Raw genomic sequence first — 144,179 nt, 5'->3', positions numbered from 1 at the left:
GCTAGTATAACCACCTTGCAAATAGTTAAGGATTGTCTCAATCTAGGACCCAATAATTCTACTCCTTGGTATTTACTCAAAAGAAATACATGTACATGTTAATGAGAATATGGGCACAAAAATATTCATACAAGCATTACTCAGAGTAGACAGAATTGCAAGCAATCCAATTGTCCACCAAGAAAAAAGTGGATAAATAAATTGTGGTATAATATCCAGTGGAATAGTAATAATTATAAATGGAGGGGGTCTAAAATGCACCTTTTGGAAAATGCTACCTAAATATAATCATACAGCATGTAACATTTTGGGGTAGGCTGTTTACACTCAGCATAATGCCCTGGAGATACAACCAAGTTGTGTGCGTCAATAGTGGACTCTGTTTGTTGCTGAATAGTATTCCCAGGGATGGATTCGCCACATTTTGCTTAACCATTCGCCCATTGAAGAGTACCTCGATTGTTTAAAGTTTGGGCTACTACAGATAAAGCTGCTATGAACATTCACACACAAGTTTTTATGTGAATGTAAATGTTCATTTCTCTGAGATAAATGCCCAGGTGTGCAATTGCTGGGTCGTATGGTGGTTGCATGTTTAGTTTTATAAAAAACTGCCAAACTGTTTCCCAGAGTGGCTGTATCGTTTTACATTCCCACCAGCAGCGTGTGAGTGATCCAGCTTATCCACATCCTCGCCAGCATTCAGTGTTGCCACTATTTTTATTTTCGTCACTCCGATAGGTGTGCAGAGATAACTCATTGTGGTTTTAATATGCATTTCTGTGATGGCTCGTGACACTGAAAACCTTTTCATGTGCTTATCTGAAATCTCTGCATCCTCTTCTGTGAAATGTCTGCTCATTCTTATTTTCTAATTGGATTGTTTGTTGACTCGAGTTTTGAGAGTTCTTTATTCTAGATCCCAGTCCTTTGTCAGACGTGTGGCTTGCAAATATTTTTTTGCAATTTATGGTTTGCCTTTTGGTCATCTCCACCAGATCTTCCACAGGGCAAAGGTTTTTAATTTTATGAAGTTTAATTCATACGTCCTTCCTTTGTATTTAAGTCTGTGATCCATTTTGTGCCAATTTTTGTATAAGGTTTGAGACTTAAGTCAAGGTTCATTTTTACCTATGGATGTCCAATTTCTCCAGAACTCTTCATTGAAAAGACTATCCTTCCTCTATGGCATTGCTTTTGCACCTTTGACAAAAACCAGTTGAGCATGCTTGTGTGGGGCTATTTCTAGGTTTTCTGTTCAGCTGAATTTATCTGTGTGTATATCCCTCAGCCCACACCACATGCCCTTGATTACTGTAGCTATATAGTGAGATAGGCTCCTTTATTCTTCTTTTTCAAGATTGTTTTAGCTATTCTAGGACCTGTGGCTTTCCATATAAATTTTGGGATAAGCTTGTCTATGTATACAAAACACCTTGCTGTTGTTTTAAGAGGAATTGCATTAAACTTATTAATCAATTTGGGGAGAATTGACATCCTTATGCTGTTTGTTGGTCATTCGACTCGGAACATGGTATGTCTCTACATTGAGTTAGATCTTTGATTCCTTTCATCAGCACTTCATAATTTCTGCATGCAGATTTTGTACATACTTTGTTAGATTTATACCTGAGCATGTCATTTTCTTTGGAACGATTGTTAATAGTTCTGTGTTATTAATTTTGGTTTTCACACTATACAACATATATTAAATATATATAATGGAATTCAACTTGTACCCCCTAAATCTACTAAAATAAGAAAGGAAAATAAATTTGGTTTTGAAATGTTCATGTTAATATATTGAAATGTCATTTATTTTTGAATATTTTTCTTGTTTCCTCCTACTCTACTGACCTCACATTAGGTCAAGTAGGTTTTTGTAAATTCCTTGGGATTTTCTATGTAGACAAACATGTTATTGGCAAATAAGGGCAATTTAATTTCTTCCTTTCCAATCCATATGCCTTTTATTTCTTTTTCTTGGCTTATTTCAGTGGCCAGAACTTCTAGTACTACATTGAATTAGAGTGGTGAGAGCAGACATCCTTGTCTTTTTCCCAACCTTAAGGGGGAAACATTCAGTCTTTCTCCATTAAGTATAATACTATATGGAGATTTTTAATAGATGCTCTTTATCACGTTAAGGAAGCTCCTCCTCTGTTCCTACTTTGCTGAAAGTTTTTATTGTGAATGGGTGTTGGATAGTGTTAATTTTTTTCCTGCATCAACTTATATATAATCATTTTTATTCTTTTGATTGATTTTGGAATATTGAACTAGCCTTGCATACCTGGAAAGAAATCCCACTTTATCACAGTATATAATTCTTTTTATGCATTGCTGTATTGAATTTGCTAAAATTTTGCTGAGAACTTTCATGTCTAAGTTTATAGAGATAGTGGTCTATAATTTTTTCTTTTTTGTATTTTCTTTTTCTGGTTTTGGTATCAGGGTAATATTAGCCTCATTCAATGAGTTGGGAAGTATTCTTTCTTCTATTTTCTGTGATAGATTGTGTAGAATTGGTGTTAATGCTTCTGAAAATATTTTCATCTAAATACTTCTTTTTTGAGAGCCTTTTACTTACAATTTTAATTTCTTTAATGCCTATAGAACTATTCAGGTTGTCTATATCATCCTGATTGAGTTTGATAGTTTGTGGTTTCCTGAGAATTGGCCCATTTCTTCTAAATTGGCAACAAATTCTCTAAGACTAAATTTTCCTTCATCTGAGAATGTCTGCTTTCTCTTTTATTCCTGAAGGACATTTTCACTGGCTATTGGATTTATGGTTTTCAGTTCTGTCAGTGCTTGAAAAATGCTGTGGCTCTTCCTTCAGTAGTCCCTGGTTTCAGATGAGAAATCCACTATCTTTCAAATAGGTGTTCCCCATGAGTAATGCATCGTTTCTCTCTGGTCCTTTGAATATTTTCTCCTTTAATTTTAATTTTTGGATGTTTAATTGTGATATTAAGAAGTTTAATTATGATTTCTTTGTATTTATCCCATTGGGTTTGCTCTGCCAGGGGGATAGAGGATTCACTCCTAGCTCAGTACTCACACCACTGGCTGGGGCATCTGAGCACCTCCATTGGTTTCTGCGGGGCACAGGATTCAGGTGGGGCTGGAAGCTCCCTGTTCAGCCCCCTGGTGTTTTGCTGGGGTAGGGTAGGTATTGCCAGAAAGGTTTCCTTCTGTGATCAGGCCAGCCCCTTCCCCATGCTTTGACCAGGGGGAACAGGCTTTTCTTAGAGCTTTCTTGTCTGTGCCTGTCAGTGTTTTCTGGTCAGAGGCTTCTGTGGCACCCTGTCCAGGATATGGGGGAGTGACAAGAAACCCAGAGACACACCATGCATCATTCCTCAAGTTCCGAGGTCCTTAGGCTATTTTCTTCTTTCCACCTGTCAGGGTCCCCCATGCCTGTCTGTTGTGTTATGTCCAGGGATTTTTAGTTGCAAGAGGGAATGTCTGAGAGGAATGGGACTCTCCATCTGGGGTAACCGTGGTCAGCACGTTTGCTAAAATGTGTTTGCTCTGTGCTCGTTACAGTCACTACTTAAAAGGGCTAAAAGGCAAGAAAGACGAAGGCCATCATACTTGAAAAGTTTGAGGAGCCTTGACTTGGTACAAATTATTTTTTGTTCTGACACAAAACAAAACCATACTTCTTACAAAAGAAAATGCTCTGGCCAATCCAAGCTGACACTCCTGGAGAGTCTGATTTAGGGAAGTTATTTAGCAGTAACTCCTCGAACACACAGGCTGGGTGGCTCTCCACCATGGGCTGCTGGCTGACAGCCCCTGCCACGCCTCGCCCCATCCTCTTCTTTCTTTAACTGGGCCCCTTCCCTTTTCTGTAGTTCTTCCCATGCCCTTTTCAACCCTCCCTCCTGCACAGGCTTTTGGGTAACCATTAACCAGTACTGTTTACGGACTACCAACACTGTTTTCAGTACAGATCAGGGGTTTGGCCTAACCCCTGCTGTTTTTGAGGAAGTCTCCTTAGCTGCTTAAGATGGGCAGAGAATGAGCTCGTGTAACCGCCCCATCAGTTCATCCCAGAGGCACTAAAACTCTAACAAGCTATTTACAATCAATCTGGGCGTACAGGATGATGGGGATGAGGACGCCTGGCCCCAGACTAACTCAATGGAATGCCCTGAGCCAGGCACCAAAGGAGCTGAGTTTGCTTCTTCGGTGGTTCCAACACTGGCTTTTGCTCCCACGTGCCTTCCCCAATCTGCCATCTCGCTGCTTCCACAGACTGTCTCCACAGCCCCCCAGCTTGGCGCTCCAATACTGCAGGTCCCTCGCATCCCTGAGCTCCAGTCTCCTCCTCTGGGGCATGGCCCTGGGGCCACCCCTCCTGCATCTGCCTTCAAGGGTGCACCCAAACAGGAGGTGGCTGGGCCAACACCCAGTTCATCCCAGTGGCTCTGTTTTTCCATGAGAGTCTTAGAAATTGGAATAATGAAAATCCCAGCTCACAGAAATGAGCTACACTGAGTTCAAAATTACAATGGACAGGCAGACAGGTCCCATCTACAGCCTGAAGGGTGGCATTGTTGCATCCTAGGGAAACTGTCATCTCTCAAGGAAGCCTCTGGCTGACAAATGACTAAACTCAGAGGGTCACCGTTCACTGAAAAATGGACACTGAGGCCTGATGGCCAATCTAAAGGAAATATTTCCCATGGCTGATGTCACAGGCTCAGCATCCAAGAGCACAGAAGGGACTTACGTTTCGTCTTTCCATGACATGGGTCAAATATGAAGTCTCTTTTGGGATCCAGTGACAATTAGCTCCTGGTCACACCTGGTGCAATTGCTACTAGTGGCCAGGTGGCTTCCCCTGTAAGCCCACAGAATTAGCAAGCTCTATCTGAAATCAGGTGATTGCTCATTAGCAGGTGCACCTACAACCCGAGGGACATTATTTTTCCATTCTGCTCTGTGGCTTCCAATTAATCTTAGCTTTAATCAAATGCTCTGTGAGTTGCAATCAGAGTCTCATTTAAGCCACCTGCCTGAGCCAGAGGTGAGGGGTGGCCCAAGTGTGACATCCCAGAAGGCAAGTCTCTTTTGCCGAGGCCTCTGGTCTCAGCTGAAGGAAGCAGACACCACATGGGGGAGGGAAACCTCATTAGTGGTGTGGGATGGAGAAGGATAGAGTGCATTTTTATGGTGTAAAAGTCAGGGCATTTATGGAAGCCTCACATACATGTGATTGATTTTGCAGTTTTACAAGATAGAGAGCTGTGAGAGCGGCCCAGCTCTGTCTGCAGACAGGGTGCTTGAAGGGACTAAGGTTGGGTTCTCCAACTCTAATCCTTTTCTTCTGCCCTATTTCACCTTCCTGCAGGAGATTGGGGGGTGGGCAGGAAAATAATTGTGCAGAAGCTCACTCCGGAAAATGCCTTGAATAAAATCAACAAGATTGATGTGCAGGCAGACAGGTAATAACTTTAAAAGTGAAAGAAATCTCTGAAGATCTATGGCATTTTTAACAAAATAGGGGGAAGGTGGGCAGCGCTCAAAACGCAACAGCTGTAATTACACCCACAGGAAGTCCCTAATGAACCTGAAAACAAAGCTCTGAAGAAAGAGAGAGAAGATAAATGCGAAGTTCTGTTTACGTAACCTTAGGGGGTTTGAACACCAAGAACTTCCAGTGCCTGCAACAAGGTGAGGAAATGAGGGAGGGCAGCCCAGCATTAAGAAATAGAGTTTGGCAGAAGGTCAAAGAGTGAAAGGATGTGGTGAGGGGAGGGGGAGATTGGGGTTGCAAGGGAGCTCCCACATTAAGAGAAATTTAGCAAAAATAAAAGCGTGGTTGCTGAAGAAAGACGTAGAGGAAGAAGAGCTCTGTTAACTGGGGCAAAGAAGGGCGGCTTTATCCCTAGCGTGCCCTAGGCAGAGTGCATGCAGGTCTCCTCCAGGTTCCCACTGCGGGCCAGAGCCTGGGCACCCTGCCCAGCCGCCAAGGCAAGCGTCTCTCCAACCACCCGCTGCCACTCAGCTGAGCTGGATGGGAGTCCTCTTGGGAAGCACCTGAACACAGGGGCCTGGGGGCGGTGCACCCCTCCACCCTACTGAGTCCAGACAGTGAGGGACAAGTGGATATGAGCCTGCCCTGGGACTCAGAGTGCAGCCAAGTGAGGCAGAAGGAAGTGCCGGGCTGCTATGGTCAGAATGTGTGTGTCTCCTCCAAAATTCATGTTGAAACTTAATCCCTAATGCAACAGTATTGAGAGCTGGGGCCTTCTGGGAGGTGACTGGGTCATGAGAGCTCTGTCTTTGTGAATGGGATTAATGCCCTTATAAAAGGGCTGGAAGGAGTCTGTTTCTTCCCTTCCGATCCTTCCGCCAAGCAAGGGCACAGTATCTCTCTCTCTGCCACATGAGAACTCAGCAGAAAGCGGCCATGTGTCAGCAACAGGCCCTTAGCAGACACCAAATCTGCTGACACCTTGATCTTGGACTTCCCAGCCTCCAGAACTATGAGAAATAAATGTCTGATGTTTATAAAATACCCGGTCTTAGGTATTTCATTACAGCAGCAGGAATGGGCTAAGACAAGGACCCACAGTTTTTATGACCGAGCAATCACAATAATTATTTAGACTTGAACATCTTTACCAAGGGCTTCCACATGTTAGCTCTCTGGGGCGTCACAATGACATCAGTGCAGAAGTTACTGACCATAGTATATATACCTACTTTATTAGCATACATACTAGTGAATGTACTAGTTATGAGTATACCACCGACTATTAAACCATTTACAAAGGAGAAAATCAAGAACTTAGAAGGTTTTTAAAACTGTCAAAGCTGGGTATGGTGGTGCGAGCCTGTTAGTCCCAATTACTCCTGAGGAGGCTGAGGCAGGAGGATTGCTTGAGCACCGTAGTGGCACGCGGAGGGGACAGGCACACCTGCTGTAACAGCAGCTCCCCCGAGGTACTATCTCCTGTGGCTCAGCACTGATATGGCGCTTGTGATTATCAATCAAAATCCAACATGTTTAACCATCACCAGCCAACCCTCAGCTCTTCCTCCCCTCGGCAGGGCCCAGTGCTGCCCGTGAGGAAGGATCTCAGAGAGGCAGGGACAGGAGGGACACGGAGCCTGGGGGAGAAGGAAGGCGATGCGGCAGGCGAACTTGAACAGCACAGGGCCCCTCACCCCCACCTCGCCTGCAGCCCAGCCCTTGTCAACGCTAGGCCTTGCTCCTGGCCTGGGTCCTGCTCAGAGTCCCCACAGTAACCACAGCGCTCACACAGCACTGCTCCATGTTGGAGACCTTATCCACATCAGTGCCCAATGACCCTGCGACCTTTGTCACCACTTACGGGGGCGGCGGGGTCGGGGGAGGTGAATAGCCAGGGAGGTTTAGTCCTGCTCAGGGTCGCACAACAAGAAAGTGGATGCACCAGGCTGGGAGCCCCTATGTCTTGATTTCAGGCTCCACAGGCTTCTTTGGTTTCATGCTGCCTTCGAAGGAGGAAGACTACTTTTGTCTTCAAAATCCAATCTTTCCTTTGGCTTCAACAGCTCTTCCCTTGAAGCCCAGAAAGGGACAGGACGTCTGTGCTCTGGCCCCAGCCGGGAGTGTCCTGCCATGCCTCCAAGGTAGGGCTAGGCTGCCCGGCATGCAGACAACATGTCTTTAAGAAGTTCTTGATATCCAACACCCTGCAGTAATGAAATAAATAGTGATATATGAACTGGATGGAACGTTATGCAGCCATTTAAGCTGACAAGTACTCAGACACATGGGAAACTACTCAAAGGCAATTTTCAGTGAAAATATTATAACTATGGAAAGTATGCATATCTATAAAAATGGATGTAGAAACAGAAGTATATGTGATTTAATATGATCGGGTGCTGGAGTATGGTTCTAATGACAGTTGACCCTCGGCATACTAGGGAGGTTGGTTCTGGGACCCTCATGCATACAAAAATCCGAGCATCTTCCAGTCCCACAGTGAGCCCTGCGGAACCTGCCAAAGTCAGCCTTCCCTATGTGTGGGCTTCGATTCTGCAGTGCTGTATTTCCTATCCGAGTCTGGTTGAAAAAAGCCGTGTATAAGTGGACCCGCACAGTTCAAACCCCTGTTGTGCAAGGGTCAACTGTATTTTGTTTTCTTGACATTCGTTTGCTTTTAATGATTGTTTAAGTATTTGGCAACTCTAAATTGGCAACCACTGAAATATAGCTGGGAGGAGCGGCTGTTTCTAGAAAGCCATTTTGACCTTCCTTCCGCAGAGAGTGCGCTGAGTTCTGGGGAAGTGAGGAACGCAGCTCGGGTGCTTTCCCGCCTGAATACAGGACATATGGGCATCTCCTAGCGCAAGGCTCTTGTTCACTCCCTCGGAGCTGGAAGCTCAAGACTGCATCACGGCCAGCCTGCAGGAAGAGTAAGCATCCCAGATGTGCTGTTTGAAAAGACAAAAAAAAAAAAAAAAAAAAGGCCATTTAAAACAGTGTGCTGTCTTCCATGCACTGAGTCCTCCTGAGCCACTTCAGCAGGGTGGCCGTGTGCTGACTCTTCCCGCTCCCTCCCTGTCTGCCCGTCGGGCGCGTGTGGTGAGCCACTGGCCAGCGCAGCCATGCAGCCTTGGCGGGGCAACGGGGGCACCACCACCCATCACCCCAGGACAAGAACACCACTGGGACTGTCCCCATCTCTGTGGAAGCTAGAAATCTGGGCATTAACCACGTGGCCCCAGGATCCCAGCATGAAGCTCTGATCTGGTGACTTCCATTTTTTTGTCACACACCTTTCCCAGAAAATATTTTGAGCTCCCCAAAATATGTACACCAAGTTCTAAATTATATCTATACTACTCTGCTAACCTACTGTATACATTGTAAAACACAAAAGCAGATATTTTTAAAGATAAACTGAATAGAAATTCCACTCCTAGGTGTATACCCAAAGGAATTGAAAACAGGGCCTCAAAAAGATACTTGTACACCAATGATTAAGGCAGCATTATTCATAAAGCTATAAACAACACAAAGTGTCCACCAGTAGATAAATGGGTAGACAACATGTGGTCTACAACACAGTGGAATATTATGCAGCCTTAAAAAGGAAGGAAATTCTGACATATGCTGCAACTTGGATGAACCTTGAAAACCCAGGTTAAACAAGCCACTCACACAAGGACGAATATTGCATGATTCTCTTCATGTGAACTGTCCAGAACGGTCACATTTGTAGATATAGACATCACCAGCGCCTGGGAACGGGAAATAGAGTGTCACTGCTTAATGGGCACAAGGCTCCATTGGTGGTGATGAAATCTTTTGCAAATGGTGGTGACGGTTGCACAACACTGTGAATGTAATTAATGCCAATGAATTGTGTACTTAAAGTGGTTAATATGGCAAATTACATGCTATAAATATGTATTTTGCCACAATAAAAAGTTTAAAAAAGAACATATATTTAAAAGATTTTAAGATAAACATCTATCTTAGCTTCTTGTACCCAACAACCCCATTTTACCCAGAAATAAAAGCAGTGGTCATAAAACACAGACTCATTACCTTAAGGGAGAGATGAGAACCATCAGGTAGAAACTAAGAGAGATCTTGCACCGTGGTACACACTGACAACCACACAATAGGGACAGCAATGGCTGGCAGCAAAAAGCTATTTTAAATCTCATTCCAATGATTTTAATTTTTCTTTTATTATTTTGTGCATATCAACTCTCTACAATGAACACGTATTCTTATTGTCTTAACTAGAAAAAGAGCGAATTTTAGAAACTGCCTAGTTCTTCTGTTTTATGGGTTTACATTTGTTTGTATTTTTGACACTGAAGTTTGGGATCATTTGCTGCAGGGGACAGCAGTTCTATGTGTCCTGTATGTACTTGGGGCATCACTGTTCACGTGGTACAGTGCAGTAGGGGGGTTCATACTGACAGTGCTGAGTCATCATGAGGTGAATTACGTTATGAATATTCTGCTTAGGAAAGCGCAGGATCATTTTGTACACATTGTAAAAGTTTTCACCGAAACAGTAATTTTTTAGTCTTTACACTGTAAAAGGGAACCGTCGTGATCTGGAACATCCATCTTTCTGAGCCCCTGAGTCCCCAGGGATAGCTGACAAGCAAGGCGGTGCTGTGCTCATAATTGTCACAATGCCTGAGTGCAGTAAGGCTGTCCTCCCTGGGGAAGGTCTGGACAGAGCAGCAGCGCTGGGAGGCACGGCACTTGCTGGTTGTGAGGAGTTTAGTGTTGGAAAAGAAAACACTGCTGAGGGACAGCTCTCTCCCCAACCCCCGTGCTGGTGTTGCCGGCAGGACCCTCTCTGCAGGCCCCCACTCCCTGCAGGTATCTGGGCCTCTGCCACCCCCGGGCTCCAGCTGAAAGGTGGGGGGGGCAGCGACCATGGATGAGCTCCCATCTCCACCGCCTGCAGCGCAGCACCCCGCAGCACCCGCCCCACCGCTGCCAGACATAACAAACAAGCTGGAACACACAGCTCTGGGGCACATTTTCCAAAAAGCCTTTGAATTGTGCAAACCTCTGTGCAGGCCAAAGGGATGCTTGTGTAAGAGCCACATGCCACCGCCGATGGTAAAAGTTCCACTTCTGCTTGGCTCCAGGGCCCATTTCAACACCCCAGGGCACTCCTCAATTCCCGGTGGAAGGTGAAAATCATGTCCTTACAGATTCTCTCCTGGTTAGCAGGAAAGATAGCTCTTAAGGTGACTTTGGATTTCCCAACACTCACTTGTCTGCTTCTGCAGTCTCCTTTTGAAGGACCTTGGGTGATGCCCAGCGGTGAATTCAGGGCTCTGTTCACACACCCTGTCGCTCTGGCTACCTGGCTGTGACCGTGAGCTGCCTGCGGGGCCAGTCATCTCTCCCTCCGCTCCCTTTACCTTGAATCTCTAGTGTCCTCCGCTGCTTCTCCAGCCAGCCAGCTTCTCCCCAAACTCCTCGGCTCTCGCACAGATCCGTGCTGTGCCGGAACTCATCCCACAGGGAGAGCCCTCCTTTGCCACACTGATCCCCAAAGCCTGCCTGCTGATTGGTGTGCTGTCACCTGGTTGGCACTAACTGATGGGCCACAATCCATAAACAACCTCCATGGCCACCTTATTCTGCCTTCCCGGGACTCTGAGCCTCCTCATAGCTCCAGCTCCAGGAGCAATCCCACTGGTCCACAGCTCTGTCCCTTTTGCTGGAAAATGGATTTGAAGTGGTTTCTGCTCCAGAGACAGCACACGTCGCCCACTTGGCATCACAGGCACCCCCTGAGATTGGAGACTTACACTGGGGCGAGGCCCTGCCCCCTAGGTCCTTCCCCCTGGACAGACCTTCCCCCTGGGAAGACCATGTCTTCCCATCTCAGTCTGAGCATTTCTGCCACCATTTCTCCCCACAAGCAATCTGCCCTTGGGAGGCCCGTTTCCCCTTTGTGACGTGCTTCTTATGGACTATAAATTTTTGACAAATAACTTGGCTGTTAAAACAAAACCGCTCAGTGTTGCGGCTATTATTATTAACCACAGGTACTCACAAAAATCACGTGCCCTTGGCATGAGCTCAGCCAGGCTCCCTGACTGCCTGGTGGTGTTACTTATTGATTTATCAATTCCTCATTGTTAGATTACTGTTAATATCATTGTTGGGTTTCTTCTTCCCACCTGAGTCCAATAAAGTTGTTAATTGTAGTATCTCTACCATCTGTAGCAGAGGTCATTATCTAATAACCGTTGTTCTCTTTGGAATCTGTGCCTCTGAAGGGTTTTCCTCTTCCCTTTCACTAAAAATATCTCTAATCCCTTTAACCGTCCCTTGACTTCCTCCATTGGAGCCCAAATGGAGAAGCTGTCATGGGTGAGTCTAACCCTGACCTCCTTTGTGTGATCTCCGCCTGTTTTATAAACCTGGAAGGGTTACCGTGAGGTTCCTGCAGAGGCTTGTCTTCGGTACTCCCTTGAATGGCCAATCTTTGAACGGCGCGGGAAACTGTCTCTGCTGTTTACTCTGCTGTGATCGCTGCTCTTGGGCTTCTTTGTTGTTTTTGCAAACGGTGCTTTATATGTTTCCACATCTTTCTCACATGACGTGCCTCCCACCAGAACCCCCCTTCCCGGTGCTAACAGTGAAGAAGTTATGAAAGAAAAAGAACAATCAGGAGGAAAGTAGTGCAAAAACATGTCCCAAATGGCTCCCTGTTCAAACAGAGTTGTTCCCTTCAACAGACTGCCCTGAAACTTCACCCCACTTCTGTGTTTGTCACCTGTTTTCCCTGGGCTCTGTAACTCCGCTCACTGGGAGCACTGTTCCTGGGGGTACAGACACCGGCTGTGCTGGTTCAGATGGTTTCATAACTGCGTCATTGAACCACTTGAACTGCTTGAATCAAAGTTGAACTGTACGGGTGATGGACACGCTTATAACTTTGACTCAACTGTACAAAAGCAATTCATGTAACTAAAACGTTTGTACCTCTGTACTATTCTGAAATGAAGGAAAGAAAAAAACCCAAAGTTTGAACAGGATCCAAACTCAGTAACAAAACACAGGACCCTAGAGTGAGCAAACTCCTAATGTTATTTCTTTTCATTATAACATGGAATGAATAATCCAGATGCATTTAACTATCTTATTACTTTCCAGATGGTTAGGAAGTAGATGGATGGATGGATAGATAAAAATATACATTTACAAAAATAAGTCAGTATGAACCTGAATAGGAATTGCGGATTGGCAAAATCGGTGAGCCAATGGCTACGTGACCTGGCTATGTGACCAGGACCCGAGCCCCACATAGGCGACTTTGCAGGTAGCTTTGTTCCTCCTGTGCCCTAACCATCCCATTGTGCCTATCTCAAGTTCTGGACCAATGAAAATTACCTTCCTTATCATCTCCAGATAGAACCTCCACGCCCGGTTTATATGTGGCTACGTTGCACTTTAAATTGTCCTTGATAGGAGGGCCTAATCTGCTGGATTCTGTCCTTTGTTAATTCTAACTCTGGGGCAAGGGTCTGATTTTAACAAAATGGTTCCTGGTGCGAACGCTCTTTTCTGAATGAGCGTCACTACTGTCACGTAACTGATGGGGCATTTGTGAGACGCAGAAGTCAAGGATGCACCTCTCTACCACCTAACCAGATCCTCTCCACCCCAACCTCCACTTGCACCACCTCAGGCAAAAGCCCCGGGCATTATTTCAAAGGCAAAAGTAGGAAACACAAGGATGGGAAGTGCTGTGCTCAGTCCTAAGGGGGGTGGGTTTAGACGGCGTCTTCACCCCTTTCATCCTACGTGATCTCTGCTGCTAAGACTTGGTTAGTGCAAGTGTGGGTTTGTTCACTACACCACCCGGAAGGCTGAATGCATCATTAATACACTGACACTAAGATTCTGAGGGTCTTATGTCCATGTAGATGACACGGTGATACTCCAAAATATCCACTGACCTCACATGCCAGCTCTGCCCAGTAAAATACACAAATTGCTTCAAAAAAGACATGAGAGAAAGAGCAATTAAAAAAACAGCTCCAACCAAACTTGGCAAAGTAATATATTAGAGGCTTTCCCTTATTTCAAACAAGGCTTTCTCCAAATCTGCCCAGGAGCTGCTGAGAAGTAGCAGAGGCCAAGCCAGCCAACAGCAGGCCACAAGCCCATGCTGTCCCAGGGTTTCCAAGGTCTCTTGTTGCTTCCACTGTGCGCTGGTGCTCTCTCACTCGCTCTCTCTCTCCCCTCCTCCTCCTCCTCCTCAGAAGCCAATGGCAGGGACAGAGCCTGCCCAGGTGCCAAGCTCTGATTCAGTGGAGTCTCAGGCTTGTACCAAAGGAGTTAAAGCACTCAGCTGACCCCCAAAGCTTTAGAAAATCATGACACATTTTGGAAATAAATGAAGAAACATAGCACTTCCTGGATCTGAATTCTGACCCGTCGTTTGTAGTCAGAGCCTTTGGCAAGCAGAGCAAGACAGGGTTTCCACTGGGTGTGAATCAAAAGGAGAGAGCCCTTTGCATGCTGATAAAAGAAAGAATGAGAGAATATGATCAAGATAGATATATGTTGAGGAAACCAAACACCTTTCTTTAAAAAAAAAAAAAGCTCTACTCTCAGCAGGTTGGCATCAGCCAGATATTTCTAGCACCAGGCTGTGTATGAGGGCAGGGAGCAACTTTCCTCCGAGGGCTGACCCAAGTCTCCTATAACAAAAATCCCCCACTGAAATTAATCAGGATATCTTTTTACCTAAGTATATAAAATGTAAATAATATTATATATAAAAGAGGTGATTTTTGACCGCTTCTTAGCAGTTGCTCAACTGCTCATCAGCACCACATTCTGACTTGGGGGAGGGGTGTGGACCTTAGTGCCCAGATCCCTGTCCCAGCCCCCAGTGCCCAGCATGGATTACAGGAAAGGGCAAAAAAAATGTTTCTGTTAAAATATTGTTTTGTTAAAATATTTGTTTTCGCAGTTCAGTGTTTGCCAGGTATGATTTGGAAGTTGGGTAAAGTCTAGTCTCCTTCATCTCCTTCGTCTCCTTACTACCTCTACCTCATTCATTCCTTCATTCATTCATTCCACAAACATGAATTTTGCATGTACCCTGTGCTTACGTTTTCTGCTACACACTGCGTGGGGACTCTCTGGGATAGATCCTGACCTCGAGGAGCTTACTCTCTAGCAGTGGAAAAAACGAGCATACAGATAACTATAATACAGGATCAAATTCCATAAGGGCCATGAGAAAGGTACAAAGGGTTTCCAAAGGAATAGAGGGTGTGGGAAATATTAACTCCCAACTCGTCATGATTCAGTGTGGGGCCAGTTCTGTAAAACACTGTCTTGTTCAAGGGCTGCTCATTTGCCATGCAGGAACAGTGGTAAAACCACAGTGTTTAAACAAACAAAAGGGAGTCACACTAGTGTGGTCGGCCCACCCTACAGTGGAGCTCTGTCCCCTGTGCTGCTCTAAACCTACTGATAGGCTTGGATTTCTTCTCTTGGTTTCTTGATTATGTGAGCATGTGAGAAGGCTTCTATTATTACTATTTCCAATAGATAAGAAGACTGATCTTTCTCTTCTAAGACAACACAGAAGAGACGTCCATTTCTACCCATACCCATTCCAATAAAATATCTGTTACTAACAGGGGTTTCTCTTTCCACTCACAAGCACCAGGTGAAGGGCCTTTGCTTCTGAAGGTTAATCTCCTTCTTCCCTCGTGTTCTCGATTCCCCCACACGGAGGCTGTGCTGTGTGAGAAGGAGCCAGAGGGAAGCTCTGCCACCCTCCCCCAGATCTCTGTGGAAAGGCCCCAGATAGGCTCCTGTCAGACCTCCTGGGCAGCAGTGTGCCTCTTCTAAATTAGAGGAAGCAGTAAATATGGTATGAGTTAGTCTGTAAGTGGTCACAGCCTCACCCTGGAGATATTAAAAGCTATAGGCACATGCTGGTTAGCCAGGAGAAGTGTTCCTGGAAATTGCAGTGCTGAAGTTAATCAGCCAGACATAGAGTAACTTTAGCATACTCCCTACAGAGCTGTGTTCCCAACGTGGTATGCAAATATCTGATCTGATACAGGCAGAACCTTAGCCGGTTGTTTGATCAAAATGATAAAAGTGGGGAATCATTAAAAAATACACACATAACCTTTTTAACTTAAAAAGATTTGCCAATCTTTTGAATTTGGGCCAAGGCCCTTTCCTGAGTTTCGGTGGTCCGTTCTACAAAAGCCACATATGTAATGCATCAAATTTGATTTCCAGATTGGGCTCCTTTAAAGTGCAGTTAGAACTCAAAGACACCTTGAAGCAATCAGAGCACGGAGTCCTCTATCTTTACAAACCTCACACCCCTTCTCCCTACAGTTGTCTCACAAACATCTAATTTGACAATGCTTTTTAGTCAATTCACCCTAGCCAAATTTTCCGAAGTAGTCAAGCTTATTTTTATTATTAAAAAGTGTGTTTTTCACGTATATTTCCATTTACTCATGTTCGTGTAACATCAAAGTTTCAAGTAAACCGGCTTACAAAGTCTGGGGACCAAATCCAGCCAACGCTTGGAGGACAGACCCTGGGGACACAGCAAGCAGCAGCCAGCTAAGGGAAAGGTGGAGGGCAGAGGGTGGAGGTCACCACGGCCTCCGGAACTTTCTGTCGTCACTCCCAGGGCAGACACAGGTCAAAAGCAGGACCCCACACGCCATTGAGATTGCCCCTCGGGCCACCATGACCCACACGTCTATTTTAACCAGTAAAATTATCCTTTTGTTTGTCAACCAGTGTCAGCCGACATCAGTGCCCAGCACGTGCCCGGCATGCGCCCAGCTGTCCTTCTTTACCTAGGCACACCTTCTGCACATGTGCACCTGGGTGGACTACGTGACCACTTTCTGGCCAATGGAACCAGCGGGAGCAAGGCTCACCACTTTCAGCCTGGCGGTAGGAACCTCTCACGTGACCCCATACTCCTGCCTCCTGCTCAGCCAGGCGCCTGGGAGGCTCAAGGGCTCTGAAGCCCCAGGAACTGGAGCGAAGTAGTGGGCACCATCCCCAAGTCTGAATGGGACTGTGACTTGAGCAAGAGGTCAGCTGCTGTAATTTGGGGTGGTTATGGCTGTCTTTGGGAAGACACAGTGATGATGGCCGAGAGCGAGAGCTCCGAGGGGTGAATGGAGGAATGCAACCTGGTGCCCAGTGCTTGGGCCGATGCTGTCATGTGGAAGCCAGAAGCCATGAGGTAGAACAAAATGCTGGTGCAAGAGCTGTGTGCTCCTGTGGTTTAATTTTGGGGTCATGAATACATATGAAATGGTCACTAACGCTGAAGGGCAATATATGCTAAGTGCAAACAAGGGAGAATAAAGCCATTGTAGATTGTGATGGCGCAGGAAGGCTAAAAGGCAAACTGCTTCTGCAGGCTGAGTGGGAGGGAAGATGGCATACCAGGTAGAAGGGTGGGGAGGTCAAAGGAACAGTGATGGGAATGCCCCTGAGACTTGGAGGGAGTTTGGGGAGTGCTGGAAAGTCAACGTGGAGAGGGAGGTCTAGGTTGTAGAAGGTCTGCATGTGGAGCTAAGGAATTTGGACTTGACCCTCTATACAACATGGAGACACGTTGTAGAAAACTTACGAACGGGAGAGTGAAATTCTCAGTATTTTAGGGAGGTTAATCCGGTAACCGTGTAAACTGGATTAGAGAGGAGAAGGCTTGGTGGAGGAAGATTAGTAGATTACTTCAGGAACTAAGTTCCTGCAGAGTAGGGCATGTGTTAATCCTCTATTTTGTCCCAGTGGGGCCTGGCACGGTGTATTCCAGGTTCTTGGTACCTAATAAGTATTTCTTGAGTTGGATCAAGGTGAAGAGGGTCTTGAGTGGACTGGAGACCAGGGCCCTGGAAAACAAAGGACAGAAGCAAGAGATTATATGAAAAACAATCAGAAGCTTATGAAAGAGGGAGAAGAGAACATAACCACCAGTCTCTGAACATGTGTGAGTGAGAATTAGCGATAGTACGAAAAATAGAGACTCTCCCAGCGCAGGGCCTGGCTGTAGCAGCCCTTGGTGAATAATTATGAGAAGGAGGGAATCATGAACAAAGGTGGTCAGGTTACTAAAACTGGGAGATGATGGTGAGTTTTGAGTTCTGTTTTAGATGTTTCTGATTTGAAGCGTTGGTGGGCTCTGCAGATTTAAATGATGGGAAGGGGAAAAAGAAAGCTCAAGGAAGAAGTAAGGACAGAAATCAGAGATGATTCTCTCCAAGAGGTGAGAACTAGAACCATGAGTGTGGGTTAACCTGAGGGAGACAGTAGGGAGAGAAAAGGCCCAAAAAAGACCCTTCATCCCACCTTCTCCTCGCTTCCCACTGTGCCTTCTCCAGGTTTGGAAGCCACTCCCTAGCTCCCGACTCCATTCCCAAAGAGGAGACCCAGTGGTTGGACTATGACAGTGCTTCCCACACTTGAATGAGCATAGGAGAACTTTAAACACAGCTTGCTGGGCCCCACCCCAGAGTCTCTGCCTCAGGAGGCGAAGCAGAGCCTGAGAGCGTGCATTCCCAACATGCTCCTGGGTGATGCTGATGCTGTTGGTCTGGGACCACTCTCGGAGACTATGGGAAAGAAGCTTCCAACCTCCCTGAGTTCAGTGCCCCCTCACCCCCAGGGCAGGTGAGGGCGGGCCAGCAGGGGTCTGGAGGTCATTCCTTCAGTTCAGGGAACTTGGTTTACAAAGTGATTGCCACGAGCTGCTGAGATAAGAGACCAAATCTCCTGGGCTTGCAGCCTTATTGCCAAAATGATTTTATGTTCTTTTACAAAAATGTGCAGATGTTGACATTCTTTTCAGAATAAACAAGATAAGGAAAGCTTATCTTCCATCCTTCTTTGTCCTCAAGCTCCACTTCCCTCGATGCCTGCCATCCATCTGTGATGTCAGCTAGAAGAGCCTAGAATACCACTTGGGGAACCTCGGAGACCTCACAGCTCTGAGGGGCAGTAAGGGATTGCCCTTCTGGCTCAGGCAAACCAAGAGCTAGATGAAGAGCTCTGCCAGGGTCTCTTCATATGACGCTGTGACCACACCCTGAGAGCTATCTTCCAGTATCCCTTGCTAGCACGTTTTATTCCCACATGCGGGATAGAGCTGCCCGAGTCTCTCCTAAGGAAACATGGGCGCTTGATATAAGCCCTTGTTCAAAGACAGAGCGTTAAAGGGACAGCCACAGCTGCCTGGCATTCACTCATGCATCCTTTCAGGAATTTATTGAGAGCCTACTATGTGCCAGGTGCTATGTTAAGTGCATAAAGACTTGTTCTTTGCCCCCAAGGGGCGACAGCTGATGAAGAAGACGGACAAGTACACACGCACTTTGTTGGCATCTGGAAAGTCTTCAGTGAAGGAACACCGTGAAGTATGAGCTTCACAAGTAAAAATGGGTGAGGACATTCAGAGCGGAGGAGCCCAGAAGTGGAGAACAGCATGACACAGCCTTCTGCAAACTGAGTGTGTTGATTGTTATAACTCGAATGAAGGATTGTTATTTATTCCACCAAAATAAAACCCAAGTGTCAGACCTGGATTTAGAGCCTGATCAGTGCCTGGTCCTTGAGGTTTGGGGCTCCCTGCCTGGTGGAGGGTGACAAGGACTAGAGGGGACCTGGCTCCATGCGACGTTAGAAAGATGGCTGGGCCACGTTGTGACGGGCCTAGCGCGCTGACCTAGGACTTTATGCTGAGGGCAGTGTGAAGCCACTGAAAGTCTTAAACCTGGAAGTTCCCTGATCTATGGCACTTCCTAGAAGGGCCACTCCAGCTGAGAGTGGAAGATGGAGCAAGGATGCATTTAGAGAGGCCAACATGGTGGCCTAAGGGAGACATTATGAGTGAGAAAGAAAGAGGCAGGTGTGGTGCCCTTTGCATTAACCCCTAAGAGCCCAACTATCTGGGAACTGGAATCCCAGTGCATGAGGCACCCAGGATTAGGCAGCTGGCAAAAGGTTCGAGAGAAACCAGGCCTGAGCCAGGTGGTCAGGTTCTCTGGCGGCCTCCTGGGAGGTGCTGGGCTCTTGAAAGCATCACCTGGAGGCAGGAGCAGAAAGAGTTGAGGACCCCCTGGGGTGTAAGACAGTCACAAGACACAAGGAACAGCAAATGGCAGCTATCATCTCCCTGCTTTTGGATGGAAAACTGCTTTTGGGGGCTCTGTTAAAAGCTTCATTGGCAAATTATAAAAATAGGTCCTCCTAGAGACAGTAGAGTGAAGAATTTAGGGCCAATTCAGTGTGACTTCTTTCCAGAAGGGAACGCAGCAGACACAAGGGCTCTTGGTGCGACAGAGGCCACAGCGTAGCAGTTAGTAGCTGCTGCGGTGCCCAGCACAGGAGGAGGGTCTGTCTCTCCCTCCTCATCCAGCCCCAGTCTCTTGCCCACCCCTTCACCCCCAGCCACGGGCTGGACCAACTCCCGCAGCGGCTCACTTCCAGCCACGTGGACTTGCCTTTCCTTGCGTCAAAGCTGCTCTGACCCTGGGGTGACTTGATCTGTCCCGGGCAAGCTCGCTCGGCCTCAGCACTCACCACAGAGCCGGTTGGGAGGAGCAGTCTCAGCTGAAGGGCCTGGTTCTTTCTGTGATTGTCCCATGGTGCCAAAGCCCATGCCCTGCAGCTCAGCCGTGGGCTGAATGTTTCTGGGCTTCCTGCAGTGTCTTTCCTTTTATGCCCACAGCAAAATTGGTTCATTTACAGATTTTCTTATGCAAGCTACTCATGTAGCAATAAAACTGCTGACAATGAGAAAGTCATCAGAACTAAATGGAAAACCTACAAGGGTGACTCTGATCTGCACTTTGTTCCCTCCTTACACTGACAAGAGGTGGGACACAGCCCCTCCCCTGGGCTCATGGCAGGGCAGTGAAGGAGTTGAGAGCTCTGACCCAACGGTCTAGGTGTTGGGTTTGAGTCCTGGCTCTGTTCCTGACTAGCTGGGTGATTTGGGGCATGATACTCAGCCTCTCTGTGCCTCAGTTTTGTCACCTGTAAAATGGGGTCATACATATGATTCTCTCATAGACTTGTTATGAGGATTGTATGAGTTAAATCATGCATAGTGCTTAGTGCCTGGCTCATGGGAAGCACTCAGTAATGCTGGACATTATTATTTTTGATGTATTATTATCATCTCTCCTTGCTTCTCTATTCACACCTCTCCTTGGGCTCTTGAGCCATCCGCATCAAAGGGTGTTATCTGCCTGCCCATCTCCCCATCTCAGGCACCATTCTCTGCCCTCACTCTAATAATTTCTCATCTGTCAGACTTTTCCCCAGGACAGACACTCTGGGTTTGGTTCCTTAGCCTGCAGACACATTCCTACACTGTAGCTTCATCCTCCCAGAAGTTCCCGTTACCAGTTCTGATAAAGAAAGCACACAGGTTTGTCTAAGTCCTGCAAACGGCCTTTACCGACAGGTCAGATTCACTAGGCAGCAGCCCGAGCCAAGGCACACAAGATGGGACTGAAGTCGCTCTGATGGACCCAGAGCTGTGGGCCCAGCCCCCACCTCCTATAGCCCTGGATTCAAGCCCTTGACCTCTGCCACCAATGGAAAGCCAGGAATCCAAAGTTCCTGCATTTCTCTCCATGACCCCACTGCATTTTTATAAGAATAAAACGGGAAATTTTGAGATTCAAAAAAAATTGTCCAATCTTTGCCTTCTAAAAAGCCTAAAACCCTTAATTTCAGGGATTCCACAATATTTACAAAACATAAGAACTGAAAAGTGTGCACAACATAGCCTGTGCTTTTTGCCTTCGGCCTACACAAGAATCTCCACTTGTCATCGCTGTGTCAAAGACTGTGACAAGCTTCTGTGCTAAAAGATTAGAGTCCCATTTAGTGTCCTGGTCTCACAATAAAGCAAGTCCTTAATCCGTGATCAAGACCAGGGTTGCCTTGCTCAGTTAGATGTGTTGGAAAGTCATCTGGGTAATTCACCTAAAATGGATCAGATCCTTTAGTTCTGAGCTGCCACGTAGCTGCTGGATCCATAAGTCAGCTTAGTTACAGCCAAAGGTAACTTTAGGAGATGAATTGGGTGGTTTGAAAGAGAGGGTGTAGTTGCTGATTAATAGGAGCAGTAGCTCACACTCATGCCCAGCTCCAGCCTGGGCCCCGTGTATGTCATTTCATTCAATGCTCACAACAATCCTGTGTGGTAGGTACTATTACTTTCCCCACGGGCAGCACAGGCCCGTGGGAATCAGGCGCTGGTCGTGGGGCACAGGCCGCCTTTTCCAACTTCAGGCCAGAGGGCACCGACTCAACCTCGCGGGCCTGAGCCCGTGCAGAGACTCTTTTGTGTGTGTTTGGGCCACACGTATTAGTTGCCAATATTTAAAAATGGGAAGATGTCACATTTCTTAAAAGTCCAGATTTTTGAGCTTCTCCTGAAGCTCTATGGGCCTGCATTCCCACAGCAGTTGTCGGGCTGACCAGCGGGTGCCTTTGCCCCGGCCGTCCCTCCCCATGCATTTACCAAGGCTATAGCTGCCACCCAGGGTTTGCATTTTGGTTTGATCACAGTGGAGGATGGGTTCAGGAGATACAGTCAGAGGCAGGAAAAACCATGAAAATGGGGACGCTAACAGTGATTTGGTGATTTCCCCTTAAGAGGCTTCGCGGTGGTGTCCGCCGAGCCAGGGAACAGGGAGGAGGAGCAGTTTCAGGAGATGGTGATGGGGTGGATTGGATGTGTTCAGTGTGGGCAGTTTCCAGTGTCTCTGAGATTTTCTGGCAAGATGTTTTGCACTCAGGGGAGTACAAGAATCAAAGCTCAAAGGATGAGGTCCGGGCTCAAAATTAAGTGCAGGAGTCATCAGGCTGCTGAAATACCAAGACTGGGAGTACGTGGAGGCTGAGAGTGGGACCCTGGAAGCGCGTTACCTGGGGGGCAGGCCAGGATGAATTGCCCACAAGAGACCAAGAATAAACCACCAGAGAAAGGCATGGGGAGCCCCCAGGGGTCACAGAAGGCAGCGGGGTCAGGTTCCACGCAGGAAGAAGAGAGCATGTCTCAGTTGCACTGCAGTAAAAGCTGTGGCAATGAGGAGGTCCCTGGTGACTAAGCAAGAACAGTTTCAGAATGTAGGGAGAGCAACAGTTCTGGCAGAGTGCAGAGTGGATACAGCCATCTCATTGGGAAATTCAGTCCGAGCCTGCGAAAGACAGTAATCATCATTGAATATGCACATGGAGACTTGCTGAGGCCCAGTGAGTTAGCAACTTACACATATAGTGAGGCTCAGAGCAGGGACTTAAAATCAGGTCTTCAGGCTCCAGAGCCAGAGATCCAGCCAACCATCCTGCCTCTTTATATGTATGTTAGACAAATGCTTGTTGGAAATGCAGTACGTTCTCCGGACATTTCTAAACCCTTAGCAACTGTAATCTTTCATGCTCAATGCTGGGCCACCTTATTTTTGAGACCTGCTGGCTAGAGGATAGGAAGAAGGGACAGAAGCTCTGTTGAAACAGAGAAGTTTAGGAAAGTTTCTTGCAACAGAGACTAATTAGACACCCAGGAATCTTGTTTTCTGCTCCTGGACACACAAGAACACTGCATTCCCTGGCCTCACTTGCAGTCGGTCTGAGCACATATGACTAAGTTTGGCCAGTAGAAATATAGAAGTGATGGGCTCCACTATTGGGCCTGGTCCTAAAACATCCCACATGGTCATCCAAGCGTTTGCTCCCTGTCTGCCCCAGGAAGAAGGACCCCAAAATGGCGGTGCCGCAGCATGGAAGGAGCCTGGATTCCTGAGTCACCATGGGGAACAGCCACCTGACCCCCATCAGAATGTGACATGAACAAGAAATAGGCTATGATTGTATCATGCCACCGAGATTTCAGGGCTTGTGTGCTGCTGCCGCACCGCTTGGCCTGCGCCAGGGATGTGACTGGGAAGACGACTGACTGAGTGGGAGGCCCAGGACCGCAGGGCAGCAGACCCCGGCTCTGTGCCTGCAGGCAGGGGAGCGAAGAGCAAATGGGCAGGGCTGGCAGCAACGAGAGGAAATATGTGGTTGAAAATCTCTTCTGGAAATTTTAAAGTTTTTTGGCAGATCCTGGCGTGATCTGATCAGAGCTGTTTTTATCTTGTAAGAGAGCTCGTAGCAGGAGAAGCAAATCTCTGGATTGAATATGAATAAGAAATACTATTTCTTATATATTAGATCCTAGAAATCAATGGAAGTGGAAGTTTTAACAACTTCTCCCCCACCTGGCGAATCCCCAGGATCAGCTCTGGGCGTGTGTGCCCGCCGTGGAGGGCCCTGCCGCGCAGAGTTAACAGACTGCTGAGGCCGTGTTCTGACGGCTGCTCATGCATCTGGAGCCCGTCTTGTACTTTGAGCTGCTCCAAGGAACGTGACTGGAAATTACTGGCTGCCTTGAAGGCATAGGCAGAGGAGAGTGTTGCTCCGTCTCTCTACTGTCCGGCCCAGTTTGGGATTGGGAGAAACTGAGTCAGACTTAAACCTACATCCCTGCACCTGGGATGTAAAGATGTTTAAACTACATGGCTTGGAGTGGGGCCAAGACCTTGACCCACACCCTCCTGGGGTTCAAACATGGTCAGAACCTAGAGCCGGGAACCTCTGGCCCACTGAGGGCCATTGTTACACAACAGGGGACTCTTACTCTTCACTGCCTGTTCCCACATCAGAATCTTTTCAGTTAACCAACACTTCAGTTCCTTGGAGAATCATTTCATACTAGGAATGATACCCCAGTGGAAGTTACACAAAAGCTAAGATTGCCATAAAACAGGCTTTCTTAAACTTTGCTTGTCTAGAAAAAATAAATTGCATATCCCAATTTTTCATAACTAGAGACTATGTAAATTAATTAGGCTTCTATTCATAGAGGCCTGGCTACAGTGCCCGAAAGACGTGAGGACTCATTCTTGCCCCGAGTGAGGTAGGCAGTTCACGGCTGGTGTGGCAGTTCCACAGAGGGGCTGAAGCTGCTGTCTGGCTCCTCCATCTACACCAGCTGTCACATTCACACCCCAGGCAGCAGCAAATAGGAAGTGGAAGGGGGCAGAACGGCCTCCTCCCTGATGCCTCAGCCCCGTAAGCAGCCCTTTTGGAAGTCGCACACACCTCTGCCATGGCTCACTGGCCAGTTCTGAAACAGGTGGCTACATCTAGCTGCAAGGGAAGCTGAGAAGTGCAGCTGTTTAGCCAGGTGCATTGCCCCGAGCAGAGCTGGAGACATTCCTGTCGAGGAAGGGGGGCTGGGGAGCAGGTGGTGGGCAGCAGCTCTGCCACCCAGGGTGACAGCCCATTAAAATGCTTTGTTGCCCCCATTTTGGTTTTCTTTTGCTGACCACAGCTTTTGGGGTCTTCAGACAATGAACTCATCTCCCTGGTAAATGAAGAGTAAGGAAGAATTAAATACCCAGCAAGAACACATTAGCCCTTATAAATTGATGATTCTTCTGCCTTACAGATTGCCTGCAAAATGTTCTAATAAGTGTGATTTTTAAATCAATTAATTAATAGATTTTATTAAATATAACCCAATGGGCAGAACACATATTCCTCTGCTTTAGATATCCACTGATAACAGCGTGATAATCCCATGAACCACTAACCCCATTACCCCGAAGCCATGATTTATGGTAGAAATATGCACTTGTCTATTTGAAAAATGAATTTGTTGATTTTTGAATGGAAACATCAATATTTTATATTTCTAAACTTGTTTTAACTCTCTTAATTTTTCCAGTACAGTGCAAATAGGTTTTATAATAGTCTTGTAGTTTCCTTTATTAGAAAAACACAGTGATCTGTACTGTTGAGCTAAATGACAATATTACAGGTCATAAAAAAGATTTAGTATTTGAACCTGTGCACTATTCAAGCTCCCAAAGTCATTCTTGGTGAGGATCAATTTCAATTTTACTCTCACTGCTTACATAATGGAGGTGGTGGGGGGCATCTTAGGCACTGGCTGGGGAGCACAGAGAGCTGTCTTCTGATTTGAGCAGTGCCATTTCCTGGAAGAAACTCCTAGATAAACTCTGTAGGTAACCAAAAGTCTACTTACTGTGGTGAGTTGTTAGATGAAGCCAGATAAATGTCAGGGGCCAGCTATCAGAAAGGAGCCTCCTTGTTTTGGTGTATTTGGTCCGATGCCACTTTTTGAGACAGTCGTTAAATAGCAGGAATGTCCCCAGCAGACTGTGATAATCCCCCACACACAAACACCCCAGGCATCCTGTACCACCTATCACTGCCAGGAAGTACTTTTCATATTTATTTGATAACTTGATTACTCTCTGCCTCCCTAAACAGCATGTAAGCTTCTTGAGGCCAGAGATTTTACCTTTCTCATCGTGATATATCCCAGCAACTGGCATAGCGCCTGCATACACAGTACTCCACACACATCTGCTGCGTGAATAAGCGCATGAGCATATTAGCATAGAAGAATGCTATTTTGATGGAATGTGTGGGTATCAAGGGTTTTCTTTCTGCTCATCCAATGTGAAGTTAGTAATTAAGACATAGATTTTAAATAACGATGACCAGAATATGGCTTGGTTTTATTCACTGGAAATTATCAGCTCTGCTAGGGCTTCCTACCAACCCGTGCATGTTTTCTGCAGGCATGGGAGTCCACTGACTCTCCAAAATCACTTGCAAAGTTGTGGCACAGTGGAGCTGAGAGCTGGGACCTGCCCCCCTTCCCCTGCATAGCCTCTGCTGGGTCCTGGCTGTGCATTTGTGCACACTCCGTGCACGGGGAGGGCAGGCCCTCCTGGGCTAAGTCCATGTGTCAAGCATGTGTTCTAAATTACATTCTGCTTTCCACAGTCCCAAGACCCCCTTTACCCAGCCTCGGTCTGCAGTCTTGATTCATGTTCTTATTAAAAAACGCTGTTGATAACCTTTTGCTATTTCTGCCTCAGTCTTTTAGGAAATGTGCAAAACAGGAAATCACATATCTTCAAAGCTCTGGAGCCAATGATGAAGATAAGCAATGATCTCTCATCTCATTCTTTCTCTTAATCAACTGAATTAATTTACATGCTCATTTTCATTTGGATATGGTGACTGGGAAGGCTTCAAGTATAAACCTACGTAACCTTGCTGAATGGCATGACATTTTGGATTTTTCAAAGAGAGGGAAAAATCTGCTTTGGCCTCCATCACGGCATCCATATTTTGTGCCCATTCTAACTTTTTCTCCTTTTCCCCTATCTTTGGACAATATCAGTGTCATTTCTCTTTGGTAAACTTTAAATCACCATTTAATTTCCAGTAGAAAAAATTATTTTAGTTATACCTAAAATAATTCCCAACCTCAAACACACTTGTCAAAAAGTCAAAATTATATGCAATAGAAAAGATTAGTCCAGAATACTTCCCATTCATTTTTCAGGGTTCCTAATATAATAATATTAGTGATTTTAATTTATCACAAACCCTCAGTTTGGGCTCACTGTTGGCAGGGTAGATGACCAAACCTGAAAATTCAACTTAAAGTTCTCATTTGGGATCCTATGTTATTTGGAGTAGTTGTCCACACTGGTCAAATCAGTCACGTAAATACGGTTCCGCTTAATCTCTCCAGAGGCAGAATTAGTCTTTAAGTTCAGGATCCTTGTCCCAGTCCCACATGTTTTTGTCTCTTTCTCTCTTAAGCTCCTTACTTTCTCATGTGTGAACTACCTTGTATGTTTCTAAGGCATAGGGGACAAGCGGGAAAGGGGGAACATAGAAATCTAGCCTAGCACAGCTATTTTCCTCCTACATTTGTGTCGCTATGATTGAGGGAAAAGAGACAGGAGAATTAAATTATTGTAAAGCTGTTTTTTTCCCCTAATCATTTAATTTTTCAGAAAGTACTGACCAATACTAAAAGGTATGTCCTTTCAAAATGTTTGTGTTTCAAACGGCTTCGTGATTACCTAATTCTAGGAGATACATATAGTTATCTAGAGCTACATGGGCTGTGTATACTCACCTGGAGCAACACGGGCTGTGCATGGTACCTGGAGTTGCCTGGGGTGTGTGGAGATGGTGTGGGATGTCCAGGGTGAGGAGTAGAAGAGCAGTCCTGGTGACTCAAAGCCTGCAGTAGACGTGCAGGGGGGAAGCATGGGGCAGAAATGTGCACAAACATGTTCACAGCTGAGTGGATGCAGCAGTACCCATGCCTGTAGCCATCTCAGTGGGGGGTCCTTCTGTGAACAAGCTTTGATTAATGATATTTTAATACTAATTTTGCTTTTTAGTACTCCCATGCCAAACAGCTCTCATAGAAGCAAGACCCTCCCCCGCCACACACACCAAAAAAAAATCAACGATTTTTATACATGACAGCTGGTCTCTTAAGGATCAGAAAGTTCAGGAGAGCCAGGTGTGTCAGGGATGCGCTGCAGCCAGGGCTGGAGATGCCCTGGCTCCCACATCGTCAGTGCTGGGAGAGACCTCTAGATGGTGCAGGTGAGTCTGCAGTGAGGGAAAGCCCCTCCGCAAGGACTAAGTTTCCAAACTTGCAGACAAGACAGGGAGAGTCAAGGAAGAGTTCCTGGGAAGCCCTTTAAAACAAGGGAAGTGGGGCTGGCGGCAGAGAGGTGTGCCTGGTCCCAGGCAGCCCTGCTGGCCTCTGGGGACGTGGAGCACCTGCTTCTGAGAGCACTGAGGGGTGGCCACCTGTGAAGCCTGGACACCCAAAACTGGACTGCCTGGCTTTCTTCATAGACCCATCTTCTGCTTGGACTAGAAGCTGACCTCCAACGAGAGCCAGGTAAGCCTTGGTTCGTTCCTTTTGGTTTTCAAACGTTCCAGCTGTGGCCGATACTGAAGTGTCATGGGCTAGGAAAGAGCCTGGGTGCATTTTTGAAATGCATGTCATTTTTGGGTTGCGTTTGAACAAGCTTTACCGATTGCTGTGTGTCTGCACTACCAGTTCTAATACCTGAGATTGTGCCTTTGTTTTCGGGAAAACATCGGAAACTCTGTTTTGCTATGGGTTGCACGTTTGGTTAGGGAGCCAAATTTTGTGTGCGTTTTGCAGGCTTTAAGATTTGGGCAACTAAATCAACGAGTGTCTCCAGAGAGTGTGGAAAGTGTGTTTCTCAGGTTTGTCCCCGAGCCTGGTTCACCAAGAAGGCTGGGACTCCAGCTGGGCTCTGTTCCTGCTCCCAGCCCGAGTACGCTCCAACCCTGAGAGACGTTCCAGGTGGGGTTTGGAATAAAGGCTGAGCCTCCTCCTTATGGCCCCTGTGTTGGGGGGAGGAGAAGGAGGGCGGGGTGGGTAGCTATTTGTGGTGGTGAAGGTTTCCATTCCTAGCCGAGAGATTTGTCTCCGTGCCCTGACAGACCGTGGGACAGTGTAGGCTCACGCACAGGAGCCGGTGCTGAGTCCCCAGCACTGAGTCCCCAGCACAGTAGCCGAGGTTCAAGATGTTCGGGCAGGGAGGAGGGGGTGGCTAGGCAGGGAGGACTGTAGGCAGGGAGGACCTCCCGGGGTCTCCCAGGAGTGACGTGATGTATGCTCAGGGAAGCCTCCTTCTGTCTTCTGTGGTCTGTCCCAGCCAGCCGGTGGGACACAGGCTATGAGATGAGTTGAATGGGGAGCGGGGAGGGAGCAACGGCAAAGGCGGGACAGCTCCTCCCCACTGCTCTGCTGCAGTGTTTTTGTTTGTTTGTTTTTTGTTTTTTATTCCAGGGTATTGTGAGGGTACAAACATTATGGTTACACCTTATGTCTTTGCCTCACCCAAGTGCGGTTTAAAGGCATGCCCTTCCCCCCCTACAGTGCTCCCCGTGTCCTTTAGTTGTGGATTTACCCCCCATCCCCCTAATCCCTAGAGAGTGTTACTTCCATGTGATCACCCTAGTGTTGATCAGTTAGTACCAATTTGGTGGCGAGTACAAGTGGAGCCCGTTCTTCTGCTCTTGTGGTGCCTCACTTTGGATAATGGGCTTAAGCTTAATCCAGGAAAGTATAAGAGGTGCTAGATCACTGTCGTTTATTATGATTGAGTAATATTCCATTGTATACATATACCAAATTTTAATAATCCACTCATGGATTGATGGGCACTTGGGTTGTTTCCACATCCTTGCAGTAGTGAATTGTGCTGCAGTGTTTTGGAGACACTTTATAACCAAGAACGAAGCTGTCACTGACTCAAACTATCAAAGAGGTGAAAAGCTGTGATGGGCTGGAGGAGAAAAGGATCCAAGTATCTAAAATAGAGTATTTCCAGCCTGGTTCAATGCTCTGAGATTTCTGAGTCATAGCCACTTAAAACCTTTAAGGATGCATTTTGACAGAAGGCGCCAGAGAGTGAATCCTCAAGGTTGGGAAATTAGCATCTGTCTCAATGATTGCCTGGGGGAGCCCTTCACGGCTGGGGGAGCCTGGGGCCCTGGCAATGATCAGTGGGGTCTCTGCTGCAGCCCTCTGCACCCCTAAATGAGCCCGGCTGTGCTGGGGGGTCATTTGTTGGGGGTGATCGTGGATGGACCTGTCTTTTGGAGGAGAAATTTCCCTGAAATATTTGATTTTCACTCTCTGGACACTACCTGGTTTCTTTCTTTTGTGAACTGGACTTTCACTTTGTTGAGGATACCTATTTGCAAATTGCAGAAGTGTCAGGGGCTTGCCCTTCTCTCTTACACGTCAATCTGTCCTCGTGCCTAGCACAGGCGCTGCCATTAGCGAGTGAGGACAGGCCTGGTCTCACCCCCGTTCCACAGGGTGCGAAACAACCGTGAGCGTCTTCTAATCTGAGGTCTGCAGGTCCCGTAGGACCAAGCCAGGTTACTGGACTTTCCTTTCTGGGTCCAGGTGAGTGAGTTTTGTGGTTTCCACAGACTGGAATTTATTCTCAAGGAAATGCCCAGGAACCCAGCTTCAAAGACTCAAGCAAATCTGAAGTTCAAATACAGGAGTGTAAACAGGATGGCATGTTGGCAGCCAGCCTCGCTGCTGAAGTGGCTCAGCCCCTCAGCTGGGCTCAGTGCCCCTCACCCTCCGCCTGGCCTGCCCCACAGCTGCCTCAGTTAGCCCAGACGACACCTGCCTCCTTTGATGCTGTTTGAAGGCTCTGCCTAGGTAATTCCACCCACCAATAGCATCATTAATTAACTCACATTAAGCTCACTTAGCACATTAGCTCAATTAGGGAACAAAAGCCTCAGCCAGCCCCTGCCTCTGAGGGTGCCACCTCCCTTACCTCCGTCCTCAACTCCCATCCTGTCCTTCTGGAATTTGCATATTGTAGGCAGGACTTTTATTTAGTCCCCAAGATTACTATTTTCCAAAATATTAGACAAGGAGAGAGAAACTGATATCTGGTCATTTACCCCCTACCATACATTTCTGTAGCACTTGTGAGCACTTTCATGCCTGTCTTCCCTAGATTTCCAATAAGGAAATCGGGGCTCAGAGAGGTTCTCTGACTTGGCTGAGGCCACATAGCTGGTGATGATTATGGTGACACTCCTGACTGCATGGGCTGAGCCTGCCACGTGTAATTGGAGGAGCTGGGACTAGAAACTGCATCCCCTGCCTCTGACATGCCACGCTTAACCCCTGTGAGGAGACCGGTGCACTGACAGCTGCGAGGTAGACATGGAGTGAGCGGACAGGCCCCTGCGTGCACCTCAGCTTCCCAGGTCACGTCGGCCCTAGGCCCACACTCACTCACTTCCTGTCCTCATCAGAGGAGGGGGCAAGAGGAAATAATCTTAAATTTTGTTCTTTGTGAACCATCCTGATACAGGTTTAGTAATAGAAGAAATAGCGGAGTGTTTTCAGATTTTATGAAGCAGAATGTAGGCAATTTCAGGTGGTTAAATCTGAGTCTAGGAACTAAGAGAAACTTTCAAAATGGCTTTTGGGGCCCAGGCATCCCAACAAGCCATTGGCCCTTGTTCGTACCCACAAATGAGACTCAACTGTGTTTAATTGTTCATCATTGTCCTGAGGGAGTCAGAGCATTACCCACGGCTAGTTAACCCTGAACAACCAAAGCTAAGGAAAAAGCTTTGACCTTGGTCTTGGCAGGGGTGGGCCATTCATTAGGTCGTGTATTAAGAGGGTGTCTGCAGTCATAGCATTGCTCCTAGCACATTGTGGGGACTCCATGAAAATACATCCGATGGATGAATGGGATCTTCCATCCTTCACATCTGAGAGAGGGCACCAATTATCCTAATCACGCAGTGGGAGACAAGTGGCTACTGGAACATCAAAGGACCCTCAGTCAACAAGCAAACAAATCCCAGTTGGCAAAGCTACCCTTGCTGGGGGCAGAGACATCTGTTATTTCTCAAAGGCCAGGTGCCCAAGGGTGTCAAACACCCTTTTAGCCCCCAGGGCAGAACGGACACCCTGTTTCTCGTGCTGGGGAAGCAGGAGGCCTTGTCCTCTCTGCCCAGATCCTCCTGCCCAGGCACCTCTGGAACTGCCCATCGTTCGTACACGTACTGACACATGTAAATACCAGGAGGCCTTGTTTCCCACCTCCGACACATCAGAGGACTGGGGAGGAAGGATGGGTGGCGAGAGCCTGGCCTAGGAGATGCACCTGCGCTGACTGGCCGCACCACCCGGCAGGCTCACGCCAGCTCTGCCACTCCGCAAGCAGTCAGACGGCTCCACGCACGGTGGGAGGGCGCCTCCCCCGCTGGTCATGCTGAAATCAGAGTCAGAGCAGTGGCGCCCACAATCACGTTGTTGTTACTGCTATAGTGGCCGTGTGGCCTCTGCAGCATGAAAGCCAAGCTTAACTGTGGTATTTCTAGATCCCTGAAGATCGAAACTGTTAACTGATACTATTCAATGGCTAGATACAAGCAGCTAAAGGTGTGCCCAAATACTGAAATAAGATGCAGTATTCGTCTCTTGAAAATAAGAGAGAGATGGTTCTGCCGACAACACTTTAATCCTGACATAAAGCGCTTTCTTAGGATAGAAGAAAGATGTGCGAAACCACACTGCAAATGAAAAACGAGAGAGCACCATTTTGACAACTCTCTGACCATTAACAAATTTTTTTTAAAACTTCATTTGCCACATTTCCAATTCCATATTTGCATGGGGTCCTGCATGCATGGGAGAGGTAAGAAGCGAGGATTTCAAGTTGGTTTTAATACACATCTGCTCATTTGGCAAATCTTTTCTGAGCATCTGCTACGTGCGAGGCACCACGCTGGGATGTAGGGACACAGTGGTGCGGTGGATAATAAGAGAAAGCAGCCCTGCACTCACAGAGCCTAGATTCTACTGCGGGGAGAGAAACCATAATCTATAGATATGCACGTGAGTTCAGATAAATCCCGTACCATGAGAAACAAGTCAGAAGGGCAGGCAGAGAAGGTGCCGGGTGGGAGTGGGGACTTCTTGGGAAATGATTCTTGAGCAGAGATCTAGACGAAGTGAGGGAGTGAACCCAAGAGCAGAAGCACTGGGGTGGGGTGAGCTGGAGATGTCCCTGCACCAGCAGGAAGGAGGGAAGAACAAGAGACGAGAGGAGACGTAGCAGCCAGTGTTCCATGGTGAGGAAGGGCTTTCGCTGAGGGTGGTGGGAGGGCAAATAAAATGATACATCAAGTCAGGGCCGAAGTTCAAACAGGATTGTTCATGCACAGTGTCGTTCTGGGACAGTTGGTGCCCACACCACACCACGAAGGCTGTGTATCAGCCCTCGAGGAGCCGGATCCCCGGGTAGCCTCTTCCTGAGAGGGCTGGTTTGGCAGCTGTGCAGGGCAGAAAGGGCAGCGGGAGCAGGTGGCTGGAGAGGAGTGGTCCCCTTCCGCCACCCCCCACCACATCTATTCCCATGGCCATTAACACATGACAAGGGGGCCATTCTGAGGAAAAGCTTGAAGACCCTAACTTGAAACACATGCTTACATTTCAAAAAGTCTGAAACTAGATTCTCAAGACTCAATAAATTGTGCAGAGAGAACACGTTTCACATTCTTGCAGAGACAAACAGCACTGTCTCCGCGTCTGCAGCTCCGTGGGGTCCCATATAGTCGGCGGGGCTGCAGGCCGCTCCAGTAGCTCCCTGCTTCCACTTGGAGGGATGGACACTCCCCAGCAATGTGAGAGAGGTGGAGTTGGGACACAGCCAACTCCCTGATGGGCTCAGGCAGCTGTTGGGGAACTAGTTTGGGGATCAGTTGTGCAGCCAGCTCAGCATGCCGGCCCCGTTCCTGCTGACAGCACGCACGGCTCATGGGGTCAGAGAGACCCCTGGCTGTGCTGCCCCATCCAGCACAGAGGAGCTGGCACCTGGCAGGTTTGGTTTCCTTTCTCATAATATGACCATGGAGGCCAATCAGGAGGGAATTCAGCTTGGAGTCTCTGCAAAGCCCAGGGCAGCGAAAGTGTAGGATGGGTCATGAGGGAGGAGCTGGGGGGATGGACACAGCTCGATGCCTGGTTGGGGTCTCACGCTGTATGGGTAGGCCCAGGTCCCCAGAGGGTGCTCAGATGGGATGCAGACGTCTGTTGGGTTGGCTGATTTTATTTACCCAGTTAGGTGTGGTTTTTATGGCTTACTCTTTTGATTGAGGCTCTGTGTCCTGCTATAATAAACGTTACCTTAGGCGCTAATCCCTAAAAATACTGAAATGCACTGAGCATCCCTAAAAGGTCCCCTAGAGGAGTCTCAAGGTTCATTTTCTTTAAGATTTAGTCCTTAATAAAGGCTAGAAATGGCTGTTCCTAAAACCTCCTGTCCATAATGAAGAAGATAAATCAGAGCATACGCTTCGGGGCTGTGGTTGTTCGGATCTCCGTCCTCTGCAGGAGCCTGCGTCTCTGGGAAGCGTGACCAAGGGAGGGGCTCTGAGAGCTGGTCCAGAGTGAGCTTTGTAAACAGCAGATTAACAGTGCACGGTAGGTTTGCAGAGTGTGGTTTTCTGATGGATTTCTTTATGGGCGATAAAATTTCCGCTAAGTATCATTTACATTTAGCAGAACTTTTGAATTTTAGCTCATTCTTAGATTTGGTGAGAGACCATCCCTAAGGCACGTGCACACACACAGCAGACAGCTGTCTGTCCAGGCAGCCTCTGGAAGGGGCCAGGCCTGTCCTGTGGCCACCATGATGCCCTCGAATGTGTGGGCCCCCTTTGGCACTCATTAAGCAGTTTTGCCCCTCATTTTATGGACAGAGGAAACTAAGGCAAGGATACTTCAGTTACTTGGGACACACGATTTTGAGTCAACTCTAAAAACCAGGAGACCAGACTTTCTCCAGAATTACTGCCAGTTGGTTTCCACATGAAAATCGTTATCCAAACAGACCACACACGGGCTTCTGACTTGACTTCTGTGCCTGGCGTGCGTGAGGGAGGAGGTGCTTGAGAGTATGACCCTGATGGTTATTGCAGTTGTTGCTTTTGAAGGCAAATATTTATTTTGTGAAGATTGCAAAATTAAGCACAGTAGAATGTTGAGCTTCTCCTTATGTTTACAGAATAAATAGAACGGAGACACTGGCAAATGCAGTGTCCCCTGTTCTCTAGGGACCAGCTGTTTGTGGCACCAATTAAATAAAAGCAGGGGCCTTTGGGGATGCAGGCCTCAGGCAGACCAAACATCCCTCCTCCCAGGGAAGGTCTGAGGGTTCCACTCGTCTCACTGGGTTCTGTTTGGGGGTCCCAAGGACACAGTATGGGCTGGACAGCGGGTTTTGGGTGGCCGTCTTTCATCTTTACCCCAGTGCCCTAAAGAAGAGCGGTTCCCCAGGGCCTCCCTGGAGGATTTCTTTGTGAAATCAGAGTGGCCACTATGTTTGCCATAGGACATTGGGCTCCAAATCTTGCTCAAGGCTTTGTGAGATCTGATAGCAACAGGAGGCCTGGCTCCTGTTCTTATGGCCCATAGCATTGAAAGCAAGAAATAGGGCAAACAGCCATAAAGTCACACACAAACAAAAAGGCAAACCCACGTAAGGAGAAATGGAAATAAACAGCACTTACCACATTATACCATGTCACAAATGACCGTCTGTCCTCTCCATGCTGTCTTCGGGGACAGGTTCTCTAGCACCTAGCACAGTGCCTGGCACACAGTAGGTATTCAGTAAATGTTGATATAAACCTACTATGGATTCTTTGTTATGCTATTTAATCTGCATAGCAATCCTGTGACACAGAGATTATCATCACTATGTCACAGATGTGCAAAGTAAGGCTTAGAGGGATGAGGTGATTTTCCCAAGGGTTCCCTTCTTGCAAGATCATGAACTTTAACTCAATGTCTTTTCCATGAGCTCCTTCAGAAATCAGAGCTGGGGTGAGGTGGGCTGTTGCAAATTTGCCTGAAGTCTAACTTTGTATCATAACCATTTCGGGTGTGGGGACAGCTTCTACCTAGGAAGATGTTTAAGGCCCTAGACCTTGCCTGGCTCCCCAGAGACACCTTGGCAGACAGCCCTGCTGCTGGCTGGCCCCACAGCCTGTACAGCTGATGTTGGGGCTGCAGGGTGCTGGGAGCTAGAGCAGAAAACTCAAGGCCAAGGCAGACCCGGCCGGCCACTCTTCCCACGGCAGCAGCGCCAGAATCGCCCTGGACCTAGGATGAGCCAGGTCTATGTCAGCTTCAGGAGCCTTTCTTCTCTGAAGTCAGGCTGAACATGTCCTATTGGGGTTGAACTGGAGTGGGCTGGCCACCAGAGGTGGGCACAACTCGGGGAAGGACGCTGGCGGCGGGCGCAGTGGAAGAGTGGGTAGGAGCTCAGATCCCGGCACCTCTCTATGATGGTGGTGGGGCTAACTTCTCTTGGTTCCCCCAGAGAGGGTAACAGTACTCATCTTGTGGGAGTATTGTGCAGTTTAAGTGAGATGAGGCAGGCAAAGCCCTTAGAGCAGGACACAGGCACACTGGGAGTGAGTTTAATGAATCGGCATGGCCTGTGAGCGCATGCAGCCTGTAATCATTCTCTGTGGTCAAGTCCGTCTCAGATGTCTGTCTTTTCCTGGAACAACATATCGATTTGGCCAGGATTCAGGGTACCGCCAGGACCCTGCAGTTAAGGCGCAGGGTCTGTGAGCCCCATGGAGTATGGTGTCAGGTTGGCCACCTTACCACTAGTGACACCCACCCCCACTCTGGCCCTGGTGCAAGCTCAGGGCTGCTGCATCTGCGATTCCTTCTGTCAAGAATTCTCTTGCCCAAGACCTCTGGGCATCTCCCCCATTCCTTCAGGTGTCTGCTAACATGTCATCTTACCACAGAAGCCCTCCCTGACCCCTCTGTATGAAACAGTTGCTCCCACCCCCAAAACTCCTGTTTTATTTACCCACAACACTGATCACTAGATGACTTACGCACACACAATAGAATATAAATGTTGTAACGTTTATATTCTATATAATTTATAATCTATGTATATTATATAGAGGATGTTTTATATATATATATATTCGAACCTAGATCTTGGTGGGGAATCAGTAAAAACTCATTTAACAACATGGCTCGCTGCTGAGGTCAGAGTCAGGGCTTACCGCCTGAGCTGGGAGGCGGTTTCCTCTTGTGCTCTTGAGAGCCTCTCAGGGGGGCTCTCCTGTCCCTTGTCGGGGTTTCAGGATGTGACTCCCAGGGACCTCCCTGGGATTCTCTCACTGCAAAACTGTCTGGAGTCAGTGAAGCAAACAGGGAAGAGAACGAGACCTTGAAGTAGCAGGTTTCGGGTCGAGGACACAGGGAGCAGCGAGCGACCTGCCCTCCCATGCGGCTGAACCTGACCTGTCATTAAGTGCAGTATGTGTGTTGTCTCTGATACCCGGTGAGCTTGGGAGGCCAGTGTCTAACCCTGGTTTTCAGGTAAGGAAACAGAGGCCAGGAGAGAGCCACTCGCCCAGGTCGCCCCAGCTGGGGGTGGTGGAGATGCAGTCTCCTCTGCCTGCCCCTCAGCTGCCCTGCCCGGCGTCCCCTCCGTGTGCTGCAGAGCCAGTTGTCAGGGGCCCATCAGGCAGCACGTCATGTCAGACAGTCAAAATGAAGAGGCTTTATTCAAGGAACCCATTCTAGAGGTGAGGGCAGGGCCTTGAGGGCATTTCCTCTGTCGGTTACTGCTGCCTGGTACCTGCCATGAGCCCTGCTCTCCTCTTCGGTTCTTGCGTCTATATCCTTCACAGTTCTTGGACCCTGGCTGGGGAGGTAGGAGGGGCTTCTCTTTTCTGCAGCCCTGCACCTCCGCAGCTTGGCTCAGGATTACAGACCCCAACAGCCATCTGACATGTGCCCACTTCATGGACTCGCTTTCCGCAGCCTTCCCTTCTGCTGCGGTGGCTTGCTGTGTATGAGAGAGAGAGAGAGAGGGAGAGAGGGGGAGACAGCAACCAAAGTAGCTGGGCATGAGGCTCGGACCAGGCTGGGGAGTGGAGGGGCAGAGGTCGGGGCAGAGGGCAGCCCAGGGGCGGCCCCAGCAATGGAGGGTGTTGGAGGGGTGGGAGGTCCACCAGATGGAAGAGGCTAATCTGGCTCGGCACATCCCCCGCTGGATGACACCTTTACCCTGCGTGTCTGGGGTCCAAGCTGCAGATGCTCCCTTTAACCGAAGGCAAGACAGATCTGGTCCTTCGGTGTGGGTGAATGCTCGGGAGGCGTGAAGAAGGGGTGCAGTGCGAGCGAGGAGCTGCCTCGGCACTGTGGACAGTGCAGTGCCTGCGAGTTTTAGGCGATCTCGTTTTCTACAGCCCTGAACGTTTCTGAAGCTGGCACTTCTCCGCTTACTGAGTAGACGCCTCGTTGGAAACAGAATGTCTGTGCCTTGTGCACACCCCTCGGCCCCTGCTGAAAACTCCCCGGGTTAATGGTTTCCTTTTGGAAAGCTTTCAAATTGTTTTCACTTGAGTTTACATTATCTGCTTCCCTCTGCTCTGTGTGTGGGTTGTTCTCCTGTTGTGTTTAATTTAACCAGATCTGCAGCTGTGCTAACAGGTTCATTGGTGCCCTCCTGCTTTCAGAATGGGTTAGTGTAAGCCTTGGCTTCCCCAACAGACCGTCTCCACGCAGAAACACTCCTGGCGTTGGGCGTTGTCTGGTGTTCCTGTCACTTCAAACCCCATTTCCTCTGACCAGACTTCACTGTGTCTCAGATTCTAACTAGTTAGGACTAATATTTTAATAGTTAAAATTAATGATTTATAAAAATCACTGTTAAAAACAAAACAAACAAAAAAGCTTCTCCTTAGTGCTGTCGACCCCAGCATTCATTAGAAAGATCTGTGTGTTCCATAAATATGAAGATCCCTTGGAGCCTTACTCTTTAGAAATACGTTGTGAATTTTGTATCTTTTAGAAAACATGCCAAACATGCAGATTAGCAAAGACGTCCAGAATCTGTCAAGTTCAACCTTATTTTGATTTTTTAATGAGCTTTTTATGTTTAATTAGACTTAATGGGAGACCCGGCCACCTACTAAGGTGGTGATTACTGGGGACCACAGAGATGGAATGAGGTGTTCTAGACCTGGGTAGTGGATTTTACCCCTGCAAACACTTCTGTGCCCTGCCTAGATCTTTCTGTGCTTCATAGACCAATGAGGGGTTTCCAGAAGATTCTCGTAGCTATTCTCAGTGAAGGAGGTAGCCCAACAGGCCTCATCCTTGGCATTCCAGAGGTGTGACCCATGTGGCCCTGTTCTCCGTGGCCCTTCCCTACATAGGTGCCATTTGTCAGGAGAAGGAAGAATGGCTTTGAACTGCAGCCAGTTCCATCTGATGAAGTTGGCTGGAGCTCCTGTTAGAACACGGGCTCCTTGAGGGATATTATAATATCTAGATCCATAGAGGCCAAAAATCCTGTCTATTAAAAAGGGAATAAGCAAATGCCAATCATCTCTTTAGTTCATCATTTAGTGTGATGAACTAAAGGCTTAAAAAGTGACTTGTTCGTGTGAATGAGAGATTGAGCAAGAAAACAAAACACAAATAGTGATTTCTTTCCCCTCAGCAGAAGTTGTACTAAGCCACAGAAAAGCTCACTGGCCCTTCAGAGACACTGAAACCTGTGACCACTGTCAGCTCTGAAGTTCTGTGTTAATTAGAGTCTTCTGGGCTTTGTCAGCAATTAACACAAAAAAGATTTCTTTAATAAGAAGGAAAATGTGTGTATTTAAGTGGAGGAAACAGGTATTGAATGGGAGAACTTCCAGAAGCTCCAAGTCCTCCGTCATACCTGGGGTCACTTCTCTACTTGAAGAACACTCAGAAAGGGCACGTTCTTCACAGAGCCAAAGGTGAAAGGCCAGCAGATCTCTGAGGCAGGCCCCGGGGGCAGCACTGTTGGGTGGTCCTCTTGGCCAGGAGTGTAGGACACTTGGGTGCATCTCAGCTTTATCCATTCTGGAAACATCTGAGGGTGGGGCCAGTGGCAGGCCACCAGCCTCCTTACTGCATTCCTGATCACAGCATAGGTGTCTTTATAAATGTGAGCTCATTTGTTCTCAGACTGGAAATAAGAGGTATTTGGGGGCACCCTCGGCTACTTCATCTTAGCATGTACCTGTCCTCACTCTGCCCCCAGAATTTGGCTTCTGATGCCAGGGACCAGGGCTCCCTGCAGAAATGACTGATCCTGGGGCTGGGGCAGGGAAAACACAAGATGAGCCTGGAGAACCTCATAGTGCCAGATAATAAGGCAACCCTCAACCCTCAAGAAAAAAGAAAAAAAATGGGGGTGTGTCAGAGGGACACAGGCTAAAAGAGCTCCCAGTCACCAAAGCTGGTACAATAGAGCAACAAAATAAATAATGTAGTATCAGATTATAACCCAGAGTTTAAAATAAATATCCATGTGTCCATACTGACAGAAATGAAGGAGAGAAGGAAGGAAGGAAGGAAGGAAGGATAGATGGATGGATGGATGACAGAGAAAAGAGAAATCTGTGCAAAAGAGTCCAGGTCATCTGCGTAGATACTCTGCCCTTGGGTGGAGCATAGCTCCCTGCCTGTAAATGTGGGCTGTGCAGGGGCTTCCCTCCCAAGAGTGCAGCATGGAAGCGGGGAGAGTTCCCTCCCAGCGGAGGAGCCTGGCAGACGCTGCCTCTGCCAGGTGGTCAGGGCAGCGTCGGCAGTCATGGCTGTGTGACCAGCGTGCGCCTCGATGGGAAGTGGTGAGCGTGGCACGTTACCCCTGCGGTCTCCTCCTCACAACGCACAGCCCCAGTCTAGTCATGAGAAAAACGTCAGACACCTCCTGATGGGGGGACATCATTCAAAACACCTGACCAGTGATCCTCAAAGCAAGGAAAGTCTGAGAACTGTCACAGCCAAAAGGAGCCTTGGGACACATGACAACTAGAGTGTAGGAGTCTGGGACAGAAAAGGGGCATTAGGGGAAGACCAAGGACATCTGAGTAAAGTGTGAACTTTAGTGCACAATAACATATCAGTATTGGTCCATCAGCTGTGACAGCTGTATCACACTAATGTAATGTCTTAGCAGAAGAAGCCCGGGTGTGGGGAGTGTGGGAACAATGCACTGTCTGACTTTCCTGTGAATCTAACACCATCCTGAACCCTTGTCTGGACTCAGTGATTCCCGCTTTGCCCCTGTGCCCTTTGCACCCCCATAGAACACCATCCTGCAGTTAAGGGCGGCCTTGACTTCTCGAGCTCGGTCAGGAATGACTTCTTGGGAAATCCTGATGCCGTCTAGTCTGTTTGTGAAGGGTCAGCCTGCCCTGCACTCCAAGCCCACCAGTCTCGGACATCACCGGCATGGGCAAGGCAGGCAGACAGTGCTGCCCCTTTTCTAGCTGGCCAATCAGTATGTCATTTCCACATCATTCCTGCTGGCCACCACTGGGCTCTGACCAGGGGCTTTTTCAAGTTCCCAGACCCCAGTGCCATTCCCCGGCTCCCTCCTAGGCCTGTTGGTACTGGCCACACACCGCTGCCCCCAGAACTGTGGCTCTGCTTCTGGTGCAGCCCCTCACCCGCCTCCCCTCCCTCTGGCACCCATCCTCTCACCCGAGGTTTGTGAGTAACTGCCATGTGCTGGGCCAGGCTGGAACCCGGACAAGGACAACACAAGTCTTGCCCTCATGGGCTGGCGCATTTCTGTGTCTCCCGGCTCTGTGTCTGGGAGGCTGACCTGCACCCACAGGCCCCCTTGTCCTCTGGCATCCGGTTGGATTTGTCCCATAGAAGGCACCCATGGGAGCAGAGAGCAGGAGAATGGTGGCTGGCAGGGGATTTACTCTGTACCTTTCTAACTGAGGCCACAGCCCCTACCCCTGCATTCAGATCCACTCTCTCCCTTGCCCCTTTGCGCTTAGGGGTGGTAGCAGCTCCTGGGGTGCTGCCCCCGGGCCCTGCCCAGTGCTGGCAGATGCGGTCCTTGCTGCACTCACCCCAGGTGGTGCTTGGAGCTGGGCTCAGAGGAAAAGCAGTGTCAGCGATGGGGCCGTGGTTGTCCAGGCTGAGTGTAAGGGCGATACTCGCTGAGAGGCCTGCAGAACGGCCACCTGGCCAGAGGGCGATGGCTCACTGCCCCTGAGCTCTGCGTCTCTGCAGAGCCCCACATAGCTCCGAAGGCCAGAGTCCCCGTGTGCAGAGTGCTCTGCGTGCCTGGTGAGGCAGCTCGGGTAGTGGGGAGCGTTAGACCCGGCTCTGCTGCTTGCTGCTAGGTCAGGCACCTCCTACCCTCTGAGTCCCAGGTTCCTGATCTGTAGAATGGGAGTAATACCTACCTTCCATGGTGTGAGGATGAAGGTAACATTCATAAACAGGATATCACAGTGTCTAACACGGAATATACCATCAACACGTGGCATCTTTTATTTTTCTTATTCCTATTTGGAGAATGAACTGACAGGAAGGTTTTTTCTCCTAGAGGTGAATATTGAGCCTTTTGTGAACAAAGATGGCGCTCGCAGCTCCCTACTTAGGTGATAATGGATAAGAACCTTGTGCTAAAAAGTCCTGTGGACCTGACCTTGAATCCCAGGAAGAGTTGTTATTTACATAAGGCCAAAGGCCAGTGAGGCATTCAAAAGAGCCCAGTGTTAAAGGACCTTCGAGAATTCTGATGATGTGTTTTTCTTACCATGAGACGGAAGCCAAGCTTGTGTCTCCAGCCAAACAATTTCTGGGTTTTGTGGTCAGTTTGGAGCTTGAAACAACTAGTGGTCACTGTGTGCAGTGTGGACTCTCAGTCACACGATCCCCAGAAAAGTGCATTCCTCCTCCTGTTCCCACAGAGGCAGGCAAGGGCAGAAGGCAGGGAGCGCTCCGGGAGCCATGACACAGGCGGGAAGGGCTCTGCCAAGGTTCCAGCCCAGGGCATCCTCTGGTGCTAGAAGCACAAGGAATGAAGGCCTGGGGTGGCTGAGGCTGTGCAGGGCCCAGACCACCAGGTCTGGGGCTGATGGCTGCTGCTCTCTCAGCACCCCCCCACCCCAGCTGGCCTCCTCCACCCCCAGGAGGAACCATTCAGCATCCTGTGGCCTGTTTCACACAATGTGGGGAGGTGTCACTCTAAACACCTGGTGAGAGCCATCATAGGAAATTGTTTGGACTTGGAACACAGATTGCCTTGTTCTGGGCATGCCCAGCTCAGAAAGCTCTAGAAGAAAATTCCAGAAGGCAAAGGGGAGACTCCAGCTAGCCAGGGTGGGGGAGGGTGGAGCTTAGAGGAAGAGGCACACAAGACAGAACATACCCTGCAAGAGACCCCTGTTCTCACCCCCTTCTGAGTCTCGGCATCTCTTTTTGGGCTATAGACCATTGTTTGGCGACTAATCAGCTGAGAGTTGTTTGTTCCTCAAATTAGCCAGTCAGGTTCTCACTGCAATCACAGCCACAGCTCCAAGACCAGCAGAGCAGGGAAAACACCTCGTCAACCTTATGCAGACACAGGTTTTGCCAGCACTTGGCACGCGGGTGAGGCAGCCACTTCTGAACCCAGGTGACCGGCGGCCTCTCTTTCCTGGGCTGCCCCGACTCGTGCAACTGACCCGGCCCTGCGCCCAGCTCTCCCACTGCCGCGCAGGCTCCGAAAGGGCAGGGGTGGGCACGTCAGCACCCAAGCCACCCAGGAGGGCTGGGCAGATGCCTGGGGGCTGAGAGGGAGTGTGGACCACAGCAAGAGCACACGTCCCTGCCCCTGGGTTTTGATTGCCTCATCCTTGACCGCCCGCGGTCCTAAGCTGCTCAAGAGCTGGACCAGCATGTCTCAAGTTCTATGGAACAGAAGTTGGTGACACTGGGATGTCTGTCTCACTGGGGCATGGCAGAAATAGCAGAGGACTTGGAGGTGTATTAGTCATCTGTTGCTGCATAATAAATGACCCCAAAATGTAGGTTTTTGAGGCTCAGGAATCGGGGTGGTTCAGCGAGGTGGTTCTGGCTCAGGTCCGTCCTGCGGCTGCGGTGGGCTGGGCTGGAGGGCACACGTCCAGGAAGGCTTGCACGCCATGGGCAGGAGGCCTGGGTTCCTCACCATGTGAGTCCCTCCATGGGCTCCTGCAGTGTCCCCATGACGTGGCGGCTGAGGGATCAGAGAGAGAGAGTGCCAGCAGGGAGCCTCAGTGCCTTTTGTGACCCCGTCCCTGGAGTTGTACACACCCGCTGACCTTTTACGTTTGTTAGAACCGAGCCCTTGCTCTCAAGGAGAGGGATTTTAGGCTCCACCTTTTGACGGCGGGGTCGAGGAATTTGTGTACGTATTCCAAACCACCACACCTGCTTTCTGATGCCAGCTCATCTTTAACGTCTGTGTGACCTGGGGCAAATCCTTCTGCATCTCTGGGCCTCAGTTTCTCCGTCTGTAAAACCAGAACTGATCTATCTTTAAGACCCTCCCTCTCGGCCCCCACATTCATTCATTCTGTCCATTTGTTTACTGAACATTTACTCAGTTCTTACCTTATATTTTCTTCTAGAATGCCTGGGACCCACCTGCAGAAATCCAGTTTTAACTGGTCTAGGGTGGTGCCCAGGCACCTTCAGCCTTTTAAAATTCTCCCAGTGCCGATGCTCACACATGCAGGCAGGGTTGAGAACCCTTCTTTGGATCGCAGTCTCAAACTTTGACGTGCACACCATCACCTGGGGATCTTGCTAAAATGCAGACTTTGATGCTGTGGGTCTAGGGTGGGGCCTGAGATTTTGCATTTCTAACAAGCTCCTGGGTAGTGCAGGGCACCCCAAGGACCACACTTTGAAAAACAAGTTTCTAGATGCTGGGGAAAGGTGCAGAAGTACAAGGATAATTCCCACCCTCAAGGATCAAAGAACCAGAGGGAGAGGGAAGAGGAGGCCTGGGAAGGTAGCCAGCAGCCCGTGTCCATGAGGGCCTGGCTGACTGCCCGGCGCGTGGCCCAGGGCTGAGCGCAGCAGGTGAAGAACACCCCAGGAACGCACAGCCCCGCCGGAGGCTACTGCCCCACCACCAGCACCGTCCCTTATTGCCACAGCAGGATACAGCAGAAAGTCCAGACTCTTCTGTGGTCTTTGAAAATCTCCCACAATTTAGGTTGTTTTGCTGAACAGTAGTTATTTCCACAGGGAAGAAAAAAATTAGCAAATTTATCCCTTGTATTTGTTCAGTCTTGTAGTCTATTCCCCAGATTAAACATGTATTGTTTAGTGAGCCTGCTTTTATTGGCACCACTAACAAATTAAAGTGTTTTCTGAACTTGTTTCATGGTGTGAAATTCCAGGCTTATGGAAATTCTAGTAAAATTTCTTGTAATGAAAGCTGCAAGTAACCATCGTCCTAGTGTTCCTTCTTTCTGCCTCCTGGTTCTTCTGTTTGCTCCGCGGGGCCTCTTCCCACCCTGAGCAGGGAGGGGCTGGAAGTGTTCTTGGAGCCTAGGGGCCTGACCCCTGCCCCTCCCAGGTCATTCTCGTCGCCAGCCCCGTGCTGTGTGGCCATGGCATCGCCGTCCTCCCCCTGCCTACCCCAGCTCCCTCCAGACTGTGCAGAGCCCCAGCTCCTGACCACCTCCACCCTGTGTCCCACCCCTCATGTCTCGAGACACCCAGGAGTGATGTCAGGGTCTGTCCCACTCTAACTTCACACACTGTTCAGATCAACAGCCCTGAAGTATTCCCTTCATCCCGTCACTGAAGGAGTGGCTCCTGTGCTCTAAAGAAGCTTCTTAAACTTCAATGTGCACCACCCGGGGTCCTGCTAAAAATGCAGAGTCTGACCCTTGGGTCTCAGGTAGGGTGTGAGATTTTCTAGCTCTGAGGATCTCCCAGGTGCTGCTCACCATCCTGGAGTGAGGCCTGAGGTCGCCGTGCTGCCCAGACAGCCAAGGCTCAGGTGGCCTGAGCCTTGCCAGCCCCTTGGTTGGCCGCTCACCTGGCCTCCTTCACCTGTGTGTAAAGTCTGTCTGTTCCTCATGACCAGTCAAACTCCAGGTTCTCCTTGAGGCCTTCTCTGACTCAGCCGTCTTCTGCCCCTCTTAGGATCCCCGCACGAGTTTGTTCCACGCCGCTCTCTGCTCTTAATCACACACTGCCTGGCATTGTTCCTTCAGTTTTTTTGACATGTTTCTGTGTCTCCACCTAGCTGCTGAGGCCCAGGGACTGTGGCTTACTTGTCTTTCACGTCTTTTGTGTTTCTTTCAGCACCGAAATGGTGCTGCGCATTTTGTAGGCACTTAATACATATTTTTCTTTAAATAACTCAAATCTTAATGCAAAATGAGTTTGAGAAATAAAGGGAGTAAAGAGCCAAATAAAACAGAGTCACCCCATTTTGCAGCCCTTCCTGAATTGCATCATAAAGGTCCACTTCCTCCAGCATTGCCACCGCGCCTTCCGCGCTGTGACCTGTGTGCCCTAGAGGCCTAGCACGGTGTCTGGCCAGTGGGCAGATGCAGGGTTCGTTCGGGCGCTGGCCAACCGTTCTCTTCTCTCTGGAGGTGTGGCCTTCTGTCTTTAGCCATCACACGGGTCTTACACAGCAATAGCAGCAAACACAAGACCAAGGGGAAAAGTGGGTGATTTCACATGAGGACTTAGGAAGACAGAATCAAAGTGCGTATCTTTAAAAAGGGAGGGTGCGGTTGGGGCTGAGGACAGGGAGAGGACAGAAGGAAAGGAAGGGAAAATGTCAAGCTACCCTGGGTCTCATGCGTTCTCATAGCGCATCAAGCCAGACTGGGCCTTGGCCTGCAGGCTGGTTCTCAGAGCCAGGGCCCCCCCACTGGACTCAAAGGCAGCCACAGAGCAGAGGTGCCTCCTTCATCGGCCTCCTCGGATCCAGTTCTCAAGGCGCTAAACCATGACTGTCATACAACGTAAGCATGAGCCTGCAAGGGGGCCGTGCTGCTTCTGGGAGCAGCTGAGGAACTGGATATGTAGAGGCGTTTTTAAAAAGAATATCAGGATAACAAAACCGCTTAAGGTCCTACAGAGCAATGAAGTTATAATCTTGGGGGTTGTCTTTTTTACAAGGCCAAAATCTGTAAGCTAACATGTAACTCCACGGTGACTGGGCTTTGGCCAAAAAGTACGTAGCAAAGTCAAGCCCAGGTACACCGCCCCTGGAGATTAATCATCTCCGTAGACCTGAGTCCCAGGAAGGTTTCTTTCCTTCCACGTGACCTGATTTCCAAGTGATGGATGGCTTTTTGAACCAGCATCAAATGTTAACCCAGGGCAACCCAGAGTAAAGGGGCCGAATTCTGTGCACAGTATTGCCGAAAAAGGTGCCCACTGGCTTCTCACCGGCTACCTTGGAAGAAGACACCATACCTGTCATCTGGGGATGCCGTGGGCAGACAGGCCCTCACCCAAGGAGTCTTGGGCACCTGCTGAGAGAGCCTTCAGCCCTTCCACTCCAGCGTTCAACAACCACGGGGTTTTATGGGCTCTGTCTTAGCTTCTCCTGTTAGGACTGCTGAGGAGAGACTTCCCTATCACCCCCGGTTTGCAAAGCTTCAACAAGCAAAAGGATTTTGCACCATTAGTAAATATAATACATAGTGCTTATTTCATCTTAACTTGATGCTTTTTACTCTCCTTATTTTTGTATATTTGTAATGGATATATTAGTATAAAAGGTATAATAGGCTATCACATATATTATGCTTACTCAAATTCCTTTTTTTTTTTTTTTTTTTTTGCTGTTAGAGATGCACAATCAAAAAAAAAAGCCTTAGGGGGAAAAAAACCGTGTGCTCTAAACCATTCCATCTCAAGCTTGGATATGTATCCGAGTCACCTGGGAATCTGATTAAAATGCAGATTCCCATTCAGTAGATCTGGGGGCCTGGGGTTCTGTACTTCCAGCAGGCTCCCAGGCAATGCTGCTGCAGCTGGTGTGTGGACCACACTTGGGGGAGAGAAAGTGAAGTCAAGGACAGTGTTTCCCAGGGATTGCTGTGCGAATCAAGTGAGAGGGTCCACGTGTAGCTCTTAGCTGCATCCGGGGCACTCGTGGCCCACTGGCCAGTGCCTGGGACTGAGGGGTTTCGAGGCACACACAGGTGGTCACTGGGTCATCGCTCAACACGTCTCTGAGCGCGTCCTGTTCTCTGTGCCCCAGCTGTTTTCTTCCCCTGTGGCTGGGCTCTCTCTCTCCACAAAGCTGGGTTTGACAGGTCTTAGACTCGCTAATCTGGAGGGTTTTCCACCTGTTGTCTCTGTGAAGGCATTGCTGTCAATAACATTGTCACATGAAGAGCAATTTATCTTGGTGGGTTCTTGCTTGCCTTTTAAAAAATATCCACATATGAAACTCTCAAACAAACAGAAATCCACTGTCTAGTTTTACCCAATAGATTGTGTTATCGGAAGCTTTGAGGGATAAGAAGGAAAGAAATTGGTTTATGAAGCAAAATTGAAGCAATTAAAGGATCAAAATCACCTTAAATGTTTCTACAAAGCCACACTCTCCCAGGCACTGACAGCCCCCGGCTCTTTTCAAGTTTTACAGCCCCCTCATTTTGGCAGAAAATCAGGAAGTCACTTGTTGCAAACAGGACTGCTGTAAACCTCTGATAATAAAAAAAGGATGAAAAGACAAGTGAGGAGGCCAGAAAGCGAACTTTAAAGGCCTGGGAGCAGCCGGCTTCCCTTCCCGGCTCCCGCCTGCAGGCCCAGGCCTCAAACCCAGGTTTCTCCAATACATTTGCTGTAGCCTCCGGGACAATACGAGCCATTGAAATTGAAGAAAACTCTAGCCTTTGATGGTCTTCATTTTTTTTTTTCTGTTTTTCTCTGTGAAATATGAACCCACAACCGATCATCCCAGGGACTTGATCTCAAAAACACAAGATTGATTGGTCTTGGGGACAAACCCTGGCAAAGGGTGTCTCACTCTCTTCCTCCCTTTTGTTTTACTGTGTTTGGGGAGTTGTTTGTCCTGCTGTTTCGGCAAGGGCAGTGGTCCCACGCAGTCAGTGCCCTGTGCCCCAAGGAGGCTGGGCTTCCCTCCTCTGCACTCCCCTCCCAGGGCGGGCTCCTGCACCCCTGCCTGCACGGAGCCACACACACAGCTCAGAGGGTTGGCAGGCCCTAGGCTGCAGGTGGAGGCAGCACCACGGAAGCTCGCTTTCTCAGAAAGCCTATGACAAAACGCAGCAGCTGGGGTGCTCCTGAAGCGAGTAGGGTTCCCTGACCATTTGAATGAATTCGGGCCCAGTGGAGCTCCCTTACGACTGATGTCCGGGCAGGACAGCACCTCTTCCTCATACGATTTGGCAGAAGAAAGAGCACAGTGTGTGGCTGAGATTGCAGGCTCCAGGCTCTGACCCCCCCATAACTGCACTGGGCCCCATGAGAGGTGGCATCATGGGACTTCCATGCTGTGCTCCATGAAGAGTCTATCCCAAAGGGGTCAACCCAAGCCAGGCCTCCAGTGAACTGCACTCTGCAAGCTTTGTCTCAGCATGGTAAATGCTAAGCTCTCACCCAGAGTCCACATGATAATTGCAAAGATCATCTGATTTAAAAAGACTAATAATAGAAATAACAAAGACAGAACTTGGACTGTCCAGATACATCTTTGAGTTCCTGAAATCGGACACATAAGATGGCAGTGGGAATAAAAGACCAGAGGAGAGGCTTGCTTCAAAGGTAATCTGATCAAAACACCTTGATGTGCTAATGACTCTCTTAACACAAGTTCAGGGCCATAAACTGCCTTAGGTCCAAGGATACGGTGACAGCGATGCCAAAGGTTTTAATTGTGCACGTTAAGAGTCCCAGTTGTAAAGTGGAAGGTGTCACTCGCAGATAAGGGAACAAGGCCTGAATTTTATAACCGAATTTAATTAGCACTGATTTGAGGTTGATAGCACCTGGTTTTTCCAGTTTTCAGGAAATACATCTTTGCCTGGCGGGGAGAAGGGGAACCAAAGGAAAAGGTGGAGGGAGAGTCAGTCCTAGGAGGAGTTGGGGGTGGGCTGTGCATCAATAAAACCCAGGCCTCCCTCTCCCCTGCCAGTGCCCGGAGCAGCCACACCTCCCTGCATCAAGCCCCCGCTGCCATGAACCCACACGCAGCAGCCGGGAAATGAGAGGGGAGGAAGCACACGGACACCCAAAGGTAAGAGGAAGAGGCCCAAACCCTCTGAAGCCTGTGGACCCAGGAGGAGGAAATCCTTATGCGATAAAAACCTTCTAAGGATCTTCTTGTTTATTATAATTTCTTTCTCTCCCTAGGAGACCTGTATCTGGGGACCACTGGTCATTTATTATCATTAAAATATATAATCATGACATTTTGGGGACTCAGAAAAACCATGCCACCCTTCACACACACACACACACACACACACACACACACACACACACACGCATATTCTCTCTCTGATTTGGTGGCACAATTTAAAAATGGAGGAATATTAAATAAAGAGTATGTTTTTAGGATGTTCATGTCAAATATATTATTGAAGGGAAAGAGCCTTGGGTTATTAAAAAATATTTTTAATGTTAAGCTGAACTTTATAGAATTTAATTGGAATGAACAAGCTGTTCCTTATTCCAAATATGCTGATAGGTATGTTTTCGTCATGCTATATGGTTTGTGGGATTTTTTCCAAACATTTTGTGTCTGTGGTTCTCCGGAGGATTTTCAGATTAGGAAATACTAGGTCTCTTGGTAAACGCCAAGCCCAGGGCTGCTGCCCTCACTTGAAGAGCAGTGAGCTTGGCCTAACGGAAAGTGTTGGCTCCAGCACTGTGGAAGCTCTCCTAGGGATGGATCCTCAACATTTTTTCTTTCTAGAATTGGGGTGCTATTTGCTGTCCCATTTGTTCACAGAAATGTGGCTCCTTAAATAGCAGTCTCTTCATTGTTAAAATTATCTTCATGTTAGTCACTGGTTACTGTGGTTTGGTTGAGTTTTGTTCCGGGTTTCCTTTTCCGTTTGGGGCAAGGATGAACAGCTCCATGACTTACTGACTTTTCGTCACAGTATCCCGTCAGTGGACTGCTTTTGAGCTGTGGCATCACACAGCAGAGACGGTGATTTGGACTGGAGGTCAGATGACCTGGTGGGGGCTGCCAGCTCTAGCACAGTCACTGGCTGGATTTCAGGAAAGTCTCAGGTCTCTCAGCGCCTCAGTTTCCCCAGGAGTAAATCAGGAACATGGCCCATCTAGAAAAACCTAGGTGTTTTTAATTAGAATTTTGGAGGGCAGCAGGGATCTAAAGACCATCTTCTGAGCTGCCCAGTGAGGTAGCCACCAGCCATGTGTGTCCGTTTAAATTTAAATTAAGTAAAATTCATCAACATGAGAAACAGTGCCTTGGTTGCACCAGCCGCAGTTCAAGTGCTCAGCACCCACTGTGGACAGTGGCCATCGCCGTGGGCAGCACCAGGCTCAACCGCCTCAGCTGACGGTTGGGATCTGAGAAGTGAGGGCAGGACTGGCCTGTGCTAGAGCTGGAGCTGGCCTCTGCTCGCCTCTGGGCAGTCGGCTTCTGAGCGTGTGGGCACCTGCACAGCCAGTCCTCGCGCCCTCCTGCCCTCCCCTCGCAGGAGAAGGCAGAGTCTACAGAAGGAAGGCTGCACGTCCCTGGGCCGGCCGCTCCCATGAGACTCTCAGGTTCATTCTCCTGCCCAGGGGGCTCATGGCTGTCCCAGATCACAGAGGTTCGTAAGACAGAGTCTATGACTCGCCCTCTCGTAACCACTCTCTGTCTTGGCTGTATCGATGTGGGTGCTTTACCATATGGGTGCTATCGTACTGGAATTTACAGGACAAAACCACTGGGGTGCACTAACGGGGACAGGAGATCTCTCTGTATCATCTCTTACAACTGCATGTGAATCTACAGTGACCCCAAGTAAAAAGTTTAATTTAAAGAAAATGTCCTATTGTAGTTTTTACAATTTGAATCTTCTTAAATTTTGGAAGGCATCCTAGAAACAGATTTTGAACGGCTTTTTAAAGCAAATTGAGTTTTTTCTTATAGTCCTGTGAACAAGTTTACTAAATCTGTGGTCCATGACAGTTTTTGCTTAACAGCAGCCCTTTTACATTTACTGCAGAATTTCAGATAAAAATATATAACGTAAAACTTCATAAAGCAGTTTCCCCAAACTGGAATGTGTCTCTGTTGTTGGACTCATGCACACGGGCCAAATGGTCTCAGTTAGGGACCCACAGGGCCTGGCAGCCTCTGCAGGGCTGGATGGGGACTTGCAAGGGACAGTGAGTGACCTTCACTGACACACAGAGCCGCCGGAGGTAGTTCGGTTTGAATGATTGTTGCTGCCGAAATCATTGGCAAGGGTAAGACACTCACCGCAGTCGGCAAACGCTTCCCCTGGCGTCCTGTGTAGCTATTAATATCTCCCATTATCCTAGAACAACACTGAGATTGTCTCTGGATCTCTTGTTTGTAGATCTTTACCAAAACCATTGAAGAGTGAGGATCTTTGGATTTGTACTGTTAATTCAGCATCACTCTGTTCAGTCTCTTGGACAACAAGATCCTGTGTTTGGCCTTTGAATAGTGTGTGGGGGATGATGTCATGCTGGTTTGGGTTCCTTTTTCCTCACTTACTGGTTGTGTGAGCTTAGACAACTATCCAAACTTCTTTAATGCTCAGTTTCTTTATCTGTAAGACATGCATGACAAAACCTACCTTTTTCATAAGATTTTTGTGAGAGTGGACTTTGGTTACCACGTGTGAAATGCTATGAGTGAGTCTGAGTGGCATCGCGAGACTCTAAGCAAAGGCCCCACTGCTGCCCCTGACAGAGCTCACACTCCTGCTCGGGTGTCTTTGTGGATTCCCTCTGTGATCTACACAGGGAGAAAATCTCTGCAAGGTTTTATCCAAACCGTTATATTTTGGGGAGAGGTGTTGGGAGAAACACTCACGACTCATCTGACAGCTGCCTTTCCCCTCTTTGGTTTCCCTGAACACAGCTGGAGTTTTTCTTACAAATATTAACTCAGAAAAATGAGAGTTGGCCCAGCCACACTTGCCTTGGATTCTCTGCCTCTGTGTTTCCAGCAGAGGGACCATTAGTACAAAGCAGGGGGCCCACGGGCTCAGGCCACCAGAGGAGCAGCAGAGATTAGAAAACCCGACTTATGGACCTCAGAGCTGCTCACCTCCTCCAGGAAGCCTCCCCGGGCTTCTCCCTACCCACTCAAGGCTGAGCTGGGCCAAAGGCCCCTTGCATGAGAATGAGTTCATTTTGGCCACAGAGCTTCAGAAAAGAAAATGTAACACCATACAATGAGTGCTCATTTAATAATAATTATCTGTATTTTGTAAAATGTCCACAAAAAAAGGCAGTTCTACCTTTGACACGTAAATGTCTGTTCCTCAAACTCCGGGCTAAGTAGCCAGTGGCATTGCTGCAGGAAGAACTTGCCTTGTCCTTTTTGTGTCCCCATGGCACATCCCAACCACAAAAGGGATTGTCTTAAAGACTCTGTGTTAGGGGGTGGCCTGGCGTCCAGGAAGAGGATGTGGCAGCAGCTCTCCCAGGCAGGTCCCAGAGCAGCTGAGTCAGTGGGTTCTGTGGGAACACGGAGCTGGGAGTGGGTGGGGCAGCCAGGACTGGTGGCTGCCCGGGGAAGCTGTGCTCCAGCCCTGACTCCTCCCACCTCCTCCGCAGGCACAGGGGCATGGAGTGCCAGATGCCCCTGAGGGAGGGCAGGGAAGCCAGCCTGGGCTGGTAGGTCCTGCTGACAGGGGCGCCCACCCTGGACTGCAGCTAGGTCTCTCCTTTCAACAAGGATCTCCCTCCTGATTATTTAGGAGGGAAAGGGCTGGCAAGTATTCCCTTTCTTGAGTTTGCGTCTTTGGTCTTTCATTACAAATCATGCTCGTTATTCTTCTCTCTGGGCCTCCAAAACCCAGTCAGGGCCCACGGGGCTCCTTCAAGGTGTCCATTCTGCAGAAATTGTGCCACCGCTGGCAGGGAGGCAGCCTGGCACTCCTGCATCTGCGAGCACGTGCATTCTGCTCACTAATATGCATGGGCCGTGACCCGGTAGCTATGCCACTGGGAATCTATTCTAAGGAAATGAGTAGCAGCCCTTATGCTATGTGATCTACGTGCATTGTGGCCTCAATTATAATATGAAAAACGTTGGAATAAACTCAAAGGTCCAACCTTAGGGGATAAATTATATACTCATGGTACATCCATGCGGTGGAATGCTATACAGCCCTGTTCCTGAAGACCATTTCATGACAAAAGGAGATGTTCATTAAATTATTAAGCAAAAAGATACAAAACTCAAATACAATGATTCTCAATTTTATATATATATGTATATATATATGATGAAACATATCAAAATTTCAGTAATATTTCTGGATGGTAGGACTAGAAGTAATTTTTAGTTTTCTTTATACTTTTACGTATTTGAAAACTTTCTATGATTAATATATATAGTTTTTATGATCAGGAAAATGTGAAAAAATGGAAACGTATCAGTGACTGAGCCAGAGTGGCAGGGGTTGCCACTCATTCCTCTGTCTGCCGCCAGGGCAGTGGAGACAGGTGAACTCCACCCTGGTTCCTCATGCCCCCACCTTTCCAAAAGTTCCAGATAGTACCCATCCTTGACCTGCTGTGACAAATTCTGGTATCTGATATTTTGAGGGGCAACACAGACATTAAGAACACCTGTGAACACAGCTCATTCTCCACTAAAAATTCCAAGTCACTGATCACCTTTTTTGCTCAGTCTCCTAGGAAAAGTGTCAAATCAGCGCCTAAAAACACCACCTTAGAACCTTGATTGTTGACAGATGCTGCAGCCCCCACCCCAGGCCACGGGCACTGTCCTGTCAGGGGGCCCCACCTGTGCACTTGGGGTGGGGTGGCTGGTGTGCATAGGGTGTACAGGCCCTCTGAGACCTGTTGGTGCATCATGAAGTCCGGACTAGCATTTTTAAAATATGGAATGGAATCGCATAGTGTAGCATCGTAAGACATGGAATAGAATAGCGGATGTCTCATAGAAAGGGTTGGAAAGCTCTACTTCAGCCAGGTGTGTGTGCTTCCGTGTTCATGTTAGTCTGTGGTGACAGGCCCGTGGAAGGGCTGGTGTCCCAGAAGAAACGTCATCCTCATTTTCAGGCAGTGCTTCTCTCCAGGCTGCGGGATGCCATGCAGGCGTGGGGCTCTGGGGAGAGGCCAGCCCCCACCCCAACTGCCACCACCCCACAGCCATTCTCCAGGCTTCCAGAGTCAAGCCCCAGGGCGCACTCCATATCCAGTGTCGGGGGGTCTGGCTGCAGCCCCGAGGGTGTGACCCCAGCTCCCCTCAGCCCTGTGACTGCCATAAGAACCAGATCCCTGGGAAACCTGACAACCTGAGTCATTTGGCAGAGGTTTTTAGTGCCAGAAAAGCAGAGCATTGAAAGCTGCAGTACTCTGTTCATAAAGGATTCAGGAAGACCCTGAATTGGGCCAGAGCCTGGAGAACCCCAGGTCAAGGCCTCCTCATGCCTAGGAGTGGAGTCTTTAACTTCCCAGGCCAAGCTTGGCCCCACCTGCCTGCCCCACATGGAGGGACTTGCTGGATGTTGGTTCACTTTGGTTCTACCCTTTTGGCCTCATCTCCAGGAGTCTGGCTCGCTGTGTCCCCATCCTCACAGCACTGGGGATTCTGACTTCCTTCCTGTGTGTCTTGCTCTCTGGGAAGACAGAGCTCCAATGCCAGGTCATGTCTCTGCCCCCCCAGGCTATGTGAGTCCCCAAATTCTAGAACACAGGGTTCCATTGACCACCATGGAGCCTCTGCCCAAACTTGGCCTTGCGATGGCCTTGTGGAGCCTTCAGTTTCCCTGGATCACCCCCACCTGCACCCCCCATGCCCCCCATCCATTCGCTAGGCACTATTCCAGCTGTTCTCAGAGCCAGGAATTCGTGGGAAGCCACAGAGAGCTGCTGTTGATGCCATTGTTTCTCTGGCTCTAGCCCATTTTCTAAGCATGACCTTGGGAGTACAGTGTCACATTCTTCGTGGGTGCCAATTCCAACTGCCTCGGCCACCAGCCACGGAGGCTGCTTCCCGTGGACTTGCAGAGGAAGGTGGTAATGCATGACATGGCTGTGGCTCCCAGTTTCTCCCATGAACTGTGTTGTCACCTGCCCCAAACCTGGTGCCGTTTCCCAGCCAGCCAGGAGCCTGGAGAGCACACTAACCCCACGGATGCTTCTAAGTAGCCTTAAGATCACAGCATCCCCAGCAATCACAAGCCTTGCTCTTGGGCTTTAGGTCTCCTGAGCCGGCAGATGTCTCAGGGCATTCCAACAGGAGCTGTCCTACAGAGCCTGAGAGCCAGACTCGGCCCCTTAACCACAGAGTGCCTGGCTCCTGGCTCTGGGTTTCTCGGGGAGCTGGCCTGGAGCAATAGGTGGCCGTGAGATGCCCTCCAGCCACCCGCTGAGCCTTGCTGAGCACCTGTCCTATCCCCTGCCCAAGTGCCCTGAGCAAGCCCCCCACCCCATGAGCCCTCTACCTCGGCCCAATGCAGGCATTTGCCTGGGGTTTCCTTCCCTTGCTGAAGGAAGGCATATTTCATGGTTATTAATGAAAGTGATAGCAATCCCTTGTGTATTTATCTTAGATTATGTGGTCGTTATGAGCTGAAGTACCTCAAGCAGCCAGTCTGCGGTTGATTTGAAAACAGGCGAGTCTCAACAATGAGCTTAAGGAAAGGTGTCAGGTATAAATCTTGTCTTCAAACAGCCAGGGTGCATTCCAGACTTCAGAGACATTTCTTTGTATAAAGGCCCCTTTTTTCTCTCCCGCCTCTCTTTTCCCCGGGCCTGGAGGAGGATGAAAGTGCAGGGGCGTGTGCGTTCATTTAGTCTCGTAATGAGGGTGAGGCTCACGGGCATGGTAATCTGGCAGCTTTGGCACTTCCTGTAACAGTTTTAATTTTTTTTATCCAAAGGCTGCTTAAAGACAAACATTTTTTGTTAAACTGCTGGTAGTTCATTTCTGCAGGAACCGTGCAATTAATCTTGTTTATATTAAAGAGACAGGTTGCCTTTGTCAGCTTTCCTGAGCTGTAATTAATGAAGATCAAAAACGTTACAAAGACATAATATTTAGCTTAATGCAGATGAGGCTGGGCAACAGCTGCATCAATTAGAGGAGCAAAAGGGGAAACAAACACCCCTTGCTTTGGAATAACTCGGATGCATTAAAAAGCAAGGCCCGTGAGGCTTCTGTCTCCCCCTCAGCCTTGCCCAGGAGGCCTGCGGAATAATGGGGCTTGGACGTCACGTGGTCTGCGAGGCCCACCGTTATGCCTAGGTGCAGTGGAGGCACCCACACAGCCCACGTCTATCCAGGTGTGTGGCCGCGGGTCGGAGGCACAGAGCCCGAGGGTTTCTTCAAGGGGAGTGTGCTGAAGAGATTGGGATGGACGGCAGGACCTGAGGAACCGTCGAGCCCACGGGCGGGCCCTCAGCAAGCCCGGGGCTGCTTGGTTTGGAGCGCTCTGTTTGAAGGACTGCCATTAGAAAGCTCACGCAGGCAGCGCCACCCGCCCGCCTGTGACTGCCTGACCCAGTGACTAAGACCTTTGGCTTGCACATGAGAGTTCAGAAGGGATCACCTCTGCCCGTAAACCACAGAACACGGGCTTTCATCTGTGTCATGAAGCCGACGGATAACAGCCACTGGGGAGCCCAGCAGGAAATTTAACGGAGATGCCGAGTGTGAGGGCTGGAACCGGCTGTCAGCGGCATCCTGGCCGGTAACCGCCCTTTGAGTCAAAGAAATTGAGGCGTGGAAAGTGTGGAAACCTGTGCAACCCCCACAGTCAGAGAACCACCGCCTCTTCTGCCGAGCTTCAGAACCTGAGATCCTATTCATAAAAGTCCAGGACAAGGAGGAAAATGCAAAATGAATCATAAGTCAGATTTTCAGCAAATTCTGGTAACACAAGAAGGTAGCTGAGCAGATGGAAGGATGCCCAGAATCAGGCATTTACATTTTACATTTTACTCATTCAACTGTCTAACCAGAAAAGCACCCGAGGTCCCCTTGCACCTTGGTAGGTTTCCATGCCATGTGCAGCTTCTTGGCTGCCCAGAACGGACCTACAAATACCAGAGCCTGCTGATAGGAGTGACTCTGGGTGCACCGCTGATAGGGGACGTGGGGGGATTTGAGTGGTGTCGGGAATGTCCAGTATTCAGAAGCAAACAGTGTTCCAACCTGAAACCAAACAAACTCATTTCTAAGTTTTAAAGAACACCTCTACAAGCATCATTCTCATCTTTAGGTCTTAACAATATCATGCCCTTTATCTTCATAATTCTGCTCTTCAGAATTTGTAAGAAAGGTATCACCAGGCAGGCACAGAAATGTTTGTTGTAACAGTATTTATGAAAGTGAAAATTGGGAACCAGTTTGAAGGTTGAATATTAGGGAATTGGTTGATCTAATTATGATTCATCCATATAATGGAATACTTTCAACCCATTAAAAAGATCGTCATTAAGAATAATTAAGGCTATAGAAACTGAAAAAGGCAAACCACACATAGCATGTGCATTGCTCTCCTAATTTCATTTTAAGAGACATTGTGTCTGTACAAATAAGAGACTGAAGGAAATGCATCAAAATGGATGGCTTATGATTTTTATTTCCACTTTATATTTTTCTCTTACTTTCCAATTTTTCCAAAATTGGAAATAATTACACTACCTTGCATTTGTTAGCACTTATTGTCGTAAGCACTTTATATACATCATCTCATTTAATTTATCCCATTAATCCTCACATTCTGAGGTAGGCTCTAGCAATACCATAATTTTATTGAGACAAACAAGGCACAGAGATATTTCTGGCCCAAAGTCCCCCATAGCTGGTAAATGATCAAGCTAGAATTTGAACCAGGAAATCTGACACCAGGGTCCTGTTCTTACAATCACTGCCCTATGATGCTATTATTAAAATTAGTTGTGACTGCCTCCCTGGGGGAGTTATGCCAATCACTTCCAACCTAGTATGAATTTCTGTATAAGATTATCTCCCCAGGTCACTGAGGGAATGGGGCGGAGGAAAGCAGGTAGAGGCACAGAATTCAGGGGCCTGGTAAAACACCATACAGGTCTCAGGGCTGGGTGGGGTGGGCACTGATTAAGATAAAGGGGCAAAGCATATGTTTCACAATTTTGCCAAGGGCAGTGGGTGGGAGCCTTTTTCCAAGGATAGTTTCAGGGCCGGTGGCAACATGAGAGGGACAGAGGCCACCACATCTGTCCAAAGTTGGCAGAGTCCCCAGACTTGGAAAAGAGAAAGCAGGTAGACTGCAGAATGTCTGCGAAATTCCTTTGAATAATGAACCATTCCAATGGTAAACACACTACGATGGGGAAATTGCAGCCCTGTATGTCGCAGGTCATGATGTATAGCCATCTGTCCAGCACACCGCCATCTGCCTGCTGGTCTCTGGAACAGGATCCCTTATTCTGAAGAGAAGGTGGTGCAGGGCACAGCGCGGACCTGCTGCCTATGTTATGTGAGCTGCCACAACTGAAGGATTTTATAAGAAGGTGGTGAGGTAATCGGTGGATGAGGAGCGTTACTCCTCTTCACTGGGTTATCTGAGACACAACATCAAGAAGTTGTGGAGCCGTAGTCTTGGACAGAGAGGGGCTCCCTTGATTCTCTGTCTGACCTTGGGAGGCTTTATCAGGCTTTTTTAGAGATCCCTGAGAAGTTTTAAGATCTTGGTAATCTTTTGTGTCTCATTCATAGTTTGTAGAAAAGCATTATTTCAAAGAATATCCATATTCTTGACCCTTTGTACCAATCGGGTTGAACATTATTTGACTCTTGGGCATGCAGATGGTGTTAAAAAGCAGAGAAAAGGCTCAAAACCTCAGAACCATTTTCTTCTAACTTGCCTCCTCCCACCAGTTTTCTAGGTGCTTCCTCTTTGTTTCCATTGCCACCACCCTACCTTAGGTCCTGTGGTCACATACCTGCCTCCAGTGTCTCATCACTCACAGTCATCCCACAATGACACCACCAAATTCTTCCTCCTAAAAATCATCTCATCATATCCTGGTCCACCAAAGACAACTACAGGTCTGGACAAGTATGGGAGGTGACTATAGCTGTTTTCAGGGATTAGACAACAAACAGCACAAGACTGTGAATCTTAGGAAAAGAAAAATACACCCAGTTACCAGCCTTCTAACCAGAGGCACTTGGTAGACTTCAGTGGGGCCAAGCAGCAAAGATATCTTACTGAGATGAGGAGGCAGAGTTTGGAATTTGGGGTTGATAAAGTATCTAAAATTGGTTGAACAGGATACCAAAGATGAGAGATGGGAGTCCCAGAAATCAGCATGAGGGTTCCTCATGGGTCCTTGGTCAAGACTCAGCACAACCTAATAGAGAGAACTGTTCTGGGGCTGATGGCTGGGCAGAGCACAGAAGTCTCTCAGGGGTAGGTAATTCTGATGTGCTGGCTTAGCCAGGGTGCAGAAACCTCACCCAGTACTTTGGGCATTCAATTGAGACTCCAGAAAGTCCATACCTTGGGACAGCAGTCCCCAACCTTTTTGGCACCAGGGATTGGTTTCATGGAACAATTTCCCACAGACCTGGGGGGGTCAGGGGGGAGGCAGAGCTCAGGCAGTGATGCAAGTAATGCGGAGCAGCTATAAATACAGATGAAGCTTCACTCACTTACTTGCCCACTGCTCATCTTCTGTGTGGCCCAGTTCCTAACAGTTTGTGGCCCAGGGGGTGGGGACCACAGCCTTAGGAATGAGGATCATGCCTTGGGACTAAAGGCAAAAACCTAAATAGACTAGCCCTAATAAAGACCAAAGCCAAGACTGACAGGTTCAGGAGGATCTTCCATTAATTTAATGCCTGCCAGAGTAAAACTCAGTGCTCCTTAAAGTAGGTTCAACATATTATGACAATGTCTGGCATACAAGAAAACCTTACCAGACATATGAAGAAGTAAGAAAATGTGACCCCTAATCCAAAAAAGAGTAGTCAGTAGAAACAGACCCTAAAATAACCCAGATGTTGGAATTAACAAAGACTTTGGAACAACTAATATTAATTTGTCCAAGAATTTAAAGGAAAAGTTGGACATAATGAGTAAACAGATGGAGAATCTCAGCAGACAAAGTGAAAGTGTTTTCTAAAAAGGAAATTCTAGAATGGAAAAATATAGTATCCAAAATGAAAAATTCATCAAAAGGGCTTAACAACATATTGGAGACTGTAGAAGAAAGAAGCAGTGAAATGAAGTCAGATCAGCTGACCTTTTCTAATCTAAATAAGGGAGATTTAAGAAAAAGATTTTCTTTTGTTCTCTCATTGTTCAGAAACTCCCTGTCTACTTAATGAAAACAAAATCCTGATCATCGTCTTTTGCAGTCAGTCCCCAAACTACCTTTCTTCCCAGTCTCCCAGTGCCCTTCCCATGAACCCCTCATTTCAACAAAACAAGTAAATGTGTTGCCCTAGCACCATCTACTACCTCCCCACTTTGGCCCTTCCATGCACCTGAAATTCTGTCCCCTTTCCCAAGACCTTAAGACAATATCAAATGCCACTTCATCCATGAAACCTTCCTCAGTGTTCCCAACTAGCAATGTGATTTCTCCTTTTGATCTTCCCTCAAACAAACAAATGAAAAAACAAAGCAAAAACAAGAGAAAACCCATGCTTATGCTTCTTTATGGAAATATTCTTGGTCCTGCCTTCATGGTCATTTGTCTAGGATCTAAGGTCTTTCGTTAGACCTCAAGGGCTGTTCTATGTCTCATTCATCTTTGTAGTCCATTCGGTAACTTGGCAGCCCATGGGAGGATAATAATGTTTGCTTGATTAATTGGGATGTACCTGTGGTATAATAGGGTAGTCCATAACACCAGCACTCTGATACACTGTTGCCAGGAGCTTTCACTGCATATCATAAACATAAAAGAACCTCACGGACTGGTGGAGATGTGAGAACCTTTACAAATGGTCTCGTATTACACCCTCACTTCACGGCTGAAGATAGGGGAGGCTTTAGTGAAGTGTCTTACCCAGGGCCCATCCTGGTCCAGTGCTCTTGCCTCTGAAGCACATTACTGCTATCTATGAGCCAGCATCCATTAAACATTGCATATAGGATTTGGAACAATGAATTTCAAACACACATTTAAATTTTTATAACACTAAGCCCCTTCCATCAAGCTGTACTTTATATTTAATTGTTTTCAGTTCTTTGGAAGTCCATTACCCATTCATACAATCATCATGCAAGACATGTTGGCCTTTCAGGTTGACTTCAGACACAGTGCTGCCCAGGTAACAGAAATAACGATAGTTCAGCTCTCTGTGACTGTCTGCCAAGTTCAGTGTGTCTTTGTTCAGTACCTGAACTAAAGCGTGGTCATTGGAGTTAGGTGCCATTAGCCCGGGCACATGCAGAAGATGGATGCTGAGATTGAACACACAGCTGCCATGGGGGTCTGAACCAGTATGACCAGGAAAGGGCAAAGAGGGGCCTCCGAGAAAGAGCGTCAGGCTGCATAGAATCCTCTCAGGATGAGTGGGTAGGTCGCAGCCTGGGGAACAAGCACCAGAAGTAACTGGGGATATATACAGTAGGTGTGCCTCCCAGCTGGCCACTTTCAAGACAATGTTAGTCCTCCCAGACACTGGACAGTGGTGGCAGAGGCTGAAGCCGAGTGTCCCACCTGGCAGCCACCCCTGGGTAAAGAAGCCTGCCTCGTCCAAGGTCGCATCCCCTTCTTGGGGGCCTGGTGGGTGAGGAGGCATAAAGACCCCGTCCCCTTGCTCTGGTTCAGGACACCTCTGCAGGGCACCCCCTCTGCCCATGGTGTTGATCCCTGAAGCTCTCCCTGATAAACATTTTGCTCACACTTCCTGGGGACTGGACCAGGGAGGGGGTGAGGGCAGGGACCTGGGGAGGGCTCGGAGGCAGCTCCAGCAGAGCAGAGGTGATGGCAAGTGACATGTGTCACATATGAAGCGCAGGCTTGGTGCCCTGTGGCGTGCAGGATGAAGTCACACACTGTGCAGCTTTTAGCCGCGTCATGTTGGAACACGAAGGAATAAATAGTCACTTGTACATCCCTGACGCATGTGGCCCTGGCTGGCTCATGTGCTCTTAATGGCTTCAGTCCTTATAAACAGAAATACAGCATGCTATCTATAAAATACTCCAAGGGCTGTCATCCGCTCTGCCTCATAGGGCTGAGCGTGTCCCTCTGTGTGTTGCACTCACCCCCCGTGGGGAGGCCCCTCCAAGGTCAGCCGTCGTGCCCTAAGGCTCCTGCCCGCGCTCCGCAGCCCAGGCAGAGCTCTGGGAACACAACCGTCTGACTGATGACTGATTTGTCTGCTTTGCTGCACCAGTCTCCACAGTGCCAGAGATGAACTTTACCTACTCCCAAACACACAGTTTCTGCAAAAACCTCGGGGAATGAGAGATGGGCCTTGATGAGCTCATAGAATCTTTGATTGGAAGGGCCGTGTTCTTCTGAGGTCATTTTCCAGTCACGTCTGCTTCTAAGGCCCATGATTACTTGGAGGGTGCACACGGCATTTCACCGGTGTCGCTCTTTGGAGTTTGGGAAGCAATCAGATACCTGTGTTCCCTTCTCCTTGGGTGATAAGTTCTTGCAGCTCAAAACCAGTTCTCCAAACTCAAGTGATTCTTTTTTATGGGCTGGAGGAGGCATCTCATCACAATCTTTAGGAAAAAAAATGTTTTCACGGTGAAGTTAATCGCAATTTGTTCGTTGGTTTGAAGGTTGATTTCTAAGGAGTGATGGCAGCAGGAAGATGATGGTCCCATAGAGTCATCAGGTGCACCAGGTGATGTCATTCTGGGCCAACTGGTGGCTGGCCTGGGCCAAACACAGCCATCTGACAGCACGGGATGGCTGGGCCATGTCCTCTGGCTAACTGAAAAGCGAAATTACCAGATATCATGCATATGAATATCAATGCATTGCTTTTTTCTTTAGAATGGTTTTTTTATTAAAAGTTAGCCTATGCTCACAGTTTAAAAATAAAATCAAGCAATATAGAAAAGTATGAAAGAAGAAAGCAGGGGGAAAAAATCCCAATTCTCACCCAGAAACAACCATTACTGGCATAGGGTGGCATTAAGAGTGTGTGTACATGTGTGTGAAGTCCCTCAAATCTCCCCAGTAAAGGGTCCTGCTACTTCTTACACGGGTGAAAACAAAGGAGTCCACAATACTTGAAAGGAGTGCAGCAAGGAGCTCTACTAAAAAAATAGTATCCTTGTTCTGGGAAGAACGGGGAAGCCAACCGTATCCATTCTTCCTGAACCTCTCTTGGCTCCCATTAAGACCCACAGAGCTAATTAAATTAAATGAAAGCTAATAAACATTAATAGTTTACTCCTAAACAACTTTCCTTTTTAGTATATAAAATTTTTCTTTGGCCAGAGAGCTAACATTTTAAGAATTGCTTGGTGCTCCCAATATTCCTGACATCTGTTCCCAAGAGGTTGTCCTTGTGCATAATTCAGCTCCACGAGTTTCCACCAAGCCCCACTGTGTGCAGGTTCAGGGCCAGTGCTGAACACATGCAGGGATGTGCTGTCCCAGGTGCCACTCCTGTCACCATGACATACAGCTGCCCTGCCTACAGGCACTGGCATGAGCACAGGGTCTATCTGAAGAGCCCGTGATACAGTACGGGGGTCTGAGAATATTAGGTTGTGCCTGGGGGTGTACCAAACGGCTCCTCACAGCTGCCAGAACGCACCCCAGGCACGGTTGCACCAGGCCTGTGGAGCATGGCCAGGGGGGACTGGGGTGTGCTCAGGGGCACCAAGTACCTGGTGGCCTCCCAGGGGCCGCCTCCTTCCCACCCAGTGCAGAGAGATGAGTGAGGAGATGCAACATGGGCTGGGAATGTCAGTTTGGCTGGATTGTCTCTTAGAGGAAGTGCCAGAGGGAGGGGTAGGATAGGACAGACATCTCATTATAAAGTAACATCTGCCCCCAGGCAACCCCCATCTACTTTCCGTCTCTATGAAGGTGGCTGCTCTAGGGACCTCACGTAGGTGGAATCACCCAGTATTCGTCCTCCTGTGATGGGCTTGTCCTCGAGGTTCACCCACGTTGTAGCAAGAGTCAAGATTTCCCTCCTTTGTAAGGCTGAATAACATTCCACTGTGTGTATGGACCAGATTTTGTTTATCCATTTGGGATCCATGGCTTTTTAAAATATATCTCAAGTTTTTTTGAAGGTAGTTGCATTTTTATTTTCCAGTTGTTTTCATTCCTTTTTCCTGGTGTTTTTTGGTGGCTGGTATTGAAAATGCATGCAGTGCCTACAAGCCAACCTTATCCATTCTGCCCAGACCTCTGTTGGCTCCTGTTAAGACCCTGAGATTTTTAGGAATTTAATAAATTAATAGGTCTCAAAGCTTTAACATTTTTTAAATTTTATTTTAGTACCAGCATAGTCTATTTCCAAATGCTTTGGCATCGCTTGGGGGCTCTTGGCATGGGAATAAATAAATGAATGGCCTTCGAACTGCGAGAGGGAAACGAAAACGCATAATGAAACACCTCATAAAACGTGTCTTTAGATGGTATGTGCTGCAGCCGCCGGCGGAGCGTTCCCATTGGCCCTGGAATACACGCAGCGCAGGGGCAGGGGCGCCTCAGCCACGCCTGCAGCCATTGGTCCCCGCACAAGACCGAGCTCCCCGGCCCGCTCACAGATAGGCGGCGCTGCGCATGCCTGGCACGCTCAAGCCAGAAAGCTGACAACTACTAATGCAAGCCAGGCAGCATGCTGCAATTTTTTAAAAATCACCAAAGTGGTATGATATGGTGATCCTGGAAGCCTTGCCCCTTTCTACCCCGGGAAACATCCAGGCTTCAAATAAGCAGGACATCACGGGCCTTCTGCTAACGTCAAAGGGCTCAGAGCACCTCCCTAGACCCGCAGCTCCTCTAGGCAGATGAGAGGGCGGGGACGCACCCTCCGGCCTGCAGTTAGGAACGTGGCCTCTGCAGTTGGCTCTCTGGCTCAGCCCTCTCCCTGCCTCTGTGTGACCTCCCTGACCTCTGTCAGACACCTGCTCTGTGCCACAGGACCCACCTCTGCACAGTGGCAGCGCTGCAGCCCCTCCCTCCCAGCCCAGGGCCTACACCCGGTTATGCTGCATGGGCCCCTCCGGCACCCACACCCCGGCACTAGCACGGCAGGTCTTGGGAAGGTCTGCTGAGGGTGGGGATGTTCTAACTCCTACCGCAGTAGGACCCGGTTTGCTCACGCAGGAGCCTCGTCCCTCCAGAAGAGCCTACCTCGCCCACAGTCCGAGTAACAGCCCCGTTAGGTCACAGGCAATGGTGTCAGCTCCATGGCCCTTGTTGCAGCCACTGTCAGACTATTCTAAATGTTCTGAAAGAAAATACCATTCCTGCCAAACAGAGGCAGGAACAGTGTTTGCTCCTATGTGGCTGGACAGTAATCGCACGTGCACGTTCCTCAGTAAACCCACTCTACGTCCAGCCTTTGACATTCGAAGCGCTTCCACCTGAATTTACCTCATGTTATCCTCTGAGAAGTGGGCAGGCAGGAAGACCCGTCTCCTGGTCCTGGAAGAAAGGTAACTGAGTCACGCTTAGCAGAATGACTCATTCAAGGTCACAGATCAGCGCAGGGGCTGGTCCTGTGCAACCCTGCCCAGAGTCCAGCCCTCTGCCCAGCCTGGGGCTGCGGCAAGGTGCCAGGGTACAGCCCCAGGAAAGGTGGGGTGCTCAGCCTGCCAGATCTGTCTGCTCCAAACTGTAGAGCAGACACCAGCATCCCAGTAAGACAGAGCCAACTAAGGACTCCTGCTGTCATTCAGCACACCAGGCCAAGAAAAATACACCACAGTCTTTGCTCTGAAAGTTTCGTTGAGTTCAGAAGCAAGTACTCCCAAACCTGTGGTGACTGATGCTCATTGGGTTGGTTCTGGAGCATTCAGACTAGTCACTGCCTGTTTCAACAAGGCCATTGCTCCCACTTTCAATCAGAAGTCTGTTCAGGGCTTTAGCAGTTCCTTCAACTTGAAGAAAGGCACGGGGTAGGAAAATGAATACAATGTGATTGTAGTCAAATCTGTATCCCATTAATGCACAATTTAACTGTATGAAGAATGAATTAAGCCAGAAATAAGAGGTTTCATTCTCCACTCAAATGTCCCCAGGCTCTGGGGGATGTAAACGCTCCCCTCTGTTTCTCAGCAGTTCAGCAGAGCCCTGTAGACTCAGAGCAGACCGGCTCAGTGTGTCTGCTAAACCCACAAGGTGCCCTTGCGGAGTCTGCCCTCCTCAAGGCCTTGCCATTACCGTACAAGAAAACAAATTCTCTTTCAAACCAGTAGAACAAGACCCTGAGTTCAACAGGAAGGATCCAAATTTACGAGTTACTTCTTCATGCTGGGACTCGAATTTAAGGAGGGAAAAAAAGTCCTCTCTGGAAGGGACATTTAATGGTTATTTATAGCCCTGCACCATCCGGGTCACCTGCCTGATGAAATGCCATCTGCGCTGGGTTATTTCCACGTTGGCGAGGGCGGGGGCCGGGAGGGAATGGTCTAATCCCAGGCTTAGGGGCAGGGAGGCGATCCATCTACTTGTGAACAAACAAACAAGAATCCTACCCACTCAAACTTAAAAGACTGGGTGCACGAAGATGTTTTTGTTACTGCTGTTAAAGTTTTCTTAGCACACCTGCCCCGCCGAAGTTCTCAGGGCATGAACCCTTCCTGGGAGTCCAAACTGCCAGGGCTGTACCTGGGAGTGAGGCTGGTTGGTGTTGAAAGGGGAGAGGAGATTACAGGAATGCGCTGGAACCAAGTGGCTCCAGAAATCTTCAAAGGCCACTGGTGTGGGAGGCGGATGGCGGGATCACCTGCCTCCCCAGCCCACTCAGCGTGAAGCGAGGCCACCGTTTACATCTTCTGGGAAGGAGGGAGACAGGAACACTGGCCCCTGCTGTCCCCACGGTTCGTTGTGCTTCACCCGGCCTCGTCAACAATTTTCCACCTACCGCAGGTCCACGGAGTTGGGGGAGCAAAGTCCACGGCGCTCTGAGCCTGGCCTCCTTTACCATCTTGGTTCCCTTCCTCCCCTACCCCAGCCATTGCCAGCCTTTCTCTGTGGCTCCTGGGCTCCTGTTCCCACTGTGTAGAAGGGCGGAAAGTCTACCAGATCTAGGGGTGCGTCCCAGTTCTCCCACCTCTGTCTATACGAACTCAGACAAGTCACTCAACTTCTCTGGACCTCCAGGGACTCCGTGGGTTAAACGAGGAGTAGTAAGTGCCTCCCTTGTAATGTTCGGTGGGTTAAGGGAGAGGCCTGGCACTGGGTCCGCCCTCCACAGACACTCAGCAGGCTGAGCGATGGGCGCAGCAGCAAACACGCCTGCAGTCCACTCCCAAACACAGCTTCTGGAGGAAATCCGAGGAAGCTTCTCTCGGGCACTCACACAGTGTCCATCACACAAGGGGCATGTGGGAGGCCTCTGCCTTCCCCAGCCCAGGGAGCCACTGAGTGGGCAGGGCTCTTCTCACCCCAGAGTTTTTCCAGCTGTGACCTGATAAACCCACACCCACCATGGAGCTACCTGCTTCCCGGTCTCTCTGGACGTGCATGTTCATCCCGGGGCTGAGAGGAGGCCAGGCCACAGTGCCCGCGGGTAGCAAGGGACACACATACACACACACACACACACACACACACACACACACACACACAGAGGTTTGCTTCTCTGAGCTGATTCCGTGTGCGAGCATATCAGATCCTAGGACACAAGGGTCATATTGACTATTTATGATGGTGAGCAAGCTGCTGTTTTTACTATGCTCTCATAATCTTTCCAAAGTGACTTTTTGACAAGCATTCACTGGGAGTAGCTCTGGGCCAACATGGTCATTTTTCTACCCCCTTGATCCTTCCCTTTTGGCCATGCTCTTGGCTAGTGGCGGGGGGCCCTCAGAACTATATGTGTCTTCCTGGCAGCTGCAGTGGGGCAAGGGGTGTCTCCAGGGACCCTTCCCAGAGAATGGAAGCCATTCAGAAGCGCAGTGCCTTCCAGCTGGCACTGGTGACCGGGAGGAGGGCTGGAGCCCATCAGTACCCTCCTCTGGGAGGGTTCACAACAGAGTCAGACAAGAGCCAGGGCAGCCCCTTTGGAACCTGCCTGGTATTTTAGACACTTACATCAAACATAAGGTCAGGAGTGCCCAGGTCAGGAAGACAACAAAAAGCTATTTCACAAATGTAATCTTGGCAAAAAGAAACCAAATGGGCAAATGGATAAACATCGCAGTTTATTAATTCAATGAAATACTACTCAGCAACGAAAAGGTACACACTGCTGGTTCTTACAGTGCAGTTGAATCGCAGGCATTGCTGCCCAGTTCCATTTGTATGAGGATCTAGAACAGGCAAAATCTCTTTTAATCTACAGTGACAAAAACTGGACTGGTGAGGCCCGGGGTGGGGACAGATGATGGCAAAGGGCACAGGAGACCCTCTGGGAAAGGACGGGCCTGGCTGCACGGTGTGCACACACATTGTCAGTCATCCACCTGTGCCTGGAAATGTGTGAGGCTTATAGTGAGGAAGTGGCACCCCAACGAAGCTGACTTTTTAAAAATTATAGTCTTAGCGATAAGAATATAAAAATATGTGCCCTTAACCAGGACAATAAACTCACAGGTTCTTGGGACACACGCAGACTCCGAGAATGCCACTTTCATCATTTTGAACTATTTCAAACTTGGATGTGCCTGCCCACATCTGGGCCACCACGTGTGCAGCATGTCACGTGTTGTGATGTGTCATAATAGTGCTTACTCTTTGCTCAGAAGCAGGTCCTCTGTCACTCTGCATGTAACTCCACATTTGCGCTACGTGACGACGGCACGAGATGCTCGGTGCAGAGGACGCATAGAGGGCCTGGCTGCCCTCTCTCCAGCCCATCTGAGGCTCGGGTGTGGCCCGAGGCAGGGACCAGAGGTCATAGGCCACTCGAGGCTTCCTCTCCACTCTCCAGGCTCACGGTGACTTCAAAGGGACATCCAGGAAGACAGGGGACAGAGGGTGGTGGGGGCTGCAGCGTGGTGGGGGCGTGGTAGGTCTCGGCATGGAAGAGCCGCACACCCTGTGCCTGTCCCTGCTCAATCCACCTTCCTTTCCAGACCATTTCAGGAGGCCCTGGCCTCTGCAGAGGCCACCCATGTGGGAACCATCTCAGTTACCCACAGTGACAGTCCTCAGAGCAGCAGCAAGCCCTCTGGGGGCCCTCGGGGCAAATCATGATAGCAATCATTGTCCCCATCTCCTTGCTTCCTTGCTGGCAGCAGCTTTGTAGCTAACTTGGACTCTGTTTATCCCAGTGCCAGTAAGTGGTTTATCTTCTTCAGCTTCCTTTACTTGGAGAATGTCATCGCTGTCAAACTGGTATCTTCTGTCTGGCTAACATGGTTTGGGATTCCAGTAGTGTCTTCAGTAATTGTGGATTATGCTCTTGTTCTGGTTTTGCTGTGAAGTAGCCCCTTGGCAGAAAAAGTGTTCTTGATTTCATCAGAATGCAGTCTGGGAAATAACTCATTCTCTTTGCTAAGAGAAAAGGGTAGAGCGCTGACCCTAGAGGGCATACGCTGGGACTCCCAGTTCCCTAATGGGACATGTCTTCCTTCCTCTCAGGCTCAGCCCCTGATGTTCCCTCTTCCTTTCTCTCTACTCTCCTGTTATGAGTCCTGGCTCATAACCGTCCTCCTGGCCGTCCTCCCTTCTTGGGGTCTGGGACAGTCCTCCTGACTCTCTGAGTGGGTCAGGTTCTCCCCTACATGACACACCCATGTGCTCCTGCCACACGAGCACTACTCCCTCCTCAGTGTGGGTCTCTCTGTGCTGTGGCAACTTTTCCGTGGCCGCCACCAAGGGGGAGGCACGGCCAGGACTGGATGGTGTTGATGTGATTGTCGTTCAGCCTGGGCTAGAACAGGTGCTTGATAAATACCATGTGCATGGGTGGATGGACAGGTGGACGGATGAACAGATGGCTGGGTGGATGTGTGGGTGGATGGACAGACAGATGAACAAATGGAAGGATGGTTGGATGAATATTAAAGTGCTGGAGAGCGGCGTGTTCATATACTTCCATAAGAGTCCTAGAAAAACTTGCGTTTTGTAATTTAAAGCAATGCATTTAGTTACAATAACTTTCCTGCTTTCCCCTGAAAATGATTTTACTAAATTTTGATAAGGCAATAAAATAGGGATTTTTTTTACCCAAAGCTTCTCCAGGCTCGTCACTTTTACAGTTTTAGCTCTGAAGCATAAATGAAACAGATGTGAAACTGTGAACACATACCTTTGCGGCAGGAAATTTGGATAAGGATAATTGCTCTCCTTCTGAACTTCTGATGGGTGTTTGCTAGCCACATGATTTCCATGAATAAGCCTTTGAGACCATGGAGCACCCCACGCCGAACCCCACATCCTGTGCTGAATGCTGAGGGAGCTTCCCTGCTGCTCAGGGCGCCAGGCTCAGTTGTATCTCTGCACAGACGCACATGCATCTGCTTAATAATGTTGTTAGTGTTCTGGGGAGCCCACACCTAGTCTGACAAGCAATAATAATAGTTTGGGGTTTAGAAATGTTTTTAGGCCATTGCACTACTGCACTTCAGAAGCAATAACCATAGTCACTGGTTCATACGTAGGAAAATGAAGACTAACAGGAAAAGTTGAGTCATGTAGAAAGACGAGATGTGAACAGATATTTCCAAAAGACTGATTCCCTTGCTCTTTGCTGCCTCTCTGGATTCTGCTGCTGAAGAGCTAATGATCCCTGCAGAATTCCAAATAGTTTCACATGCTGATGGGTATTAGTGGTGAGCTTTCGAAAGAAAACCTGGAAGGTGTCAAGAGTAAATAAATGTTTCATGCGTTATATTTATTATTCTGTGTGTGCAAGAATATCTATTTCCTGAGTATTACTTCACTTCAGATTAACAAGTGGAACTTGGAGACTTTCCTTTTAAATGTTCAACACAAACCATCAAACTGTCAGCATCTTCTGGGAAGACCCCACCCCAGGGTGCAGGTCTGCTGGGCCAGGCTTTGTGAGCACCTCCCAGGTGGGCTACTGGGCGTGAGGGTGTCGGGTTTGCCCACAGGGTGACTGGTCCCCACGGCCCCTTCCACCCAGAGGCTCCACAGCCAGCCTCCGTGGCTCCCTGCCCTGCAACTTTGGGAAAATCCTGCTTTTCTGTGATAACCTGTAGACTGTGTCTTCTATTAACCCTTTTAGAACACAGCAGGTACCACATAAACATCTTATGATGGAAGCTGCCACGTGCCTTTCACCCAGTCTATGGCAACAGGCTGCTATGGCAACAGGCCGCTACGGCAACAGGCTCCTACAGCAACAGGCTGCTACAAGAAGCAAAAGCTGGAGCCCAAGAACCGTCCTGAGTAAACCATAGTGGGTGCAGCCAGGTGGCACCTGAGCAGATGCCCCAACAGGGAAGATCTGGGACCTTAAAAAAAATTTATGTATAAATATACACATACACACTCTCTCTCACACACACAATACACACTCACACACACACTCACACACACACACTCAAACACATACACTCACACACATATACATACACTCTCACACATATACATTCACTCACAGACACACATGCATACGCACACATGCACTGTCACACACATACACTCATACGTATATACACATGCATACATACACGAATGCACGTACACACTCACATACACACATACATACACATGCACATACACTCACACATGCACACACCCCCATACACTCACATACCTACACTCACATACACATGCACTCACACACTCACACATGCTCATACACACACACACTCATACACACAAACATCTATACACCTACACATATGCTCACACACTCACATGCACACACATACACACACATATACACATATACATACACTCACACACATATACACATAAACACACTTACATACATACATATATATGTACACTCACACATACATCGACATACATACACATTTACATATACACTCAAGCACACACACTGACATTTACACATACACGCACATACACATGTATACATATATGTGCTCTGTATTTCCAAGCACAAATGCGGCCTGGGGAGAATGTGTGGACACGGCGGGCTGCCCTTGAGATGCTGCTGGAGGTCACTCTACCCCTCACAGCCTGAAGTCTTCACCAGGGAGTTTCTGAACGACAGTTTTCAGTGCGATGGTAAAGAAAGCCGGCCAGTTCTGTAACAACGCGTGCGATGTTGAAAGCTCTGGGCCCCCAGTGCGCTCTCCCGCCAAGCCTCTCTGTTTCGGCAGCATGTGCTGGGCCCCTGGGTCCTGCCCCAGCCTGGGAAGGAGAGGCGCCCATGGCCTCGACCAGGCCTCTGATGCCTGCTGGCCAGAGTGGCTGGGAACAGGCCCCGCTATATTTAATTTGTGGGACCCAGTGCGAATTGGAAGTGGGGCCCCTTGCTGAAAAATCACTGATCACCCCAGGCCAGCAAGGCAGAGCCTCACCCCAAGCTCGGCTGGGGCTGGGAGACATCGGTCCCTCCAGGAGTCCTTCTCTGCTCTTCCGAGTTCTCCAGGGAAACAGACCCAATGAAACAGAAGTGGAAAGAGTGAGTTCATCTCTTCACTACCAGCGTTAGTCAGCACCGTCTGTCCGCTGACACTAGGGCCCCACATCAAGTGCAAGGGCTTTCGGCTGCGCTGATGATGACCTCCCCCGGCTCTGGTGGGAGCAGGGTAGTCTGTGTGGGTGGGAAGTGGGGGCCTGGGTGTGAGGAGCAGAGGAAGCCTGCTGGGTTCGGGGAGGGGACCACCAGCAGCCTCCCCTGTGGGGGCCGAGGAGGAGAGGCAGTGCTGGCATGGGCTGGGCGGTGGCCACCACCTCCCTCTTGCCTTCTAAGAGCTTATACCGAGAAGCCAGGTGGCCCATGGCCCCATCCCCTGTGCCGTCCTTGATGCGGCCACCCTAGGCGATCCGTGCCCGTGGGTCTCTGCTCCCAGGCACTGCGGCCAGATGAGGCCAAGGGCCCAGACCTTTTTTTTTTTTTTATGCATATATATATTTTTTTTATTTCAGCATATTATGGGGGTACAGATGTTTAGGTTACGTATGTTGCCCTTGCTCCCCCCTTCCCCCCAAGTCCGAGTTTCAAATATGTCCATCCTTCGGGCGGTGCGCATTGCACTCTTTGTGTATGCATATACCTGTCCCCTCCTCCCTCCTCCCCCCTCCCCCCAGCCCAACATCCAATAGATGTTATTCTTATATGTGCACTTATGTGTTGATCAGTTAATAGGGCCCAGACCTTTTGAGCACCCTCTGGCAGGTGACCACGCTGGAGGGGTGGGAAGGGGCCAAAGACACAAGGCACACCCGCCTGACGCACATTAAGCGGTAACTCCAAGGCTCCTTCCTGCGGAGGCTTCCCACAGCCGCCTGGCCTCCGCCCACTCCCACAGACTCTGGGTGGGCAGGACCTCTGTGTGGCTCCCCCAGAGGAAGTAACCCTTTTGGGAGAGGTAGCACCTTCACATTCGAGGGTGGTCCATGGGTACAAGGGGTGCCCCAGCTGGGTAGAAGAAAGTGACACCCCCAGAGGCTGGACTGTCTGCTAGCCCAGGTGGTGACTTTCTGTGTCCCAAAAGTGGTGACTAACAGGGAGGACGGCCACCCTCTTCCTGTGCTGGGCTGTGCCTGTGGCCTGGAGGCAGATACACCTCCAGGTGCAGGCAAGCCGCCCAGATAGGAAACTGGGTGGGAGAGCCCAGGAAAATGGGCCCAGACTCACGTAGAATGATGTGTTCAGTGTCCATCTCCCTGTACAGATGAAGGTCCAGTGGGATGGGGACCTTGTCTTGTCTGTCTGTCCCCATCCCTAGGGTCTATAAGTCTGCTACACAGGAGCAGCTCCACAGATGTTTGTTGAATAAATGACGGGTGAATGAATGAACAACCTGACAAGATTAAGGGAATCATAGTGTCCAGTGCAGAGCATGGGTGGGGGAGCGAACGACAGTATTTGTTCCTTGGAAGAGGACTAGAATTTAAGGAGGGGGAGACCCAGCCAAGGCTTTCTTCCTGGGTGCCCGGAGGGAATTAAACATTAATTAAACATTAAACATCTCCCCCCAGCAAGATGTTCCTAAGAGGCCATCTAGACCAGCACGCCTCAAACTGTAATGTGCACACAGACCACCCATGGATCTGGCCGACAAGTAGACTCCCAGGCAGCAGGTCTGGGTGGGGCCTGGGATTCTGCATTTCTGATAAGCTCTCGAGTGACGCTGGTGCCACGTCCAGGGACCCCGCTCTGAGCAGGAAAGTGCAAGGTGGGGGTGGTGAGGATTAAGCCAGAGCAGTGGCTGGGCAGGGGCCGAGTTCAGAAGTGACAAGCTGACCCAGTTAGGGCGTGTCCTTACTCCAGGTGGCAGTCCTGTTGAGGAAGGAGCAGAGGAGAGAATGGGCAAGAGGAGGGCAGGGGAGGTAAGGGGCACACAAACCTTTTCCCTGAAGGGCCGGATGGGAGATAGTCTAGGCTCACCTGGTTGTAAGGTCTCTGTTATATCATCAAATAGCCACGGGCCCTAGGTGACAAGTGTGGCTGGACTCCAGTAAGTGTTCCCAGCACCCGCTGGGTTCACCTGTGGGCTTCAGTTTGCAGACCCCTGACCCAGATATCAGCCAAGTAGCCAATTCCACAAGTCACGCAGCAGCCTTGTCTGCTCGTGGACGGGAAGAGACATTTCGGGGCTGCTCTAGTTTGAATGTGTTCCCCAAAGTTCATGTGTTAAAAACTTAAGCCCCAGTGCAGCAGGGTTGAGAGGTGGGAAAGTGATGAGGCTGCGAGGGCTCTGCCCTCGTGAATATCATGTCCTCATCTCAAGAGTGGGCTTGTTCTAAGAGCCAGTCCAGCCCCTCTGGCACTGTCTCGCCATGTGACGCTCCGCTCCGTGTTCTGATGCAGCAAAAGGGCCCTCCCCAGATGCGGTCCCGCCATCTCGGACTTCCCAGCCTCCAGAACCGTGGGCCAAATAAATCTCAGTTCATTATAAATTACCCAGAGTGCAGGATTCTGTGACAGCAGCACAGACGGATGGAGACAAGGCCCCACCTCCCTGTCACCACCACAGTAAGGGGCTCAGCGCACCAGTGGAGTCACAGCCCGCTCAGCTCTTTGGCCTCATGCCTCTGGCAGCAGTGATAGGCGCTGATGGGCAGAGGTGCCCCCTGCACAGGGATGGCGGCCCCCAAAGTTGCACAGACAGGAGGTCATGACTCCTGGCACTGAGCTTTTGCAGTTTTCAGAGGTGGACCCTAGCAGAGCAGCCCCAGGCTTCTCTCCCTGGGCCCACCCACCCCCCTGGAGAAGTTGGTAATGGTAGTAAAATGCATCCCAAACCACAGACTTTTTGTTTTGCTTTCTGTATCTATTTATTTGTTTTCCTTTTCTGTCCGCTTGGGTTTACCTGGGAACATCTTTAATGAGCCTTTCAGTAAGTGCTCCTGGTTAACACCAAGGTGCGGCAGGCCCGGCCCTTCTCAGTTATTCAGGGAAGGCCTCCAAGGCTGCGCTATAATTAGAAGTCAATTAAATTAGAAGCCATTAATACGGTTCTTGGAAGGCCTCCAGCCCTGCAGAGAGCCTCTGGCCCTATTCACAGACTCGGTGGAAATTCATCTCTGCTAACCCCGCCATCCTGAAGGCAAGGCCAGAGCGTTTGGGCCGAGGGGGCAGGCTCCCCGTGGGTTCCCTGTGGGGCCTTTGCTGGCACCTGGCCCTCCCCCGCTGGCAGGCTGCAGGTCAGGTCCCCCCACCCCAGCCGCCCCTCGCTGCCTGCCCTGGCTTGCTCGGTTGCTAGAAGGAAAACACCCAGTGAGTTCACCACTGGGTGGCTGGTTCTTTAATCTTGCCTCCGTTCAGTGTTTTCCAAATGTAAGTGCAGCACTGAAGTGCAAGGCAGTGTGCTAGAAAGTGCGAAAAGGCAGCTTTGGTGTCTCTTCAAGAGAGTCGGGAAACCTAACCCTTCCCAAAGGCCACCTGGTGGTACCCACCTAGCGAGAGACACCTGCAAGGTCATGGAGCCAGACAGCCGGGGCCAGGGAAAGAGCCAGCCCCAGCCCCAACCCCACGAGCCTTTGTCAGTGACCCTAGTCACCCCCTGGGACAACAAGGGAGAGGCGCTTTTTCCCAGAGTGAAATGTCTTTATGGCCTTGTTTCCTGATCACAAAGTTTGTGTGCAACTCTTCTAAACCATTAGTCAATGCAGAGCTGCATAAAATAAAAAGTTGAATATTCCTCATAACCCTCCCTCAGTCCATGGTCACCCCACGTAGTTTTATTCCTGCCAAAAAATCTCTGTTAGAAGCATAGTGGGTGTCACTCCAGACCCGTTTCCGTGCATAGAGAAATCTTTACAAACACAGCCACGGAGCACTGTCTGTACGATTTCTTTTTCACTCAACAACAGGTGGTAGAGACTTGAATGCTGTTCCAGGGACTGAAGTTCTGTAGGATTTTGTGTTGGCTTCTCGTTTGTTGCAATGGTAAAGAAGCGTGATATCCACAGGCCCCGCCTGGATCTTATCCACCCTCCTCTGACGGGGGCCAGGGCGTGTGCTGCTCCCCTCGTGGGGTGGCAGGATAGGTGTCCTCCCGGGGCCCTCAGGAAGAGTGTCAGATGCTGTCCCTCACCAGCCTCTGCGTGCTTATGCATTGAGTGCTTCTCCTAAATGTGCATTCTCTTTCCAAAAGTCTCCCCAAGGGAGGCCTTTTTTGAGGCCTGGGGGATTTGGAAAAGAAGATTATGCATGTTCGTCCACTCAAGGGGTTTGCCCCCCTGAGCAGCACCCTGCCCCACCAGCTGGTCCCCTGGTCACCCACCCACTCTCTGTTCCCAGCTCCTGACTTACTCAGCTGCCCCCGCATTCTGCAACCTAATTTCTTGATTTCCAATAAATAATCTTTCAGCTTCTTTTCTCCCTAATGCCTTCAGGATGTTGTTCCAAAAGAAAGGAAGGAAGGGAGGGAGCTGGGGAGAGGGAGAAAGGAGGGAAGAGAGAAAGAACATGCCCGTCCATCATGGCGTTTTTATCGGCATTGGTATGTGGGATTGGGAATTACTGGTTGTCACAACCAGGGTGCCTCACTAAGGACAAGGGGATTCTGAGGGTGAAAGTTCTTGGGGGGGGCGGTTCCCAAGGTCCAGCTGGACTTCTGGTCTCAGTCAGTGGTTGATTCTGGAAGGTTCCTTGTACAACTCAGCCCCTAGAAGAGTGCATACTGATGTGTCAAAGCCCAACAACAGTGACTAGAGTGCGGCAATAGGGGGACTTAGGTGTTCACGTGAGCACATCATTTCTCTTTGTAGAGCCAGGCTAGTTAATACCAGAATCCCAGGTAAAACTTGTTTGGGTTAGAAACACAGGTTTTCCATTCAGGGAGTGAAAAAGTCAAAAAATAACATCTCCTCCCTCAAAGCAGTACATTAATGTCATTGGTGAGAAACATCTGAATGCTTGGGCTGTGGCCATCCTCTGTCGATTAAGTAGCTGTGTGACCTGGGGCAAGTCACTTAACCTCTCTGGGCTCCAGTTGTCTCAACTGCAAAATTAGGCAGTTGGACTCCCACTATTAGCAGAGAGAGGGAAGAGCCTCACAGTGGGCTGGGAGAGCTGCTGGGGGCGGGTGGAGCAGACTGGTTCCGGCAGTCTCTCTGGGGGCCTCCTGTGCCCTGGAGCCCCAGGCCCAGGACCAGCTTAGAGCTCCGCTGCTGAAGGCTGGTGTGAGGCCAGGTTCCTGCAAACTGCGAAACATCAGTCACTGACCCCAGGGTTTAACGCCAGGCCCTCCGCATGTGCCAGTTCTTCCTCCTGGGACTCTTTCCTGGCCGTGGTTGTGATGCTGATGAAGAACCTGGAGTTGGCCCAAGGGGCGTGGGTACAGCCTCAGCTTAAAATCTGCCTTGTCTTAGGATGTATTTGTTTCCCACACTGTTTGCTGGGCAGCACCTTATACCCAATGGAGCACAACGTAGGTGGCTGGACCCCAGGTTGGGGGGGGGGGCGACTGCCAGTGCCCAGCTGGTGATGACGAGGTGTGTCTTTCAGGTGACCCCTCGGGAGAGAATGGCCCGTGTGGGGGACCGTAAGTGGACGCCCTGGCTCCCTGTCCTGGTGGTAAGTGGGTCTCAGCACCTCACCCACATGGGCCCTCACCCTGCTAGTGGTCCAACCGGTTCCTTAGCCTCTTCAGCCTCAGTTTTCACAGCTGTAAGATGGGAATAATGATCATAGTAGCTCCTTCATGGACTGCTTCAGAGGGTGAGAGGAGACCGTGCCTGCAAAGCACGGAACACGCCCCAGGCTCAAGTGGGATTTATTTAGTCGGGGGCTCCCTTTGTAGGGCCTGGTGGATAGAAACCTTCTGAGTGCTTAGATAAGTTGTGATATCCACAGCCCAGTCCTGTGTGAGGAGCCCTTGCTTGTGGGCCACGCAGCTGAGAAAGATTCAGAAGATCCAGCCCTCCTCTCTCCCTTCCAGGAGTTCAGAGGAGCCCCCTGTTTTAGAGGCTGGAAGAGGGGCCACCCTTCCCTGGTGGTTGCCTGGATGGAGAGAATCAGGAAGAGGCCTTGGGACTGGGACATGGCTTTGACAGCAAGAGGAGGAGGAGGTGGCTCTGGGTAGGGGGGGGCAGGAGATGGCCATGCCAGGTGGCTAACTAGGAGTCAGTGGGACTTAGCCCCAATGACACTGGATGGCACCTTCCCAGCCCTGAGCCCCCGGCAGAGCCCACCACCCCCGGGCTCTCCTTCCTTAGTCAGCCTTGGGCTCTCCGGGTGCCAACCCGAGTAAGCGCATGTGTTTCCAGGGAGGCTTGGAGGCCAAAATGACCCTCATTTTCGTGGCAGGTGTCTCTGATGTGCTCGGCCAGAGCGGAATACTCAAACTGTGGCGAGAATGAGTACTACAACCAGACCACGGGGCTGTGCCAGGAGTGTCCCCAGTGCGGGCCAGGGGAGGAGCCCTACATGGTAAGGACCCTACTTCCCGTCCAGCCAGGCCTCAGCCCGCCTGGGCCTGGCACGTGCTCAGGGGAGCCTTCCTGCCCACCCTGCGCTTGCACTGCTGCATGAGTGGTCGCCGGGGTAAACCAAGTCTCTGCGCACTGGACACGGAGAGTGAGTGGCGTGAGCTGGTGTGAGCCCAGGAACGGTGCTCGCCAGCTGACGCACATGGCTGAGCATTTGTAAACAGATTTTTCAGGAGTTCTTTTTCATTTATTTAGACGATTGCCTTCCTAGTCTACCTTGATGAAATGAGCGCAGGGTCCTCTGAATCGGGAGCATGATTGAAGTGTCCTCCAAGAGTAGCATGCCTGCTCCTGAGGGCCCCTCCTTTCTCCCCTGCAAAGGCCAGCCATGTTCTGCAGAGTGCTAAGGGAAACAGCCGGGGTTTCAGTACTTTGGGTTCTTGCAGAGAGCTGAGAAAAGCCAGATAGCAAGGCCTGTGTCTACTGACAGGGTGCTCCCGATGCTCGCTGAATTCGTTTCAGAGACCCTCAGAAGAGGGGTGGCATCAAGCCCAGTGGGGGGAGGCACGAGGCCAGAGTCAGGAAGCCAAGGCCTGGCAAGAGTAGCTTCTGGAAATAGCCAGTCTGTCACTGCCCAAGGACCACGGAGCGTAATTTTTGTGGTTTGGCCGCTGCACTCACCTGTGTCCTCTGTCCCTCTCCCTCCCGCCAGTCCTGCGGCTATGGCACCAAAGATGAGGACTATGGATGCGTCCCCTGCCCAGCAGAGAAGTTTTCCAAAGGAGGCTACCAGATATGCAGGCGCCACAAAGACTGTGAGGGCTTCTTCCGGGCCACCGTGCTGACACCAGGGGACATGGAGAACGACGCCGAGTGTGGGCCTTGTCTCCCTGGGTAAGCATGGGCACTGCCGGCAACCCCTGGGATGCTTGCTGCAGAGAGCCCTGAGGGGCAAGGACCCCAGGAACAGGGATGTGGGCACCACAGGCCTTGGCGTAGCATCAAGCCCACCCTTTGTCTCATCTTACGAGAGGCAGCAACCAGACAGGCAGCCCACCAAGCTCTGTGTCCATGCTGCTTAAGTGGACCTTAGTCACCGTAACACCTTCTGACTACCCAAAAGAAACAAACTGGTTGAATACTTACTGTGTGATAACACATGTCAAACATTTGGAGGAAAGAACACTAAAATTCCATACAAAAGCATTATTTTTAGTATTTTTAGTATTCTGGAAACACTGAGGGAAAAAGCTACTAATAGGAACATGTGAGTCATGTGATGCCTATAATTAAATTGGTTATGTATCAAAAGTCTTCAAAAAAACAATAAAGTGAAAATACAGTCAGCCTGAAAGACAGAAAGAAAAAATCTTCCTCTTTCCAAGCAGAACACACTGGCAATTTCTGCCTGGGGCCAGGAAAGTACAGCCTTGACTCCCAGTGAGTGCTAAGCCAGGACTGTGGCTGCTTCCTCCCTCTAGTGGACACAAAACACAGTGCTTGGCAAGGGCTGCGGACAGACAAAAAGCCCAGGTGGAGGATCCAGTGTTAGAGCTGGCAGAGGTGGTGAAGGTGAGGAGGGAAGTGATGGTGGTGGAGGTGATGGCAGTGATCAGCACTGGTGCAGCGGTGGAGGTGATGGCGGTGATGGCAGTGATGGTGCAGTGATGGCAGTGATGGTGCAGCGGTGGAGGTGATGGCAGTGATCAGCACTGGTGCAGCGGTGGAGGTGATGGTAGTGATGGCAGTGATGATGCAGTGGTGGAGGTGATGGCAGTGATGGCGGTGATGGTGCAGCAGTAGAGGTGATGGTAGTGATCAGCACTGGTGCAGGGGGAGGTGATGGCTGTGATCAGCACTGGTGCAGCGGTGGAGGTGATGGTAGTGATGGCAGTGATGGTGCAGTGGTGGAAGTAATGGCAGTGATCAGCACTGGTGTAGTGGTGGAGGTGATGGCGGTGATGGCAGTGATGGTGCAGCGGTGGAGGTGATGGCGGTGATGGCAGTGATGGTGCAGCGGTGGAGGTGATGGCAGTGATGGTGCAGCGGTGGAGGTGATGGCAGTGATGGCAGTGATGGTGCAGCGGTGGAGGTGATGGCAGTGATGGCAGTGATGGTGCAGCGGTGGAGGTGATGGCAGTGATGGCAGTGATGGTGCAGCGGTGGAGGTGATGGCGGTGATGGCAGTGATGGTGCAGCGGTGGAGGTGATGGCAGTGATCAGCACTGGTGCAGGGGTGGAGGTGACGGCGGTGGTCATAGTGGTAGTCATGTTCCGAACAGCACACTGCACTTCACAACGTGCTTGTGCACATGCTGTCTCCCTGGATCATTATATCAAATTAAGAGGAGGAAGAAAATAACTATATATCAGAAAGGTAACATTGAGCATTAGTGTGTTAGAAGAAGAAAGTCCCCCAAAAAGTCACAAATACTCACCAATTTAGAAATAGATTAAATGTGAATAACTCTTCAAAATGGGGAGATATTTTAAACTCACTGAAAATAACCTCAGTTCCAATTTGTTACTAAGAAACTTCCATTTCCGTGGTTTCCACCACCATCTCTGCTGATGACTGTCCCCATCCCCAGGCTCCCCGCTTCTCTGTCTCCAGCGCGGGCCCAGCTCCTAAGCTACAGACCACATGTCCAGATGTCCTCTGGACGAGCCCACATCAACATTTCTGACACCGGCTATGATTCAAACATGTTTCTCAAATGAACACGTAAAGCAGGAGAACCTAATTGTAGAACCTATGTTTTCAACATGGGAAAAAAGCAGATAGCTTTAACCAGAGAAGATAGTAGAAACACATTAGAAAACATGATCAAATAAAAGTTCCATAGCTGGGTAGTCTTTAATTCAGTTGTGCATTGCTGTGTTGCGGGGGCACCAAAAGGAGCATCAGCATCGGATGCAGCACCGGCCGCGCACTCCTGCCAACCGCACCAGCACCCACGGAGGGGCTGCTCTGTGGAGACACCGGGCTTGACTCAGAATGGAGAAGATCAGTGGGATCTTGACACTGGATGGCTAGAATCAGTCTCTGATGACTTACATGCTTCCTAGAACTTTACCTTGATTGATTGATTGATTTTATGGATTTTATTGGTGCAGATACATGACCCATGAAAGCAATGCAGAGCTTCCATGGATTAACTCTGGAAAAGTGTGCATACCTTGCCACACTCACTTGGGAGGAAAAGAACCTCTTTACAAAACCTATTTTAAGAGCCTCTGAGTGTGAATACTTGACTGGACATTTGCAACCTAATGTAATGGCTCCAGTAGTTATTTTGCTAAGCCTGTGCCAGGCGGGCACCATGAGATGAGGAGGACAGGTATGGTTTCTCTCTTTTTGGTGGAGCAGTGAGACGAGGAAATCAGTGGCCACAGCGCAGTGCAGTAAGGCACACACCACATTCTAGAAGTTGAGGAAGGCCTTCTCGCCTCATGGTTGGGGAGGTGAGGTCAACAGGGGTCTTAGGGGCCTCCGGAGGGGACGCTGGGATGGGTGGGAGGTGGCCAGGCTAAGAAGTAGGACAGAGCTCTCCAAGAGGAGATGCTGATGCCGGGGCCCACAGGGCTGAGCAGCCGGATGGCACCTGGAGCTACGGTTGGGTCTCTGTGGCTGGAGCAAACAGTGCATGTGTGGAGTGTGGACCAGCCAGAGAGGTGGGCAGGGGCCCATGGACAGGGCTCTGGGAACCACTGCTGAAGACTTGAGCCTTCAGCTTGCAGCCCACGTGGTGACTGTGCAGACCGCTGAGCCAGGTGGCATGTGATGGTCTGTGAATTAGAACAGTCCTCTTGGCCGCAGCAAGGAAAGCAGCTGAGTAGGGAAGAACCTGGAGCCTGGGGACCAGGGATGCGGGAGGTCTGGAGAGAGGTGTTGGAGACTGGAGGAGAGTCTGAGAGCACGTGGGCAGGTGGACTGGCCGGAGCTACAAGCCGGTGTACAGGGTGGGGACAGAGGCTCAGAAGGGGACTCTGAGGTGTGCACTGGCCGTGTGGACGTGGCGCCACTTGGTCAGACATGGAATACAGAAGGAAAGGGAGGTTTCAGGGGCAGAAGGAGGGTGGAGGCTGTACGTGTGGAACTTGAGGGGATTGTGGGACACCTATGCCAAGGTATCTAACGCAGAGATGGATAAAGAGGCTTGCAGCCGTGGGCGACAGCCAGGCCAAGGGCCAGCACTTGGAAGTCACCTACACACTCAGGGAACCCGGAGCCACTGGTCCAGAAGGGCTCAGTGAGGCAGCTCTGTGGAGCCAAGGGGAGGTGGGTGCACCACGGGGCCTCACTGAGCAGCACCGCTGACTCTGACCCGGCCACAGTTCAGACCCGAGAATGCACCCATCGGTGGTGCATGAAATTCAGCCCTGATTTTTTTCTGGATGATCTAAGAGGGGCAGCGAGTATGTGCATGGAGCAACCTGTTCCATGTTCACTTAGAGCCACGGAGCCTTTCCAGTCAGCAGGACAAGCTTGGGTCTGTGCGTTGAGCACCCTGTCCCATAGGCAGGGACAGCGTGGTCACAAGAAAGGCTGACTCTGTGGCAAGGAAGACAGTGTGCCTCGTCCTGATACATTTACCAGAAAATGTCTTATCACTAAAGAAGTTCAACACTGGAAGGGCGTGAGCTCTCTGCCTCTGGACGGATTCTGACAGCTGTGGACGGCCTCTGTAGGAGTGGTGGGGAGGCTGCCGTCTGTGCTTCTACAAGGTTCTTTCCGGCTCTGGAATCTCGAGTGGTCGCTCCTGCTCCGTGGGAACTGCAGTCTGCTCAGTCCACACCACCTTCAGCACCCAGGGTGCGGCGAGGCCCAGAGCCCCCCTGAGCGAGCGGGGGACCCTGTGCAGGGGACGCATCTCCACACGCATTGCAGAGCCTCATGTCGCTCCATGATGTGAAGGTGGTGTGGGCAGTTTCATTTTGGCTTTGTGATGTTCAAATCAATCACTCCTGGCCCGAGGCCACCAACATCGAAGGCCCCTGCCTCACCTCGGGCCCCAGGCCACCCCCACCCCTCAACACACACATAACTAAGGCTTTGCCAGGGTGGGTCCCTGCAGGCACCCCGCTTCCTGTTCCATGACAAGTTTGAAGAACAAAACGAGGCTCTCACACCAGGTGATGGGAGGGTTACAAGGAGTTTGGCAAGTTGGTGTTGTTAGCTGGATGAAAGGCCGGGTTCATTCCTGAATCCGTGTGGTTTTCAGGTGACGGGTGCAGACTCCTTGTTCCTGGCCACCTCGTCCTCTGTGCCCTGTGGTCTGGCAGGTGTTCCCTCCCGGTGCATGGCTGGGACACGCCCAGAGCAGTGAGCAGCATCCGGGGCCTTCCTGTGGGGAAAGACTGTGTGAGAGGCTAGAGGACAGGAACAGGAGGACAGGAAGAGAGAAGAGTTGGGTTCCCTACCCCAGCCTCCCAAGGCAGCCCCTCTGCTGCTTGGGGCCGGGTGGCTGGGGCAGGGGTGAAGGGAGACCGGGGCCAGTTCTGCTCGCCCGCGAGTCAGAGGGAAAGGGAGACTCTGAGGACTCAGCAATGCCCATTACAGGCTCAGGAGTCCCGAGAAAAGGAAATCTCTGGGAAAGTCCATGCTGCTTATTGACTTGAAGGACCGTCGACCCCTCAGTGGAAGATCCTCGGGGCCACAGACTCACTCTTGTCCTGGGCTACACAGCTCAGCCTGTAAAGAACGGGACAAGAAAAGACAGAACAAGGGGAAAATCAACATGTGGATCAAAGAGTAGGAAATTAGGCCTTTACAGAAAGATGAAGGGACCTGGCTCTATGGAGGGGCCGCAGATCCCCAAGTGCACACTCGGCTTCAGTTGGTGCAGGGCGTCGCATGGAAGACAGTATGTCCCCTGTTCCTGTCCAGCCCGGCGTGAGAGACGCAGGTGCGAGCCACGCCAAGAGGGGCTTGGGTTAGGCCTGAAGAGAAACTCCCTAACATTTAAAAATGTTCTGTGTGGCACTACATGCTAGGAAAGGGTGGCTTCTCCTTACTGGGAGACATGGAACTCTCACGCGGGTTCAGCAGGACAATTTCATAGCAGCCTCCTGGAGCCAGCATATTTTGAGATGTGCCTTTCAGCGTTGTTCCTTCGCTGAGTTACTTGGCACATGGCACAGCTTGGCCCACAGGCACAGTCAGGGCAGGAGCGTGAAGCTGCAGCCACCCAGGCCCCCAAGGAATTAGAGACCCTCACGATGCAAGTAGCAGCCTGCGGCAGAAGGAAAAGTCACAGACACAGCCCCCGGATAGAGCCACCACCTCCTCAGTGCTCAGAGTATGGTGGTCCCAGTGGGTGCCCATCCAAAAGCCCAGGCGCTCCACACCCACGATGTGGCTTTGGAGCATCATCTATGACAGAGCTGGGCCTGACACCCAGGGGTTATCTGGGGCAGGCAGGGATGCCTATCAGGGCCTCTGCCCATCTCAGCATCTCGAACTTCTGCAGAGAAGAACACAGTGTCATTCACTCGTGTCCAACCAGTGTCTGCCTAGAACCTTCCTTCCTCAGTACCTAGCAGGAACTACTGGGAATACAGATGTGACCCAGGCTTGCCCTCGAGGGCCTCCCAGTCCAGGGGCAGGGCTGATCACCACAGGCAGAGTGAGAATGCCGTGGAGGGAGGAGAAGGAGGAGGAGGCAGCAGCCTTCTAGCTTGAGATGTTCCCCAGATGTGGCAACGTTGGCCCTGGATATTGGAAAGCCACAGGTGAGGCCTGTCCTGGCCAACTGGCCCCTGTCACCTTGCAAGGCCATGTGGACACACGTACCCCCTGCTGGGGGAAGGACCGCCATCTGCCCACGTGGCTCCCTGCTCCAGCAGCAGAAAGATGGCTTCTGGAAGGGGCAGAGGTATGTTTGAGAGAGGCTTTTCCAGAAGGCTTAGCTGTAAAGCTGGCTGGGTGGCTTCTCTGAGGCTGCTTTGAGATGGGTTAATTGACGTTTACAAGATACACAGAGATCTGGGGATAAAAGGCTTTGAGGAAGGGCAGGCAATTATGATCCTGGTGTTACTGGTGGTGGTCCAAGCTTACGAAGGCTGGAGTCCAAAGACCCCCGCCCGGCCCTCCCGCCCCAGCAGCCACTTACCACTGCTGTCAGCTCGTGGGGCGCAGCTAATAAAAAAGAGATTAAAGAACAACCACGGAAAAATCCAGGAGCAGAGAGGGATTTCTCATCTCTTGAATTGTAATAGGGGAAGCATTGGCACCCGCTCCCTTTGTTTAATCAACTTCTCACAATGTGATAAATGGCTCCCTGCTCACCGCTGAATGTTTGTTTATGGAAAACGGTCACGCACCAAGGTGAGAGGCAAAGCCCACAGAGATGTGAGCCCGGAGGACGCGAGGCATTAGCTGGGTGTTCCCAGGAGGTGGGGCGCCTGCAGGGAATGCCACCACATGGCAGACCCCTGAGAGCGGGACCTGAGCCAGTTACATGGCCGTGGGGCTGGCGTGGTGAGCTCAGAAGACATAATGGAACATCAATGGGGGCTGAAGGACTTCAGTGTCACTGTGGATGGTTTGTCCCTTTAAGTGTGCACACCCCCAGTGTAAACACTTGCAGGTGTACAGGTGTCTTTGGTTCAAATGCGTCCCAAGGAGGAAACAGTTAGGACTTGGCTGTGTTGCAGGCTGTTGTGAAAGCCACCTGTGTGGACCTCTCTGGACACTGCAGCCACACTCTGGTGGCCAGCTCCATTCGGTGGCATTCAGCAACCATCCAGGTGGTCTGGGTGTCCCAGGGAGACTCAGAGACACTTTTGTCCTTAATCCCACCGGGCTACGGAACATCCCACTCACCGAGGGGATGCTTCTCCTCCAAAAGGGTCTGGCCTCTGGTTGGTGAGACCCCCGGAGAGCTAGATAGGGCCTCTGCGTGGTGGGCACACAGGTATTTTGTGGGTGATGTTGATGAGGCTACGATACACACACTGAACAAATCCTCTGGTGAAAGGAGCCAAGAGGGGGAAGAGAGTAAAAGAAAGGCCCAAACTGACCCAATATTGGAAAAAGAACGTTCCATTTTAAGACATGCTGAAAACCCCAAGGAAACGCAGTGGGCACAACGGGCTGTGGCTGGGCGGCTCCTGGTTCGTGGTGTCCACTTCCTGCCCGACTTTGGTCGTGGGCTTGTCGTGTGCCCCAGTCCTTGCCTGTGGAGCCACAAGCTCACCTGTCTCTGCTTTGTCCTGTCTCCCCCCGTAGCTACTACATGCTGGAGAACAGGCCCAGGAACATCTACGGCATGGTCTGCTACTCCTGCCTGCTGGCACCCCCCAACACCAAGGAATGTGAGTTCTCTGACCGTCCCTCGGGAGGGTGTTTGCTCAGCATTGCTATCTTTCACGACAGGGGAAGCAGAGTGGGCCAATCCTGGCATCCAGACAAGATTCACTGGGGTGAAGGGGTAGCGGAAATGCTCCCGTGGCCAGTCCAGTCAGCAGCAGGTCTGTACAGGGAGAGAGGTTTGCTGTAGCTGAGCTTTGGGTCAGAGGCTGAGGTGCTAGTGCAGGTCGGCCACCAGCTACCTGAGCAAGTCCCTTAACCTCCATGAGCCTGCTCTCTCATCCGTAATATAGGGGAACTAAAATCTGACCTGTCCCATCCCAGGCAGTATCACAGGTGCACAGTGACCTCCCAGCGAGGTCACAGATGTACAGGTACCTTGCAAGGTGCTGGACAATTGTAAGTTCCAAGGAAACTGCAAAGTGCTGGACAGTTGTGAGGCTGAGGGAAATGCAGAAGTGATCACAGTTCCTGAAAGAGATTCCACAAAGCACATGTAAATAGGATCTGAGTTTACAATCCCACCTTGGGCTGTTTCTTTCCGGTCCCCTTCATCTGACTTTCATGGGCCTCTATTTATGAGGAAGGGCCAGGTAACTCTGCTGCAGAGGGAGGCACGGTGTGGCCTCTTGGATTTGTGGTCTGGGGAAAGACTAATAAGGTAGGATGGCCTGCTGGAGGAAGCTGGGTGTCTGGTCCCTGGGCTGCAGGAACACCTGCGGCCCTCTCACTCCGGGTGCCTTCAGGGTAGAGGAGCTGCCCCTGGGACCCTGCCTCTCCTCACTTTCCGTAAGTCCCCACCCACCCCCATGTTCTCACGAGACTTGTCTGGGAGAACAGGGTAAGGGCCTGCATCTTAAAGCAGAGACGCAGGGAGGAGCAGCCCCTTCCAGCCTTCTGTGCCGTGGGCCTGGGCAGCGCCCTCCGGGGAGGGCCATTCCCTCCCTGGCAATTTGCTGAAGCAGAAGAGCCCTGCCACATGGTTTGCTGTCTTTAAAGCTGAGTTTTCTTTTCCATTCATATGCTAATTAATTCACAAGCGAGAGGAGGCCTGACGGTGGGGAAGTCAGCTGCCATCCCTAAGGTGCCTTCTGCAGCAGTCAATGCCGGATGCTCTGGGACGAAGGCCTAGTCTGGGAACATGTCAGATGCCTCACTTTTTTAGAAAAGTCTCTATGCCTGCGCAGCCTTGGAAAGGAGCAACCCTCCCCAGGGGCCCTTCTGTTTGAAAGCTCCCACACAGGCACAGGGGCTGCCCTCAGCGCCTGGCAGGATGGCCTCAGGTCAGGCAGGGTGCCTCTCAGTCCAGCAATGTCCGTCCCCTGAGTCCTGGAGATTTTACAAATGGGTGTATCCCACTCCCCACCCAGCCCTTAACTGCTTCTGGGAAAACCAGCTCTCACTGAGGCCTCAGGGTGGCAGCAGAGCCTCCCCTGGGCAAGTCCCCAGGCCTTTGTTTGCTCATCTGGGAAATGGGGAGATGCCACAAGCTCAGTCTTGTGGTGTGACAGGGAAGTGGAGCCCTGCCTGGGCCAGGGGCCTCAGTATGACCGTGAAAAAGAGAGTGACATTCCACCTCCTGGGCCACACTTCCCCTGTGCTGGTTTCAATCCAGAGATTTTTTTTTTTTTTTAATTTAGAGACAGGATCTCACTGTGTTGCCCAGGTTGGCCCCAAACTCTTGGCTCAAGGAAGCCTCCCACTTTGGCCTCCCAAGTAACTGGGACTACAGGTGTGCGCCACCATGCCTGGCTTCAATCCAAAGATGGTTTTATCTGAGACACTGGCTCTGGAGTCGGCAGAAATGTCAGAGCTAGAAAGGCTGGCTGTGACCACAGCCCCTGTGAAGTCACAGAGACCCAAACTCACAGGACTGCCATCAGCAGCCCCAGCCCAGGAAAGCCAGGGACTTGGGGAAACCTCATCTCTCCAGGACCCCAAAGGCACTGGCTGGCTGCCCAGGTCCAGCAGGTGACTGAGAGCACCTTTCCTCACACCTTCCTTGTCTGCTCTGCCTGGCCCTTGCTGAGCGAAGTTAACGCCCTTGGTACTCTGCATCGGTGAGTGGTGGACTCTGCAGACCACTGTCACGAAGACGTGCCGAGGGCCCCTGGCCACGGGTGCCGCAGATGCCTCAGATGGAGCGGATGCGTATGGAGGAGAGGCCTGAGTTAGTGCCGGGCCACCTCAGCAGAGGATGGGGCCAGGGAGCCAGAGCTCTCCACCACACGCCCAGGCATCTGTGCCGCAGGATCGCTTTTCTACCCTTAAAGAAATGGCGGCTTCTCTGCATGGCGGTGGGAAGCCGAGTGTTGCAGGGCGGTGATTGTCCTGTAACTGCCTAGAAGGGTTTGTTAGGTCGCACTGCTGGGCCCTCCCCAAACGGCATTTTAACAAGTACGAGAACTGCTGGGGTAGGTTATGGGCCCTGGCCCTGGACCATCACCGGCTGAGTTAGGCGAGTTATCTCATCTGCCCGATGGAGCTCCCAGCGGTGCCCACTTGCCCGGCTGTGGTGTGGCCCGGGTGAGTTTTCGCCACCAAGCCGCCTGAAAGTACATCGCAAGTGCCCGTGGTGTTGGCCTTTGTGACGCAGCCCCTCCAACATCCTTGAGAAATGAAAAAGCATCGCATAATTACTCGTAAGATGGAATGTAATCTTCACAGTTTTGGGGCTTGCCAAGTAGCAAGAAGGAAAAGGACAGCCATTGGGTCACAGATCAGTCCTGCCTTGGGTTGGTTGTCTCCTTGGATTAAAATCTCTGTCTGGGAGAAGCCAGCTTCGAGCCTGCACTCAGTGACAGCGCAGTCCCCGGCGCCCTGGAGCCCGGCGAAGTGAGTTGGAAGGTCCTTTGGTTATTTTTCAGTCAAATTAAAGAGCAAGAGGCACTTGGGGAGACCAGAACTTTCTGGCCTTCTTCTTCCCTGCACGGTCCCACGTGCAGGGATCTGTGTCGTCATGACAGTGGGGGTTTGACGGGGTGACCTGGCATACCAGACGGGAGGAAAGGATTCAGCGTCAGACTTGGGTTTCATTACAAGTTTCCACTCCTGGGAAAGTCACTTAACTTCTTTGTATCTCAGTTTCCTCATGTGCCAAATGGGGACATCTGTCTCACAAGATTGTCATAAGGATAGGTATGACAGCGGGCGATGTGCATGGCCTGCCCCCTCCAGCACTGGTCACTGACCCCGGGCGGAGCACACAGGTGCCGCTGCACCTGAGCTGGCCTGGGCATCCCTCGCTGGCCTGGGACACAGGCGAGTAGGACTCCTCCCTAATGGGCGGGTGGAGGGGCCAATGAAGTGACACGAGAAAGGCACTGAGTTGGCCCAGAGCCCCACACCTGGCATTTGTTCCATTGTCCTTGGGTTTTTTATTGTCAGTGGCTGAGACCCCTGAGTCAGATCCGGAGTGGACGGGCCTTTTGGAGAAGCCCACTCTTGCTCTCGGTGCTCCAGCGGTTTCCATCTCGTAGGCACACAGTGCTCTGATGTGACGCTGAACAGTGAGCGCTACCATTCACGCGTGAAGGCCTGGCCTCCCCAGACGCCAGTGGCTAGCTGCCCTGACGCAGCGCGTCTCAGACTCCAGCAGGCACACGTCACAGGGACCAGTCCGGAAACAGACTCTGGCACAGCCGGTCTGGCGGCCGAGATGCTGCATGTCCTGCCAGCTCCCAGGGCCCCTGCCTTGAGCAGCTGTGGTTCCACTAGAGATGCTGGGCAGTGTCACGGCCGTGGGGCACCCTCGCTGACAGCTCTGAAGAATCAATAAGCAAATCATTTTTAAAAATCCAAACTCTTTGCCCTCTGTAGAGAATCCCAGCCCGTCTTTGCTACATACGGCGCATTTATAGATTGTGTGGGTTAACAGACTGCAGGGCCCCATTGTGTCTCTTGTGGCTTAGACTCGAGGTGTAGTTAAGCCGTGCGCATGCAGCACCAAGCCCGCCTGAGGAAGGTGAGCGTGGACGCTGCAGGACCACTCCCCGTCTGCTCCACCTGCTGCCTCGACCTCGGCCTAAGCCAAGCAGACGCGCTCAGGGATGTCTGCACACCAGAGAGCACCCGACCGCCCCTCAGCACAGCTGGGGCTGCTCGGTTGGTGACAACGGGAGCTCAGTTTGGGGGGAAACATCCAGTGGTCAGTGTGCAGGCTCAGCTGGCTGAGGGCAGGTGGGGGTGCAGTAAGATGTCACTGTTGTGCTTCCTGTGTGGATTGTCTGGGGACATCATTGTTTAACCAGCCCTGCGGGGCTGCAGAGGCGTCTCACAAGTCTGCGTGCATGCTAGGCTGCCTTCGCTGTCCCTCTCTAGACCACAGGCTGGGTGTATTTGTGTGTGTCCCCAACCCTGTCACCTGCCTGAGCCTACAAGCCCCAGCAGGAAGGGACAAGAAGAGACAAAGATGACAGACCTCCATAGATACAGTCACGGCTGTTCTTTTTCTCTGACAGCGTATCTTAAGCTCCCTTGAGGGCCTTAACCAACAGAGAGATCAGCTGCTTCTCCACATCCTACTGCTTTTAAAAAGGAAGCGAGGCCATGCTTGAATCTATGCCCCGTGCCCGTGTTTCACTCACCTGAGGATGTGTGATAGGCTGCTGCCCAGCGAGTGCAAACTGGCACAGAAGCCACCTAAATCGTGCCGGGGGCTGCCAAAGGGCATTCAGGAAGGCCCCTCAGCCAGGCACCCACCCCTCCAGTTCCTTCCCCAATAGGACTTCGGATCTGAGACTAGGAGAGAAGGCTAAATAAAAAAAAGCAAAGATCGATCCTAAGTTTGGGACACAGGAAGGAGAAAAGCTCTCGTTTACTATCCAGAAACACAAGGAAACATCAGTAGGCCGGTGACATTTCTCATGCACCAGCGACAGTGCCATTTCCTCCCAGCCCTGGGCAGCGGGCGCTCCCAGCAGCCGAGGACCACACCAGGAGCCCGTGGCTGCCTCTGCTCCCTCCCAAGGCCCCAGCCTGTGTTGTATGTGGAGTTGCTTCTTCGTTTTACAAGGTGTGAGGACTGAGAAGTGTGCGCGCTCTCCACTTAGGGGACACAGGGTGGATAATTCAGTGACCAGTGGGCTGCCCCAGCCAGTAAGTGGTGGCTTTAGAAACACCACGCACAGCAGGGGAGTGCGTTTCCCCCAGAAGCTTCTCTTAAAGAAAATGACCCTGCTAGGGAAGCTGCAGGGCAGGCCGTAGGGGCGTGGATGTCAGGGCAGCGGCTGGTCTTGTCCTTGACTCAGGGCTGCCTTTTGCAGTGCAAATCCACTTCACGAGTTTCTCCAGACCTGGTGAGACAAAGATGTGAGAGAAGGAAATTCATCTGAGACATGATTGTTTTTATTAATTGCAAAACACAAGTCCGGCTTAAAAGAAGGTTGACCGTCAGGACCTTGTCTTTTCTGGGGCAAACTTTTTTGTTTGTTTTAGCCACGCAGTCATTGTTTAGTGTTTTGATTGATAGCAAAATTAGCTTCCATTTTATCCCTGCTGAGTGACACTCTCTCCATAGAAGGGGTATTTATGAATCGTAGCTTTGAGAGAAGGCGAAGAGAATCCCTGCTCTTAAACAGCTTGGTCACAAGTATTTTAAAAATATATCTTAGGAAGTACCCTAAGGTGTGGGAAACATGCCACGAGTCGACTCAAATGTGAGGCCATGGGTGGTTCTGTTCCCCTTTTTCATGTTCTTATTTTTCCCAAATTTTTAACACTGAACATATATTACTTTTATGACTAGAAAAAGTATTAAGAACACATTCCTGCTCTACTTAGTTGAAGGAATTAGTCAACTGTCACCCCAATAATAATTTCATACACATACTATTTTCCTCATTTTGGGGGGTTTTTTTGAGGCAGGGTCTCACTCTGTTGCCCAGGCTGGAGTGCAGTGGAGTCACAATAGCTTGCTGCAGCCTCCAACTCCCCACCCCAAAGATCCTCCCACCCGCCCTCCCCAAGTGCCAGGATTACGGGTGAGCACACCGCACAGCCCGGCTTCCTTGTTTTCAGAGACTGCATATGCTCTGCTCAGCTCAGGGGAAAACGGAGCCCGTGGGACTTGCAACCTGCCCCTCCCTGCCGTCTAATGTCTTTTTATTTAAACAACAGTAACCAAGAGAGGTTAGAATCTTTAGCGATCATTAAACACACTAAGAAATAAAAATATTCTGGCCGGGCGCGGTGGCTCACGCCTGTAATCCTAGCTCTCTGGGAGGCCGAGGCGGGCGGATTGTTTGAGCTCAGGAGTTCGAAACCAGGCAAGAGCGAGACCCCGTCTCTACTAAAAATAGAAAATAAATTAATCGGCCAACTAAAAATATATAGAAAAAATTAGCCGGGCATGGTGGTGCATGCCTGCAGTCCCAGCTACTCGGGAGGCTGAGGCAGTAGGATCGCTTGAGCCCAGGAGTGTGAGGTTGCTGTGAGCTAGGCTGACGCCATGGCACTCACTCTAGCCCAGGCAAAAGAGTGAGACTCTGTCTCAAAAAAAAAAAAAAAAGAAATAAAAATATTTAGCTTTCCCCTGCCTACCTCCCTCCAGCCCATTCGTGATCGCGAATTCCAGATCAATTAGCCCTTCTGCCATATCTTTCCGTCTTCGAAGGCGGCACTTCTCTGGATCATCTGAGGTGACTTTGTTCCCCCTGCAGGTGTGGGAGCCACTTCGGGAGTCTCTGCCAGCTTCCCTAGCACGTCCAGCAGTAGCACGCTGTCCCCCTTCCAGCACACCCATAAAGGTATGACAGGCGCTTGGGTGCTGATCACCTGGAGTTAGGGGCACGAGTGAAAACTAAGAGGAAGAGAGGAAATAATTATTAGCAAGGATTGCAGCGTTCTTCCCACCTGAAATCACCTATCACCTCCCTTACGTGATGAGTCACATGGTACTCCAGTTGCAGGAAGTAATAATGATCTCTGCAAGGAGTGGAACAGATCACTCCGTGGGTGTCCCGGGCCCACTGGCAGGTGCCGGTGATGAAGGCATGTTGGGGGGCTGCCAGGCTGGGGGACCAGCACTTCCTGGGCTTTGGTTTGGAGTCAACAGCAGTCCCGGTGCTGGCTGTCAGGTACACCTGCTGCCCTTAGCACTGCAGTATCCATTTTCAGTAACGACGTTTCGTTCTCCCTAACCCCCTAGGGATGCAAACGACTGAGAAGGAACCCCAAAGTCTAATCTTTCTCTCAGAGCCAGTCCTTTCCTTCTCGTGAGGGAGTAATTTCTTCCCGTTACTTACGCATATCTAGGCCCAGGTCTCAGTGAGGCTGGGGGCACCTTCCAGAGCCCCCCGACAGGCTCATGCAGCCATAGGCAGGAATGCTCTGCTGGGATATATGAACCTGATTTCCACCAGGCCCCAGGGGAGTAGCACACAACACGGAGAACAGTAAAACACTCTGTCACCCAGACCTGGCATCCAAATGATGTTTCAGGTATGCCCCCAGATGATGCTGGGGGTAGGGGGGAGTTTTCCTGTAGAAATACCTGCCCACACAGGGGTTCTCAGCTCCCCCAGATGATGTGGGAGCCTCAGAAGCCTGTCACCCACATGTGTAGGTGGTGGGGAACCTGGGTGCTGCTTCATGAGAACCAGGGTCCAGTTTGGTTATTTTAGAGAATTAGAACAAGCTTCAGGGTGTTTTACATGCCTGAGGCTGACATTAATCAGGGAAGTGAGCAGAGTCCCCTGGGGTAAGTGAGGGTCTTCCTGGTGGGGTGGCAGAGCTGAGGGAGCAGGTGACCCAGCTCAGGCACCACTGTGCCCTGGGCTCTTACCATCACACTTAGGTTGGAATTGCATGAGGTGAGACAGAGCCAAAGCAGGAACTCGGTCTCTAGCTGTGGAGCTGACTCTTGCTTGGAAATGCCCAGACTTGGACGGCACTGCTCCAGGACACTCTCGTTCATGGTTCTCTTCCTGTCCACACCAAACCTTGCCCTCAGGTTCCCAAAGAAGGAGAACCAAGAGCAACCAGGAAAACGTGGACCATGGCATTCCCAGGGAAGTCTGGAGAAGCCACCCTGAGAATGGCGAGGGGGCGAGTGGGCCTCCTGAGCTGGCAGCCAGGGTGAGCGTGGTGGCAGCTTCTCACATTAGGCAGCATTCTTCACTCCAAGGTCCCCCAGAACCATCCCAGCAGCAGGGCCATCGCTTCCAGGGCCATGGGCCTGAGCCCTTGGTCACTCATGCTCTCTCCCCCCTGATGCCAGCAGACCTCTCAAGCCAAGGACACCTGGCCACCGCCCTGATCATTGCGATGTCCACCATCTTCATCATGGCCATCGCCATTGTCCTCATCATCATGTTCTACATCATGAAGACGAAGCCTTCTGCCCCAGGTGATGGCCTGCACCCCACACCCCGCCCTCTCGGGCCCTCCAGCAGCTCACCTTGTTGGAGAGCCTGCTGCTTACCTAACCCTTCTCTCCCCAACCAGCCTGCTGTGCCAGCCACCCGGTGAAGAGTGTGGAGGCCCCAGTAAGCAAGGATGAGGAGAAGAAAGAGGCCCCAGGTCTGCAGACCCAGCCTCTGCACCACCCCACAAGCACGGTGTCCATGGCCTCCTCACTGCCTCTGCTCTCCCACCGCTCAGAAGGGCCGGGGCACCCATGCTGTGCTTACTCTGGGCAGTGCCGGGTGGTCACCAGGCAGTTCTGCCCAAGCAGGGAGGGGCCAGCTCGGAGCAGTTCTAAGCTCTTCCTCCCCAACCTTCCATCTCCCTGCAGACACTGTGGTGATCTTCTCTGAGAAGGATGAATTTGAGAAGCTGACTGCAGCTCCAGCAAAGCCCGCCAAGAGGTACGTGGAGCAGCCCCAGCTCCTCATGGAGTCCTGGGCTGGAAGGGGAGCCGGGCGTGCAGCCAAGTCACTGAGAGGCTGCGCCTGGCCTGGGGCTGGCCAGGGACACTGGGGGCCGCTCAGAGACAGAGGCAATCCTGGTCGGCCTTGTCAGTGACCAGCAGGGACAGGTGATGTGAGAGGCAGGTGGTGACGGCTCCCCTCCATGTCAGGTGCTCCTCCCTGGGTCCTTCCAGGCACCCTGGGCCTTTCTCTCTAACACGGCCCTCTGCGTGCCCCTTCTCCAGAGCACGGGGGCCCAGGCAGTGCTGGGATCACTGCGACACTGGTGATCCTGGTGCGGATGACAGCCAACAAACATTCATGCTTGCTTGGTCTGTAAATGTGTTTTCCCCTCACAGCCCTAGGATCAAGGCGCTAACATCATCCCCATCTGTAGGTTTGGAAGTTGTCACTCGCCACAGGTCACACACTAGTGAGCAGCAGGGCTCGGTCCAAGTCTAGGCTTCTGACAAGCCACGTGGTGGAATGAGGCCTTTTGAGGAAGAGATCTGACGTATGAAACTTCTACCACGTTTACCACACCTCAGGGTGCGGAACCAGCCCCTGCTTTTACCAGCTCGCGGGGAGGGAAGCAAACATTTTATTCACCCCACTAGGTGGTCACTGGGCTTGGTCCCGCTGAGCTTTCACAGGTCAACTCCAAAGTGTCAGCTCCCAGCAAGGCAGCACACCGTCCCCTGCCAGGCCTCCGCCCCTGTGGGCTGGCGCTGGAAGGACCCCATTCACCTGGTTGCCTCCCTTTGCGGATGGGGCACAGAGGCCACAAGAGGGTCACCAAACCAGTTACAGGCAGAGCAGAGGCAAACCCTCCTCCCCGACACCCACCCCATGATCTTCCCATGATGTGTGAACTCTTGGAAGCCTTTCCTGCTTGGGAATGGTGAGCAGTCCACGTCCGTGTGGAGCTGTGGCCTTTGTAAAGCACGGCTGTGCAAGTTGTCTCATTTGGAGAACTCCAGTGTGTCTCATTGCTCCTGACGCAAGGCCAGGAATCAAACTTAGATCATGAGATCTTTGTATGCTAGGAAAGAAGAGTGGACTGTGTGTGTAAAACTAGTCAGTCCTTGGAGAGCGGTTATTTCCTGTAAGTGCCTCAATTCCAATTGACCATTTTCCACGTCCCTACCCCCGCCCAGGGATTGGTGGCCTCTGCCCCACTGTGCACACCAGCGAGAGGCGCCAGGTCCAAGCCACTGCTCCCACAACCAAAGCCAGGCTCTGGTCATGCCGTGTGGCTCTGGCTCTTAAACACAGCCTCACTGGGGACTGAGTTTGCTCCTCAGCCTCCAGTCTAGCACGGGTGGTTCCATTTTGTCTCAGCCTCTCCCATTCTGTTCCTCTGGCCTTTCTTATTCCCAAAAGTTGGAAAAAGGGGTAGTCAAAAGGGCAGAGATGAGCCTCATGACTTGAATTTCGCCTGAAGACGGGGAAAATGAGGGGACCCTACTTGGAAAAATTACATATTTATTTCATACACAAATATTAAATAAAAATTAAAACCCGACAATTGTGCTTTAAAAGATGAGGCACTGATCTTTTGTCCCTGCTGTCCATTCTCGGGTCTTGGAGACAAGGCTCAGGGGCCACATGGTCATCTGTGGGGATAGCTTTTCTACTTCACCTGCTGTCAGGTTGGGACAGGGATGGCCCAGTAGACTTCTTCATGAGGCCCCAGAGCCTAATGAGACGTGGGTTTTGCCCATCTCATTTTATTTCCTTTGTATTATCCTGTCTCTAGGACTGTTTGCATATGGGCTTCATTGCTGTAACCTAGTTAATAGCAAATATAATCCTTTTATTTAAAAAAAAAAAAAGTCTTCAGCCAAACCACAGGAAACAAGCAGGATGCCTATAAAAAAGAATGTTGTTTTTCATAGATTTGGAATGGTGTTGAGAGGTTAAGCTCCAAGCCACATGTATCTAGGGCCAGCCCGGGTCCTGTGTGGACCTGGGCAGTGAGAGGTGGGGTGGCGTGAGCCTAGGCTCATCGTGTGTGGGCACTCATCGTGCCCACCCGCCGGGGCTTGCTGTCCCCTCCTATGGTGCACGCATTTCAGCCAGCTCACCCTACAAGTCACGAGGGGGCTTCCCAGGCACAAGGCTTCGTTTTCAGTTACTCTAGAGAGCCGGCCTAGATCCGGAGCTGGCCACATAAGCTTGTTTGCTGAACGTGAAGACACAAGGTTGAACTTAGTGCTCGCTGGGACTAAGTGTAGGGATCTAGAACATACTCAGTGAACCTCTACTGAGCTTCAGTGTGTGACAGACGGTGGGTGCACAGATGAGCAGGTGCTGTCCCCACCCTCAGGGGCAGCCCTGGCTCCTGGAGTTCCACTGCACCTTTGTGAAGCCCTTGCACAGCCACCTTCAGGTCAGGCTGCAGGTGTTGACTTGTTTGGAAAGGAGCAGGGGTCAGGGATGTGTCTGTCTCATCTCGCATCCCCTTGCGCAGTGCCCCTGAGGTTCTCGGCAAACCTTGAGGAACAAGTCATTGCACCCGACTGTCCACACTTGGGTGACGCGAGTCACCACTGGGAGACCTTGTCAGGGCTGCAGCCCCCCAGGCACATTAACCACCGTCCCTCCTGTTTCCGCAGTGAGAACGACGCCTCGTCCGAGAACGAGCAGCTGCTGAGCCGCAGCGTGGACAGTGACGAGGAGCCGGCCCCCGACAAGCAGGGCTCCCCAGAGCTGTGCCTGCTGTCGCTGGTCCACCTGGCGAGGGAGAAGTCCGCCGCCAGCAACAAGTCAGCCGGGGTGAGGTTCCTGCAGAGCTCGCCATGCTGTGTGGTGGGAGGTTGTCTCACCAGAACGTTCTTGTTAAATGGGCTCTCCTGCGAGGCGGGGCGTTTCTCCAAAAGTCCATTATAGGAGCCCCGGACAGAGCGAAGGCTCACAGCAAGATCATAAAAAGAGAAAACTCTTCTTGCTTTTATTACATCACTTGATAAATGAAAGTGAAAATTAATAAGTAAAGAGAAAAAAGTTAAAATCACTTGGAATGCCAGCAGACAGAAAAAAACCTTTGTAAACATACTAGCATATATCCAACCAGATAATTTTCTACACGTGTAATATACATATATTTTTTTTCCTGTATACATAATATAAAAACAGGCTCACATGTACAAATTGTCCCCAGGGTTTTATCACCCGCAGTAGGCCCTGGATGTGCTGTGGCCGGAGGTGTGGGCAGAGCCCGCCCCGGCCCCTGCGGACTGAGCCTGCGGTCCTCTCTCTGGTCGGTACCTCTAGCCACAGATCGCAGCGCAGGCAGCGGCAGTGCTAGGCAGCATCGCTGGAAGTAAAAGTGCCCAAGTGGGATCCTGGCCGTGGCATGGTCTGACAGGACGCCACACTCCGGGCTTCCCTGAGCCCAGTGACCTCCGTCATGGGGCTGCCACTCGCAAGGACGCTGGAGGCCTGCGGGACTGTTGTGAGAGCGACAGGCAGCCGTGGCCGAGGGACGCGAGCCCTACGTGCTGTGGGCCTCGTCTCCCTGCGCCAGGCCGTGTGCTCTGGGGGAGAGTCCCCTGGGCCGGTGGGGTTCCCCGCTGTCACCTTCCAAACTGATGTCAGCGGTGGCCTTGGGTGTCTTGTGAGTCTGACTGCCCAGTTGAGCCCAACAAGCACCCTTGGTGTGCCCCAAACATGTCTGAGTGGGAAAACCCAAAGAAAACCCTTTCTCCCGGTGAATTAGGGCGACGCCCGGGCGGCAGGGCGCGGCGTGCGTCCGCCAGCGCTGCGGCGGAGGGCTGCTTCTTCGCTGCCGTTTCCCCCTTTATGAAGAGGAACATTCTCTTAACTCTTTTTTATAGATTCAGAGCCGAAGGAAGAAGATACTGGACGTGTATGCCAACGTGTGCGGAGTCGTGGAAGGTAAGCGCGAAACAGCCGCTGGGGACCCGCACCCGAGGTGGCCCCCGCCAACCGCCCCGATGTCCGTCCGCAGCGGGAAGGGGACGTGAGCCCTGGCGCTCCTGGGCGGGCACTAAACAGAGCTGCCCACCGGGCTGTGAAGTGTGGGGGAGACGGGATTTGGCTCCCAGCTATTGCAAGGCATCTCCCTCGTTTCCCAGGCACCCAACTGCTGGGACAGGGAGCAGAGCCATGAACCTCGCACCCCAGGGTCCCCAGCGCCCTCAGGCTACTCTGCGCATTGGAGTCATCATCTGGGAACATGACTATTTATCCCATGCTTAGCCTCCCCTCCCCTTCCCTCGGCGGCTCACAATGTCCAGTGGCCTTGGGAGCCTCTCTCTCCCTTCCAAAGTCAGACTGTCTCAGGGCAACCTCAGTCCGGGTGTGGGCAGGGAAGGGGCAGCAGGACTAGGAACATCAACACTGCGGTCTGAAATCGTAATCCTCAGCTGCCAATCCCTGCAAAATCCAGTCTCTAAATTACCTTCTTAGTCACCCCAAAGATAAACCCCCTCATGGCACAGGTGTGGGGGTTTTCCCCGCTTCCTGTCTGGCTGGCGTCCGCCCCTCTCCGCAGACGCCTGGTCATCCCCACGCCCCCAACAGCAGCCCGCTGCGCCCGGGCAGGCCTGCTGGTCAGGTGCTGCGTTGGCCAGACGTAACTCTACTGCAGTGAGTCCCCGGGCCAAGAATTCTTGGCTGCCTGCCTAAAGGTGGCATCTCTCCATAAAAACATGCCCAGGTCAGCCAGCCCCATCAAGCCTGGCACGGCCAGGACTGTCAGCTGTCCAATGCAGGATGGTCGGGGACTTGCATTCCATCTCTCAGAAAGCTCTTCCCTGCTCCAAAGTGTATTAAGAATCTGTACCCCTGGGACAGTGGTTTTCCTCTCAGTTTTTAGAACCTCACACACAAGAAGAGCCCCTCCAGTGAGCTTGGGAGGGTGCAGAGCTTGCAGCCCTGTGTCCTCAGCCACCCTGGCAGCCCAGGCACACGTGTCTCCCAATCCCACAGTGATGTGGACACAGCCACGGCTGAGAACCTCAGCCCAGCAGTGCCAGCCTTGATGAACCTCAGAGTCACCTGCAGGTCTTAGCACTCTCTCCGCCTACCCAACCTCCACCCCAACGCCCTGATGTAATTAGTCGGGGGCGAGTCCCAGGCATCAATGTCTTTTTGTTTTTTTGTTTTTAATTGAACTTTTTATTTTGAGATGATCCTTACCATGCAGTGGTAAGAGATAATACAGAGAGATCTTGTGTGCCCTTTACTTAGTTTCTCCTAATGATAACACCTTGCAAAACTATATACAAAAGTCACAACATTGATATTGATATCGATACCATGAAGCTAGAGACAAGTCTCATCACCACAAGGGCTCCTCCTGTTGCCACTGTATGGCTACACTCAATTCCCACACACCCCATGGCCCAGGCTCCCGGAGGCCAGTAATCTGTTCTCAATTTCTATAATTTTGTCATTTCAAAGACGATATAAAAGTGGAATTGTATAGTATGTAATCAGGTTGTTTTGTATATCAATAGTTCCTTTCTATTGCTGAGTAGCATTCTGTGGTATGGATGGACCAGAGTCCATTTAACCATTTGCTCATTGAAGGACATCTAGGTTGTTTCCAGTTAGGAGCTATTAGGAATAAAGGTACTATAAACATTTGTGTACAGGTTTATCTGTGAACATAAGTCATGATTTTTCTGGGATAAAGGCCCAGGAATGTGTTTGTTGGGTAATATGCTAGTTGCATGGTTAGTGTTTTTAATAACTGCCAAACTGTTTTCCAAAGTAGCTATACCATTTTACATTCCCCCTAGCAATGTATGAATGATCCAGTTTCTCCATATCCTTGCCAGCATTTGGTGTTGTTGCCATTTTGTATTTTAGCCATTCTGAGAGGCGTGTTGTGATATCTCATTGTGGTTTTAATTTGCGAGTTCCTAATGTTTGAAAATCTTTTCTTGTGTTTGTCATCTGTATGTCCTCTTTAGTAAAATGTTTCTTCATGTCTTTTGCCCATTTTCCAATTAGATTGTGTGATTTTTTTGCTGTTGAGTTTTGAGAGTTCATTATATACTCTAGATGCTAGTTCTTTGATGGATATGTGATTTGCAAGTATTATCTCCCTTTTGTAGCTTGCTTAGCTTGTCTTTTCACTCTTAACAGACTCTGTCACAAAGCAAAATTTTTAATTTTTATGAGTCAAATTTATCAAACTTATTATAAAGTTTTCCTTTTATGGATTGTGCTTTTGGTGTGAAGTCTAAGATCTCATTTGCCTGGCCCTAGATCCCAAAGATTTTCTTCCACGATTTTGTCTAAAAGTCTTACAGTTTTATGTTTTACATTTAAGTCCATGATCAGTTTGAATTAAGTTTTATATAAGACTTAGGTCAAGGATCATTTTGTTGCCTGTGCATGTCTGATTGCTCCAGCACCATTTGTTGAAAATGTTATCTTTCTTCCATTGAATTGCTTTTGCACCTTTGTCAAAAATCAGTTTGGCATATTTGTGTAGGTCTATTTTCTGGGGTCTCTGCCCTGTTGCATTGATCTATGTGTCTGTCCCTTCGATAGTACCACACAATCTTGGTTCATGTATAATATAATAAGTTATATAATAACTTATATAAGTCCCATTTTATTCTTTATTTTTCCCCTAAAAATCTTGTAGATACCCTATTTCCTTTGCCTTTCCATATAAGTGTTAGAATAATTTTCCCCATATATATATAAAATACCTTGCTGGGATATTGATAGGAGTTGCATCAAACCTGTATATCAATTTGGGGAAATTTGACATGTTTATTATGTTGAGTCTTCTAATCCGTGAACATGGTATATCTCTTCATTTATTTAGATCATCTTTGATTTCTTTCATCAGCATTGTGTAGTTGTCAGAATACAAGTTCTATACATATTTTGCTACATTTACACATTAAGTACATCATTTATTTTTTGAGAAATTATAAATGACATTTTATTTTAATTTCAGTATTCATGTATTCATTGCTAGTATATAGAAATATAATTTATTTTTGCATGTTAATGTTGTATCCTGTGACCTTGCTGAATTCACTTGTAAGATCCGGGAGTTTTCTTTTAGATTCTTTGGGATTTTTTACCTAGATAATCACATCTAAATGGGACGGTTTTATTTCTTCCTTTCCAATCTGTATGCTTTTTCTATCCTTTTCTCACCTCATTGCACTGGCTGTAAGTTCCAGCACTATGTTGACTAAGAGTGGTGAGAGTGGAAATCCTTGCCTTATTTCTGATCTTAAAGGGAAAGCTATCAGTTTTTCACCATTTCAGTTAGCTCTAGGCTCTTTATAAATGGTTGACATTAATTTGGTGAGTAAACTTTGAATATCAAATCAACCTTGCCTCCCTGGAATAAACCCCACCTATCATGATGTACAATTGTTTTTTTATATTGTTCAATTCGATTTGCTAATATTTTGTTAAGGATTTTACACTTACATTCATGAGAGATATTGGGGTGCATGTGTGTATGTGTGTTTTCTTTTGTCTTTGTCTAGTTTTAGTATCAAGTTAATACTACCTTCACAGAATTAGTTGAGAAGTGTTTCTTCCTTTTCTATTTTCTGGAAGAAATTATACAGAATTATTGTTAATTCTTCCTTAAACATTTGGTAGAATTCTTCAGTGAGATCATGTGGACCTGGAGATTTCTTTTGGGAGGGATTTTTAAAATTACAAATTCTTTTTCTTCATAATTATAAATCTATTCAAATGATCTACTTTATATTAGGTAAGTTGTGGTAGTTTATGCTTTTTGAAGAATTGTTCCATTTCATCTAAGTTCTCAAATTTATGTGTGCAGAGTTATAGTTGCTTATAGTATTCTCTTATTATCTGTTTGATGTCTGCAGTGCCTATAGTTGTATCTCCTGCTTTATTCTTGATACTGGTAATTTTTGTCTTCTGTATTTTTTCTTTGGCAGTCTCACTAGAGATCTGTCAGTTTTGTTGATCTTTTCAAATAACTGGCTCTGTTATTGATACTGATCTCTGTTGCCTTACTCTTTTCAGTTTATTGGTTATTGCTCTTAATTTTATTATTTCCTTCCTTCTGTTTACTTTGAGTTTATTTTGCTAATCTTTTTGTAGGTGCTTCAGATAGGAGCTTAGATTATTAACTTGAGAGTTTTCCTCTTTGGTAATGTATGTATTTGTGCTACAAATTTCCCTCTCAGTACTACTTTATCTGTGTCACACAGATGTTGATATATTGCATTTTTATTTTCATTCATTTTTAAATTTTCTTTGAAACTTACTCTTTGACCCATGAATTATTTAGAAGTGTGTTGTTTAGTTTTCAAGTGTGTGAAAATTTTCCTGTTATTGATTTCTATTTTAATTCTCTTGTAGAATACATTTTGTATAATTTCAGTTCTTTTAATTTGTTGAAGTTTAAGGCTGTCATTTACGAAGAATGTGTATTCTGGTGTTGTTGAGTGGAATGGTCAATAAATGTTGACTGGATTCTATTGGTTAATGGTTTTGGTAAGTTCTGTATTCTTATTGATTTTCTTCTAATTGTTCTATCAATTACTGAGGGACAGCTGTTGAATTCTTTGACTACAGTTGTGGACTTATCTCTTTCTCCTTTCAGTTCTATCAGTTTTTGCTTCACATATTTTGGAGCTCTGTTGTTTAGTACATATTCATTTAGGATTGCTATGTCTTCTTGGTGGATTGACCCTTTTATTGTCATAGAATGTCCCTCTGTGTCTCTGGTAATTTTTTTTCCATTGACATCTACTTTATCTGATGTTATAGCCACTTCTGCTTTCCTTTTCTTGATGTTTGCATGATATATCTTTCCCCATCCTTTTACTTTCAGCCTGCCTGTATCATTATATTTGAATTGAGTTTCTTACAGACACCATATAACTGGGTAATTTTTAAGTCCACTCTGACAATCTCTGTCCTTTAGTTGGTATTTAAACCATTTACATTTAATGTAGTCATTGTTATGTTAGGGCTTTAAGTCTACTATTTTATTTTTTGTTTACTGTTTGTTGTCTCTGTTTTTCATTTCTCTGTTTTCTTATTCCTGCTTTCCTGTGGGTCACTTGAAAATATTTTAGAATTCCATTTTGATGTTTTTTGAGTGATGTGTTCGATATGTTTTGAGTGTATCTTTTTCTATAGCTATTTTAGTAGTTCCTCTAGACATTACATCATATAACTTATCATTTGACTGGTGTTATCATTTTACCAGTTTGAAGGAAGTGTAAAAACCTTATCTTTCTTTATGTCCCTTTACCTTCCTTGTTTATAGCTGTCATAAATATCTCTTCTGCATATATTTAGAACCGCATCAATTGCTTCAACTGCCAAACATAATCCAGAAAACTTAAAAAGAGAAATAAAGCCCATTGTATTTGCCCATACTTTTGCTTGCTATGTTCTTTTGTGATGTTCTAAGTTTCATTCTTTTTATCACTTCTTTTTTGTTTAGAGAATTTCCTTTAGTTATTCTTTTAGGGTAAGTCTGCTGGTGACAAATTCTTAATTTTCCATTATCTTGGAATGTCTTGATTTCCCCTTCATTCCTGAAGGATATTTTTCCTGGGTATGGGATACTGGGTTGATAGTTCTTTTCTTTCAGTACTTGAAAATACTGTGCCACTTCTCTCTGGTATCCAGGTTTCTGATGATAAATCCACTGTCATTCTAAATCATTTTGCTCTTCCTCTATAGGTAAGGTGTTGTTTATCTCTGGTTGTTTCTAAGATTTTGCCTCTAGTTTTCAGAACTTTATTTATGCTGTGTCTTGACATGAATGTCTTGGGGTTTTTCCTATTTGGGATTTTCTTAGCTTCTTAAATCTGTACACTTAAGTCTCTTTACAAATTTGGGAAGTTTTCAGTCATTATTTCTTCAAGTACTTTTTCAGCTCCACTATTTTTCTCCTCTCTTTATGAAACTCCATGACACAAACCTTAGCTCCTTTGTTATAAGCCCACAGGTCCCTGGGGCTTAGTGTTTTTCAGCTTATTTTCTCTGATTGAGTAATTTCTATTGTTCTATTATCCAGCTCACTGATTCTTTCCTCTGTCTTTATTCTGCCATTGAACATACCTGAGCTTTTGATTTTGGTTATCCTATTTTTTCAGTTCTAATATCTTCATTTGGTTCTTTTTAATATTTTCTGTATTTTGCCAAGGTTTTATTTTTCATTTGTTTTATGTATGTTCATAATTGCTTGTTGAAACATTTTTATTATGGTTTCTTTAAAATCCTTTTCACATAATTTAACATCTCTGTCATCTCAGTGTTTGCCTCTATTGATTGGCTTTTTCCATTCATTTGTGATCTTCCTTTTTTGTGAGTGAGTTTATTTTGAAAGCTGGACATTTTCATGTCATGTTATAAGACTCTAGATCTTATTTAAGCCTTCTATTTTAGAAGGCCCTGCAGCTGTGAGTGGTGCCCTTTGACAGCTCCGCGGCAGGAGAATGGGGGTGAAGGCAGATGCCAAGCTCCCCACTCAGCCTTCATTGACACCCAAGGGGGAGCTCTTTTTTACTGCTAGTTGGAGTCTGAGAGTCTGGTTTTCCACATGATCTCCAGTGACACCATGGGAGGAGGAGAGTTGTTAGTAGCTGGTGCCTATGTGTCCTTCCCTGACACTACCTGGCACAGTGTTACCACCCCGTGAGGGTCAAAGTATAGGCTCCCCATTCAGCCTTTGATGGTCTGGGTGGGAGTGGGGCCACAGCTTTTTCTGTGGTGTTTGGGTGAATAGAGCAATTATTGTCTAAATGTTTTGTTCTTGTTAGGCTGCTCTTTTCCTAGTGCTTTGGCTAGAAAACAGACTTCTGTTAGAGTTATCTTTTTCTGTGCTTGTTATTATTTCTGGATTGCTGGACACTTCAGCTCCACGTCTGGAATATATGAGGCAAAAGAAAAACCAAGGAACTCACCACCATGCCATTCCTTGTATCCTGAGGTCCCTAGTGGGTCTGTCATCTTCTTTCTGCTATACAGAGTTGTCTTATGTATACCTAATGTTCAGGGTTTTTAGCTTTACTTAGTGGGAGGAATAGGGAAAAGTATATCTGCTCCAACTTCCAGATGTAGAAATACATCCATTTTTAAAATGCTCCTAGGTGAGTCTAATGTACAGTTAGGGCTGAGAACCATTAGGCCACTGAGTTGGCAGTGACTTGGTTCAGATATCCCCAGCCTTGGGCTGTCATTGAGAGCACCCTTCATAAAGTTGACTACTGTCCCCATAAAGGGACATCATATTGTCCCTTTGACCCCCTCAGCCCAGTCCCATGTAAGGCAGGGTTACCCAACTAAGGATAACCTATACTGAAGTCTTGGAGGACTGCTAAAAATGGTGGCCATGAGGGGATTACTATAACAGCCAATATTAGCAGTTATTTTCCTAGTGGGGGTGGGTCATTACTGGATTGGGGTACATGCAGAGGCTTCTCTTGTGGCTGGCAATGTGTTGTGCTGTTTGCCTTAAGCTATGCCTTTGTTTTGTGTGGCTTTCTGCATCTGTATTTTGTTTTAGAATTTTTAAGAAGGTTTTAAAAATAATTTTGAAAAGTATCAGGCTTCTGTTGACTGCCATTTGTGACATCTGACCGTGCTATTGGTGTCTGTAGGTCTCAGCCCCACGGAGCTGCCCTTTGATTGCCTTGAGAAGACGAGCCGAATGCTCAGCTCTACGTACAACTCCGAGAAGGCCATCGTGAAGACGTGGCGCCACCTTGCCGAGAGCTTCGGACTGAAGAGGGATGAGATTGGGGGCATGACAGACGGCATGCAGCTCTTTGACCGCATCAGCACAGCAGGCTACAGCATCCCCGAGCTGCTCACAAAACTGGTGCAAATCGAGCGGCTGGATGCCGTGGAGTCCTTGTGCGCAGACATCCTAGAGTGGGCAGGGGTGGTTCCACCCACTTCCCAGCCACCTGTGGCTTCCTGAGGAGCAAGCCTGTGGCCTGTCCTCCTGGGACAAGCCAAGGACCTAACGAGAGCCCTGCAGCTGTGAATGGTGCCAACAGACCACCAAAAATCGAGGCTTTTCTGCTAGGCCACCATGTGCCTTACACTGTTCAAGGAGCTGGAGGAAATGAGGCCTATCTTCCAGCCTAACCAAAGGTAAAGGAGTAGAGGTGGGACCCTCAGCAGCCCACCTGTGCTTCACCAGGTAGAGTAAATGTTTATTCACTCATCTAGCCCACCAGCCCACCATTGACTCATTCAAGAGACACTGCTGGGTACTCAAATGAACCGAACCACGTGGGGATAACAGAGGTGAAGGATCTGGCCCCTGTATTTAAGGAGCTTGCACTCCAGTGGGAGGCAAAAGGAAGGCACGTTCACAAACCACTTTGCTGGAAGACATCAAACAAGTCGAGTGAAGAGATGCTAAGAAAATGTAATATAAGTTCTGAGGGGAAGATGGCTTCCCACTGGGTGGTGAAGGAAGGCATCCTCATGAAGAAAGCAAATGCAAAAGTTTTGGTCAAATGCCTGTAAAAGCAGACACCACACTCCATGCATTGTTTTGGGTTCAGTACGAGTCTGTTAATGTCATTACGATAACTTTACCTGAGGTCATCTATGTTCCTACAGGCCTTTCGGTCAACAGAGAAAGAGCTCACTCTGCTGCTTCGTGTCGCCAATATGCAAGGCGTGTGTTTGTCCAATCAAGCAGATGCGCAGCAGCCAGTGTCGTTTACTGCCCGAGTCCTAGGCCTGGGGACCCTGGGGTTCAGGATTGCACGTGAATGGCTTTCCATCCTCATCCGCAGGCAGATTTGACCCTTTGGGGGCAGCAGTGCTCAAGGACACAGCAGTTTAGATTATCATGTGTCAGCCTGTGTTTTTGCTTCAGTCAGACATGAGCGATCCACTCTGCTTAGAAAGGGACATGATGACTTCTGAGAACTCAGTCACGCACAAGTCTAGGATCCCAAAGTGTCTGAGCCTGCGGCCGAGCCTCAGCATGGGAGTCTCAGGCTCAGCCTTCTGAGCCGGCCGGTGGGGAGCCTGGCCTCAGAGTCCAGGGAGCCTCTCTGTCCCTCAGCCTCAGTTTCTCTTCTGGAAAGGAGAGGTTAGTTGGTGATTCCGTAATCAGGGAAGTAAGGTTCAGGTGAGCAAAATGAAAGTGGAGCTGTAGGAAGTGAAAACAGCGTGGGTCGTCAAGTAAAATGGGAATAAAAACAGAAAAACTCAGAATTGGCATTTTCGCGGTAACTGCAGTTGTTTGGCATAACATTTATGGAGATAAAGTTAATAAACCAGCATTGTTCTTGGCAGATTCTCGTAATCCACCTGTAATTGCCAAGAGCTCGGAAACCAGGCAGTGACCACTGCTGAGCTCCCTGAGGACAGATCTGACAGCGATTCTTCCTTTAAAAAGTCACTGACTTATAAAGCAAAGTTTTTAAAATTACAGTCGCATGGCTGAACAAATGTTTTGAGGGGAAAATCAGTCATGTCTTTATCACCAACAAGCAATTTCCTGCCAATGAATGCAGAACATACTGTGAGAGGATCATAATTAGGTCCTGAATATTTAATATCATCATTTACTGTGTCTGTTTGCTGCTGTTTTTCAGAACCTATTTGATAAATCCTGTAAGCTAAATACTCCATGGCAAAGCTTAATTATCCTTTTAATTCCTCTTTGAAATCCTTTCCCTGCTTTGTGATAATGATGATGAGAGTCTCCCCTTAATTACACTGCAGATGTCACTTGTGACGAGCAGACTGTCCCTAGATAACAGCACGCACCCTCCTTAGAACAGTGTGTTCAGTGAAGGGGGGGTGGCTGTCCCTGGGCGGGGTGCTTGGCCTCGTTCCATGCTACTAGGACTCTGGGGCCAGCAGGCCTGCTGGCATCAGGCCATGGTCCATCGGCTCTCAACTTGCCATTTTTAGGGAGCTAGTCCTTATATAGTTACACCTTCCTTGTCATTTATTTATTTGGAAACAAATCAAAGAATGATCTGATGATCTTTAGCCTACATCATGGAATTCATAATCAATGAAGCCATAATAATTCTCACTGACCGAACCTGGGGCCCCACGCTGCCATTTTTGTATGGAGATAGTCATTTATTTTGAAATAGTTAAAAACATTCAGAAAATACCCCAGGCTAAGTCTGTGGCCCTTTGCCAGTGAAGTCTTAATCGTCAATATTTTTGTCTAATTCTGTATATATAACTTATTATATTTTATAATCTCAATAAACACTAATAAAAAGGAGATCTACGGACTGCTGCAGTGTGAGCTCTTTGTGTTTGTGGTGGGGAGGGCGGTGAGTGGATAAGCTTCTGTTGTTGTGTTCCTGGTTACTGCACTGTGTATGACAGGACTATGGATTGCAACCAGCCATACATGAAGTGCCTAAAATGTTGTGGCCTTGGGCCACTAACTCGGCAGAAGAAAGTATTATAAGGAGAGCATGTGAAAATTTGACCCAAAAAGATCCTATGAGAACATACACATGTACTAGTGTTCTCTGCCTCCCTAAATATTCTACAATGGAAAGAGTGGAAGAAGCACTCCAAGTAGCCATCAACAACAACAGAGGATTTGGCTGACCTTACGGCATATTATTTACCTCTTTTTGGAAATACTGTTAGAAACAAATTTAATAACTCAAAAATTAACATAAAAGTCTCATTCACTAAAAAAAAAAAGAAAACCATCTGGAACATTGCTTTCCAAGTTGCCACCATTAGTTCATTTAGGGCATGTGTACCTTGCTCCTCCACCAAGACCGCCACCTTGGCTGGTACCAGCCTTGACTTCCTCATGTTTAGTACATGGGGCTTTGATACAGGTTCCTATGTTAATACAGTTCATGAGGAGCTGTATTACTTAGCTACTGCCGTATGACAAACTATCCCAAAATTCAGTTCTTAAAGCAACAATCATTATTATTGAAGCTCAGGGGTGAGTAGGGGTCAGCTGACCTGCAAATCACATGCAGGGAGATAGAGCAGAAGATGAACTTCTGAGATAGGATTCTGAGAAGCTTCAAGAGAAAAACTCCACCACAAGAAATGAAATTACCATTCTAAATGAAGAAGATAAGGTGGGCGTGGTGGCACGCACCTGTAGTCCCAGCTACTCAGGAGGCTGAGGCAGGAGGATCTCTTGAGCCCAGGAGTTTGAGGTTGCAGTGAGCTAGGCTGATGCCATGGCACTCTACTCATGGCAATGCAGTGAGACTCTGTCTCAAAAAAATAAAATAAAATAAAAATTAAAAGAAATGAAGAAGACAGCATTTCTACCCTGAAACTAGGGAAATTAAATGGATCTCAGAAAGAAGTATGGCAGAAATAGGCAGGAAGAAGTTGCAGTCCAGGAGATGGTTGAAAATATAAAGAAACACATTTCAGAATTAAAAATCAAAACCTCTTGCAATTTTTACTAAGAATAGATCAACACTTGGAGAAAACCTTGTTCTAACATAGGGGACCAAATTTTTAGTTTTGTATCAGTGTATTTTTAATATCAAAGCTCAATCTTTAGAAAGATGGAAATAATTTCCTTCTGATTATAGCCAAGTTGATTACATGCAAAGTGCCTTTCATAAATTCATCCTTCATGAAACTTACCATGGCCTTCATGGACATTCCACCACATGGTTAAGACTTTCTTTCTCCTTTGTTCTAACTTCCTCTTTCCTATAAAACCATTTACTACACAATATTCTTTCTCATACAAAATTATTTCCTTTTTTTTTTTTTTAGAGACAGGGTCTCACTGTGTCACCCAGGCTAGAGTGCAGTGGTGCAATCATAGCTCACTGCAGCCTCAAACCTCTGGGCTCAGCGACCCTCCTGCCTCAGCCTCCCAAGTAGCAGGGACTACAGGTGTGTTCCACCACTCCTGGCTAACTTTTCTTATTTTTTTTATAGAAACAGAGTCTTGCTATGTTGCCCAGACTGGTCTCAAACTCCTGCCCTCAATCAATCCTCCCACCTTGGCCTCCCAAAGCCTGGGATCACAGGCATAAGCCACCACCATATCAGCCTCTCTTTTCTTTGTAACCTTCCTTACCAAAAACACATCTTCATACCCATAAATTTGTTTACATCTCTCTCCTACTTACTAGGTCCTTTCTATGTTATTTCTATTTCCTTCCTAAATCCATATTTTGAAACAACTTTTACATAACATTTGAATTAGACAAAATCATTTTTTCTCAACAAAAGCACATATTAAAAATTAAGTTGGTAGACAAAACATCTAAATAAAGAAAAACTTGAGGAACTATAAAGTTTTTATCTTTGATTTTTATGTACAATCTCTTATATTGAGAGTCAAAGGCTATTTGTTTAAAACATATGGAACACTTGCAATTTTTAGTTAATAATTTAAAATTTTTTGATTTGGTTCCAAAACAATAAAATGTCCCTTGGTGTGTCATTTGTTCACACACAATTGCATCTTCAGGAGTCCACCACTGGGGGTAGGAGGAGAAAGGTTAGAGGTTTGCGCTCCCTTACAGAGTCCTGGAAAGGAGAGACGGATTAGTAAATCACATGAACTAAATTATAATTTACCACTTCTTAGCATTGATCTTCAAATCTTTGTAAAGATTTGTACTGGCAATATTCCGATTAGCTCTTTGGGTAAGAATGTTGGTGTAGCTGTTCTCACTCTGCAGACAGGGAAATTCCAGGAGGTGCTACTGACAGGGAGTAGGCGGAGCTGAAACACCTGGCCAGGGAGCAGAGGTTTTTCAGATGAGGGTGTGTGGCTTGGCAGGCGCACCTTCCATTCCTGTGCCTGCACCCAGGGGTAACTTGCCTGGACTCAACGGCTGCCTGGCTTCTGAAAGAGAAGAAAAGGTCAAGAGGCCCTTCCTTGCTTGATGATACCAGCTGAAGCTGCTGGCGAGTCCCATCCCGCAGGGCACACGCCCCCTGGAAGGGACCTGCCGGGACAGCCAGGGCATGTGTACCTTGCTCCTCCGCCAAGATCGCCACCTTGGCTGGTACCAGCCTCGACTTCCTCATGTTTAGTACATGGGGCTTTGACACAGGTTCCTATGTTAAATACACTGTCACTACCGTCAAGATACAAAAGGCAAAAACAAGACAAAGATCTCTCCTCTTGTCCTCTTCGGTCAGCTCTTTCCTCTGTTTGCTCGCTTCAGGCTTTTCAGAATGGACATATTCAGTGTCTCAGAGGCTCATTTTTCTCACAAAAGATGTTCTAATTCCAGTTGGGTTGTGCATTAAATGCCCATTTTGTGCCTCATGGAATTGCAATGCTAGCTCAAATTTCGGCGATTATGTCTTCCAAAGTGCCTGTCCAGCCATTTTCACATGATTTAGGAGTGAAGCAGGTGAGTCAGTCCAGCTCCTGGAAGGAGGCAGATGCACCTTCAAGGTGAGTGATTCATGAAGGAGCTGTTTACAAAGAGAGGAGTAGGGTCCAGGGAAACCACAAGGGGCAGTCCTTGGACATTCAGAGCTCTGTGTCCCGAGGGAAAGAGCTCCAGAGAGGTAAATGCGCTCCCACCTCCTGATGGCACTCCCCATCAGCTAAGCCCCACAGGAGGCCCATACAGGTCAACCTTCCAGATCAGGGAAGGATGGATCTGGAGGGGCCCACAGACGATTCCAGCCCAGCCAGTGAGGCCAAAACAAGACCTCCTGAATCTAGTCTCTCTTCACTAAAGCAAACGACTGAGAGAGAGAACTGCACACATGCCAGCCTCAGGAATCTGGCACGCATGGGTCCCATGCCAGCCCTGCCCTTACTGGTTATGTCTAGATCTTCACCTCTTCATCTGTGTGTCAGGGATAGAACAAGGATTTAACTGTGGCTTTGTGCTAGAGATTGAAAGAGGCAAGGTCTGAAAAGCACTTGGCCCAGTGCCGGGTGAGTGCTCAATAAATACTGCACATTCTTGTCACTAGTCCATCTTCATCTTGCATAACTGACAATAGCAGCCACAAAGAATGTTCCAGTTTGGTCTCATCGCAACTGGGTGCTATGGATTTGCCATGAAATACTTTAGAGCTTTATATAAATAACTGTAGGCCTTGTGATACAAACTCTTTCTTGGGCAAATTTCATGGATTTGAAAGTTGTATCATACATTTCTTTACATACATTTAAAGGCTTGCTAAAGACTTGAAAAGTATAGAGGATGGGTCGAAATGAAATATAGGTGGCAATAAGGAATGAATTGAATACTACTGGATTCAGTAACAAATTATCTCGATGGTGCTGTGTAAAGAAGAGAAGATCTTCCTCACCCCACCCCATTTGCACCATCCTTGGGCCCCTGCCTCACACCTTTTCGGCATTCCCAGATCTGTGCACAGTTCTGTCTACCGAGGGAAGACTGACACTCCTCAGATGCTCAACCCTTAATGCCAGGCTGCCTTAGGGGTTCAATAACTTGGGAAAGAATGGAGTTACAGAGAGATGGCAAAAGAAAGATGAGGCCAGAGAAGAAAATGAAGAGGCAGTGGACATCGGAAGAGTAAGGACACCAAGGGATAGAAAGGGGATGTCAAGTGCACACAGGAGGTGAGAGAAAGGAGTATGGGGACTTTGTCTGTCATGACAGAGCAAGTGGGTCCACAGAGGGTGGAAAGGTTGAGTAGGTAAGCAAGAGAGAGAGAGAGCACATGGCTTTGGCTAATAACACCTTTTCAAGAGCTTCCACTTTTGGAGAATTCCCAACCCTTAAAACCCTTTGCTCGCACAGGGTTCCGTCTCTTCATCAGAAAGCTACCAGCTCTGCATTTGTATATGGGCATACCTCATTTTATTGCACTTCCCTTTGTTGTGCTTCACAGATAATACGTTTTTCACAAATTGAAGGCTTGTGGCAACCCTGATCAGAAAGTCTATTGGAATCATTTTTCCAACAGCATGGGCACACTTCATGTCTCTGTGTCACATTTTGTAACTCTCACAATATTTCAAGCTTTTTCATTATGATTAGATCTATTTTGGTGAGCTAAAATTTTATATATAGATATAGAATTTTATATATAAATATGTATATCTAGAATATAAATATATATGTAGCTAGAATTTTATAGAGAGAGATATATATATATAGAAATAAGTTTAACCAAGGAGGTGAGAGACCTCCACAAGGAAAACTACAAAACAATGATGAAAGAAATTAAAGAGAACACGAACAAATGGAAAGATATCCCATGCTCATGGGGAGTTAATATTATTAAAATGACCATACTACCCAAACCAATCTATGGATACAATGCAAGCTCTACTAAAATATCAATGCCATTGTTCATAGAAATAGAAAAAGAGATCTTAAAATTTATATGGAACCAAAAAAGATTCCCAATAGTCAATGTATCCTATGCAAAAAGAACATAGTTGGAGGTATCACACTATCTGACTTCAAAATATATTACATGGCTATAGTAACCAAAATGGCATGGTATTTGTATAAAAACAGATACATAGAATAATGGAACAGAATAGAGAAGCCAGAATATAATCTATGCATTTACATCCAACTGACTTTTGACAAAGATGAGAAGAATATACATTGGAGAAAGGTCACCCTCCTTAAAAAATGTTGAGAAAACTGAATATACATATACAGAAGAATGAAACTGGATCCCTGTCTCTCACCATATACAAAAATCAACTGAAGATGGTTTAAGACTTAAACATAATACTTGAAACTATAAAACTACTAATAGAAACCATAGGGGAAACACTGCGTGACATTGGTCTAGGCAAAGATTTTATGGCTAAGACCCCTAATGCACAAGCAACAAAACCAAAAATGGACAAACGGGACTATATTATACTAAAAATCTTCTGCACGACAAAAGAAACAGTCAATAGAATGAAGAGACAACCTGTTTCATGGAAGGAAATATTTGCAAACTATTCATCTGACACAGGACTAATATCCAGAATACACAAGGAACTCAGAAAACTCAACAGTAAACAAAGGGCAGTATTATGGGCTGGCAATGGCTCTCTCAAGGAGAGGTGACCCTCCAGCTCAGACCCCATTTAGTGCAAACAGAGTAGCCCCAGTTCTCAAATTCCAATAGAATTAGCAACTCTCCTCTTCTCCACAGCCCCTCCCCGTAGTTAAAGGACAGTTCCTGACGCTGGTCACCTTTCACCAGCTTCAGCTATCTGCCTCTAAGCTTTACTCTGACCACCCATCGACTCAAACATTTCTATTGTGGATGCATCACAGAAAACATTTTGCAGGGCAGCGCTGCACAGCGTATCCACTTTATTATATGCATTTGTCTTTATAGATCACATCGCATAACGACCCAGTGAATTGTTCCTTCCGTAGACCATACCCAGATAGTCCCTGCTTCCCTATTCCCAGAGCTTTGAACAGAATTAGTTTTTGCCTCAGCTCTGAAACTATCTTTGACTTTAATTTGGTCTTAAAATTTATACATATATATTAATATATATTTATATATATGCATACATACACACACATCCATACATACATGTGTATATATAAATGCTATATATATATATCATACTTAATAAAAAATGGTGGAAGCATTTCTTTTAAAATCAGAAACAAATTGAAGGTGCCATTCATCATTATTGTTTAGTACTGTTCTGGAAGATCTTGTTAAAGTAATTAAACATAAAGCAAATAAGAGCCATATCTGATAACAAAGAGGCAAAATTATTTGTAGCTGATCTGATTATCTACCCAGAAAAATATGAGCCACTGAAAAGTTTTAAAATGAATAAGAAGAAGGATGGCCAGACCGGAAACTAAGTAAGTGCCAACCGCACACGTGTGCCTTTCCTACTCACCAGCGTCAGCCTTGTGCCCATGGCTGGAGACCACTGGACAAAGGGGCGTATGCATGGGCTCTGCATGTGGCCTCAGGGACAGGCATCCCACAAGCCTGCTGGCATACACAGGGCCTGGAGAGAGTGTTCTGCTTCTCGGGACAAGTACCCAAAAAAACCAAAATGGGAAATGGAACACCATCTGGAAGACTCAGAGAACAAAAATATTTATAAAAATTAATTGCTACAGAGACCGAAAAGAAATAAGAGTGGGAAGTCATTTTTTACAAAAGTCATTAAGATGAACAAGTTGAAGATTAGACAAAAGGAAAGTTGAGTGCAATGAAGACTTTTTAAAAGACCTAAAAATGCAATTTAGTAATGTGAACCTTTGCTGGCAACAATAAAGACCAGAATGATCTATTGCAACACTGAATGAATAGAGAAGACAAGGACAAGAGGGGGATGGGGACAGGCTTTGCTGCTGTGAACCTTTTGCTATGTTATGCTCTTTTCTTGTGGATCAACCTTGTCAGAGATTTGCTTTTTCTCTTTTTAGTCTTTTCATAGCACCATCTTTCAGTATTGTTGATCTTGTTTTATATCTTTATTTTCTGTTTTATTAATTTTCTTATCTTTATAATATTCCTCCTTTCTACTTTATTTATATTTACTTTACGGTTTTCTATCTTCTTTGGATGTTTGGCTCACATATTTTCAGCTGTTCTTTCCTAATAATTCAGCCCCACATTTCTCTCTAAAAATCTTTTTAGTTAGCTGAATGACATGAGATTTGGTAAATAGTATATCTGTTATTGTTTAGTTTTAGATAAGTATTTTCTAATGTCCAGTATGGTTTTGTCTTTGATCCTTTGGTTATTTAGAAGAGTGTTTTAAATTCTCTAAATATGTACAAGTTTTTAAGTTATCTTTTTGTTATTGACTTTTAACAATTGCACTGTGGTCAGAAAATGTAGGGGCGGGGCCTAGAAGAAAGGATGAATGGATGAAAAGAACATTGATTGAGGTGAACGAAGGGCCGCTGCCCGAAGCTGCTTGTTTGCTGAGTTCAAAGGTCAGCTGAAAACAGCTGACACTGGTATGGAAGTTGTTAAAGAAATTAACAAACGGCCCTGACCCTTTGCACGTGTCCTTGGAAATAAATACAGGGAGGAGCTTGGCTGAGGAGGCCATTTTCTTCTTTAAATGGTGGTCTGTCCCCTTCTCTCCAAACACTATGTGTTTCGAGTAATTATTTATTCCTCTGCTACTGAGCTCAGGAGCAAAAATGTGGTGACTCCAACGTGATTCAGGAATCCGCGTGTCCAGTGAGTGTTCTCACCATCCGGACTGCAAGGGGAATCATCCAGGTAAGGGACAGTCCTGCCCACTGCTTTGGGAAAGGGACCGACACGTGTGGTTTCAGAAGGGGATTTCCTATATGGGGCAGCACCTGACAAAAAATCAGGAAATTTATCTGCGCACTTTGCAAGAACTCTTACAAGCTGCCCAGTGTTCTGTCAAACCAAAAGCTTTATAACAACTCTTATGCTCATTAAGACAGCATTGGCCCTGGTTCCCAGATGAGGGCACATTAGATTTAGAGCTCTGGGAACAAGTAGGGAAGAATTTTGAGAAGAATCTTAAGCAGGGCGTTCCGGTGCCCCTTGCCATGTTAACTACATGGAGCCTGGTGCGAACAGCACTGACTCCCTTGCATATTCCTACAGATTCTAATCCTTTGGAACCCACTCCTTCTCTGCTGTCTGCTCCACCAGAGGAGCTGGCATCGCCTGCCATAAAATTCCCCAAATCCTGAGCCATTCTCTCCACTGTAGCCTTCTGCAGTTCCACAGGAGAAGCAGCTCCCACCACCCGCTCCTCCCCTGTCAAAGGGGATCTCTATTCCTCCCCTGGTAAACCATCTGCTTTCCAACATTGCCTGGGAGAGGGCTGATCTTTATGGGGGTGATATTTGCTAGAGCAATGGAATCTTCTTCTTTCTAACTACCCAGCCTTTTCAACAGGGGCCCCTGCTCAGGTACATCCAATACAACCCACACCTTTACAACGGACTACTAATTCGCCCATCTGGATGGAGCAGTGGCCCATTAAGCAGGATAAATGAAAACATTTAAAATCTTTTGTCCAGGACCAACTTAAAGTGGGACATATAGAACCTTCCCTGAGCCCATGGAATACTCCTGTATTCGTCATACCTAAAAAGAACAAGAAGTGGTGTTTACTACAGGACCTAAGAGCTCTTAATGCTATTATAGTCCTGATGGGACCTCTACAACCCGGTTGTCCCCCGCTGTCCTTAATTCCAAGAAATTTGCCTTTGATTGTAATTGATTTAAAAGATTGTTTTGTCACAATTCGTCTAGCAAAACAAGACCGGGAAAGATTTGCGTTTTCTGTTCCCACTTATAATAATGCCCATCCAGTTGACAGGTATCACCGGAAAGTCCTTCCACAAGGAATGTTAAATAGTCCCACTATTTGTCAATATTGTGTCCATCAAGTCCCTACTACTCCCTTCTTGGTGCCAGTTCCCATTCGCTATCACTACATGGATGATGTATCAGCAGCTCCTATTCAAGCAGAATTACTATCATCGTTTGTCCATGTACAAACATATACTGCCGTCCATGGGCTGCAAATTGCCCCAGACAAAACACAACTTACCCAACACTGGCACTATCTTGATTTCTACCTTTTTTGTGTTCACTGCGACCCCAACAAATAGCAATCTCCTTGCCTTCTACCCCGACACTACATTCATTACAACTTTTGGGACATGTGAATTGGATATGTTCCACTTTAGGAATTACTAATCAACAAATATATCTTACTAACACATTAAAGGGTGATCCAGATCCATCTTCACCTCATTCACTAACATCTCTGGCATTACAGGAATTCCACACTATCAACAAAGCCCTTAGTTACTGTCAACTGTCACTCATGGACCCAGACAAACTCTTTCTTTTACGTATCTTCAACATGCCATCTCCAACTGCTTATAGGCCAATTAACACCTCACATTGCTCCTTTGGAATGGTTATTTCTACCTCACACGCCCTCCAAAACCTTTTCTCCCCTTCTAGATCTCTTCACCCCTTTAATTAAGGGACGCTGTGGTACAGCTTGGATTAGATCCACACACTATGTATCTCCCTATTCCTAAAAACTGTTTTGAAGCAACTTTGCATAGTTCTTTACTTTGGCAATCGGCCCTTGCAAGTTACGTAGGTTCTCTTTCCTTCCGTTAGCCCTCCAATAAGTTTCTCCACTCTCTCCTTACTTCCTGTATAACCACTTACAAAACTCTGCCCTACACCTCTTCCCACAGCCCAGACAGTGTCCATAGATGGCTCAGGACGATCATCTAAAGCAGGACTTGCATGGAAAGACGGTGATTGGAAATATTTATCCACCTCTGGCTTTCCCACCACTCAACAAGCAGAATTAGGGGCACTTATATTAGCTTTCAAAACATTTCCATTAGAACCCCTAAACATCACTGACTCCCATTATGTATTCTATTCCATTCTGCATGTCGAAAATGCTGTCATTAAGGATGTACCTAATCAAACTTCAACAATTCCCTGTTCTACAGCACTTATTAGATATCCGGTGACACCCCCTCTTTCTTTCTCATATTCATGCTCATACCCCTTTGCCCAGACCTCTGACAGAAGGAAATAATGCTGTTGATCCTCTCGTTTCCTACCATGTATATTCCACTAATGCCTTTAAAAATGCTGTAACATCCCATCAGTTCTTTTACCAAAACGCTCAAACGCTTATTAAACAGTTTCCCGTTACCCAGTGTGAACTAAAATAAAATCTTAAGGCTCACCCGCCTCCCACCCCCCAACCGGCTGACTGAATGGACCCCCTCGTGGCCAAAGGAATATCCTAAAACTAAATTGCCACCAGGAGGAGGGAAGTCAGACATGCCTCATGCCCCCCTCCCTTCTTGGGGACATCCTTTGTAACCCATTAACAAGCCTAAGGGTATGCAAGACAACCTGCAGGTCCTCAATTTTACACAACAAATGTATGTCAGGTGGTAGCTTATCCCTGATAAACTACCATATGTTAAACTCCTTATGTTAAAACATTCCAAGCCTTTAGACAAAGCTTCATGTCTTTAACCAATTACAAGTCAAAGAATCTTTAAACCCATGTATAACCTGTAAGTCCCCACTTCGAGATGGCCCACCTTTTCAGGCCAAACCAATGTATGCCTCCCACATACTGATTTATGACTTTACCTGTAATGTCTCCCTGAAATGTATAAAACCAAACTGTAACCCAGCCACAGCGAGCCAGCTTGCTCAAGGCTTCTTGGGCGTGGCTCCGGGTCATGGTCCTCAAATTTGGCTCAGAGTAAATCTCTTTAAAATTACTTTACAGAGTTTGGCTTTTTTTCTGTTTACACCAGAAAAAGCTCATCACATAACACGCGCCTGCTCAGCTTGTCAGGCTCACAAGGTGTGCCTTTATCACCTGGGGTTAACCCTAGTGGCTTAACTCCGAACTCACTCTCGCACACGGACGTTACTCATTTCCCTGTCTTAGGGTGCCTTCCTCCTCTACATGTAACTGTTGACACTCAGGAATGATCCGTGCCATTCCATTATCGGGTGAGCGTGCCTCGTATGCTATCACTCCTTTGTTAAACTCCATCGCTTGTCTAGGGCTTCCTCGTACTGTGAAGGCTGATCATGGACCCTGCTACACCGCAGTAGCCTTTCAGACTACTTTGCAGGACTGGAACATTTGCCACGTCACTGGCATTCACATAACCCCACAGGACAAGCAGTTGTTGAGAGGACCAACTGAGCCTTAAACAATTATTTGGAAAAACAAAAGGGGGAGTACCCTGCCCCTCCACGACAAAGAGTGCCAAAGTATTATACACTCTTAATTTTTCGACTTTGCCCAGTCTCCAGCCGCCCCCCACCACAGTCCTCCGTCATTACACCTCCCTTTCCAGATCCCAACCCGAGCCCCGACAAAGTGTGGGTGCAGCAATGGGACTCTACAGGAACCTGGGACGGCCCCTTTGGTGTGTTAACATGGGGAAGAGGACATGTTTGTGTTCAAACTTCTACAGGTCCCGAGTGGTTCCCTTCCAGATGAGTTTGCCTGCGTCACGAGCTGGATTTCACAAATGAAACGTCCCTCCCTCCAGCCGCTGCCGACAGGGGTCCTGCTGCCCACAGACACGTAACACCTGGACGGTGCCCAGGATCACGTGGGGTCAATTGAGACAGTTAGAGACACGGGCCTCAGCTATGATAACATAATGAGGGGCTCCTCCTATCCCAGGGAACACTTTCTGGTGTATTTGGCTATTGTTGGCCATAATAGCAGCCAGGTCCCCTGAGGGCTGCTCTGCAGCCTTTTCTCCTTTTATTTCTCCCAGGCAGTACAGCCACGCTTTACTGGGCTCATGTATTAAACCCACCTGTGTTTAAGCCCCTAATATGGTGGGACTCAGAGGTCCCCCTGTCTACCAATGACTCCACATGGACTGGAGGAGTATGGTTGCCTCCACGTTCCTGGCAGAGAAATGGAACAGACTGGCTTAATATCACAGTCAGTAGTTTATCATTCCTCTAATCCTCCTGTGTTACAAACCTACATAATACAACATGGTGCATTCCCACGACCACCCAAAAATATGTATATCATCAACCAGTCGTGCTTGGTCTTGTCACTTTCTTTTATTTTCCAGGATAAATCTGCCAATTGATGACCTTCTAACACCATTATGGAGAGACACTGGCTGAAGCTTGCATCTCTCTTTCTCCTACTCACACTTCGTCTCTAATTTTAAATATACAAAAAGGGGGACATGTAGGGGCTGGGCCTAGAGGAAAGGATAGATGGATGGAAAGAACATGAGCAAGGTGAGTAAAGGGTCAGGTGAAAACACCTGCCGGAAGCAGCTTGTTTGCCGAGTGCAAAGGTCAGCCAAAAACAGCTGACCTGTATGGAAGTGTTAAAGAAATTAACAAACAGCCCTGACCCTTCGCATGTGTCCTTGGAAATAAATACAGGGAGGAGCTTAGCTGAGGAGGCCATTTTCTCCTTTAGATTTTGGCCTCTCTCCTCTCTAAACACTATGTGTTTCCAGTAATTATTCATTCCTTCACTACCGAGCTCAGGAGCGAAAAAGCAGCCTCAACAAGAAAATGTGCTCTTTTTGATATTGATCCATTGAAATGTATTAAGACTGGATTTATGTCCAAGTGCTCAGTTTTTGGAACCATTCTATATGTTTATAAATGTGTACTCTCCAGTTGTTGGGTCAAAGTTCTATCTTATCATTATATTAAGCTTAGTGTTTTGTTCAAATCTTCTATCTGCTTAGTTTTTGGGTTTTTTTGGTTTTTTGAGATGGTGTCTCATTCTGTTGCCTGGGCTAGAGTGCAGTGGCTTCATAGCTCACTGCAACCTCAAACTCCTGGGCTCAAGTGATCCTCCTACCTTAGTCTCCTGAGTAGCTGGGACCACAGGCATGTGCGACCATGCCTGGCTAGTTTTCCCATTTTTAGTAGAGACGGGGTCTTGCAACTATGTTGCCCAGGCTGGTCTCAAACTCCTGGTCTAAAGTGATCCTCCCTTTGCCTTTGCCTCCCAAAGTGCTGGGATTACAGGCGTGAACCACCACGCCTGGCCTGCTCAGTTACTTTTATTACGTGATTTATTGATTACTGAAAGGGATATATTAAAATGTCCCATTATAATGATGGATTTGTTTTTCTGAGTCTTTAAAAAATTTGCTGTGTATATTTTAAGCATATATGTGTACAATTGTGATATTTTCCCAGTGACTTGAAATATTCATTAATAGGTAATGACTATCTCTGGTTTGAAGAAAAATGTTATTTAAGGTATTATTTTGTATTTTAGAGCTATACCACCTTTGTTTTGAATACATTTTATGTGTGTGTCTTTTTCCACCATCATTTTATTAATACTTTCATTTATTCTCTGTTCTTATGTTTTCAGAATGGCTGCAGAAAACAATCTATGGCTGATTTTAGTCCATCCAACAACCATTGCCTCTAATTGGTAAGTTTCATCCACTTACACTGATCATGATTACTGATATATTTGGATTCATTTCTACTATCTTACTTTGTATTAAGTATATATTTGTATAATTTTTCCATGCTTGTTTTTTCTTGCCTTCATTTGTATTGGGTGACCCCTCATTAGTTTAGAGGTTATGTGTTCTATTTCTATTCTTTTGATGGTTTTTCTAGAATTTTTGACAGCCACATTTTACTTAGTCTGACTTATCTAGATAAACAAGGCAAGAACCTTAAAACACTTTAATTCCGTTTACTCTGTTCCTGACTAGAATGGGGTTCACGGTGTTTTTGTCAGGTATTTTAGTTTTTTCAACCACACAAACATGGTTATTTTATATAGTTTAGTTTTACTCACATATTTACCCTTAACTGTGCTATTTCATCTTGCCTCTTCAATTTTCTGAGATCATTATACTTCTTCCTGAAGCACATGCTTTAGAAATTTCTTTAACGGAGTTTATTGGTGGTACACATTCAGGTTGTTGGTGTGAAACATCTTTACCTGGCCACTGCTAGGAAGGCTTTTGGATGGTGTGAAGCTCCAGGTTGGCAGCCGTTGCTTTCGGTGCATTGAAGACATCCCACCATTTATTGGGCGATTGCTATTGAGAGTCATCTTCAGCCTATGTTGCTCCTAAGAAATTAATCTGTCTTACCTCTCTGATTGCTTTTAAGCTTAGACTGTCTTTGGTATTCTTCAACTTCAACATGTTTTTAGGTGTGGATTTCTTTTTATTTTTTTCACTGGGCATCTTGAACTGCAGATTCATATTTTTCATCAGTTTCAGTAATTTATTCTTGGCCATGATCTTTTCAAATATTGTCTCAGCCTCATTCCCTTCTTCTGGACCTCATTAAGGTATGTTAGACCTTTTAATGCTATCCTTTATGTAATATAATCTAGTATTTAGATTTTTCTTTTTTCTCCATGGGCATTTTGAGTAATTTTTCCAATTTTATATCCTAGTTCATGAATTCTCTCCATAACTGTGATCACTTTTCTTTTTAACCTATCCATTAAGTTCCAAATTTCAATTATATTTTCATTTTTACAAGTTATTTTTCAAACATTTCTAGTCAATTTTGTCTCTTTCTTCATTATAGAGTTCTCTCGTATTTCTTTAAAGCCATTGAATTTATATTGTATTATAATGATATCTAAATTGTGGTTCTATTTTGTTTATAATTTCTGCTCCCACTTATAGTGGCTTATGCTCTCATGTGTATGTTTATTGTGAACTCATGTTCCTAGGCATCTTATTTGAGGAAACTTCTAAGGTCTGGGATGCTTCTACCAGGTACCTGAGAGTAACAAGTCTGCAACTTCTTTCAAATAAATTCTCTGCTTAACTTTTTTGGCTACCAAGATAGTGTGAGTTCACGCCCCAGGTCTATGTAAACGTGAACTAGTGGTTAGAAACTCCAAGGGAGATTTCATCTCTGATCAGAATCCAAGCTGAGACAGGCATTCTTACTTTCTCCCTCTGTAGAATGGGGTGTTTCCTAACTGTGTCACGCACGTTGCTCTTCAGGAATCCTAACTTTATGCAGGGATCACTGGTTCAGTCTACACCCTGCTTGTCCAGTCTTGGTCTTCTGCCCTATGTGTCCACCTGCTCTGGGCCACTGGAGATTGGCAAGTACCCAAGGGAAAACACTCAGCTCTAGGCCTCAACTATCCCCCTAAGTTTATGCTTTCTTGTCATTTTGGGCCTCCAAGGAATTTTTTTTTACTTTGTCAGCAGCTCACTAATGTGTGCACACACATGCATGAATGTGTATCACCAACATTTTCAGTTGTCCTGCACCTGGAGGATAAGAGTAGTCCACCACAATGCTAGAAACAAAACTTTCTATGTATTGGGTTTTTTTTTTTTTTTTTTTTTTTTTTTTTTTTTTTTTTAAAAAAAGACTAATTTTTATGAACAGGTCTAGGTTCATAGCAAAATTGAGAGGAAGGTACAGATTTCCCATATACCTCCTGCTCCTGCACAAGCATAGCCTCCCCCATTACCCATATCCCCACGAGAGTGGGACATTTGTTACAACTGATAAGCCTACGCTGACACATCATTATCACCTAAATTCCATAGTTTACATCTGAACTCACTCTTGGTGTTGTGCAGTCTAATGGTTTAGACCTGTAGTCCCCAGCCCCCAGGCTGTGGACCAGTGTCAGTCTGTGGCCTGTTTGGAACTGAGCTTCACAGTAGGAGGTGAACGGTGGGTGAGCCAGTGAAGCTTCACCTGTACTTACAACTGCTCCCCACCGCTCACATCACCACCTGAGCTCCACCTCCTGCCAGATCAGGGGCCGCATGAGATTCTGAGGTGGCACGAACCCTACTGCGCATGTGAGGGATCTGGGTTGAGCATTCCTTATGAGAATCTAATGCCTGATGATCTGAGGTGGAGCTGAGGCGGTGATGCTAGTGCTGGGGAGTGGCCGCAAACACAGACTATTGTTAGCAGGGAGGTTTGACCACACTATATGTGTTGGGGACTGCTGGCTTAGACAAATGTATAATGTCATGTGTCTATCATTTTAGTACCACACAGAGCAGAGTCACTGCCCTAAAAAGCCTCTGATCTGTCTATTCATCCCTATCTCCCCATTACCATCTGACAAACATTTATCTTTTTATCGTCGCCATAGTTTTGCCTTTTCCAGAATGCCATGTAGTTGGAATCATACAGTATGTAGCCTTTTCAGATTGGCCTTTTTCATTTAGTAATATGCATTTAAGTTTCCTCCATGTCTTTCCATGGCTTGATATCTCATTTCTTTTTAGCACTGGATAATATTCCATTGTCTGGATGTACCACAGTTTATTTATCCATTCGCCTACTGAAGCACATCTTAGTTGCTTCCAAGTTTTGGTAATTATGAATGAAGATGCTATAAACATCTGCATGTAGGTTTTTGTATGAACATAAGTTTCACCTCCTTTGGGTGAATACCAAGGAATGTGTTGCTGTATTTTGTGGTAAGAGTATGTTTAGTTTTATAAGAAACTGCCAAACTGGCCGGGCGCGGTGGCTCACGCCTGTAATCCTAGCACTCTGGGAGGCCGAGGCGGGCGGATTGTTCGAGCTCAGGAGTTCAAGACCAGCCTGAGCAAGAGCGAGACCCCGCCTCTACTAAAATTAGCCAGCTAAAAATACATAGAAAAAATTAGCCGGGCATGGTGGCGCATGCCTGTAGTCCCAGCTACTCGGGAGGGTGAGGCAGGAGGATCACTTGAGCCCAGGAGTTTCAGGTTGCTGTGAGCTAGGCTGACGCTATGGCACTCACTCTAGCCCAGGCAAAAAAGAGTGAGACTCTGTCTCAAAAAAAAGAAAAAAAAAGAAACTGCCAAACTGTCTTCCAAAGTGGCTGTACTATTTTGCGTTTCCACCAGCAATGAATGAGAGCTCCTGTTGCCCCATATCCTTGTCAGCATTTGGTTTTATCAGTGTTTTAGATTTTGGCCATTCCAATAGGTATGTAGAGGCATCTCATTGTTTTAATTTGCATTTCCCTGATTACATATGATATGGAGCATCTTGTCATATATGATACATATTTGCCATCTCTATATCTTTTTTGGTGAGGTGTCTGTTAAAGTCTTTGGCCCATTTTTCAGGCAGGTTGTTTGCTTTCTGATGTGAGTTTTAAGAGTTCTCTGAATATTTTGAATAACAGTCCTTTATCACAGCAGTCCCGAACCTTTTTGGCACCAGGGACTGGTATCATGGAAGACAATTTTTCTACAGACTGAGAGTGGGGGGCTGGAGGATCGGTGGTGAGGCAGAGGGCAGGCAGTGATGCAGGTGATGGGGAGCAGCTGTAAATACGGATGAAGCTTTGCTTGCTTGCCCACTGCTCACCTCCTGCCCCTCCCTCCCTAAGTTTCATGGAAGGCAATTTTTCCACAGGTGGGGGGTTGGTGGTGGCAGAACTCTGTGGCCGGGTCCCTAACAGGACTGGTACCGGTCCGCAGCCTGGGGGTTGGGGACCATAGCTTTATCAGATGTCTTTTGCAAATTTTTGTGGCTTGTATTTTCATTCTCTTGACAATTGCTTTTACAGAACAGAAATGTTTAATTTAATAAAGCCCAGCTTATCAATTCTTCCTTTGATGGATCTGTCCTTTGGAATCGTATCTAAAAGTCATTGCCAAACACAAGGTCATCTAGATTTTCTCCTAGGTTATCTTCTAGTTCTATAATTTTGAGTTTTACATTTAGGTTTGTGATCCATTTTGAGTGACTTTTGTGAAAGGTGTAAGGTCTGTGTCTAGATTCACCTTTTCGCATGTAGATGGCCAGTTATTCCACAATTTAAAAAGATCATGTTTTCTCCATTATATTGCTTTTGCTCCTTTGTCAAAAATCAATTGATTAGCTGGGCATGGTGGTATGTGCCTGTAGTCCCAGCTGCTTGAGCGGCTGAGGCAGGAGGATCACTTGAGCCCAGGCTTTGAGGCCAGCCTGGGTAACATAGTGAAACCCTGCCTCTGAAAAATTTTTTAAAAAATCAATTGACTATATTAATGTAGGTTTATTTCTGTGCTCTCTATTCAGTTCCATTGATCTATTTGTCTGTTCTTTCACCAATCCCATACTGTCATCATTGAGGCTTTATGTTATAATAAGTCATGAAGTTGAGTAATGTCAGTTCTCCAACTTTGTTATTCTCCTTCAATATATTGTGTTGGCTATTCTGGGTCCATACAAACTTTGGAATCAGTTTGTCAATACCCACAAAGTAAATTACTAGGATTTTGAATGAGATTGCATTGAATCTATAGATCAAGTTGAGAAGAACCAACATCTTGACAATATTGAGTTGTCTTTACCATGAACATGGACTATCTCTGTTTATTTAAGTCTTTGATTTCTTTCATAAGAGTTTTCGTCATCTACGTCTTGTACCTGTTCTGTTAAATTTATACCTAAATAATTCATTTTTGGGGAGTGTTAATGTAAATGCTATTGTGTCTTTACTTTCAAATTCCACTTTTTCATTGCTGGCATATAGGAAAGTGTCTTATTTTTGTATAATCACCTTGTGTACTACAACCTTGCTATAATTGCTTATTAGTTCCAGGAGTTTTTTTGGTCAATTCTTTCAGATTTTATAATTAGACCATATTGTCATCTGTGAACAAAGTTAGTTCTATTTCTTTCTTCCCAATCAAAATACCTTTTAGTTCTTTTCTTGTCTTAATTGTATTAGCTAGAACTTTCAGTATGATGATGAAAAGGGATGGTGAGCTAGCTGGGTGTGGTGGCTCATGCCTGTAATCTCAGCTGTTTGGGAAGCTTGAGGCAAGAGGATCACTTTAGACCAGGAGTTTGAGACCAGCTTGGGCGACATAGCAAGACCCCATTTCTAAAAAGTAAATTAGCAGGGCATGGTGGTGTGCACCAGTAGTTCCAGCTACTGAGGAGGCTGAGGCGAGAGAACTGCTTGAGCCCACGAGTTCAAGGCACCACTGTATTCCAACTTGGAAGAGCAAGACCTTGTCAGAAAGGCAAGGGAAAAGGAAAGAAAGAAAAGGAATAGTGAAAGAAGTCATCCTTTCCTTCCTCGTCTTAGTGAGAAAGCTGCTAGTTTCTCACCATTAAGTATAATGTAGCTGTAAGTTTTCATAGATTTTTTTTTTTTATCAAGTTAGAAAGTTCTCTATTCCTAGTTTACTGAGAGTTTTTTTTATCAAGAATGGGTGTTGGATTTGGTCAAATACTTTTTCTGGACCTATTGATATAATCGTGATTTTTCTATTTTAACCTATTGATGTGATGGATTACATTAATTTTCAAATGTTGAACCAGTCTTGCATACCTGGGACAAATCTCACTTGGTCACTGTGTATAATTCTTTTTATACATCGTTGGATTTGATTTGATATATATATATATCAAATATATACATATATATATATATAATTTATGTATTTTTTCCCTTTTTTTGAGAGAGGTCTCACTCTGTTGCCCAGGCTAGAGCACAGTGGTGCCATTGTAAGTCACTGCAACCTCAAACTCCTGGGCTCAAGTGATCCTCGCACCTCAGCCTTCCGAGTAGCTGGGATTACAGGTATGTGCCACCACACCTGGCTAATTAATTAGCTAATATTTTTTTGAGGACATTTGCATCCATGTTCACAAGAGATATTGGTCTGTAGTTTTCTTTTCTTGTAATGTCTTTATGTTGTTTTGGTATTCACATAATGCTGGCCTTATATAATAGGAAGTATTCCCTCTGCTTCTAATTTTTGAAAGATTGTAGAAAATTGGTAAAATTTCTTCTCTAAATGTTTGGTAGAATTCACCAGTGAAATCGTATAGGCCTGGTGCTGTTTTGGAAGGTTATTATTTATTCATTCAATTTCTTTAACAGATATAGGCCTATTCAGATTATTTCTTTGTGAGTTTTGGTGATTGTGTCTTTCAAGGAATTGTTCCATTTCATCTAGGTTACAAATTTGTCGGTGTAGAGTTGTTCATATTATTCCTTCATTATACTTTTAGTGTACATGAAATTTGTAGTAATGTCCCCTCCTTCATTTCAGATATTAGCAACTTGTGCTTTCTCTTTTTTTCTTAGCCTGGCAGGAAGCTTTTTGATTTTATCGATCTTTTCAAAGAAATAGCTTTTGGTTTTGTTGATTTGCTCTATTGATTTTTTTTCAATTTCATCAATTTGTTCTATTACTTCTTTTTCTTCTGCTTATTTTGGATTTGTTTCTTATCATTTCTGGCTTCCAAGGAACTGTTTTACTTTGCCACCAGCTCCATCATGTTTATGTATCCCTGACATTTTTAGTTGTACTGCACCTGGAGTGTAAGTGTAATCCACCACACTTGCTGGAAATAAAAACTTTCTGTTTTATGTTACTTATTCTAGAAAGATTTCTTCGGTTAGTCCAATAAAATTAGAGGGTGGAAGACTCAAACTTGAGTCAGAACTATATGGGTAAAAATATAGTATTGCAAATTCCCTCCCACTCCACCTTCACATAGCATATTGGACTCTAATCACAGCAAAGTTATTATGGAGATTAAATAATAATAAAAACTTAGCTCAGTGTCTGGTGCTGAAAAACTCAACAAATAGCTATAGTTATTTTGAAAAATTCTTTCACTAATCTTGCCTGTTTTTTTTACAGATGAGCTATAGAGTGATTTTTCCAATTTCTAAAAAAAATTCTTTTGGAATTTTGATTGAGATTAGTTTTGGTGGAAATGTATAAAATAATTTGGGGATATTTTACTTCTCGACAGAATCAAGTCTCTTCACCCAGGAATATAGTTATGCCTCCACTAAGTCTTTTTTGATATTCCACAGCAAAGTATGGCAGTCCCTCATTTGGGTCCTGAACATTTCTTTTGACTTCTGTAAGTTTACTAATATTGTAAGTGAAATATTAATTTCTATCAATTGTTCCTAGAATATTTAAAAGCTCTGCTTTCTATGTTTATTTTATAATTGGACATCTTTCTGAAGTTTTATAACAATTTTACAGCTTTCCAGGTAATCACATCATCTAAAATGACTTTTTCCTTTCCCAAAAGTTATACCTCCTTAAATATTCCAAAGTATATAAGAGCAGTTAGCAGATACCCTCATTTTATTCCTAACCTTAATAGGCACATCTCTAATGTTTCACAATAAACTTATTGGTGTTGACTTCATGTTCTTTAAACATAGTGTAACAAGATTTATCAGGAATGTAAGTTCGAACTATAATATTTTTAGGCACTGAAATGAGAGTATGGGTTTTGTCCTTTGCTCTACTAATATTGCAAAATATATTTTTCTACTAATCTTGTATTTCTAGAATGTATGTTATCCCACTTAATATTGGATTAATATTCCTGCCATAAGTAGTTGGTATTCATAATTTAAGACTTTTAGATCTACTTTATTCTTTCTTACTTTCTTTGACAATTTTTTGGAACTAGATTCATGCTAACTGTATAAAATGAATTTGGGTGATTTTTCTACATTTTGGAACAGTTCACAGAACTTTAAATATTTCCACCTTGAAACTGTAAAACTATTCACCTATAAAACACCTATATTTGCTATCATTTAAACATTATTTGATAATTTTATGAAAGATTTCAATGATTTGCTATTGCAGATTTCTTAAGACAATTATGAGGTCTTTTTCTAGAAAATGGTCCACTTCATCCAGATCTTCAAATTTATCAGCACATGGCAATACAGAATTTATTTATAACTTTTAAAATCTTTATTTATTAAATATTAAATATTTTTGTTCTTTTCATGTTCCTGTTATCCTGTTGCCATGTCTATATAGATATTTCGTTTTTCTTTTTCAGTGTTTTGACACTATTTATCCTGCTTTATTTTAATAGTAGTTTCCTTGATATTTTCCAAAAGCATTCTTTAAAGCACATTTTTATAACTGTCATAGTTAATGGAACAGTTTATTTCTGATGATAATGTAGAATACTTAATAGCTCTTCCTTCATCACTACCTCAATCTCAGGGCCCCCAAATTCTCAGTTTTTGTTAACATAGGTTAATATAGACTTATCCAAATACTTATTACTAAAATATTGCTTTTCCTTTATCCTTTTAAGAACTTAACACTTCATCTCATAAACAAATTTACAACAATTATTTAAATTTATGTATAAATGGTTTCAGTGTTCACTACAGTCTTTTGGTATGAGGGTGACTTAATAAACTCAGTTTTCCTTCATCTCTAAGTTGGTTAATCTTTATGTAGCCTCTTTTCTTCAGAATAGTACGTAAGTGGTATAATTTCTGAACATTTGCATGTCTGAAAATGTCTTTCCATTGTCTTCACCTGTGAAAGGCATCTTCGCTAGGTACAAATATTTGGGTTAAAAATTTTCCCCTCCAGAACTCCCTATTAACTTCTGGTATTCTCTGAGGCTAGCTTGATTTTTCTTCTCTTGTAGGTAACTGGCTTTTGTTTGGTTTTGCTTTTATCCATATAATTGTTTTGCAGGATGTGTTTAATTATAGAACCTTTTTCTCATAGATTTTTATGGAATAATGAGCCCTTTCAATCTGTACATACAGATCTTTATCCCCCCAAATCTTTATTCAACTATATCTTTGAATATTGCTTCTGCTCTACTTGTTCGGCTCTCTTTGGAAACACCAGATACCCTATGCTGGCTGAAGTGCCAGTCTCTGTCCACTCCTTCATTTGTACCACCTCTGTGTACTCTGAGTTCTGAGAGAACTTCTTGTTTTTTCTCATAATACTAATTTTACTTTCTGAAGTAGCGATCATGTTATTTTCTGTTTCCAAAGTGCATTTGTGCTTCTGTATTTTTAAGTTCCTGTGAGTCTCACCATATTCACCTCAGCCTGTTCTCTCCTTATGGCGTTCCGTTTCTGCTTCACAAATGGCACACTTTCCTAGACTCTTTTGAAGAAGCCCAATAGCTTCCTGAAAATTACTTCTAGATCCTGAAACTGAGATTATACACAAATCATGTATAATTTTGTGACTCTTTAAAACAATGTTCCTTTTCTCTTTCCTCAGTATCCTGTCCTAAGTCCCAAGTTTCACCAACTCTACCTCACCCAAGACCTCTGGCCACTTTAGACTCATCTTTGGCTATACCAAGAGATATTTCTGGTAATGGGACTTTGATATTCTTTATTTTTCACTGTTTTTTTAAACAAATGTCTTACATTGTATATACATGCTTCAGTAAAAAATTATTTTGAAAATTTTTTTCCTCTAAAGTACTCTGTGAACAGCACAATAAAAAAAAATCAATATTTGTGAATCTAGGCTACAATATATAGAAAAGTTATACTATCAATAGTTTAAAAATATGTACTTTTGCTTCCAAAAGGAGAAATTCTAATATATTAAGAAAACAGCATAACATGATTTAACCCTGTTCCCACATAAGCACCAATTTTATTCCAAATAATCACAACTTTAAGAAAGAATTTTCCTAAAATACTTTCACAAAAAGTAACGCCAGTGTCACAAATTCTGGAAATGCCATCTTAAACATTAGTACTACCTTAGTTGAACCAAAACATTCCAAAAATTCCATAGCTTCTGTAGATTTCATTTAAAAAGTTAAAAAAAAAAACAAAAACCTTTCTTTCATGATAAATGATGCTACTGGTAACTTGGTAGAATTTTAGTTACTTTGGTGAGTTTTACATTTTTACAAATAAGCAACATATATATTAAAAAATAACCCAGTCTAATGGCTTGCATTGGAGGCTAGGGAGTTGCATTTTGTTAAACCCAAATTGAACAGAGTTGAATTTAGATTAATACAGAGAAAGGCATGCTCTGGATGTGTTGTCCTTTGTATTTCTTGAAGCATCAGATGAATTGTAAAAAGTTCAAAGAGCTTCTTATTACTCCTGTAAAAGAATGAATACATAATTTTATTACATATACTTAGGGAAGTTATCTGTAATGACATTGACATAACTTATATATACTTTTGAGGAAATGGTACCTGTTTTTAAAAATAATAGATAAACTAGGTGACTAAAGAATTAAGAAGCTGAAATAGGTTTTGTGAGATAGGCCTGAAATAGAAAAGCATTTGGGGAAAAAAGGAAACATTTTATAATCCTGAAAACTGCACCTTATTCACCATTAGAGAGCTTGAGAAATCTTTTTTTTCCACACAGCTTTGTCAAATATTTGATCATCTTAAGTAAGTAGGGCCGTTTAAAGTGGCAGAATATTGACTTACCTTGCAACCTGGCTCCAGAATACTTCAACTTTCCTCATTTTAATAACTAGTCAGCAATTTCATTTTCAGTCAATCAGAATAATCTTTTAACATATTTCCTATTTCTTTTCTAAATATATTTACCTCGAGAGAAATTATCAAATAACCTTATGTACCATCCTTTAATACAAAAGGATTTACATCTTCGTGTTTTTAAATCTTTAAGACTTGCTTCAGCATCAACTATTCCTAATGCTCTTGTTCAAGCTTCGTTCAAGGTCTTTACCTAAGGCTGAAATGAACCTAAGCTACAAAACATATCCTGAATAGTGAAACATTTTGGCCCAAGGATATACTTGCACTTTGGGACTACTTTTAAAAAATCACACAAATAAAAAATTAAATCTAATGTTAATGTAACTTTATGGCATCACAGGGTAACTGCAATAAGCCTTATTAAGAATTTACTGATTACAAATCAAGAGAATCATGATACAGTCTGAAGGAAAAGGAAGACAATAAATTGATAAGTTTAGCTGGTATCAGACCAAAACTAATAATGTTATCACTTGAGAATAAGGTTATAATTTGACAATAATTCACTACAGTATGCTAGGCATGGTACCAGATAGAACACATGGATCCATTATCCCTAGCTACAAATAACTTTAAGATGCATTGCATTTCCTATTCAAGTCTACCAAAGCCTGTTAAAACTTCTACATTGTCTATGATGCAAATTATAGATGAGGGGATAAGGCTAGGGAGGGAAGAGCTGAACCAAAATAAAAATTTACTGTTATGAAAATGAGATGAGACAGAAGGTGTCCAGATTTGCCTCAAAGGAAAAACTAGACTACAGCAAGATTCTAAGAAAATACAGCTTAAAATTCATGTCCTTGATTTATAATTTAAAAACTGGTTATAACAATATTTGAGTCAGGAGAAAGAAGAGGAAATAGCCCTCAGTTCTCACAATAAAATCCAAATTAGTTGCAGTAGGAAGCCCATAATAGTTTCCTAAAACAAACTCCATTACGAAAATCATCTTAAATTTTTCTGCCTGCTTCATTTTCATTCCCTAAGCTTACTTTAGTACATCAAGAAGAAACTGCTAAATACATGTTTATTATCTAAATTTTCACCTGTGATATTACAGAATACCAGTATGCAATAATTTATTCTATTATCATTTGGTTGCTAAAAACTGCTTACTTTTATATACTGTCTATGGTATTTAAAGTTCATTTAGCTTAGCTGAACTATAGCAACAACTCGATGTTCTAAGACTGATACTGTCTATCACTAAATATGTGGTATTAGATCACATTAATATTCATGAATCTTAACTTTATATATCTGTATATTGGAAATTTGGAATTAATAATCAAAGTTGAACTAGTATGGGATTTAGAAAGGTCTAAATGAAGATGATGGATGAGAAAAACTGCCAGCCAGAGTGTCTCTGTAAGAAAGACAGATTTTAGAAGAAAGTGAAAAAAAACAAACAGGCAGACAAACACAGATCAGATGGGGGTCAGTAGGAAGCGTGCCTGAAATTACAGGAGACTTCATGGGAAGAAGTTGCAGAGGAGAACTGAAGGAGACAGGCCCCCGAGACGCTTGGAGACCAGTGACAAGGGTAGGTGGAGAGGTTAAATTTCCCTTCCCTTGCATCACGGACTGCTGGTGGGCTCCTGAGTGGTTGGAGAAACCTGCCAACACCAGCCCAGAGATGGCCACCACCAGTGAGCAGTAAGCCTCTTGCAGACAGGGTTCCAGGCTCCCAGTTCCCTCTGGGCACCTCCTGGCCCACAGACCCGAGCTGATTGGCAAGCACCATATTGCTTCATTCTCCCCTTCCCTTTTGCTACCTGTGGCTGCCGAGAGAGACAATTTAGCCACCACTGGGAGCCATCTGCAGGGAACAGGACCTTTCCTTTTGGGACCCTACAGGAGACTGAGGGGTACTCACACGGTGAGCTCTCTACCCGCCAGTCCTCCTCCCAGGTGCCACTTGCCCGGACTCCAGGAGAACAGGGTAAATCCTGAGGTGAAGTGACATCGATCCAGCTTGGGCACCCCGTGGGTAACTTGAGATCAGCACTCCTCTCCCGGGCAGGGTGAGGGATTGATCTCAAGGGCCCAGGGGACAGGCCTGCAGATGAGATCCCGTACACCCAGGCCCTGATCGCATTTGCCCAGGGCACAGAAGGGATATTTGTGAGCGAGCCTACTTCAAGTGTGTGTGCCTTCAGGGGCAGATCAGCGAGCTTGATGGGCAACCCTCCTCCCACGGGAGGGCCATGTGCCCAGCTCAGACCATAATCCTGGGCAGGGACCCTCCCGGCCGGAATCACAGCCAGGGGAGATCCACTGGCTTGCGGTCCTGCCTGCTGGCAGAGATCTGGGAGAAACCGTGGAATAGGGGTGGGTGGAAAGGAGTGTGGCCTGTTCCAGACTGCAGGTCTCGGACAGCCCCACCCCCACACGCAGACTTTTCGGCTGAGTGGGGCCATTTCAGCCCCTCCCTGGCAGCTTTGCCCAGAAGCAGAGAACAGAACTTTGACCCCTGCTAACAGCATTTGTGGTGCTTGAGGGAAGGCTCACCCAACGCAGCTCCGCCCAGACTCACTCCCCCACCTGCTCGCACAGAATTGGAGAATAAGGACACACCTGGAAGTCCCAGGGCCCCACCCAACACCTGAGGCACCAGAGTGCCTCTCCAGAGGAACAAGAGCTGGTTACAGGACCCCAAAACAACACTGAAGCCTGCTCCTCCCAGCAAGCGCCAACTACTGACAGGGAGGTCATTCTGTACACCCTTTAAGTGCATCTACTGACTCGTCATACAGGGTGTGGTTGAATTTCACCCACAAACACCATCTACTGGCTCGGAGACTAATCAGGGCATGTCATTATTCAAATGAAAATCTAAAGGTAAGAAGCAACAGCTGATCCAGATGGGAAGGAATCAGCAGAACAACTCTGGAAGTATGAAGAATCAAACGGAAAGCACTCCGCCAAAGGGGAACACAAGCTTTCTAGCAATGGACATAAACCAAATTCAGAACACTAAAATGACAGAAGAATTTTGAACATGGATTGTAAGAAAACTCAATGATATGCAAGAAAAAATGGATAACCAACACAAAGAAGCCACAAACAAAATCCAGGACTTGGAAGGAAAATTCACTAAAGAAATATTAAAGAAAAATCAAAATAGAAAGAAATGATCTGGACAACTAAAAATATATATATAGAAAAAATTAGCCAGGCATGGTGGCACAAGCCTGTAGTCCCAGCTACTCGGGAGGCTGAGGCAGTAGAATCGCTTGAGCCTAGGAGTTTGAGGTTGCTGTGAGCTAGGCTGATGCCACGGCACTCATTCCAGCCCGGGCAACAGAGTGAGTCTCTGTCTCAAAAAAAAAAAAAAAAGAAATATTAAAGAAAAATCAAACTAAACTTCTGGAAATGAATTTATTCAAGGAATTACAAAACACAGTGGAAAGCCTAAAGAACAAGGTAGACCAAACAGAAGAAAGAATCTCAGGGATTGAAGATAATGCCTTTCAATTAAATAAATCAGTCACAGAGATAGAGCAGAGAAATAAGAGAAAACAACAAAGCCTACAAGAAATGTGGGATTATGTGAAGAGTACTAATGTAAGAATCATAGGCAATCCTGAGGGTGAAGAAGAAAATACACAAGGGTTGGAGAAGCTATTTGAGGATATAATAGAAGAAAATTTCCCAGGCCTTGCTAAAAATCTAGATATCCAGGTACAAGAAGCTCAAAGGATTCCTGGGAGAGTCATTACAAACAGGAAGACACCACAACACACAGTCACCAGATTGACCAAAATAAACACCAAAGAGGTCCTTGCACCAGCTGTAAGGTGAAAGAAGCAGGTAACCTACAAAGGAAAACCCATCAGAATAATGTCAGACTACTCAGCTGAGACCTTACAAGCAAGAAGAGACTGCGGCCAGATTCTCACTCTTCCCAAACAGAATAACACCCAGCCAAAAATCTTGTACCCTGCAAAACTAAGTTTTGTATATGAAGGAAAAATAAAGATCTTTTCAGACAAGCAAAGACTGAGGGAATTCATCAAGACAAGACCTGCCCTCTAGGAAGTACTCAAAACAGTATTACACATGGATCAGCACAATAAAGACTCACGAATGACAAATCATCCAAAAGCTAAAGGTCAAAGGCCAGATACCACAATGGCTCAAGACAGAAAACAAAGCAACAAAGTTCCACTCAACAGAATGAACAGAAATCTACCCCACTTATCAATTCTCTCAATAAATGTGAATAGCTTGAACTGCCCACTAAAGAGACATAGGCTGGGCGAATGGATAAATACACACAAGCGAAGTATCTGCTGTCTTCAGGAAACACATTTAACCCATAAGGATGCATTCAGCTTCAAGGTGAAGGGATGGAAAAGAAAATTTCAAGCAAACGGACGCCAAAAGAAAACTGGTGTTGTAGGTCTGATTTCAGATAACTTTGTCTTTCATCATTTTTGTTGATTTGAAGACTAAGAGGGTCACTATATAGTGGTGAAGAGTACAATTCAACAGGAAGACATAACAATTCTAAATATGTATGCACCTAACTCAGGTGCACCCAGATTCATAAAGCAAATCCTACTTGATCTAAATAAAATGATAAACAGCAACACCACAATAGCCAGAGACTTCAACATTCCTCTGACAGAACAGGACAGATCCTCCAAACAGAAAATAAACAAAGAAACAATGGACTTAAACAGAATTCTAGAACAAATGGGTCAGACTGACATTTACAGAACATTCTACCCAAAAACCACTGAATATACATTTTTCTCATCAGCTCGCGGGACATTCTCTAAGATTGACCATATCCTAGGGCACAAAGAATATCTCAAAAAATTTTTAAAAATAGAAATTATACTATGCATCTTCTCAGACCACAGTGGAATAAAATTAGAAATCAACTCCAACAGAAACTCTCATCTCTAAACAAAGTCATGGAAAACATTCTGCTGAATGATTATTGCGTTAAGGAGGAAATCAAGATGGAAATTAAAAGATTCTTTGAACTAAATAATAAAGGAGACATGAGTTATCAAAATCTGTGGGACACAGCTAAAGCAGTCCCGAGAGGAAAATTTATATCCATAAATGCCTACATCCAAAAGACAGAAAGATCACGAATAAACAATCTAATGAATCATCTCAAAGAACTGGAAAAGGATGAGCAAACCGACCCCAAACCCAGCAGAAGACAAGAAATAACAAAGATCGGAACAGAACTAAATGAAATTGATAACAAAAAACTACATGGAAGATTAATAAAACAAAAAGTTGGTTCTTTGAAAAAATAAAATTGACATGCCTCTGGCTAGATTAACAAGAAGCAGAAAAGAAAGAACTCTAATAAGCTCCATCAGGAATGAAAAGGAGAAATTACAACTGATGCCACGGAAATACAAAATATCATCTATGAATACTACAGAAACCTCTATGCACATAAACTGGAAAATATGGAGGAAATGGACAAATTCTCAGAAATACACAGCATCCCTAGGCTCAATCAGGAAGAAATAGAATTCCTTAACAGACCAATATCAAGTACCGAAATTGAAACAGCAATTAAAAAAACTGGCCGGGCGCGGTGGCTCACGCCTGTAATCCTAGCACTCTGGGAGGCCGAGGCGGGCGGATTGTTTGAGCTCAGGAGTTAGAAACCAGCCTGAGCAAGAGCAAGACCCCGTCTCTACTAAAAATACAAAAAAATAATCAGACAACTAAAAATATATAGAAAAAATTAGCCGGGCATGGTGGCGCGTGCCTGTAGTTCCAGCTACTCAGGAGGCTGAGGCAGAAGGATTGCTTGAGCCCAGGAGTGTGAGGTTGCTGTAAGCTAGGCTGACGCCACGGCACTCACTCTAGCCCGGGCAAAAGAGTAAGACTCTGTCTCAAAAAAACAAAACAAAACAAAAAAACCAAACAAACAAACAAACAAAAACCTTCCTAAAAAGAAAAGTCCTGGGCCAGATGGTTTCACACCCAAATTTTACCAGACCTACAAAGAAGGACTGGTGTCTATCCTGCAGAAATTATTCTACAACATCGAGAAGGAAGGAATCCTTCCCAACACATTTTATGAAGCCAACATCACCCTGATACCAAAACCAGGAAAGGATGCAACAAAAAAAGAAAACTACAGACCAATATCTGTATGAATATAGATGCAAAAATTCTCAAAAATAAATCCTACCAAACTGAATTCAGGTGCTTATCAAAAAAATAATCCATCATGACCAAGTGGGCTTCATCCCAGAGATGCAGGGATGGTTCAACATATGCAAATCTATAAACGTAATTCACCACATAAATAGAAGCAAAAACAAAGACCATATGATCCCCCTGATAGATGCAGAAAAAGCATGTGACAAAATTCAACACCCTTTTATGATAAGAACACTTAACAAAATAGGCACAGACGGGATTTACCTAAAAATGATACAACCCATACATGACAAACCCACAGCCAACATCATACTGAATGGGGAAAAATTGAAAGCATTCCCACTTAGAACTGGAACCAGACAACGTTGCCCTTTATGATCACTTCTATTCAACATAGTGCTGGAAGTCCTAGCCAGAGCAATAAGACAAGAGAAAGAAATCAAGGTCATCCAAATTGGGGCAGAAGAGGTCAAGGTCTCACTCTTTGCTGCGATGTGATCTTATATCTAGAAAACCCCAAAGATTCTGCCATGAGACTACTGGAATTGATAAACAAATTCAGCAAAGTCTCAGGTTACAAAATCAATGTACAGAGATCAGTAGCATTCCTATATGCTAACAACAGTCAAACTGAGAACCAAATCAAAGACTCAATACTCTTCACAATAGCAACAAAGAAAGTAAAATACCCAGGAATATATTTAGCTAAGGAGGTAAAAGACCTCTACAGGGAGAACTACTAAACACTGAAGAAGGAAACAGCAGAGGACATAAACAGGTGGAAAACCATACCATGCTCATGGGTCGGCAGAATCAACATTGTTAAAATGTCTATACTACCCAAAGTGATCTACAGATTCAATGCAATCCCTATTAAAATACCAACACCATTTTTCACAGATCTAGAAAAAATAATTCTACGCTTTGTATGAAACTAGAGAAGACCCCAGATGGCAAAAGCAATCTTAACCAAAAAGAACAAATTGGGAGACACCAATTTATCAGACTTCAAGCTATACTATAATGCTACAGTAACTAAAACCACATGGTACTGGCATAAGAACAGAGACATACACCAAAGGAACAGAACTGAGAATCCAGATATAAAACCATCCTCATGTAGCCATCTAATCCTTGACAAAGCAGACAAAAACATGCACTGGGGAAAAGAATCCTTGTTCAATAAATGGTGCTGAGAAAACTGGATAGCTACATGTAGAAGACTGAAATAGGATCCACATCTTTCACCTCTCACAAAAATCAACTCATGGTGGATAACAGACTTAAACCCAAGGCATGAAACTATAAGAATTCTAGAAGAAAATGTTGGAAAAATTCTCATAGACATTGGCCTAGACAAAGAATTTATGAAGAAGACCCCAAAGGCAATCACAGCAACAACCAAAATAAATAAATGGGACCTGATCAAATTAAAAAGCTTCTGCACAGCCAAAGAGACTGTCAAACAGACAATCTACAGAATGGGAGAAAATATTTGCATGTTATACATCTTATAAAGGGCTGATAACTAGAATCTATACAGAACTCAGGAAAATCATCAAGAAAAAAATCAAACAACCCTATCAAAATGTGGGCAAAGGATATGAACAGAAACTTTTCAAAAGAAGATCGACTAATGGCTAACAAACATGAAAAAATGCTCAACATCTCTAATCATCAGGGAAATGCAAATCAAAACCACAATGAGATATCGTTTATCCCCAGTGAGAATGGCCTTTATCAAAAAGTCCCAAAAGAATAAATGTTGGCGTGGATGAGGAGAGATAGGAACACTCATACACGGTGGGACTGCAAACTAGTACAACCTTTGTGGAAAGTAATATGGAGATACCTCAAAGAGAAACAAATAGAACTACCATTTGATCCAGCAATCCCATTACCAGGCATCTACCCAAAAGAACAAAAGACATTCTATAAAAAAGACATCTGCACTCAAATGTTTATAGCAGCACAATTCATAATTGTAAAGATGTGGAAACAACCCAAGTGACCATCAATACATGAGTGGAC

At 47.2% G+C, this 144,179-nt stretch overlaps 2 protein-coding genes across 2 annotated transcripts in view; one reads left to right on the top strand and one right to left on the bottom strand.

Moving 5' to 3' along the window:
* The first annotated feature begins 28,054 nt into the window (after positions 1–28,054).
* Positions 28,055–109,264, top strand: EDAR (ectodysplasin A receptor). The gene is made up of 12 exons (XM_012664282.1): positions 28,055–28,346; positions 79,222–79,290; positions 80,023–80,145; positions 80,857–81,038; positions 88,378–88,463; positions 95,118–95,204; positions 96,680–96,805; positions 96,904–96,978; positions 97,193–97,265; positions 99,926–100,085; positions 101,147–101,207; positions 108,917–109,264. The coding sequence occupies exons 2-12, from the start codon at positions 79,240–79,242 to the stop codon at positions 109,237–109,239; spliced, it is 1,347 nt and encodes a 448-aa protein (XP_012519736.1). The 5' UTR covers positions 28,055–28,346; positions 79,222–79,239; the 3' UTR covers positions 109,240–109,264.
* Positions 109,265–135,413: 26,149 nt separating this feature from the next.
* Positions 135,414–144,179, bottom strand: part of CCDC138 (coiled-coil domain containing 138) — a 168,984-nt gene continuing 160,218 nt past the window's right edge. The window contains exon 13 of the mRNA XM_012664265.1: positions 135,414–135,579. Within this exon, the coding sequence (XP_012519719.1) occupies positions 135,414–135,579 (166 nt within the window). The remainder of the gene's footprint in view (positions 135,580–144,179) is intronic.

This window comes from Propithecus coquereli, unplaced genomic scaffold (assembly GCF_000956105.1).
Source record: "Propithecus coquereli isolate 6110/MARCELLA unplaced genomic scaffold, Pcoq_1.0 Scaffold88, whole genome shotgun sequence".
In the NCBI taxonomy this organism is placed as follows: domain Eukaryota; kingdom Metazoa; phylum Chordata; class Mammalia; order Primates; family Indriidae; genus Propithecus; species Propithecus coquereli.
The sequence above is the reverse complement of the archived record's forward strand: the minus strand, read 5'-3'. Positions and strand labels throughout refer to the sequence as shown.

Bases quoted from the DNA above. Each gene is read 5' to 3' on its own strand.
- EDAR (XM_012664282.1), top strand. From the start codon at position 79,240: ATGGCCCGTGTGGGGGACCGTAAGTGGACGCCCTGGCTCCCTGTCCTG. The intron at 95,205-96,679 runs GTATGACAGGCG...TGATGCCAGCAG, and splicing joins CTTCCAGCACACCCATAAAG to ACCTCTCAAGCCAAGGACAC. The intron at 97,266-99,925 runs GTACGTGGAGCA...CTGTTTCCGCAG, and splicing joins CCAGCAAAGCCCGCCAAGAG to TGAGAACGACGCCTCGTCCG.